Raw genomic sequence first — 114,323 nt, forward strand, 5'->3', positions numbered from 1 at the left:
AAACATCAGAAGTGCCTGAGTGTTACAATATTTTCATGTCCTGATGGTCCACCTATCCACAGACTGTGAGGCATTCTATCAATAAGGTCTATGCTAAGAGTAAGTTTACACATTATGAGTGTCTGCTGTTTAAGGCCAATTGTACTCTGCATCCATTCCTGTCCAGTATCTTAGAGACTTTTCTACATCCCTAATCTCTCTCTAATAGATCATAGTGCATGCCCAGTGACCCCACATACTGTAGCCCTCCAGGCTCCTCTGTCCATGGGATTATCCTGGAAAAAATACTGGAGTGAGTTGCCATTTCCTTCTCTAGGGGATCTTCCTGACCCAGGGATTGAACCCAGGTCTCCTGCATCTCCTGCATTGGCAGGCAGATTTTTACCACTGAGCCACCTGGGAAGCCCAATAGATCATAGTAGCATCTAAGAATGCTATAGTATCACTCACCTTTGAAAGCCCTCCCTTGATCCCCATTCTTCTCCACTCAATTTCTCAACAGCTCTTGAGAGTAAAATTTTTCTAAAGAATTGTCTATTCTCATTGATTCCTCTTCCTAATCTCCCATTCTCTGTTCAGTGCACTCTGGAATGACTCTCACTCTATCACACCACTGAGCCTGCTCTTGTCAAGTGTACTGAAGACCTCTGTGTTGCCAAATCCAATGGACATATCTCTGTTGTCTTCTTACTTGATGCCCTAAGAGCTGATGAAGCCCTTTTTGAATCCTGGGATATCACTGACTACTAATTTTCCTCTTATCCCACTTGTCCTTATCAGTCTCCTTTGCTGGATTCTTCCATATGTTGGGGTTCCTCAGGGATCTTTTCTTGACCCTCTTCTTATTTCCCACTCTGTATCTTTTCCTTAAAAGGCATTCTCATGATACTGCTGCTGCTAAGTCACTTCAGTCGTGTCCGACTCTGTGTGACCCCATAGACGGAAGCCCACCAGGCTCTCCCGTCCCTGGGATTCTCCAGGCAAGAACACTGGAGTTGGGTTGCCATTTCCTTCTCCAATGTGTGAAAGTGAAAAGTGAAAGTGAAGTCGCTCAGTCGTGTCCGACCCTTAGTGACCCCATGGACTGCAGCCTACCAGGCTCCTCCATCCATGGGATTTTCTAGGCAACAGTACTGGAGTGGCTTGCCATTGCCTTCTCCGTCTCATGATACTGGTGACTCCCAAAACCATAACTCCAGCCCAGTCCTCTCTGCTGAGCTTTAAATTCATATAGTCATATACCTGACTACCTACTGGACATCTCCACTTAATGTTGTCTGAGTACTTCAAATTCAAACATGTCTTATGGTAAAGTCATTATCTTCTTTCCAAATGTGCGCTCCTCTTCAAATGTTACCTATCTCATGGGCACTACCATCCAACCACTTGCAGAAGCTAGAAAACCAAAGTAATTCTTGATTTATTCTTCTTCTTTATCCCTAATCAGCCACAAAACTATTTCTATAGCATTACTATCTCTTGACTCTTTCCAAATATCTTTTCCCCATCCCCGGAACCAGAAGCCGTAAGAATTAAAAAATATTGCAGTACTCTCATTGCTACTATAATTCAATAGTACGAAACTCACATGTATGTTAAAATTAAAATAGCTTCTGACAAAGACTTCCTCCTTGACCAAACTTTAATTAGGCTTCCCTGAGCCCTCTTCCCAACTAAGACTCAACCTCAGCCTACCTTTATCAAAGAATCCTGTTAAGATAGTTTGCAAAGAATATCCATACCCTTGATGTCTCCTCTTAGTAATTTTCTGTCCAGTGACCCCCTCACTGTGTTCATAGGCTATAAATCCCCAGTTGTCATTGTTGTATTTGGAATTGAGATCAGTCTCTCTCTCTTACTGCAATAGTCTCTCCTCTCTTGCAATAATTTTGAATAAAGTCTTCCTTACCATTTTAACAAGTGTTAAAATAATTTTTAACATTCCTTCCAAATTTATTGATTACAGGCTTAATGATGTCATCATAACTAATTTTTTTCTTTTTCTTGGTTCCCCCACATTGCTAGTGTCCTAAATATGTGCTTAGTCTGCCTACTAGGAAATTTAACACTATTCACTCCTACACTTAAATTCAGACTATCAACACTTAATTCCAAAGCAACATATTTCCTATGACATTGATTCATTTGTATTTGCTGTTTCTTCTACCTGGAAGCTCTTGGTCTGTCCTGCATATTTGCTAGACTAGCTTCAGCTTTCCTTTAAATGTCTTCTTAGACACAATTCACTTTGGGATGACTTCTAACCCAATAATGTGCTAGAATTAACTTCCCCTGACTTTTAACAGCCTATTATGTTCAGTGACATCATTTGGTAGCTTGAAACTGGTGATAATGGAAACATTTACACCATAAAAATCAGCTGGTGCTGCTGCTGCTAAGTCGCTTCAGTCGTGTCCGACTCTGTGCGACCCCAGAGACGGCAGCCCACCAGGCTCCCCCGTCCCTGGGATTCTCCAGGCAAGAACACTGGAGTGGGTTGCCATTTCCTTCTCCAATGCATGAAAGTGAAAAGTGAAAGTGAAGTCGCTCAGTCATGTCCGACTCTTAGCGACCCCATGGACTGCAGCCTACGAGGCTCTTCCATCCATGGGATTTTCCAGGCAAGAGTACTGGAGTGGGGTGCCATCACCTTCTCCGATAAAAATCAGCATACCCTAACAAATTAGGGCTTTTTTCCCCCAGAGAAGTGATTGTTAAACATTAACCAGTACCTTTAACTGCCCTGCCTCCTCCCCACCTATCCCAAATTTGGTTTGATGGCTCTGCTATGGGCTCTGATGAGAACCCTAACACCCATCACTATGCACTGCAGGTTACTTATCTGTGTCTCCTTCCAGGATGAAATTTTCTTGATGGTAAAGATACTATACATCTAGAATCTTACCCAGTATTTGGCTCACAGAAGTTACTAATTAGTATTATTAGTCTTTGCTTTTCTGAATGAAAGACTAGAAGGCATGCTTGTTAAGCTCTTAACCAACCCTGGGAGAAACATTAGCAGAGATGATGGTTCTTGGCTGCCATCTTCAGTGATCACATATTTGCCTAAAAAGCATGGAATCAGAGCAAGGGGACTGAGTTGGATATTTTCCATGGCCTGCGCCATCAAGCTGTGATTTGATGCAGTTATTTTATTTATACTACAGGTGTGTGTTTACCCTACAGAATGGACCATGCTAGCCATGGTCCAGGGCTCCCTCTCTCCCCTGCCTCTCAAGCAGCATAAAAGACTGTAGTGTTTGCCTCTCTGATTCCCTCTCTTCTTGTCCTCCATTGCTCATCAGACAGCACTTGTTAACATCAAGGGACTGCAATAGCTTGCAGATCTAGTAATATCTGACATGGCAGATTTCCAAATCCACTCACATAATGAGATAGAAATGGTACCATAAGCAGAGTTCTGGTGTAGAGGAGAACCTCTCTAAAAGTAGCTATGATCAGAAACTTAAGAGTTCTAACTCCTTGATATGGGACAAACCAGATAGCTAGAAGCACTCCCTAGGGATTCCAAAAATAGTTATGGCAGAATAATCCATACTCTAGCTATTCAAAGTATGATCTGAGAGACTTTCCTGGTGATCCAGTGGCTAGGACTCCATACTCCCAGTGCAGGGGCCCTGGGTTCAATCCCTGGTCAGGGAACTAGATCCAATATGCCGCAACTAACACCCAGCACAGCCAAATAATTTTTTTTCAAAGCATAATCTGAGATCAAGAAGCATCAGCACCACCTGAAAGCTTGTTAGAAATGCAGAATCTTAGGCTCCAATCTGTACCTATTGGTTGGATTAGAGCCTGCATTTTAAACAGATTCCCCCAGGTGATCTGTATGCATATTTAAGCTCGAAAGGCACTGATCTATAGAACATTAAATATTTTATAACCAAGCAGTTACAGAAACCATGGAGTTTCTGTACTTCAAGCAGTTACCCTAAACCATGGAGTTTAGGGTGTTAATGCTAATGGCACTTTATAATAATAAATACAATTTATGTATAATAGAGATATTTACATTCATTCTGTCACTGAATGAAAAAAATAACTCTACTACTTAGCCAATTAAAATCAACCTGATGCTCAAGTTTGAAAGCTCACCATCTAAAAAAGAAGTGGCAGGATCAATATAGTGGAAATGAGTATACTACCCAAAGCAATCTATAGATTCAATGCAACCCCTATCAAGCTACCAACAGTATTTTTCACAGAACTAGAACAAATAATTTCACAATTTGTATGGAAATATAAAAAACCTTGAATAGCCAAAGCAATCTTGAGAAAGAAGAATGGAACTGGAGGAATCAACCTGCCTAACTTCAGACTATACTACAAAGCCACAGTCATCAAGACAGTATGTAATGGCACAAAGACAGAAATATAGATCCATGGAACAAAATAGAAATACAAGAGAGAAATCCACGCACCTATGGACACCTTATCTTTGAAAAAGGAGGCAAGAATATACAATGGAGAAAAGACAATGTCTTTAACAAGTGGTGCTGAGAAAACTGGTCAACCACCTGTAAAAGAATGAAACTAGAACACTTTCTAACACCATACACAAAAATAAACTCAAGATGGATTAAAGATCTAAATGTAAGGCCAGAAACTATAAAACTCCTAGGGGGAAACATAGGCAAAACACTCTCTGGCAGAAATCACACTAAGATCCTCTATGATCCACCTCCCAGAGTAATGGAAATAAAAGCAAAAATAAACAAATGGGACCTAATTAAACTTAAAAGCTTTTGCACAACAAAGAAAACTATAAGCAAGGTGAAAAGACAACCTTCAGAGTGGGAGAAAATAATAGCAAATGAAGCAACTGAAAAAGAATTTATCTCAAAAATATACAAACAGCTCATGCAGCTCAATATCAGAAAAGTAAATGACCTAATAAAAAAATGGCCCAAAGAACCAAACAGACACTTCTCCAAAGAAGACATACAGATGGCTAACAAACACATGAAAAAATACTCAATATCACTCATTATCAGAGAAATGCAAATCAAAACCACAATGAGGTACCATCTCATGGTCAGAATGGCTGCTACCAAAAAGTCTACAAGCAATAAATGCTGGAGAGGGTATGGAGAAAAGGGAACCCTCTTGCACTGTTGGTGGGGATGCAAAGTAGTACAGCCACTATGGAGAACAGTATGGAGATTCCTTTAAAAACTGGAAATAGAACTGCCATACGACCCAGCAATCCCACTGCTGGGCATACACACCGAAGAAACCAGAATTGAAAGAGACACGAGTACCCCAGTGTTCATCACAGCACTGTTTACAATAGCTAGGATGTGGAAGCAACCTAGATGTCCATCGGCAGATGAGTGGATAAGAAAGCTGTGGTACCTATACACAATGGAATATTATTCAGCTATTAAAAAGAACACATTTGAATCAGTTCTAATGAGGTGGATAAAACTGGAGCCTATTATACAGAGTGAAGTAAGTCAGAAAGAGAAACACCAATACAGTATATTAACGCATATATATGGAATTTAGAAAGATGGTAACGATGACCCTGTATGAAAGACAGCAAATGAGACACAGATGTAAAGAACAAACTTTTGGACTCTGTGGGAGAAGGAGAGAGTGGGATGATTTGAGAGAATAGCATTGAAACATGTATATTACCATATGTAAAATAGATCACCAGTCCAAGTTCGATGCATGAAACAGGGCACTCAAAGCCGATGCACTGGGACAACCCAGAGGGATGGGATTGGGAGGGAGGTTGGAGGAGGGTTCAGAATGGGGGACATATGTACATCCATGGCTGACTCATGTCAATGTATGGCAAAAACCACATTATTGTAAAGCAATTAGCTTCCAATCAAAATAAATTAATTAATTTAAAAACAAACAAACAAACAAAGCACCCTAATAAACACCACATACTTGGGAGTTAAAGCCTGGATGTGAGTCCTGCTTATTTCACTCAGTGGTAGAGTGATCATGAAAGAACTACTTAACTTCTTTAAATATTTATTTTTTCAACTGCAAAATGGTGATAATAATAGTACTTTATTTTCAGAGCTGTAGTGAGAATTAATGAGAAAACATATATAAAGTGTCTGACATATGGTAGTTGCTCATTAAATGTGAGTTCCTCCCTCCCCAAAACCTCCCTTCTGAAAAGAAATTAATTCATAATAAAACAAACATCCCAGTGATGCTCTGGAGAGCCTTCAGAAATTTAAGAGTAAAAAGGAAAATAAGTTCTATTTTGTACATGATATGATAAATTCAATACCAATTCTGTGTGTCACAATGAATTGGTCTGATTCAACTAGGGTTGAAAGAAAGACAGCTACATTCTTTTCAAATGCATTGGTGGGATTTCCTCTCAGTTTTTTTTATTTCCTTGATTATCATCAGAAATGTATATTATATTCATCCATGATATATGGGAAGCATATTTTAGCCTGATGTCCTTACCTATCAAACCCAGACACAAGCATAGACAGACAGAACAGAGTAAATACTGAATACTGAGTGGACAACCCAGGTCCCACATAGTCTTTCCCAATCCAGGGCCACTACCATTAAAGCTTCTTCTCTTTACATTTGTTTCATCATCTGATTATTCTCTGATACCCCTGTTCCCACCTCCTACCCTGTTCTATAAATACCAGGAACAAGTTTTTCCGGGTTTTGTTGTTTTTGCTTCTGCTGCAAGGAAACAACATGATAATGACAGCAGCAGCTTCTCCTCTCAAGTGTGGGCTGGACTCACTTCTGCACCTCCCAGGTGGTGCTAGTGGTAAAGAATCTGCCTGCCAGTGCAGGAGGCTTAAGTGACACAGGTTCAGTCTCTAGGTTGGGAAGATCCCCTGGAGGAGGGCTTGGCAACCCACTCCAGTATTCTTGCTTGGAGAATCTCATGGACAGAGGAATCTGGCAGGCTACAGTCCATAGGGTCGCAAAGAGTCGGACATGACTGAAGCAACTTAGCATGCATGCATGTACTCACTTCTAACTGAAAGAATATGGCATAAGTAAGGGTGTGTGTCTAGGTCACAAAAGGTTTCACAGCTTCCTGCTTGATCTCTTTCAGGTCATTCACTCTGGAAAAAGTCAGTAGCCATGTTATAAGGACACACAACCAACTCTGTGAAGAGAGCTACATGGTGAGGAACTGAGACATCTTGTAAGCCCCATGAACCATCTTGGAAGTAGAGCCTTCAAATGCAGTCAAACCTTCAAATAGCTGCAGTCCTGGTTGACATTTTAACTGCAACCTCATGAGAGACCCAGAGTCAATGTAGCCACTCCCAGATTCCTGACCCTCAGAAATATGTGAGATAATATATTTTTGTTGTTTTAAGCTGGTACATTTGGGAGCAAGGAGTTATGCAGCCATAGATAACTAATAAGACTTCATGATAATTTGCTCCCTTCAAAAGGCAAACATACATATTAGTGGAAATGATGTGTGAAGTTGCCACTTTTTGTCCCCTGATTTGGTTTGACAATTCTCCCCATAAGAGACATCACATATCTGCTCTTCTTCATGTATTACTCAATCAGTTTTTGTGGAAGCCATAGCATTTGCTTAGGGGTAAAACTGAATGAACAAGATGAGTACACCCGAAACTATAAGACCCAAACAAGGGGGACTTAAAACCTGCCCCCAAAGAACCAAGAGATAAGAAATCAGCGTGGCTAGAGAAGGAAAAAGTGGCTTCAAAGAGGAGGTAAAATATTTTCGGTATATTCTGCATAGAATAAAACTGTTTTTCTAACCAAAAATAAAAAAGTAAACTAATATCAATTGAGAAATACTGAATTGGGAATAAGTGGAAGACTGGACATTTTATGTGGCAAATTTTCCTATCCAGTTCACATACACTTCTGTAAATTCAAAGAGCATGCTGTAACAGTTTGTGAACTATTTGTTCTTGATCTAATCAAAAAAGAAACCTTATAGAATAGAAGGAAAGTGTCTCATCACAATCAATAAACAATAAAGCCAACTTGTCAACTGGGAATAAACATATATTGAGCACCTACTGTGTGCCAGGCAAGGGACTCTACATGGGGAAAGGTGACTTACCTTAACCACCCCTACTTGGTAGCTGCAACCCAAGTACAGATTCTTTTCCCCAAGGTTGGCACATTTCCTATTCTTGCTCTTTGACACTCTTCCTCCACAAAATAGATACAAGCAGGGGCAAGGAATCTGGAAATAGAGCTAAATGGGAAGGGGCAAATTCCTTTCACTGACACAGACTTCATAATAAACACCAATTATGTAACATGAGTATAAACTAAAGATCATATTCATTTTGTCATTTAATCTAAGAACAACTTCATTTTCTCCAGCAATCTGTTTCTTTACCAAACTAACACTGGTCCTTCTCCCTTCTTGATATTTGGTTTCTACTTCTTTGAAATGAGAGTAACAGTGTCCCCTCATGGGGTTGATCTTAAAATGAAATGGCATCATACTTGTGGGAGAGCCAAACCCTGTGAAAATTGAACTCCAGCATCTTAAAAGGGTGTGGAGAAGGCAGGAGTCTCTTGAGGGAAACAGACAATGGTGTCGTTTGCCAAGAGCACAGAGGACTTGGAAGAGAAGACTGGAAATGTAGTTTGGATCCATGGAGTGGGAAGCATTGAATGCCAGCTCAGGACTTGACAAATAATGTCAGGAAATCCAGCCTGGGTAATGTGCTTTTGGTTGGAGCAGGGGTAGGAATACTTTGGCATAAGAATGCCAAAAAGAATAATATTATTTCAAGTGATAACAGCATGCAAATGTTATCTTTTGTCTCCTTCCACTTATTTCAAGATCTTATTTGTTGTGGTTAATATGCATCATGCCTTATTTTCTAGACTTTTAAGTCTTAAATTTCATCTCAAATGAAGCTGTACACTTATATAACATTTTTACTTTACTCACAACTTTCTGACAACAGTATTATTCCAAGACCTTGGGAGATGGAGGGAGGTGACAGCTAGGTAAACAGTATGTCCTTCTGTTGATAGACCATGGTATGTCTCTGAGAGTATCTAGGTGATGAGATCACACCAACTTCAGGAATCCTCTTGGGGTTTAATATGCTCCCCAGGATCCCATGGAAGTGACACAATCCATGCTCAAGAAATATGACGTTTCTTCCATCTGAGACTCTATCCCCACTTCTTACCTTAACCCCAAACCTGTTCACTCCTAACTCAGGCCCCTGTAGGGTCCATGCTTTGTGGAAAAGAAATGGTTCCATTTTGGGGTCAACAGTCACACCTCACATGAGGTTTAGCACATGATCAATGCTCAGTAGATATTTTTTGAATCAAAGAACAGTGGATGGATAGACAGATGGGAATTGGCCACACTGTTCTCTCACTGCCTCTTGCCTCCAGCCGTATTGGCCTTCTCTCAGTCTCTTTTATTGCCAGCTCTCTCTGAACACATAGCCTTAAGCCTTCTCCTCAACCCCCAGCTTCAATCCAATTAGTCTCTATTCTTCTGTGACCTCTCAGCTCAATAAACAGATTCTCAGAACAACATTCCTGACAACTTTGACTAGTCAAATCCCCCCATTTCACAGGCCCTCATAGCATCATGGACCCCCTCTTCCCTGGACTTATCCTTACTGCAAGTGCACAGTTGTATAGATATTTGCATGCTATTTGGCTCCCCTACTAAGCTACGAGCTCCATGAAGACAGAGACTCTGTAGATGATTTTCGCTCACGTCTGTTTCCTCAGCATCCAACATGCTTGGCAATAAGTTGGCCCTCAGTAAGTATTTTGTGACTGAATGAATAGGCATTTTTAGCTGGTCTTTAAAAAATATTTTCCCCTGTCTAACAGATTAGACTGATATATACTACTAGAATCACTGTCTGAGAATGCCTTCTGTCAAAGAGGAATAGATCCAGATACCAGATAAGAGAAGTAAAGACAGATTTTATTCCTTACCTTGCAATAGGGGAAAAGAGGCTTCAGTATAGAACTGGCTCAACTCTGAATACAATAAGGACAAGTTGGGGTTTATAGCTAAAGAACAGAGAGAGAATCAGAGGATAGAAAAACTACTGAGAGGAGACATGAAAGGGAGAGTGATTCTTGCTAAACTGACAATGAAATTCTTGCTAGAAGAAGGCCAAGATGATCAAATATCAAGGATGGAGGATGACTTTGCAGGATTCTTGCTCAAACTGTGAGAGCCATTCTGAGGACATGACCACAGGATAGGGTCCCAGAACCAGGCCTAATTTTAAAGGAGACTTAGAAGAGCCTGGTTAAAGTTTGGTCAAGGAGAGAGTCTTTGTCAATTCTTCAGGCAGTTGTATTTTTATCATTATGACCTACCTTTCCTGTTAGTCTCCCCACAAAACATATCATATCTCTACTATACTTATTACTCCATAAGTATTTTAAATATTTATTTCAGGTATAATTTATATTCATAAAGTTCACCTGTTTTGTCTATAATTCAATGGTTTTTAGTAAATTTACAGAGTCATACAAAAAATCACCAGAATCTAAGCTTAGGACATTTAATGAAATGTCTCTAAAAGACCTTTCATGCCCATTTGCAGTCACTCTCTCATCCCCACCCCATAGGCACTTTGAAGACCCTCATGTTTGCCTAAGGATAAAAAATACAGCTTAACTAGCAAGCAAAAATCAAAACTACCACATGTGAAATAATTTGAGAACCACCAAGTATGAACTGTATTTCATTATTTGCTCAAAAAGATTTAGGAGACAACAAATCAATATGAACTGAGGAATGAAAGAATATTTCAGGAAAGATGTAGAATATTTTAAGGCTTTCTTGAAGAGAAAAAAATGCAAAAAAAAGAGGAAAATAATATGAGTTAAGAAATACTAAAGCAGAACATCCAAGATGTTTTCAGAGCTTTTTAAAGTTCCAATGTGGTGCTGTGACAGCTGGCCAGTCAACAGTGGGAGCTTCTAGAACAGAAGAAAGAGGGTTAATCATACGCCATAAAAGTTGAATTAACACTCAACTGAAAATAGGCATATTTTGAGCACCTACTGTGTACCAGTCCGGCTTCCCTGGTGTCTCAGTTGGTAAAGAATCCACCTGCAATGCCGGAGATTAAGAAGACCCATGTTCAATCCCCAGATAGGGAAGATCCCCTGGAGGAGGAAATGGCAACTCATTCCAGTATTTTTGCCTGGGAAATCCCATGGACCAAGGAGCCTGGGGAGGCTACAGTCCATGGGGCCACAAAAAGTCAGACATGACTGAACCACCACCACCACCACCACCATCGTGTCCCAGGCAAGGAGCTCTGCAGAGAGAAAAATAGATCACCACCTGCTCTCTGGGCTGCCCTGGAGTGGGGGAATGCTGGGCACGAGAAGCACAACTCTCCAGGGGATCAGCCCAAGATGACCCATGGAGGGGGCCCCAAGGAGGCTCCAGGGCCATTCCTTCCCTGGCCTGTAGCCTGGCTTGGCCTTGGGCCTCCTACTTCTAGTGCCCAGCTGGACCAAAGGGAGCCAGTGGGGCTTGGGAGGGCAAGTGAGGTTCCCAGGTGATGAAGTAAAAATTCATATTTTAAGTTAAGATTTTAAAATTCATATTTTAAGTTAAGTTAAAATGTTTTCTTTTTCATTTGGCCTCCTCCCTGCCCTCCAGTATATATCTGCTTTACACATTAACCAGATCTTGCCAATGGCAGAAATACCTGCCCAGTCATAAAGATCAATTTTTCTACTTCTGATGCCAGCCATGTAACTCCTTAGAATATAGTATTCCTTTCTCAATCCTGTAAAGGGTCACATTGACCCACCACTCACCTTGTATGTGTAGTCATCTTTGCTGAATGTTATGTACAGTATACATGTTAATATACCATTTCCCTTAAAGATAGTACAGAACAGACTGGTCACAGGACCTGGAGAGATACTGGGCCATATCTAGGGCAAGTTCTTAAGTTAAATACTTACTTATTAACTTATTAATCTTACTAGCTATATTACTTGCATGCTGTTTTACAAGATTACTGTTTCTTACATTACCAAATGTATGACTGAGCCTCCAATAAAAACAATGATGACTAGGCTACTTGAAAAAATTGACCAAATATAGTTCTGTAAGATTAATGGTTGTAATAGTGTAACTCTAGATATGGGAAGAAACAACAAGAGGAAATCTTTTCCTGGTGATAACCGTCTAGTAAGACAAGTGGTCCAGAGACTTTTGGCTACTGTTAATGGAGAAGGCGATGGCACCCCACTCCAGTACTCTGCCTGGAAAATCCCATGGATGGAGGAGCCTGGTGGGCTGCAGTCCATGGGGTCTCGAAGAGTCGGACACGACTGAGTGACTTCACTTTCACTTTTCACTTACATGCATTAGAGAAGGAAATGGCAACCCACTCCAGTGTTCTTGCCTGGAGAAGCCCAGGGATGGCGGAGCCTGGTGGGCTGCCGTCTCTGGGGTCGCACAGAGTCAGACACAACTGAAGCGACTTAGCAGCAGCAACGGGGCCTAATCCAGGAATAGCACATTGAGTGACCTATCAATGAAATCCTGGTCTGACCTAGGAATGAGCATTCTTAGTTCTGTGGGACAAAATGAAATGCCTCCCAAACTTTGGTCAAAATGAAGACCAAAAGGGAGGGGAATCATAAAACAATGTTGCCCACTATTCAGTTCTACAAGAATCAAGTTATTAGCCACTGCAGTCACTGACCTACAGTACACCCTGAAATAAATTCAGAACAAAGCTCAGGATGAGGCACTTTGTTCGCTGGGAAAACTGGCAAAACTGGCCCTTAGAGAGTTAGATATTTCCAAGAGGAAATTTTATGAACCCAATTTCTTGCATCTTCCTATATTTAGAAAAGCACACATGCATGCATGCGTGCATGCTCAGTCACTTCAGTAGAGTTCAACTCTGCGACCCCATGAACTGTAGCCTGCCAGGCTCCTCAGTCCATGGGATTCTCCAGGCAAGAATACTGAGGTGGGTTGCCATTCCCTTCTCCAGGGGATCTTCTCAACCCAAGCTCGACATGCGTCTCATATATTACAAGCAAATACCGCTGAGCCAGCAGGGAAGCCCTTCAGTTCAGTTCAGTCGCTCAGTTGTGTCCCACTCTCCGCGACCCCATGAATCACAGCACGCCAGGCCTCCCTGTCCATCACCAACTCCCGGAGTACACTCAAACTCATGTCCACAGAGTCGGTGATGCCATCCAGCCATCTCATTCTCCGTCGTCCCCTTCTCCTCCCGCCCCCAACCTTTCCCAGCATCAGAGTCTTTTCCAGTGAGTCAACTCGTCGCATGAGGTGGCCAAAGTATTGCAGTTTCAGCTTTAGCATCAGTCCCTCCAATGAACATCCAGGATTGATCTCCTTTAGAATGGACTGGTTGGATCTCCTTGCAGTATAAGGGACTCTCAAGAGTCTTCTCCAACACCACAGTTCAAAAGCATCGATTCTTCGGCGATCAGCCTTCTTCACAGTCCAACTCTCACATCCATACATGACCACGGGAAAAACCATTGCCTTGACTAGACGGACCTTGGTTGGCAAAGTAATGTCTCTGCTTTTAATATACTATCAAGGTTGGTCATTACTTTCCTTCCAAGGAGCAAGCGTCTTTTAATTTCATGGCTGCAATTAGAAAAGCACAAAAAACCATTAACAAAAGTATCTGTTCCTCAAAAATAGCAGTAACCTTATACCAAGACGTGTCCTTGATTTCAAATACCCTTTGTCAAGTAAAAAATATCAATAGCTATCTGGCTCTACAAGGATTGAGCCATTTTGAGTTTATTTTTGTGTATGGTGTGAGAGAGTGTTCTAACTTCTTTGATTTACATGCAACTGTCCAGCTTTGCCAACACTACTTACCGAAGAGACTATCTTTTCTCCATTGCATATTCTTGCTTCCTTTGTTGAAGGTAATAATCATGTCCTTAACTGTGCCTTTTTAAGTCTGTCATTTATTGACAGTTATTGTCTTACTCTGACGCCTTTGCAAAAATGCTTCATCTTCAAGAAGATTCATAGAAAGGACTTTTTGACAAGTATGTTTCCAACAAATTTAAGATCATACCACTGAATTGGGTAAGACATTAAATAATTCTAAAGGAAACCCATTAGAATTTAATGGAAGCGAAGAAGAACTAAAGAGCCTCTTGATGAAAGTGAAAGAGGAGAGTGAAAAAGTTGGCTTAAAACTCAACATTCAGAAAACTAAGATCATGGCATCTGGTCCCATCACTTCATGACAAATAGATGGGGAGACAATGGAAACAGTGACAGGTTTTATTTTGGGGGGCTCCAAAATCACTGTGGATGGTGACTGCAGCCATGAAATTAAAAGATGCTTGCTCCTTGGAAGGAAAGCTATGATCAACCTAGACAGCATATTAAAAAGCAGAGACATTACTTTGCCAACAAAGGTCCATCTAGTCAAGGCTATGGTTTTTCCAGTGGTCATGTATGGATGTGAGAGTTGGACTATAAAGAGGGCTGAGCACAGAAGAATTGATGCTTTTGAACTGTGGTGTTGGAGAAGACTCTTGAGAATCCCTGCAAGGAGATCCAACCAGTCCATCCTAAAGGAAATCAGTCCTGAATATTCACTGGAAGGACTGATGCTGAAGCTGAAACTCCAATAATTTGGCCACCTGATGTGAAGAGTTGACTCACTGGAAAAGACTCTGATGCTGGGAGGGATTGGGGCCAGGAGGAGAAGGGGACAACAGAGAATGAGATGTTTGGATGGCATCACTGACTCGATGGACATGAGTTTGAATAAACTCTGGGAGTTGGTGGTGGACAGGGAAGCCTGGCATGCTGCAGTCCATGGGGTTGCAAAGAATTGGACATGACTGAGCGACTGAACTGACTGAATGGAAACCCTGATGGTTTCATAAAACTGTTAACAAAAGATCAAGAGTTAGCTGCATATGACTTAATGAACTGATAAATATGGTTATAACTTTATGGGATTTTTTGGTCTGAAATATTATTGGCTTCTAATCTGCGTTCTCCAGACATAAGGAAACCCTTCTCCTTAAGCTAATTATGAAAAAAAGTGAAAGCCCTAGTCACTCAATCATGTCCAACTCTTTGCAACCCCATGGACTGTAGCCCACCAGGGTCCTCTATCCATGGAATTTCTCAGACAAGAATACTTCCAGAGGATCTTCCCAACCCAGGGATTGAACCCAGGTCTCCTGCATTGCAGGTGGATTCTTTACCGTCTGAGCCATCAGGGAAGCCCTATATTAATACCTTTGTAAGGAGAATTGATTCCCAGGTAGCACTAATGATAAAGAATCTGCCTGCCAATACAGGAGACACAAGAGACTCGGGTTTGATCCCTGGGTAGGGAAGATCCCCTGGAGAAGGAAATGGTACCCACTCCAGTATTCTTGCCTGGGAAATTCCATGGACAGAGGAGCCTGGCTGATTGCAGTCCACGGGGTCACAAAAAGTCAGACATGACTGAGCACACATGCACACAAAAGCAGAATTGAAAAATTTACCTTTTCTCTCTGAATGATCCCTCCATAAATTGGAAATTCTTAGGTTTCCAACAACCTTAACAGGTTGTTATCAGGCCTAAGAAAGGCCACCTCCTGACAGATGAAAGAATCTCAAGATATCTTGGGGACTTCAGAAAGAGAGGAAGTCATCCAAGTCTATAGATACTGCAGGTGGTATCTGATCACAAGTCCATGCCATGGCTTTCCTGGCCTTAAGAAGCCTTTTGAAATTTGAATCTAAGATTATGAAAAGTTCCAGCAAAGCCAATTTTTTAAAAAAACTCTGTATGCTCAATCACATATGTAAATAATCAAGTCAAGTTTATTGAGATCAGACTTATTTTACACACAAAATAGTCTTAATTTAGCTATAGTTAGTAGAAATAAGGGTAATTTTAGACAGAAAAAAATATGTTTCAATAATACAGCTTTGTAAACATTCTTTGACATAAATCATACCAACGTTTCCTTAGGTTAGTCTCCCAAGGCAATAGAAAAAAATAAAATAAACAAATGGTACCTAATCAAACTTACAAGCTTTTGCACAGCAAAGAAAACCATTAAAAATGGAAAGACAACCCTATGGGATGGGAGAAAATATTTGCAAATGATGCGACAGACAAGGACTTACAACTCGTACAACTCAACAACAGAAACCAAACAATACAATTGAAAAATGGACAGAAGACCTTAATAGACATTTCTCCAAAGAAGACACACAAATGGCCAGTAGGCACATGAAAAGATGCTCAACATCGCAAATTATAAGAGAAATGCAAATCAAAACTACAGTGAGGTACTACCTCACACCAGTCAGAATGGCCATCAATAAAAAGTTTACAAGTAACAGGGACTTCCCTCATGGTCCAGTGGTTAAGACTTCCCCTTCCAAAGCAGGGAGTACAGGTCTGATCCCTGGTCAGGGATCTAAGATCCCACATGCCGGCCAAAAAAAAGAAAACATAAAACAGAAACAATATTGTAATAAGTTCAATAGACTTTAAAAATGGTCCACACCAAAAAGTCTACAAATAACAAATGCTGGAGAGGATGTGGAGAAAAGGGAACTCTCCTACACTGTTAGTGGAAATGTAAGTTGGTACATCCACTACGGAAAAAACAGTATGGAGGTTACTCATAAAACTAAAAATAAAATTACCATATTATCCAGCAATCTCACTCCTAGGAATATACTTGGCCAAAACTATAACTCAAAAAGATACATGCACCCCTGTGTTCATGGCAGCATTGTTCACAATAGCCAAAACATGGAAACAATCTATATGTCTATAGACAGATGAGTGGAGATATATATATAATGGAATACTACTCAGCCATAAAAAAGAACGAAACACTGCCATTTGCAGCAACATGGATGCAACTAGAAATTATCATACTAAGTGAAGTAAGTCAGAAAAAGAAAGACAAATATTATATGATATCACATATGTGTAATCTAAAATACGACACAAATGAACTTATCCACAAAACAGAAATAGACATGGAGAACAGACTGATGGTTGCCAAGAAAGGGCTGAGGGAGAAGGATGGACTGCAAGTTTGGGGTGGGTAGATGCGAACTATTACATTTTGAATGGATAAACAACAAAGTCTTAATGTATAGCACAGGGAACTATATTGAATATTCTGTGATAAACCATAATGGAAAAGAATATTAAGAAAAGAATGTATATATGTGTATAACTGAGTCATTTTGCTGTATAGCAGAGATAGGTACAACATTGTAAATGACTACACTTCAATTTTTTTAATTTTAAAAATAATACACTTTTGTGGATAACTTCTAGTGCTGAGGTTTGGGTGTTGTTGCTGTTTTAGTCACTAAGTCATGTCTCTTTTGTGACCGTATAGACTGTAGCCTACCAGGCTCCTCTGTCCATGGGATTTCCCAGGCAAGAATACTGGAGTGGGTTGCCATTTCCTTCTCCAGGGGAATCTTCCCGACCCAGGGATCAAATCCAAGTCTTCTGCACTGGCAGACGGATTGTTTACTACTGAACCATTGGGGAGGCCCCTGAGGTTTGGCATTCACTGACTAAGACTCACTTCCTAGATGACTCCTTGTTGCAGTGTTACACTGTTATAAAGTTTAATTAAATTACTAAAAGAATATCCTATAATAAGTTTCTTTCTGAACTTATCAATAGTAATCTATCTTGGAATAAAGATCAGATGCCTCATGACCTGCAACTAGGATATTATGCATACTGGAAAAGATACCATTTAAAGGACTGCCTCCAACCTAGAAGGAAGGACCCTTATCAGGTTCTCTTAACTAGCTCATACACAGCAAAACTGAATGGAATTGACTACTGGATTCATATTTCTCACTTAGAAAGTGCTCCTGCATTGGACTCGTCTGTACAGAAGATTGCTGATCTCAAAATCACCTTAAACCAATGCTCCAACATAAGAGGAACTACACCCACATCATGATGAGAAGAAGATGACATCAGAAGCAGAAAACTATCCCAAGGTACTGGACCTAATCTGTGTATTTACAGTGCTTTCTTAATTTCTTGATTGTTGCTGTTTTGTCACTAAGTTGTGTCCAACTCTTCAGCCCCCATGGACTGTAGCATGCCAGGCCTCCCTGTCCCTCACTATCTCCCAGAGTTTGCCCAAGTTCAATTTCTTGGACTTTTGCATAAATCAGTGTTTTTTCTAGCTGTTCCTCTATCGCTCCCCAGACTTCAGTCCCCTTTCCCCACAGCTAGCCCACTGAGTGGTGGGGAGAGAGTCAGGTAGGGATGCCTCTAGAGGACAAAGAAAGAATTTGATAAGAATTCTGGAGCATATTATACAGAGTGAAGTAAGCCAGAAAGAAAAACATCAATACAGTATACTAACGCATATATATGGAATTTAGAAAGATGGTAACCTTAACCCTGTATACGAGACTGCAAAAGAGACATAGGTATATAGAACGGTCTTTGGGACTCTGTGGGAGAGGGTGAAGGTGGGATGATTGGGGAGAACGGCATTGTAGCATGTATATTATCAATATGTGAAATGAATCACCAGTCCAGGTTCGACGCATGATACAGGATGCTTGGGGCTGGTGCACGGGGATGACATGCAGGGAGGATATGGGGAAGAGGGAGGTGGGAGGGAGGTTCAAGAAAGGGAACACATGTACACCCGGGGCGGATTCATGTCAATGTATAGAAAACCAACCAATATATTAATGTAAGGTAATTTGTCTCCAATAAAATAAATTTAAAAAACAAACAAAAAAGAATTCATTCTTCCCTCTCCTTGCCTGTTTTCCATAAATCCTCGATCCCACACTTACCTACATCCAATACTTCTGGGTTATCTTGATGGATTTCTCCTCTCCAAGGCTCTAATTGGATGGTCCTTAGGAAATTTATTCTAGAAGAAAGAAGTTATAGTTCTGTTTAGGCCAGTATTGATAATTAGTAGATGGGATTCCCTCACTTGGCCAATCAATCATACTTGCTCTGAGCATGACCATCAGTGACTTTTCTTTTAAAGTTACTCAAGCTCAGTCAGAACAACTAGCTAAATTTCAATCAAAGAATATAACCTTCTTCAGTTATGGAATAGATTAATATGATTAACATCAGGCTATGATCATCTAAGTTTACAGCCCCCAATGATAGGAACAAATAAATCATACTAAGGATAACCAGCCTAATGACACTAGGTAACTGAGCTGGGTGCCTTATGGGTAATGCCAAAATAATCATTACCTTGAAGATAGAGATTGGTATGGAACAGACCTGGGGATATACTGGGCCACACTTAATCAAAGTTCTTACATAAGTATGTACTTATAACCCTATTAATGTTACTAGCTAGGAATTCCCTGGTAGTCTAGGGGTTCTGACTCCATGATTTCACTGCTGAGTTTGCAGGTTCAATCCCTGGTCAGGGAACTAAGATTCCACAAGCCATATGGTATGGCCAAAAAATAAAGAAGCAGAAAAACACAATGTTATTAGTTATATTACTTGTAGTCTGCCTATTTTACAAGACTATTGTTTTTTGCATTACCAAAGTATGACTGAACTTCCAATAAAAATAATGATGGCTAGGTAACTTGAAACATTTGACCAAATATAGTTCTATAAGATCAATGATTGTAACAGTGTAACTCTAGATATGAGACTAAACAACAAGAGGGAATCATTTCCTGGACCAGAACAGACAAGCACATTGCATGGCTTATCAATGAAATCCTCGCCTGACCTGGGAATTAACATTCCTAATAGTGTGGAATGCTAAATGGCCATAAAATGCCTCCCAAACTTTGGGCATATGATGACAACAATGGAGCACTGCCAACTAAAGAGGGGCTTCCCTGTGGCTCAGTTTGTAAAGATCCCCTGGAGAAAGAAATGGCTCCCACTCCAGTATTCTTGCCTGGAGAATTCCATGGACAGAGGAAGCTGGTGGGCCACAGTCCATGGGGTCTCAAAGAGTCAGACAGTACCGAGCGACTAACACTTTCACTTTCATGCCAACTAAAGAAGGTCATTCACCACCTGCTTCTATAAGGATTGAGTCATTAGCCACTGAAGTCACTAACCTTTGTTGTGCTGTGTTGTGCTTATACATATTGACCTCCCCCCTTACCTCTTGGGAGCAGTTCCTCAGAACTTTCTGAGAAGCCGTTTCCAGAGCTATAGTCCTCAATATCTCCAAATAAACCTGAAACTCACAGCTCTTGCTCTTTGTTTCTCTGAAATCTTCCCCTTCACCTCTTTGGAGCAGTGCTCAAAGTTCTTTAAGAGCTGGTCTCCCAGGTTATAATCCTCAGGTTGGTTCAATAAAAATGTCCATTTCTTCCTTAAATTGACTATTTAATTTTTCATCAGACTTTATTTTTTGGGGCTCCAAAATCACTGCAGATGCTGATTGCAGCCAGGAAATTAAAAGGCGCTTACTCCTTGGAAGGAAAGTTATGACCAACCTAGACAGCATATTAAAAAGCAGAGACATTACTTTGCCAACCAAGGTCGGTCTAGTCAAGGCTATGGTTTTTCCCGTGGTCATGTATGGATGTGAGAGTTGGACTGTGAAGAAAGCTGGTCACCGAAGAATCGATGCTTTTGAACTATGGTGTTGGAGAAGACTCTTGAGAGTCCCTTGGACTGCAAGGAGATTCAACCAGTCCATTCTAAAGGAGATCAATCCTGGGTGTTCAATGGAAGGACTGATGCTAAAGCTGAAACTCCAATACTTCGGCCACCTCATGGGACGAGTTGACTCACTGGAAAAGAGTCTGATGCTAGGAGGGATTGGGGGTGGGAGGAGACGGAGAAGACAGAGAATGAGATGGCTGGATGGCATCACCTATTCAATGGACATGAGTTTGAGTGAACTCCGGGAGTTGGTGATGGACAGGGAGGCCTGGCGTGCTGTGATTCATGGGGTCGCAAAGAGTCGGACACGACTGAGCGGCTGAACTGAACTGAACTGAAGTAGTTTTCGCCCCTCTCGGAGATGTGCACGGAGACTCCAGAAGTCCCTTCCTCCTGAAAGCCACCGGCTGTCAGTCATCGCTCTAACCACGCCCCCTCGTGCGAGGCCCAGGCTTATGCCGAAACGGCCATGGCCAGACCTCCTCCCTATCCCTCTTGGGAAAGGAAATACACTAGGGGGTTGGGTGGGGAGTGTCGAGGGTCTCTGGATAGCGGACGGTGAGAAGGAACAATAAATTCTTTCCAAATTCTTTGTCTTCCAGAGGGGCCCCTACCTGACCCTCTCGCCGTAACTCGGCGGGCTAAGCCGTGTGGAAAGGGGACTGCAGCCTGGGGAACTATAGAGGAGCCGCTGGATGCAGCGCTGGTCAGCGCCACCCTCCTGACTCTCGTCCCAGGGCAAGACTACCCTTACATCATCCCCTGAGGATCCGAGACATTTCCTTCTCTTTCCCTGGCCAGACGTCATTTCCTCTCCCTCCAGCATCCTGCTTCTTCCCTAAAGATGAGGTTGATTCTTACTCTCCTAGACTCAGTTTTCTCATCTCTAAAGTGGGGATGGCCTTGATGTAATGACATGCATGCTTGACAAACGAGCCCTGTGCAAAGGAGGGAGGGAGGGAGAAAAAGGACTCTTGGAAAAAGCATTTCCACAGAAGCTCCAGGCGCAAACTAACATCCTCTTCTCCCAAACGAGGTCTTGCACCACGCTAAGCTTGTGACCCCATGCACATGTGTGGGTGTGGTTTTTTTTTTTTTTTTTGCATTCACAAGACCGAATTTTGGTCAATGTGGGAGCAGGTTGTGAAATGGCCCTTGTGACAATCCCACCCTGGTATCAGGCACAGCAAATGGAATTTCATTCCATCAGCAGCTGTTTTGCAACAGTCCTCGAGGCTCAGCTTGGAGAAATCCTCATTTTTGCTGACAGAATTTTCCCTGAAGGAAAAGACCTTGATTTGTAGATAAAATTTACAGTGCATCTGTGTATCAGTTCACAGGGTGGTTGGGGTGGGGTGGGCCAGGATCAGCGTTTGGTGACATCTAGTGGCTAACTGAAGAATCTTCGCTTTTACTAAGAGAATGTTCTGGAAAATTAACTGAGCAGCCTGGAAAGCAAAAACTCCTACTTGTGAACCCTCTGAAAAAAGCCTCCTGAAAGCCTTAGGAGGGCAAAGTAAATAACTGGCTTAGTATGACGTGACTTGAAATGGTATCTTGCTGTCTTGGCAACTGTGACAGAAATTAGAAGTCATTGAAGAATTTCAAATCACTACCCACTGTATCCTCAGCATGGTTTTCAATAAAGTGTCCCTGAATAAGATGGAATCAGGTAATACCAATTTGGTAGTTGCTTCCAACTTCAAAAGCTCAAACTCTAAACAGACCAAGGATTTCCAGGCTAGGCAGGAAATCTACAAAAACATTTATCAATGTTCAGGTGCAACTGGTATTGGCCTGAGGGCATCCAGGCCTGAAGGCCATTGAGAAGTTTAATTGTTAATGGCCACTATGATATGGGTGGAAATGTAAAGTAACCTCAGATGTCACAGGTTTTCAAAGTCCTCACGAGAGATGCAAAGTATTATAAATAGCCATATACAATTTATACTTTCATACAAAGTTTTAACTACTTGATACAGGCTAGTGGGGGAGGCAATCAAGAATCAGGGAACAAGCAGCTTCTTAGAGTTGCATTTTAGGGTTTATAGGCCTGTAGCCATTAGAGACAGAGAAGGCAACGGCACCCCACTCCAGTACTCTTGCCTGGAAAATCCCATGGACGGCAGAGCCTGGTAGGCTGCAGTACATGGGGTCGTGAAGAGTCAGACACGACTGAGCAACTTCACTTTCACTTAGCAGCAGCAGCAGCCATTAGAGAACTATGATGAAGCACAAAACATGGTCTTGAGACCAGCCACATCAGCAGATTCTCGAGGACCACCCCCGAACTACTGACTTTCAGAAACTCTTAAGAGTGGGCCCCAGTAACCAACGTTTTAACAAGCCCCATAAGATGATTCTGGCACATACTAAAGTTTGAGAACCCATGATTTAAAACAAGCTTTAAATGCCCCCTTAAAAACCTTAAAGAGCTGATTCATCTCATTGTACAGCAGAAATCAACACAACTTGTAAAGCAATTATCCTCCAATTTAAAAAATTACCTTAAAGAGTGTTTAAGGACTATTAATGAATTCATGGAGGACACCGAATTATTTCTGTAACATAGGTCTACTACTTCTTTTAAACATATAAAGGTGTCTCAGATCTTCTAAACTGACAGTTAAATGAAAGGAAGAGGATTATTTATTGGCCTTTACTTCTTTGGATTTTGGAGCATGCTGCCTTGAAAAAGTACAATGTCTCCAGAGTAGCTCGATAGTCCTGTGGATGTGATGAGGATAAACAAACACAAAGATGCTCCATCTCAATATTAGTCTAAGGAAGACAAAGTAAAATAATAATGGGATACAAATTTCAGTTAACAAACTGGCCAAGATCAAGGAGAAAAATGTTCTTCATTGAGGATGCTATGGGGATCCTGAGGATTCATTCATATGAGGATGCTAGATTTTTAAAAATACACTCCTAGTGGAAACACAAATTACCATAATCTTTCTGGCAATATAAATCAAAAGTCTCAAAAATGTGTGGACCTTTGACTAAGCAATTCTACTTCTAGGAATATATCTTAGAAATAAATAATGATATGTGCAATGATGTATGTATAAAGATTTGAAGGTATATTTATAATAACTAAAAATGTATGGCAAAACAAATACAATAATGTAAAGTAATTAGCCACCAATTAAAATAAATAAAATAAAAAATTAAAACCAATTTAAATTTCACCAGCAGAGGACTGTATAAAAGAAATGGCTTGTAAGATAGAATATAATAAAAATGAAGCTGTACAAGATTTTTCCAGTTTTTAAAAGGAAGATTTATTTAACAAGTTTCACTTAGTACAATACATCTAATGGAAATCACAATACAAGGAAAGATTTAAATCAAAGCCTCAGAATTTCATACAAACAACATGACCAAACTCCTAAAGTATTGGTATTACATCTCAAAATTGTCCCAGAGCTTTTTTTAAAAAAAAGTAAAAGTGTACACTCACGTGCCTTACAGGATATTAAACCAAAAAGCTAGAATTAACAAACATGCCAAATGTTTTCACTTGAAATCGTAGACACAGCTCCTATATTTGAGTTTTACAGAAAAGCATGTTTCTCAACATGCATCCAAAGTTTTCAATGTATCATGGTATAAGAGCAACATTTAACATAAGTGAAATTGCTTTAACCTAAATACGCTTACTGCTTAAGTACACTCCTACAAAATAACTAACTTGAAGAAAGCTGAAAGTTGTTTTAACAGTTATGGTCAATACTGAACTTTGTTATTACATCCTACGTGAATGTTTCAGTGTTCAAAATTACTGAGCTTGAAGTTTTAAAACAATCCTGACTTCCACTTTACAGTAAGCATGAATTACAAGCCTGTAATGCAAAACTGTTAAACTTAATTTTTGTTTCTTAAAAAAAAAACAGAAAAAGAAACAAAGAAAGAGGGAGGGAGGGTAGGAGGGAGGGAAGGAGAAAGAAAGGAATGAAAGGAGAAGGAAAAGGAAACTAGCTGACCAAGAGTGATCAGAATCAATGATAATTCCCATGTACCAATAATACTGGATATGCCTGACACCATTCCTGTTCTAGTTAACTCCCATAAATGCACGGCTGTTATTTCTGTTGTTGTTTGGTACTCCTTTTCTGCCTAAGCGAGGTTTGATTGATAGTCACTGGAGTTTTCCTGCAGAACTTGGTCATATCCACTCATACTACTCTGACCACCATATCCACCTCCGTAACCACCACTCAGCTGCTGACTTGCAGGACCTCCATAACTAGACTGGTTGGATATGCCCATGCCTCCCATCATTTGGCTACCATAAGCTCCACCACTTGCCCCGGCTGTAGAATTCAAAAAGAGTTCTACGTAGCTGTGATCATAGGCTCCCCCACTTGTGCCTGCGGTAGAATTCAAGAAGAGCTCCACGTATCTGTGTTGCATGTTAGCTTTGTCTTTTGCCATAGCTGCCACAGCATCTTCATGAGTAGCAAATTCAACATCTGCCTCACCAGTAACTCTGCCATCAGGTCCGATTTCAATGTGTACTCTCATGGGATTAAGAGGTGAGAAGAAATTGTAAATATCATTCTCAGTGGCTCTGTAAGGTAATCCCCTCATGTGTACACAGTGCCCTGTGGTGCTCTGAAAACTGGACCCACCATCTCCATATCTATGATCAGACATTCCTGAAAAACAGTAATTGAGGTCTCGTCCAAATCTATCAGATCCAAAGCCATATCCATCATTATAGCCACCATAGTCGTCATAGCCTCCATACCCTCCACCATAGGCGCCCCTCCTCATCCTTTCAAAACCAGCCCCTCTGCCAATGCTATTATACCCTCTGCCAGCCCCTGGCCTATCATAGGGACCTGGCCGCTGCATAGCCATGAGCTTTCGAGGGGGGTCATAATGGGTTCGGACTTCAGCTCGGCTACTCTTGAAGATTTCAATGTACCGGTGCCCTATTCTTTCCTTGTGTTTCTTTAAGGCCTTTTCAGCTATCTCCTGCGAAGCAAATTGCACAAAGGCCTCCCCTGTGCTCCGCCCCTGAAAGTCCACCGGCAGTGTCATCCCATTTGGCACAATTTCCAACCCTGAAAAGAACTGAACAATCTCTTCCTTGCTACAGCCAAATGGGAGTCCTCTAAGCCGGACGAAGCCATCATTGGCAGTATCAGGACTATTCGGACCCGTGTGCTTCAACACCCAATCCATTTCAACACTGTTGGACTTGAATACTTCAACATATCTGTGTCCCATGGTTTCTCTGTCCTTCTTCAGAGCCAATTTCACTTCATCTTCAGACTCAAGTTCGACAAATGCTTCACCACTTGGTCTGCCTTCTCTGGTGTAGATGAAACGAATACCTGATGTGCCGTTTTGGATTTTACAATCGGAGAAGAACCGCATCACTTCATCAGCTGAGCAGGACCAGGGCAGGCCCCTGACCTTCACCACGAACCCCTCCCGGCCTTCTGTGCTCAGCATCATGGTGGCTGTTGAATTCTTGCTGGCAGGTTTGGTTCAGTGTAATTTTGGTATAGCTGAAAAAAAATTTAAGACTACTGTCATGGAAAAATGTTCATAATATGGTTAAGAGAGAAAAAGCAAACTATTAATAGAAAACTCAATTACACTGATAGCTTTTTCTTAAGACATTTGTATAACAGAAAGACTTCACCAAATTTCTAACTTATTCATTCATTCAACAACTATTTATTTGATACCTATTTTATGTGCTGGATACCATTAATGGTGGCTATTTCTGGTTGGTAAGATTATGGAACTATGTTTCAGGGAATGTTTTCTTTGGCCACTTCTGTATGTTCTAAGTTTTCCACATTCATCATATATAAACACAAAGTCAGGAAAGATATACAAAAGATGAAAAGATACACAAAATGGCAACTAAATCAGTGAGAGACATTGACACATAAAAGACAGCTACATCTGATTATATAAAAATGGAAAACTTCATTACATCAAAAGTAAGATTAACATAAAAAACAACAAACGAGAAGATAACTACAACAAATACATTACTATTTTTATTATATTGAAAAACTCATACAAATTTTAAAAATCAAGTAAATATTAAGGCCAACGAGATAAATGGAAAAAAAGACATTACAGAGAATTTACACCTTCATTTTACATTGTTCAGTTGCCAGATCCAGTACTAGGTTCCGGCATATAAGGATCAATAAGCCCAGAAAGGACTCATGGTCCTACAGAGGCACTGTACATCTGTACTGAAGACAAAATGGGCAAATAAACATTTCTCTACTATGACATAACTATGGACAGGGTGAAAGTGTTATAAAGCAGGGATTGACTGGTCAATTCTATCAGCGTAGAATAGTTAAGTGAAAAGGACTAATCGGCTCAGGGATCCACAAATTCTAAAAATTATGATGGAGCATAAAATATGAGGAAGCAAGGCAGGAGATAAGGCTGACAAGGGAGAGATTCATCTAGGAGGTCTTATCAGACAGACAAAGGCTAGAGGCCTTTTAAGGGTTTTACATGGGGTGGACAGAGGCCAGGAGGGAAGTAAGGGGAGAGAAGTGAGGGGAGGAAGGAGAAGAAGGAAAGTGAGGGGAGGAGAGTCAAGTAATCAGAACCTTTCAGAAAGATTACCATGGCAACAGTGTGACACTCAGAGGAGGTTAGGGTGACACTATCAAGAGCAGCTCGAGCTCTGTTAGAGATATAAGGTATTTATCTAAAGCAACAGCATTTTTAAAAGGGGGGAGGCAAGATACTTTTTAAAAGGGGGAGAGGCAATACATGATCTATGCATTCAAAGCAGTGGACTCTGTGAGACTTGGTAACAGATTAAATGTATGGGAAATACAGATATGAAGATACAAAAGAGTCTGGGAAATGTTCAAACCTCATCAATCATCAGAAATACAAGTTAAAACTACAATTAATTGCCGTTTTTCATCCATCACCACAGTGAAAGTAAAATAGGAAGGATAAGTTGATACTGATATTCAGGGTTCCCAAACTATTATACTCCCAGAGCAGTGAAAGTTGATGCAGTATCTCTGGAAAGCAATTTGGAAATATGTCATGCCTTTTGATACAGTAAATCCACTTCTGGTTATATGCCCTAAGAAGATCTGAAATTCAGACAAAGGTTTATGGAGCTAAACATTCTTTGAAAGATATTTTACTAAGAAAGATGAAATATTACCCACTTTAAAAATTGGAAATCTAATAACATAAGAAATTACTTATGCTATAATCTTAAGTGACCCAAGATCATAACTGTTTTATAACCACAACTGTGAGAAAGATATATGTTCATATATCCTTCAATCATGCTAGAATTCCTTCCAGGAACCTGGTCAGCAGAAATACTCATGAATGTTCACTGTTGCCTTGTTAGTGATGGCAGAAAATTAGAAACCTAATTACCCATTAATAGGGGAATGACTGAGTGAATTATACTTTATCCTTAACAGAAAGCCATGTAGATGTTTTTTTTTCTTAAATCTGCCCTGACCCTGGAAGATTTCCAAACTAAATTAAATGAAGGAATAATATATAGTATGAACCTACTTATTTTAAAATATAAGCAGGCACATTTATATAGATGTAAATGCAGAGAAGTTCTGGAAGCATGTAAGTTGTTTTTTGAGAAAAGGAGCACTGTAGGGTAGCAAGAATGTAGAGGAATTTCACTTTTTACCCTATATACTTCTAAATAGTTTAATTTTTATAAATCATTGTAACTGGAATTCTTTTAAAAGTTAGGAAAGTACATGCATGGGGAATTTGTCACATGTTAATAGAGGTTACTCTGAGTGGTAAGTTTATGGTTTTTCTCAACTTTTTTCAATTATTTTGTGCATTCCTAATTTTCTATAGAAAGAAACTTTTATTTCAGCAACAAAAAAACAAAACAAATTAAAATGTTTACTTTTGTGATATTTGGTATAGCAAATTTGATAAAAATTTCTATTTTGGTATGTGCATGGCTTATCTGACATGGTCTGGGAACAGTGGGCCTCTTGGAAAGAAAGTGCAAAGTGTACTAACGTCCTTAAAACTACATCAAAGATTCAAGTCAACATTCACTAACTCCCTAAGATGTGCCTGGAACAATGCATGTGCAGTGGTAAGTCTTCCTATAGATCATTTTCAGGTCTGAGTGACTGATTTACACACTGGTTTTTTGCTTGCCTTAACTCTTGGACAACCCATTCCATTTAATGTCCCTACAGCCCTTTTACACACTGGTTTTTTGCTTGCCTTAACTCTTGGACAACCCATTCCATTTAATGTCCCTACAGCCCTCTACGCCTTAACATCCCGTGTGGGGACACGGAGGTTCTGCTTCATCACTGTGTCTCCTGGAAAGGCCACGAGGACTCTGTTGCCTTAAGTAGGAACCCGGATTCCATTTGTGAGTTAAGAATTCGTGCATTTATGTGCGTGTTATATACAGACGTTTTACAGACCGAAATGCTGAGTAGTTATCTGCGAGTGATGAATTACGTGTATTTTTTTTCAATTTATAGTATACCGTTATTTTTCCAAAGTCCAAAAATTGACCATGTAGCTTGTTAAAAGCCGGAAAAATGAACGTTACTTAAATATTTAATTCAGTAAAAACATTCATTGGGCGCCGCGGTAAGGCACGCAGTATTTGCCGAGCTGTGCCTCTCCCTACAGACAATCAGGCACTGGCGACTGGGTACCTGAATGGGTGGACTAGCATTCAGACCACTGGACTCAAGATCTGTTTTTCCTAATCCGGGGATGTGGTTTTCCAATGTTTTGCAGCTTACGGTTTCTCTTAAGGGTCCTTTGAGACCCGCCCAGACAGACAGATATACAAAAACACAGACAGTCACGAGCGTCCACCATTTCCCCACCAGGCGCAGCAAAGGCGGCTTCCCGGCGCTGAGATGGGGGAGGGGGAGCGGGGGAGGGGGAAGCAGGGAACGAAAAAGGCGGAGGCGGCCCGCGGACCCCGCTCTGGTCTGCATCATCACCACCCCCGGGTCCCCGGGTCCCACCCACACACCAACCTCTAACGATACCGGATAATTTTCCTCTTTCTTCCCTCAAACGGCTTATAGCGAGACGGTAGACGACGACCAGAACTACTTCTGCTCACGTAAGCGATCGGTCACGTGAGGATCGACGTCAGGTGAGATCTCGATCACGTGAGCGCCGCTAGGCTCTAACCCGGGATCATTAAAGCGCCGCACTTCCTGCTGGTATAAAAATAGGGCGGGTCGATATTCAGAAAGAGAGAGAGTGATTGGTGGGGGTGGGTCTTCTGTGACCGGTCATTGGTTGGCCTCTGGGGATACCATCCCAGTTGCCGGAGAAACAGTCACGTCACGGCTTAATTACTCCCCCGTGATTGGCGATGGAGACCAAAGCGGGTTCCGCGGACCGTCTCCGCCTTCTTACCCCAGAAGGTTAAATTTAAAACCCCAGGTGACTCTAGGAAATCTGTGTGTGCTGTATGATGGCAGCGAGGGTGAAGCTGGTGAGCAGAGTCCTGTGGCTGGGCTGCGTGCTGGCCTTTCGCTGCCTGGTCCTGGTTCCAGGGGGGCTCCCTGGGGCTTGGGGACTGGACAACGGCTTGGCGATGACCCCTACCATGGGCTGGCTGCACTGGGAGCGCTTCATGTGCAACGTGAACTGCCAAGAAGAGCCAGATTCCTGTATCAGGTATCAGAGATATTGGGTACCTTCTTCCCTTCGCCTTTCCATATATTTGTCTGCTTATGTTTGGAAGGATGGAGGGTCTCAGCGAGAAAATTTTGAGCCGGAGGGAGAGCTCCCATATCGCTGCTTCTTTTTTATCCCTAGCAAACTGCCCTGGATGGGGACTAGCCCTGAATTTTCTCTGTGACCCCTGGATGGGGACTGCTACTGCTAAGTCGCTTCAGTCGTGTCCGACTCTGTGTGGCCCCATAGACGGCAGCCCACCAGGCTCCCCCGTCCCTGGGATTCTCAAGGCAAGAACACTGGAGTGGGTTGCCATTTCCTTCTCCAGTGCATGAAAGTGAAAAATGAAAGTGAAGTCGCTCAGTCATGTCCGACTCTTCGCGACGCCATGGACTGCAGCCTACCTACCAGGCTTCTCGGTCCATGGGATTTTCCAGGCGAGAGTACTGGAGAGGGGTGCCATCGCCTTCTCGGTGAGGATAGAGACTGTACCTTTTGTCCTGTTTTCCTGGTTCGCAATAACAACATCATTCTGGTGGGGAAAGCAGACCAGCTTTGGCAGCCCTGGTGGGAAAGGTGGATCTTGCATTTACCTGGGTCAGGGGCGGGAGGACCCTCTCTGGAAGGAATGCCAAATGGGTATACCTGGGTTCACACACCCCCGTGACAACAGGGCAGGCTGGGCTGGGGGTTCTGCCCTTGAGTTTCTGAAGTCCCAGGGCTCTTGCTGCCTGGAGTGTGGGCTGTGATTATTCAGGAACACAGTCTTCCTTCCTAGGCCCAGGGTGGCCAGAAGACCGGCTGTAAAATGCCAAAGGGGAAGGGTGAGGGGGCCTGGCTGGGGAGCTTAGTCTGGCCAGCGATTCCTGCTTCTTTACCTCTTTCTGCCTGTTCACCCACCTAAGGTCTTTCTCCATTTACCATCCAGTTTGTTCAGACCTTTACTGAGAGCTACTGCTGTCTCTGCGGAGAAGGCAACGGCACCCCACTCCAGTACTCTTGCCTGGAAAATTCCATGGATGGAGGAGCCTGGTGGGCTGCAGTCCATGAGGTCGCTAAGAGTTGGACACGACTGAGCGACTTCACTTTCACTTTCATGCATTGGAGAAGGAAATGGCAACCCACTCCAGTGTTCTTGCCTGGAGAATCCCAGGGACGGGGGAGCCTGGTGGGCTGCTGTCTCTGGGGTCGCACAGAGTCGGACACGACTGAAGCGACTTAGCAGCAGCAGCAGCAGCTGTCTCTGAGGGGTACTAGCGCTGAGAACAGCTGTGGTGAGTAGGAGAGACAGGACTAAGATGCGTGTCATTTCTTCTCCTTTTGGGTTCACGGGTTCCTTGACTCTAATTTGAGGGGATTTAGAGAGAACATAGTGTCTCCTAGATCTCCCCACCCCATAGCCCTTGGGTATAGCGTCTGGTTGGAAGGTTATGTGGAGGAACGTTGGTGCATAAGACAAGTACTGATCCTATCAGACCCACACATCTTTTGTCTGCAGATTGGGAAAGCAACTCTTACCTCATGGAACCAACTCTGGTGATCTGCAAAACAGTTCTTATCTCACATAGGTTGACTTTCAACTAGATAACCCATCTGAAGGACAAAGCACAGTGCAATACCAGACTCCCTCAATTAGGCATATGGAAGGAATGTTCTTACCCCATGCTCATGCTCAGCCCACGTGTCTGACTCTTTGCGACCCCATGGACTGCAGCCTGCCAGGCTCCTCTGCCCATGGAATTTTCTAGGCAAGAATACTGGAGTGGGGTGCCCTTTCCTCCTCCAAGGGATCTTCCTGACCCAGGGATGGAACCTGAGTATGTTGCGTCTCCTACTTGGCAGGTGGATTCTTTAGCATGGCTTCCTATGTGGCAGTAGTGATAAAGAACCTGCCTGCCTATGCAAGAGATGAAAGAGACACAGGTTCAATCCCTGGGTCAGGAAGATCCCCTGGAGGAGGAAAGGGCAACCCACTTCAGTATTCTTGCCTGGAGAATCACATGGACAGAGGAGCTTGTCGGGCTACAGTCCATAGGGTCACAAAGAGTCGGACACGAGTGAGTAAGGGCACAGGCAAGGAATGTTCTTAGCCTGGAATCTGTGGGGAAGTTAATGCAAATCTGAAAACGTGAGTATATGTGTTTTTCTGGAGAGAGGATCTTGAGCTTTGTTCAGATTCTCAAATAGATCTCTATCTAGAAAAGGTTAAGAATCACTGATAGATATTGTTTAAGAACATAATAAACACACCCTTGGTGCAGAGGTCCCTCTATAAGCAGCAGTCATGGTACATCCCAGTGGCCATAAGTTATTCCTTTGAATGTCTTTACAGATGTTGGTCAAACATGACAGAGTTAATTGGCTTTCTAAGTTTCAGACTAAATCCATCATGACCCTGGAGTAAATTATGGCCATCCCATATTTCTTTCTGTCTTTTCCTTTTTTTCCTAAGTGGTGGTTGTCTTATTTTTGTATCTGATTGTGAAATTAATGCATGATTATGGCAAAAAATGTGGATAGTAAAGAAGAGTATAAAGAAAATAGATTCCCCTCATTTCACCAACCAGAAATAATCATGGTTAAAGTGTTAATATGCGACCTTTCCTTTTTTTTCTATGTGAATAAAAACACGAATTTCTTTTTAAAGTGATTTTAATAAAAATGAGATCACATTTATGTCGCGAGCAATTAACAAGACTCTGAAGTCTGCCTGCCTGGGGTCAAATTCTAGCTTATTACTTTGCCAGGTGATCTTGGGCAAACTGATGATCCCTTTGTAAATTAAAGAGTGAGTGCCTGGCACAGAATGAGAGTTTCATAAGTGCAGATTGTATGTATATGCCATACTTTATTTAAACAATCTCCTGTTCATAACTATTCACACTCTTCAATTTTTCATTATTATGAACAAAGCTTGCTAATAACCACCCTTGTACATCATCTGATTTTTTTCCTTAGAAGTCTAAATCCTGGGTCCAAGGGTATGCTCATTTTGTTTCATGTTAAACTGTCCTCCCCCAAAAATTTTACAAATGCACCTTCCCAACAACCATGTGGGCTTCTGTGGTGGCTCAGAAAGTAAACAATCTGCCTGCAATGCAGAAGACCTGGGTTTCAATCCCTGGGTCAGGAAGATCCCCTGGAGAAGGGAATGTCTACCCACTCCATTATTCTTGCCTGGAGAATTCCATGGACAGTGGAACCTGCTGGGCTACAGTCCATGGGGTCACAAAGAGGTAGACAGGACTGAGCGACTCACACTTGTGTATGAGTTCCTGTTTTCCCCCACAGTCTGGCCAACACTGCATTTTTGTTATTCTTCTGAAATTTGCCGATCTGGTAGGTGTTTTTATTTTCATTTATTTGATTACTAATAAAGTTGAACATCTTTTTATAAGTTAAATTGACTGTTTGTTTGCATGATTTCTGCACTGCTTGTTTGTTCCAAATTTTTCAATTGGAGTGTTTGGGGTTATTTTGTTTACTTTTTGGTTTTTGTTGGGTTTGGGTCTACCATAAATTGTGAATTCAGTGTTTTTTTTTTTTTTTGGACCATTTCACACAGCTTGTGGGATCTTAGTTCCCCAATCAGAGATCCAACCTAGGCCCTTGGCAGTGAACGCTCAGAGCCCTAACGACTGAACCACTAAGGAATTCCCAAAACAGTGGTTCTTGCTATATGTTGGTTTTGATATTTATGTATCAAACACCAAGTTTTTACTTTATGATTTCTGGCTCTGGCATCATGCAAAGAAAGTTCATTCCTATCTGAATATAAAATAGAATATAAAATTTATATTTTCCACTAGCATTTTTATGGTTTTTTTAAGTATTTAAATCTTTAATCCATCTGAACTTTGTTCTCCTATAAGCAATATTATATTTAATATGTACCAAATTTCATGATATCAAATGGCTTGAAGGATCTCTTTTCTGAACTTCCTCTTTGATTCTATTTATCTTTGTATTCTAATGCTAATAGTACAGCACCAGCTTCATTTATCTTTTGTAGACTATTCATGTATATAACTTTTGAGGTGAAGTTTTTGAATCATGTTGCACACTTCCTTAAAAAAGTCCTTTGGGGATTAGTTAAAGGCTTTATTAAATGTCTAGAAGTGTACAGAGAGAGTTCGCTTTTTTTTTTAATACTGAGTTTTCCTATTCAAGAACAAAATAATGTATCTCCATTTATTCTCATATTGGAACATCATCAGTCAGTCAGTTCAGTCGCTCAGTCATGTCCGACTCTTTGTGACCCCATGGACTGCAGCATGCCAGGCCTCCCTGTCCATCACCAACTCCCGAAGTTTACTTAAACTCATGTCCATTGAGTGGGTGATGCCATCCAACCATCTCATCCTCTGTCGTCCCCTTCTCCCGCTTTCAATCTTTCCCAGCATCAGGGTCTTTTCAAATGAGTCTGTTTTTGGCATCAGGTGGCCAAAGTATTGGAGCTTCAACTTCAGCATTAGTCCTTCCAATGAATATTCAGGACTGATTTCCTTTAGGATGGACTGGTTGGATCTCCTTGCAATCCACAGGACTCTCAAGAGTCTTCTCCAACACCACAGTTTAAAAGCATCAATTCTTCGGCACTCAGCTTTCTTTATAGTCCAACTCTTACATCCATACATGACTACTGGAAAAACCATAGCTTTGACTAGACTTCGTTGGCAAAGTAATGTCTTTGCTTTTTAATATGCTGTCTAGGTTGGTCATAGCTTTTCTTCCAAGGAGAAAGCGTCTTTTAATTTCATGGCTGCAGTCACTATCTGCAGTGATTTTGGAGCCCAAGAAAATAAAGTCTGTCACTGTTTCCATTGTTTCCCCATCTATTTGCCATGAAGTGATGGGACCAGATGCCACTATCTTAGTTTTCTGAATGTTGAGTTTTAAGCCAACTTTTTCACTCTCCTCTTTCACTTTCATCCAGAGACTTTTTAGTTCCTCTTCACTTTCTGCCATAAGGGTGGTGTCATCTGCATATCTAAGGTTATTGATGTTTCTCCCAGCAATCTTGATTCCAGCTTGTGCTTCATCCAGCCCAGCATTTCACATGATGTTACTCTGCATATAAGTTAAATAAGCAGGGTGACAACATACAGCCTTGATGTACTCCGTTCCCGATTTGGGACCAGTCTGTTGTTCCATGTCCAGTTCTAACTGTTGCTTCCTGACCTGCATACAGATTTCTCCGGAGGCAGATTAGGTGGTCTGGTATTACCATTTCTTTCAGAATTTTCTACAGTTTGTGGTGATCCACATAGTCAAAGGCTTTGGCATAGTCAATAAAACAGAAGTAGATGTTTTTCTGGAACTCTCTTGCTTTTCCGATGATCCAACAAATGTTGGCAATTTGATCTCTGATTCCTCTGCCTTTTCTAAATCCAGCTTGAACAACTGGATGTTCAGGGATCACATACTGTTGAAGCCTGGCTTGGAGGATTTTAAGCCTTACTTTACTAGCGTGTGAGATAAGTGCAGCTGTGCTGTAGTTTGAACATTCTTTAGCATTGGCTTTCTTTGGGATTGGAATGAAAACTGACCTTTTCCAGTCCTGTGGCCACTTCTGAGTGTTCCAAATCTGCTGGCATATTGAGTGCAGCACTTTCACAGCATCATCTTTTAGGATTTGAAATAGCTCAACTGGAATTCCATCACCTCCACTTGCTTTGTTCGTAGTGATGCTTCCTAAGGCCCACTTGATTTCACATACCATGATGTCTCACTATTAGATGAGTTATCACACCATCGTGGTTATCTGGGTCATTAAGACCTTTTTTGTACAGTTCTTTCTATGTATTCTTGCCACCTCTTCTTAATATCTTCTCCTTCTGTTAGGTCCATACCATTTCTGTCCTTTATCGAGCCCATCTTTGCCTGCAATGTTCCCTTGGTATCTCTAATTTTCTTGACGAGAGCTCTAGTCTCTCCCATTCTATTGTTATCCTCTATTTCCTTGCATTGATCACTGAGGAAGGCTTTCTTATCTCTCCTTGCTATTCTTTGGAACTCTGCATTCAAATGGGTATATCTTTCCTTTTCTCCTTTGCCTTTTGCTTCTCTTCTTAGCTATTTGTAAACATCAGTTTATTCAAATGAGCCCTGCACTTAATTTTAAAGTTACCTCTGGGTATTTTAGATTTTATCTGTTGCTTTTTTGGTTGCTCTTGTGAATGGTGTCTTTTTCTCGAATAAGTTATTGTTGATATTTAAAGAAGCCTTCCCTCATAGCTCAGTTGGTAAAGAATCCGCCTGCAATGCAGGAGACCACGGTTCGATTCCTGGGTTGGGAAAATCCCCTGGTGAAGGGCCCCATGAACAGTAACAAAGGGCAAAATGATAGGATACTGAATGAGGAATTCCCCAGGTCGGTAGGTGCCCAGTATGCTACTGGAGCTCAGTGGAGAAATAACTCTAGAAGGAATAAAGGGATGGAGCAAAAGCAAAACCAATACCCAGTTGTGGATGTGACCAGTGATAGAAGCAAGGTCCGGTGCTGTAAAGAGCAATATTGCATAGGAACCTGGAATGTTAGGTCCATGAATCAAGGCAAATTGGAAGTGGTCAAACAGGAGATGGCAAGAGTGAACATGGACATTCTAGGAATCAGTGAATTAAAATGGACTGGAATGGGTGAATTTAACTCGGATGACCATTATATCTACTACTGTGGGCAGGAATCCCTTAGAAGAAATGGAGTAGCCATCATGGTAAACAAAAGAGTCCGAAATGCAGTACTTGGATGCAATCTTAAAAACAACAGAATGATTTCTGTTCATTTCCAAGGCAAACCATTCAATATTACAGTAATCCAGGCCTATGCCCCAACCAGTTAATGCTGAAGAAGCCGAAGTTAATCGGTTCTATGAAGACCTACAAGACCTTTTAGAACTAACACCCAAAAAAGATGTCCTTTTCATTATAGGGGACTGGAATGCAAAAGTAGGAAGTCAAGAAACACCTGGAGTAACAGGCAAATTTGGCCTTGGAGCATGGAATGAAGCAGGGCAAAGGCTAATAGAGTTTTGTCAAGAGAATGCACTGGTCATAGCAAACACCCTCTTCCAACAACACAAGAGAAGACTCTACACATGGACATCACCAGATGGTCAACACAGAAATCAGATTGATTATATTCTTTGCAGCCAAAGATGGAGAAGCTGTATACAGTTAGCGAAAACAAGACCAGGAGCTGACTGTGGCTCAGATCATGAACTCCTTATTGCCAAATTCAGACTTAAATTGAAGAAAGTAGGGAAACCACTAGACCATTCAGATATGACCTCAATCAAATCCCTTATGATTATACAGTGGAAGTGAGAAATAGATTTAAGGGACTAGATCTGATTGATAGAGTGCCTGATGAACTCTGGACGAAGGTTCGTGACATTGTACAGGAGACAGGGACCAAGACCATCCCCATGGAAAAGAAATGCAGAAGAGCGAAATGGCTGTCTGAGGAGGCCTTACAAATAGCTGTGAAAAGAAGAGAGGCGAAAAGCAAAGGAGAAAAGGAAAGATAGAAGCATCTGAATGCAGAGTTCCAAAGAATAGCAAGGAGAGATAAGAAAGACTTCCTCAGTGATCAATTCAAAGAAATAGAGGAAAACAACAGAATGGGAAAAACAAGAGACCTCTTCAAGAAAATTAGAGATTCCAAGGGAACATTTCATGCAAAGATGGGCTCGATAAAGGACAGAAATGGTATGGACTTAACAGAAGCAGAAGATATTAAGAAGAGGTGGCAGGAATACACAGAAGAACTGTACAAAAAAGATCTTCACGACCAAGATAGTCATGATAACGTGATCACTGACCTAGAGCCAGACATCTTGGAATGTGAAGTCAAGTGGGCCTTAGAAAGCATCACTACAAACAAAGGTAGTGGAGGTGATAGAATTCCAATTGAGCTATTTCAAGTCTTGAAAGATGATGCTGTGAAAGTGCTGCACTCAATATGCCAGCAGATTTGGAAAACTCAGCAGTGGCCACAGGACTGGAAGAGGTCAGTCTTCATTCCAATCCCAAAGAAAGGCAATGCCAAAGAATGCTCAAACTACCGCACAATTGCACTCATCTCACACGCTAGTAAAGTCATGCTCAAAATTCCCCAAGCCAGGCTTCAGCAATATGTAAACCGTGAACTCCCAGATGTTCAAGCAGGTTTTAGAAAAGGCAGAGGCACCACAGATCAAATTGCCAACATCCGCTGGATCATGGAGAAAGCAAGAGAGTTCCAGAAAAACATCTATTTCTGCTTCATTGACTATGCCAAAGCCTTTGACTGTGTGGATCACAATAAACTGTGGAACATTCTGAAAGAGATGGGAAAACCAGACCACCTGACCTGCCTCTTGAGAAACCTGTATGCAGGTCAGGAAGCAACAGTTAGAACTGGACATGGAACAACAGACTGGTTCCCAATAGGAAAAGGTGTACGTCAAGGTTGTATATTGTCACCTTGCTTATTTAACTTATATGCAGAGTACATCATGAGGAACGCTGGGCTGGAAGAAGCACAAGCTGGAATCAAGATTGCTGGGAGAAATATCAATAACCTCAGATATGCAGATGACACTACCCTTATGGCAGAAAGTGAAGAGGAACTCAAAAGCCTCTTGATGAAAGTGAAAGAGGAGAGTGAAAAGGTTGGCTTGAAGCTCAACATTCAGAAAACAAAGATCATGGCATCTGGTCCCATCACTTCATGGGAAATAGATGGAAAAACAGTGGAAACAGTGTCAGACTTTATTTTTTTGGGCTCCAAAATCACTGTGGATGCTGATTTCAGCCATGAAATTAAAAGACGCTTGCTCCTTGGAAGGAAAGTTATGACCAACCTTGATAGTATATTAAAAAGCAGAGACATTACTTTGCCAACCAAGGTCCGTCTAGTCAAGGCAATGGTTTTTCCCTTGGTCATGTATGGATGTGAGAGTTGGACTGTGAAGAAAGCTGATCGCCGAAGAATCGATGCTTTTGAACTGTGGTGTTGGAGAAGACTCTTGAGAGTCCCTTGGACTGCAAGGAGATCCAACCAGTCCATTCTAAAGGAGATCAATCCTGGGTGTTCATTGGAGGGACTGATGCTAAATCTGAAACTGCAATACTTTGGCCACCTCATGCGACAAGTTGACTCACTGGAAAAGACTCTGATGCTGGGAAAGGTTGGGGGCGGGAGGAGAAGGGGACGACGGAGAATGAGATGGCTGGATGGCATCACCGACTCTGTGGACATGAGTTTGAGTGAACTCCGGGAGTTGGTGATGGACAGTGAGGCCTGGCGTGCTGTGATTCATGGGGTCGCGGAGAGTCGGACACGACTGAGCGACTGAACTGACTGACTGACTGACTGACTGAAGGGCTAGGCTACCCACTCCAGTATTCTGCCCTAGAGAATTCATGGACTTTTCTGGAGAAGGAAATGGCAACCCACTCTAGTATTCTTGCCTGGAGAACCCCATGGACAGAGGAGCCTGGCTGGCTACAGTCCACGGGGTCGCAAAGAGTCGGACACAACTGAGCGACTTCACTGATTATGTTAACTTTGTAGTTTTACTTTACTGAACTGTCTTCTTAGTTCTAATAGCCTTTTCAGTTTCATGTATTTCTCATTCCTCTTTTAATTGTTTGGGGTTCTTAGGGGTAGAAGGGGAAGGAGTGAGAAGAAAAAGGGCCAGTCCATTTTACCCTCATTGGTTGTAATTACTACCAAATTGTTACTGGGTTGAAAAATAAATTGCAAAACATCGAGATGCCTAATAAATCAGAGTACCCAAGCATTTGTCTAATGAATTGTAATGATTCTTGGAATTTGTCTTTCAGCGAGAAGCTCTTCCTGCAGATAGCTGAGATCATGGCCTCAGATGGCTGGAAGGATGTAGGTTATGAGTACATCTGCATTGATGACTGTTGGATGGCTCCCAAAAGAGATTCAAAAGGCAGACTTGAGGCAGACCCTAAACGCTTTCCTAATGGGATCCGCCGCCTAGCTGATTATGTGAGTGTATGGGTAATTTTCTTTTTCATTCAGGTGACTATAAGCATTTCTGTACACAATCTTGCTCAAAACACTTGGAAAGTAAAATGGCTGTTACTATCCAAACAATGAATTGTAAGGCTTTTTGGGTGGAATTTTCATCCCATCAGCAGATCTGTGTTTCACAATAGTTCTTGAGGCCCATCTTGGAGAAGTTCTCTTTTTGGTGAAACCACTGAATTCTCTAGGAGAAAAAAGGAACTTGGTTCTTGACATGAGTGCATATATTTCTATGTAAATTTTGAGCAGTTATCACAATTGTACTATAGACTACAACTTTAGAAGATAGAAGGAATATGTTCTAGAGATTGTTAAAGAGTAATGGAGCCGGACACTAGTTAAAGGCAGTGAAGACATACTGAGTACAATTCAGTACTGTTGTAGTAGGGGAATGAGCCAAGTTCAATCCAAAATACACCAAAGATGAGTGGGGTTTTAAATATCCAGATTGTGGGGGTCAGTGGATGAACAATTACTAAGAGGAGATATCAGGAGGAGGGGAAGTAAGCCAAGGACTTAGACATCAAGGGTGGGGCATAAGGAATTTGATCAGATATTAAAAGAGGAAGGGGGAGGGTGACTTTGCAGGATTCTTACTAAAACTAGACAGGGAAAGCTAAGGTAGAGGCCTACTTGAGAGGGGATTCAGAGGTGCCTAAGGTTCAGTGAAGGAAAGAGTATTTGTCCAGATAAATCTGTCATTGCCCTGAAAATGTAACTTTTAAGATCCTGTCAAACGAAGATCAGAGCAACTGACAGCTTTCACAACAGTTCTATGCTGTTGTTACATATAGAGTTTGAACTCAGCAGAACTGGAGACTTTGCTCTTTATCTCCTGACAAACTAATCTGGATAATTTTATGGGCTGGGGGGAAGGGGAAAGCCCCCCCCCAGTATCTACCTGGTGAAGTGTACTGGTCTCTGCCTCCAGCCTGAAGTGGTTCTCTCTATTTCATGATTGCCCTTCTAGCGAGGTGACTCTTTTCTCTCATTTCAGGTTCATAGCAAAGGACTGAAGCTAGGGATTTATGCAGATGTTGGAAATAAAACCTGCGCGGGCTTCCCTGGGAGTTTTGGATACTATGACATTGATGCCAAGACCTTCGCTGACTGGGGAGTAGATCTGCTAAAATTTGATGGTTGTCACTGTGACAGTATACAACATTTGGCAGAGGGTATGTTTCATCCACAAGATTTAGCCAAGAGCAAAAGGCAGAACTTTGAGGACAAGGTAGCTAAGCATCCAAAGAACTAATCCTCACTTTGGAAATATCCAGTCACGATACTGGAAATAATGATTCTCTATGTGCCAGAGCTCCTGCCTCTTCTTTCAGTTTGTCCATGCATTTATTCATTCATGCATGTAAAGGCCACATGTGCCTAACCACAGCTAATGCCATGAACTTTTCATGTAAGAGAGCTCTGAGTTGACTCCAGATAATTGTTAACTCTGTCCATCACTGGGAAGAGAATCCCAGATGTCAAACAGTCACAGAGAGAAGAGCATCTTCCTTCCTGCCCTTCCTCAATATAGGCATCATCCCGCACTCTCTCCTCAGAACAATCCCAGCAGTCTGGGTGACACTACACACAGTGTAAGCACAGAACAGTCACCTCTCTGTGCTCCTGGTTTAAAATAGAAGTGTGGCCCTTCCAGGCAGCTTCTTTTAAAAATATACAGCCCCAGCTGGAAATCCCTTTCTTTATTTTACACATTGTTTTCTCATACAGGTTATAAGCAAATGTCCTTGGCCCTGAACAGGACTGGCAGAAGCATTGTGTACTCCTGTGAGTGGCCCCTTTATATGTGGCCCATCTTTAAGGTGAGCTAGTGAGCCCAGAATCCAATAGAGCCTTGCTGGTAGATTTTCAGAACTCAAGAGCAAAGGAGACAAAGGTCCCTGTCAAAGTCCAGCCTTACTTAACAGTCTCATCCTGCCATTTCTCCCAGGATCCACCCACTTCTCACCATCCCCACTGCTCTCATTGGAGACTAATCCACCATCAACTGGGAAGCTGGTCATCTTTGATTCTTCCTTTTTGTCTCATGGTTCACAACCTATCCGCATCCTTTTAGTACTGCCTACAAAATATATCCTGAATCAGCCCACTTCATTATCATGTTAACCTATTCAATTTCCTTCTATGAGCTTAACACTATATGGAATTATTTGTTGATTTACCTATTGTCTGTCTCCTCCATTAAGATGTAAGCTCTAGGAAGGCAGGGACCTTTTCTGACTTTATCAGTGTATCCCTACCTTATGGTAAGTGTTGAATAATTACTTATAGAATGAATCCCTGTTATCTTCTTCTAATCTCTGCAAAATTCTCTAACCTCTTTCTAAACATCTTAAACCTCAGATAGCCCACCTGCCTATCTACAAATTTTATTTCTAATTAAACATAACAAATTATATGCCTGGGATTCAAATTGCCTTATCATCTGCTGGCTGAGTCCTGTGTAATTTGGAACTTTTACTTATTAAGATCTAACTGAAGTACAGTTGATTTATAGTATCATATTAGGAAATCACTGTATTTGCTTCTGATTATAAAAGTAATACATGTGCATTTTGGAAAAGTTTGACTGTGAAGTATAGAATAAATTAAAATCCTCCATAATCCCAATACAGTAGTCCCCCCATCCCACAGTTTTGCTTTCCATGGCTTCGGTTACCAAAGGTCAACCACAGTCCAAATATTAAATGGAAAATTCCAGAAATAAATAATTCATAAGTTTTAAATTGCACACGTTCTGAGTATCATGATAAAATCTTACGCCATCTCACTGTATCTCGCCTGGGACATGAATCATCCTTTTTGTCCGGCATACGCATGCTGTGTTCGCCACCCACCCATTGGCGCCTGTATAGGAAAAAAAAGTAGTACATATTATAGAGTTTGGTACTCTGTGGCTTCAGGCATCCACTCAGAGTCGTAGAATGCATCCCCCACACATAAGGGGGGACTGCTGCACCTAGTTACTGTTTGCTAAATTTCCAGCAAAAACAGTGTTAGAACCATTTTTAAGTTATATAGCCTACTTCTGAAGCAAACGTCTTACAATGAAATTCCATTATATTAATAAGGATTTAGCTTTCCTCATAGAGACCTTTAACCTGCAAACTAAGGAGGCTACAAGTGCCTTTTTAAAACATGATGGTTTTCCTATCATAAGAATGTTAGTAGAAAGTAAACAGAAGAGTTCTCTCTGTTTTCACAGCCCAATTACACAGAAATCCGAAAGTACTGCAATCACTGGAGAAATTTTGCTGACATTTATGATTCTTGGGAAAGTATAAAGAACACCTTGGACTGGACATCTTCTAACCAGAAGATAATTGTTCCTGTTGCAGGACCAGGAGGTTGGAATGACCCAGATATGGTAAGAACTTGAGCCCTCTTGTTCAAGCTCCTGAAGTGCACATGTTTCCTTCCTACTTGACACCCAGGATAAATCAGAAGGGAGAAGTTCCTGGGAGGAGGTTTTATGTGAGAGTAATCAGAACAGGATGCCCTGGAAGGTGACTTGTCTCTATGTCTACGTAACTTTAAGAATGTTTTATCTGCCTTGAATTCTTACTTCATTCTTTGTCCCAGTTGGTGATTGGCAACTTTGGCCTCAGCCAGGATCAGCAAATAACTCAGATGGCCCTCTGGGCTATCATGGCAGCTCCGTTACTCATGTCCAATGATCTCCGACACATCAGCCCTGAAGCCAAAGCCCTTCTCCAGGATAAGGATGTAATTGCCATCAACCAGGACCGCTTAGGCAAGCAGGGTTACCGGCTTAGAAAGGTATAATAAATAATGTTCTATGGGAGAAAATAAGAATTGGCCAGGAACATCTTCTCCTGCCTTCTCATTTACAATTCATCCAAATGTTTATTTGGGGTGTGTATTTTAAGATGGTTTAATACTCAAGTACCAAGTTTGTCTTGGACTGAAATCTGTTACTTTATGGAGGATATGCACTGGTATTTTAAGAAGGCATTTTTTAATCTTGATATCATAATCAGTAATGAGGCTCCTTTGTGCTACTTTTCTCTAGAAGTGCTCGATAATTCTAAGACATAATGCCACAAATAATATGGCAGCTTACTGCTGGTTACCAAACTATCACACCTCTTTTCCTGGCTTGCTTTACAGGAGAACAGCTTTGAGGTGTGGGAACGCCCTCTCTTGAACTTAGCATGGGCTGTGGCTATAGTAAACCTGCAGGAGATTGGTGGACCTCGTTCCTACATCATCTCTGTTACTTCCTTGGGTCGAGGACTGGCCTGTAATCCTGACTGCCTGATCACAGAGCTCCTGCCTGAGAAGAGGAAGCTTGGGTTTTATGAATGGACTTCAAGTTTAAAAACTCAAATAAATCCCACAGGCACTGTTTTGCTTAGGCTAGAAAAAACAAGCTAAGTTCAGTTCAATTACTCAGTTGTGTCTGACTTTTTGTGACCCCATGGACTGCAGCATGCCAGGCTTCCCTGTCCATGACCAACTCCAGGAGCTTACTCAAACTCATGTCCATTGAGTGGGTGATGCCATCAAATCATCTCATCCTCTGTCGTCCCCTTCTCCTCCCACCTTCAATCTTTCCCAGCATCAGGGTCTTTTCAAATGAGTCTGTTCTTTGCATCAGGTGGCCAAAGTATTGGAGTTTCAGCTTCACATCAGTCCTTCCAATGAATATTCAGGACTGATTTCCTTTAGGATGGACTGGTTGGATCTCTTTGCAGTCCAAGGGACTCTCAAGAGTCTTCTCCAACACCACAGTTCAAAAGTATCAATTCTTCGGCACTCAGCTTTCTTTATAGTCCAACTCTCATATCCATACATGACTACTGGAAAAACCATAGCTTTGACTAGACTTTGTTGGCAAAGTAATGTCTCTGCTTTTTAATATGCTGTCAGGGTTGGTCATAGCTTTTCTTCCAAGGAGCAAGCGTCTTTTAATTTCATGGCTGCAGTCACCATCTGCAGTGATTTCAGAGCCCCCGAAAATAAAGTCTGTCACTGTTTCCATTGTTTCCCCATCTATTTGCCATGAGGTGATGGGACCAAATGCCATCTTAGTTTTCTGAATGTTGAGTTTTAAGCCAACTTTTTCACTCTCCTCTTTCACTTTCATCAAGAGGCTCTTTAGGTTTTCTTTGCTTTCTGCCATAAGGGTGGTGTCATCTGCATATCTGAGGTTATTGATGTTTCTCCCAGCAATCTTGATTCCAGCTTGTGCTTCATCCAGTCCAGCATTTCACATGATGTACTCTACATATAAGTTAAATAAGCAGGGTGACAACATACAGCCTTGATGTACTCCATTCCCGATTTGGGACCAGTCTGTTGTTCCATGTCCAGTTCTAACTGTTGCTTCCTGACCTGCATACAGATTTCTCCGGAGGCAGATCAGGTGGTCTGGTATTCCCATTTCTTTCAGAATTTTCCACACTTTGTGGTGATCCACACAGTCAAAGGCTTTGGCATAGTCAGTAAAGCAGAAGTAGATGTTTTTCTGGAACTCCCTTGCTTTTCTGATCATCCAACGGATGTTGGCAATTTGATCTCTGGTTCCTCTGCCTTTTCTAAATCCAGCTTGAACAACGGGATGTTCAAGGATCACATACTGTTGAAGCCTGGCTTGGAGGATTTTGCGCATTATTTTGCTGGCATGTGAGATGAGTGCAATTGTGCTGTAGTTTGAGCATTCTTTGGCATTGCCTTTCTTTGGGATTGGAATGAAAACTGATCTTTTCCAGTCCTGTGGCCACTGCTGAGTTTTCCAAATTTACTGGCATATTGAGTGCAGCACTTTCACAGCATCATCTTTTAGGATTTGAAATAGCTCAACGGGAATTCCATCACCTCCACTAGCTTTGTTCATAGTGATGCTTCCTAAGGCCCAGTTGACTTTTCATTCCAGGATGTCTGGCTCTAGGTGAGTGATCACAGCATCATGATTATCTGGGTCATGAAGATCTTTTTTGTACAGTTCTTCTGTGTATTCCTGCCACCTCTTCTTAATATCTTCTGCTTCTTTTAGGTCCATACCATTTCTGTGCTTTATTGAGCCCATCTTTGCATGAAATGTTCCCTTGGTATCTCTGATTTTCTTGAAGAGATCTCTAGTCTTTCCCATTCTATTGTTTTCCTCTATTTCTTTGCATTGATCACTGAGGAAGGCTTTCTTATCTCTCCTTGCTATTCTTTGGAACTCTGCATTCAAATGGGTATATTTTTCCTTTCTCCTTTTCCTTTAGCTTCTTTTCTTTTCTCAGATATTTGTAAGGCCTCCTCAGACAACCATTTTGCCTTTTTGCATTTCTTTTTCTTGGAGATGGTCTTGATCACTGCCTCATGTACAGTGCCACAAACCTCCATCCATAGTTCTTCTGGCACTCTATCAGGTATAATCCCTTGAACCTATTTGTCACTTCCACTGTATAATTCAACTTAAGTCTAAATTTGTCAATAAGGTGTTCATGATCTGAGCCAGTCAGCTCCTAGTCTTGTTTTTGCTGACTGTATAGAGCCTCTCCATCTTTGGCTGCAAAGAATATAATCAGTCTGATTTCTGTACTCACCATCTGGTGATGTCCATGTGTAGAGTCTTCTCTTGTGTTGTTGGAAGAGGGTGTTTGCTATGACCAGTGCGTTCTCTTGGCAAAACTCTGTTAGCCTTTGCCCTGCTTCATTCTGTACTCCAAGGCCAAATTTGCCTGTTACTCCAGGTATCTCTTGACTTCCTACTTTTGCATTCCAGTCCCCTATAATGAAAAGGACATCTTTTGGGGGTGTTAATTCTAGAAGGTCTTGTAGGTCTTCATAGAACCATTCAACTTCAGCCTCTTCAGCATTATTGTTTGGGGCATAGACTTGGATTACTATGATAATCAATGGTTTGCCTTGGAAACGAACAGAGATCATTCTGTCATTTTTGAGATTGCAAGCTAGACTGCATTAAAAGCTTCCTTTACAAGTAACTACCCTGCTTTTTTCCATCTTCAGCTGTTTTTATTTCCTTGAGGATGATTTTCCACACTTGAGCTATCTGAAAACATTTTGGGGAAAAGCCTTTGAACCAGATATGAATAGCTGAGAAAGAATTGCTTAGTAATATTAATAAGTAAAATAATAATTTACAAACATGCCTAATTTTGTTGCATTTAACAAATACTGTGGGGGTTTGGGGTTTTTGTTTTTTTCACAAATTGAAGGTTTGTGGCAACCCAGCCTCTGTCACAAGTCTATCGACCCTGTTTTTCCAACAGCATTTACTCACTTCATATCTGTCACATTTTGTTAATTCCTGCAATATTTCAATCTTTTTCATTATTATTGTATGTATCATGGTGATTGAGATTTACTACGGCAAATAATATTGACTCACTGAAAACTTAGATGATATTTAGCAATAAAGTATTTTTAATGCATCCATTGTTTTAGATATAATGCTATTGCTAATATTTAATAGATTACAGTATAAATGTTAAGTTTTATATGCACTGGAAAACCAAAAAACTGGTGACTACCTTTTTATCTGTTGCCTGTATCAGAACTACAGACCAGGGACTATTCTAGATGCACAAAGTGTACTGACCTTATAACAACCCTGATGCAAGTACTTAATCACTGTAAATTACAGCCAGGATTTTAAACCAAGGCTGGTGGCTCAACTGGTTAAGAATCTGCCCACAATGCAGGGAGACCCCAGTTCAATTCCTGGGTCAGAAGATCCTCTGGAGAAGGGATAGGCTACCCACTCCAGTATTCTTGGACTTCCCAGGTGGCTCAGCTGGGAAAGAATTGACCTGCAGTGCGGGAGACCTGGGTTCAATCCCTGGGCTGGGAAGATCCCCTGGAGAAGGGAACAGCTATCCACTCCAGTATTCTGGCCTGGAGAATTCCATGGACTGTATAGTACACAGAGTCCCAAAGAGTTGGACACAACTGAGTGACTTTCACTTTTTAACCCTTACACCGCTACCTACTTGGATGGCACTAATTCTTAGCCTAAAGGCCAGTACTTTGGCCACCTGATGCAAAGAGCCAACTCATTGGAAAATACTCTGATGCTGGGAAAGACCAAAGGCAGGAGTCGAAGGGGCTGACAGAGGATGAGATGGTAGGATGGCATCACCGACTCTATGGACATGAGTTTGAGCAAACTCTGGGAATAGTGAAGGGCAGGGAAACCTGGCATGCTGCAGTCCATGGTGTCGCAGAGTCAGACACAACTGAGTGATTGAAATAAACTGAAAGGGAATATAAAAAGAAAACTACTTTCTCAGTTGAAGGGAAAAAAAAAATCCTAGCAGGAAAACCCTTCATAAATTTAGAGGCAACCCATGCATGTGTGCTCATTTGCTTCAGTTGTGTGCTACTCTTTGCAACCCTGTGGACTGTAGCCCACCAGGCTCCTGTCCTTGGGATTCTCCAGGCAAGAATACTGGAATGGGTTGCTATGCCCTCCTCCAGGGGATCTTCCCAACCCAGGGATTGAACCAGTGTCTAGTATGTCTCCTGCAGAGGTGAGTTCTTTACCACTCACTGTGCCACCTGGGAGGCAATCCAACAGACCACATTACTGAATTTTTATGGGAAGAATCTTGTTAGGAAACACCCCTACACACACACTTAACTTTCTAAATCTAGAAAGTTGTTTTTGTAATCTAGGTCCAACAAATGCAAATGGCTTTCTTTCACCAACAACAGTTGGTACATTATGACCTAAAATACCAAATGTCTGGACAGAAGACCCCCTCCACTTTAAGATGAATTGCCTTATCTTGAGGTCCCATGGTGAGGCAGTGAACTTCAAATTGGGGTATGGAGGAATGAGTCATTGGAGGATTTCCAACTTTCCTTTTCCTTTAATTGGTTTACCTAAGGACCAACCTGCAGCTAATGCTCCAGGCCTGCCCCTTCTCCACTTCCCCTTTTACTATCACCCTTTTCCTACATAAGCAAAAAAGCTATTCAGCTCACCTATCACGAATGCAGGACAGTACAAGAGGCCCACTCAAAACACAATGTGCATGTTGTTAACAATTCCTTAGGCTGTCAGGTGATAACCAACTTTTTTTCAATAAAACTGGAGGACTATTGACTAAAATTGTCAGTTAATAAAATTGGAATAGAATTCACAAATCCAGACTTAATTCATCCACAGAAACTAACTTGGAAGGAAACACCTCCATCTCCAGTTACCAAAATGCATAACTTAGTTGCTTCACCTCTAGTTATGCTGCACAAGAATGAAGAATACAAAAGCATAGAGGATTCCAACTCTTAGGCATTTTACAATGTGAATAGGTTATTCCCCATAGATTCCACTGCTGCTACTGCTAAGTCACTTCTGTCGTGTCCGACTCTGTGTGACCCCATAGACGGCAGCCCATCAGGCTCCCCCGTCCCTGGGATTCTCCAGGCAAGAACACTGGAGTGGGTTGCCATTTCCTTCTCCAAATAGATTCCACTGGGGAGTTTAATTTTATAGAAATTCTATCCTTTGCAATTATTTCAATATGATTAAAATAACTTTTTATCTACTTGAAAATTTGAGGAAGTTTAGGTGGGATGAGAGTAAGTCTAATGATCCATAGAAGGGCTTCCGGGGTGGTGCAGTGGTAAAGAATCCACCTGCCAAGCAGGAGACTGGGATTCAATCCCTGGGTTGGAAAGATTCCCTGGGGAAGGAAACCGCAACCCACTCCAGTTTTCTTGCCTGGAGAATCCCATGGACAGAGAGAGGAGCCTGGCAGGCTACAGTCCATGGGGTCACAAATGAGTTGGATGCCACTGAACAATACTGTGCCTAGAGAACGGGGTTGAAATTCCTCAACTTTGGTTGACTTAAATTCTGGTGACTTTAGTAGTAAACATGTGAGACAAATTATGTCACTCCTGGTGAACCCCATTAAGTCCCAAGTGCTGAAAGTACCAAACCCATCACAACATCTGATATGATGTTCAACCAGTCAGATTCAACTCCTAATTCAACTCCAGAGTCAAGAATCCAAAACCATCAAGCATAAATTTCCCAAAGAGTATTTTATTGATGACATTTTTATTTCCCTTCCAAAAAAACCAACTGAAACTAAATGAAGTAAATGATCTCAAATTTTATTGTCTTCATAATAAAACAAAATATTAAGCTCAAAACTGGATCACTTGGCCCTGTAATAGAACAGGAAAAAAAAGTGAGTTTAATATAAAAACGTTAAGAATCTTTACTCCATCAAGAATAGTGTCTATTCCCAAAGGGATCACCATCCCTAATTAAAACCCAATCTTTTCATTTCCCCCTTATGTCAAAACTCCAAAATCTATGGATCTTAGTTATACTGAGAGGACTGACTGCCCCTGATCTTCATGAGGGGCAGTCTTAATGAGGGGCCACAAAAAATGAGCAGGCAGAAATCTTCACCTCTCAACATTACAACACCTCTCAACATCTTCCCTGGTAGCTCAGATGGTAAAGCATCTGCCTACAATGCGGGAGACCCAGGTTCAATCCCTGGGCCAGGAAGATCTCCTGGAGAAGGAAATGGCAACCCACTCCAGTACTCTTGCCTGGAAAATCCCATGGATGGAGGAGCCTGCTAGGCTACAGTCCATGGGGTTGCAAAGAGTCAGACACGACTGAGCAACTTCACTTTCTTTTCTTTCAACATTACAAAGCCATACGGAAAAGACTGCACCTTTCACCCCATAGTTACGTACTTTTCTCTTCTTATCGCCTCCCAGCTCAAAATGCTTGCATCTCTTAATAGCCAGCATTCTCTTTGATCTACAGTTGGGCTCAACACATTCAAGCCTCAGTACAATCTTCTTTGTAGTTTTAGCCTGGAAAAATAAGCCAAAGCCTTCATAAATCACTGCAGAAAATCCTTCTTCAAAAATATGACTATGCCAGGTCAAGTACTACATAAAGCAAAGCTCTGCAAATTTTAAGAGTTGTGACAATTTTTCTGTAGCTATAGGGAGAAAAGAGAATTGTGAAAATAACTGGCTGTTGTGGTGACCCAAGGACGAAAGAACAGATGAAACCAAGGAGGGTCTTGGAACGCAGGAACAGAAAAACCAGACCCTTATCATCCTTCCCTCCATATTGTAACTATTAATGGATTTCAGGTCCTCCTGAGCAGTATCAACTGTCTCCCTTCCTACCCCATAGGGAGAAGGTATTTGCCTTACTATTCCCCCACCCAATATACATGCCTCATCCAATCAGCAAATGACCCACAAGACCCCTATCCCACACCTTGTACCCTGAGTATAAAAGTGGACTAAGGACCCCTGTTCAACGTCGGTTCTCCCTTGAGCTAGCCCGCTGTTCTAACAGCGTCTCCCACTCTAATAAACTTTATTTCCCTCTCATTCTGTCTCCTGTCTTGAAATTCTTTTCCAACTCGCACCCGGACCACGACAGATGTAAGAGAAAATGGTGGCATTATCTACTTGAAATCAAGTCCTCCATTCATATCAAATATCATAGAGGGTTTCTTATCAAATAGGCCCTCATCACACCACCTTGGCCTTTTAGCAGTTAAGTATTCTGCACAGGCAAAAATGGGTCAACTGAGTCCATGCAACTATACTTCAAACAGCGTCTCCAACCCATTACACAAGGTTAATAAATATTACTTAAATCTACTCTTCAGAGACTATTAACAATTACATCGAGATTTTATGTGATATTATTTAACTCAGAAAGTACACTTCCCACAAATACTCAACTTTTAAAGCCTGCTCCTGTAGTCAGAATTCTATTGCTGCTAGTTTGCAGTTCTCAAAAAGGGCAAAAACATAGGTACAACATCCCTATCTCCTAAACAAGCTACCCAAATGTGGAAATGGAAATTACCTTGAGATCAAACCATTTACTGTACTTAAATGAACACTGAAATCATTCCTGAATACTTTCTGGAACCAGGCTGAATGAGGAGCCAAAAGAAATGCCGTTTGTGGGAAGGCTATGATCCAAGCATTGTATACTTTAAGGGGTAGACAAATTGGAACAGAAACTCAGAAATTCAGACTGAGGACCACAGGTTATTCAGGAAGTCAGTGGCAGACCTAAATGGCTATTTTAAAGGACTTTTAAGACTTTTTCAGGTAAGTAGCTGACTTCAGGCTTCTGACCAGAACTGAGACACAAAGTAACAGAAAGATTCTTACTGCAAGCATGAGGACTCCTTAGGATATGACAACAGATAAGAATAGGGCAAAGGGAAGGATTTACAGTTGTACTCAAACTTCAGTCCTTAGGAAAGCAGGTCTCATTCCTTGATGTTTGCCTCTTCATAAAGAGGACAAAAAATATATAACAGTGAGGCAGTGCAATACTGTACACTGCAGTCAGACCTGGACTGCACTCCCAGCTACCTCCACCGGTAATTGAGGTAACTTCACTGAAACTATAAAAACACACACCTATATTGTAGACGTGTGTGGGCTAAAAACAAATGTAAAGTCTGCCATGGTCAGTGAGAAGCATATCAAACTAGTAATTATTACGAACCTTTTTCCGGAAAATCGGCTTAGTCTGCCCACCATAGCCACTCTGTTTCCTGTCATAACGCCGCTTTCCTGGGAGAATGCAAGGTATTTGTCAGGGTTTATCAAACATAACCAATCAGAACAGACACGTTGAAAATGTCTTCTCATTGATTTTACCTTGGACTTTTCAGCAGAAATACCAATGCCCAAATGGGAAAGGGAGGGGAGACTGGGCTCGCGAATTCTATTACTACACAAATGCTGCATTAAAACCAAATCACGTACAAACCATCTTACCCTGGGCATACAGAGAATCCTTGCCCTTCTTGTACTGTGTCACTTTGTGGGGCTGGTGCTTCCCACACTTCTTACAGAAAGTCCGGCGGGTTTTTGGAACGTTCACCTAGTAAATAAACCGTTCAGAACATACAGTGTTATCAGACCATCGGCACAAAGCCCAACCCGACCCAGCTGAAGCTAAGGCATCCCACGAGGAGTCGACTCTCAAACTCCTCGCCAACATACAACGCTGACTATAAGATGGTCTAGCCCCATGTACTTCAAGTATAGTGGCCTCCACCGAGTCCCAAACTAAAACAAGAACATATCCCCTCTACTGCTGCCTAAGTCTACCCCTTAGATCTCATCACTTCAATTCCTGGCCCCGAAGCCCAGTCCCTTTGAGCTCGATCCTGGCAACACTGGGTTCCTTTGGTACAATGAGTGCACGCAGGAGCCTGGACGCATCCCGAGACGTCACCATCAACAGAGAGGGAAAGATTAAAGTGGATGTTACCAGACCTCACCCCAAGGTCCTACCATGCTTGCGAGAGCGATACCAGCCTAGAAAGAAAGAGGCCTGGCCGGAAACGGAAGTATATAGGAGGGTTCTCGTCGCACTTCCTCATGGGAGTCGGTGGGAACAACCATAGAGTCTCGGGCTCTGTGCGCACCTCCCTCTGGCGTCTGAGAGGACTCGACTCAGAGCTGCAGGCGCAAGCTTAAAGAAGGGCTCCGGCTGAGGCTGATCCACTCTCTTCAACTTCCTCTCGCCCCACTCCAGCTTTGCAACTTTGCCTCACTTCCTCACTTGTGGCGGATACTGCTGCGTAGCAGCGTTAAGTGAAGGAAGTAGTGCTTCCAGACCGTCTGGCTTCCATGTGCCTATCCCCGAGGGAAACCAGGACCAGAGTGAACTGGACGAACCCTCCACCTCCATGTCCAATTCCTGTTCCACATCGACGTCACTGGGAACAACATCACTGAACGCTTACAGGGAGCCAGTGCTCTTGTTCATCTACCACATCGCTAGTTGTTGCATTCAACAACTGTTTATTGAATGCCTATTTTGTGTTGGGCACCGTTCTAGCAGAGGGCGGGCAGGCTTAGTCGCTTCAGGTGTCCGACTCTTTGCCACCCTATGGACTGTAGCCTGCCAGGTTCCTCTGTCCATGGGATTCTCCAAGCAAGAATACTGGAATGGGTTGCCTTGCACCACTCCAGGGCGTCTTCCCGACCCAGGGATCGAACAGGCAGTCTCTTAGGTCTCCTGCATTGGCAGGCGGGTTCTTTACCACTGAGCCACGTGGGAAGCCCTCATAAATGTATAATTAGAGACTAAAGACTTTTTAAGAAAGGAACAGTGCTCAGCATTAAACAGCCCCCGTTTGTTTAGGGAGCAAGTTGGCTACCCTAGGTTCTGCAAAGTGAGGATGAAATTGTTCAGCTCCAACAACAGCAATAACCAGGCCAAAAGGTAAAACATATCCAGCAGCTCACTTCTCTGAACACGTGGCAGAAGGTATGTGCCAGGTTTCAAGAGAGTCCAGCAGAGAAAGACTGAAGGGTTCTGGGCATTTTAAGTGAATTGTCCCATAAAACTCTCACAGTAATTATAGGAGGTAGCTGATACTATTATTCCCATTTTACAGTAGAGGAAACTGAGGCCATAGGGTGTTAAACAATTTGCCCAATGATGATAGTATTTAGTCTGGAGGAGGAAATGGCAACCCACTCCAGTATTCTTGCCTGGAGAATCCCATTGACAGAGGAGCCTGGCAGGGGTCTCTAACAGTCCATGGGATCTCAAAGAGTTGGACACAACTGAAGGGACTTAGCACATACAATAGTATTTAGTAGAACCAGGGTACCAACACAGGTGACCTGACTCCAGAGCTTGGGTTCCTTTACCATAATATAATATGATTGTTGTGGCCTGGTAATTATAATCAATCAATCAATTCAGTCACTCAGTAGTGTCTAACTCTTTGTGACCCCATGAACCACAGCACGCCAGGTCTCCCTGTCCATCACCAACTCCCCGAGTCCACCCAAACCCATGTCCATTGAGTCGGTGATGCCATCCAGCCATCTCATCCTCTGTCATCCCCTTCTCCTTCTGCCCTCAATCTTTCCCAGCATCAGGGTCTTTTCCAATGAGTCAGCTCTTTGCATCAGGTGGCCAAAGTACTGGAGTTTCAGCTTCAACATCAGTCCTTCCAATGAACACCCAGGACTGATCTCATTTAGGGTGGACTGGTTGGATCTCCTTGCAGTCCAAGGGACTCTCAAGAGTCTTCTCCAGCACCACAGTTCAAAAGCATCAATCCTTCTGCGCTCAGGCTTCTTTATAGTCCAACTCTCATATCCATACATGACCACTAGAAAAACCACAGCCTTGACTAGACAGACCTTTGTTGGCAAAGTAATGTCTCTGCTTTTTAATATGCTGTCTAGGTTGGTCATAATTGTAATAGCTAACATCTATTGAACAGTTATTATATGCCAGTCATTTTGCTAACTACTTCACATACTACCTGTTTTAATCCTAACAACCCAGGTGATATATACCTTTATTCGTATTTAACAGGTGAGAAAACAGGCATGAGACATTAAAGTTGATTTAATAGTGTGACATTACCCAAAGTCACACCAGTGGTTATTATATGGAGCTGGAATTTGATCCCAGGTAGTTTCAAGATCACAGCCTTGTACCTCACCGTTGCATCACAAGGGGCAGCAGGAGCATCTACAGAGTAGAGAATGATGAAGAGTCAGAATTGGCAGGGACCCAGGAGGAGGTGTCAGTAGATTAGAGGCTAAGGAACCTTGACAGCCTGGGGTCTCGTGCCAGGAACACCTATGAGCCTAGAGCTGACTCTCTGATAAGCTCTATTTTGTTAAGCAGTGTCTGGGAACGAGATAAAAACATTCAGTTCAGTTCAGTTCAGTTGCTCAGTCGTGTCCGACTCTTTGCGACCCCATGAATCACAGCACGCCAGGCCTCCCTGTCCATCACCACTGCCTAAAACATTTCCCAAAAGTTTCTTTGCCCAACAGCCAGTCTATAGGCTCAGAGCATTTCCTTCTTCTCCTCAGGCTTTTATGCAGTGTTGCTGGCCTTCGAGGTGTTTCTAGAGATTTCTGATGTTAGCAACATGGAAATATGAAGACAATGGACATGGCCCCTCTTAGTCTAATGGACCTTAGTTCTATCTCTCACACCTCATGTGACATAGCTTTGGTTTAGATTCCTTCACCAATCCTGGTCTCTGGCTTGAATATGATCCTGCTCATTGATTTTCCTTAAGATGAGGAACTCAGAATTGAACACAGGACTCCTAGACATAGCCTGGCCTTGCAGTGTATGTAACTTGTTCACTTACCTACCTCTAGACATTGGCACTATTTGGGTGCACTCCTTCTGTCACCTAGACAAGTGTGTGAGGGGAGTGTGCATGGGCAGAGTGAGGGAAAGTGAGTGTGACCAACTCTCAGGCAGATCCCTGGAGCGGCTATTCAGAGGTGACTAGTGAAAGGATAGAAATTGTCAATAAAATAGATCGTGCAACACTGGCTGCCCCTTTATCTTGTGTGGATGTGAGAATTAACTAGTCAACTAGCCTACAAATACTTTTGAAAAATGCCTTGTTCCCTTAAAAATTCTGACAGACTTCTAGTGGGATATATGATTTGTTTCTACATATAGCACCTGTGCTGTGCTGTACTTAGTCACTCAGTCGTGTCTAATTGTTTGCAACCACATGGACTGTAGCCCACCAGGCTCCTCTGTCCATGGGGATTCTTCAGGCAAGGATACTGTAGTGGTTTGCCATGCCCTCCTCCAGGGGATCTTCCCAACCCAGGGATTGAACCCAAGTCCCCTGCATTGCAGGCAGATTCTTTACCAGCTGAGCTACCAGGGAAGCCCCACATATGGCACCGAGGGCAAGTAAATATGGCAGTGGCTGATGTGTCAAGATGGGCAAGCAGATCAATCACCTGGGGCTCTGTGGCCATCGTGGGCTATAGCCAGTACTATCTGCATGTCCTAGGAGAGCCCTCCTGGGGGCGATCGCTGCTAGAACATGAGCTAGAAGGTGGCTGAGGAAACATTCAGGCTTCAAGCAACACATCTAGTCGCCTTTTACGAGACGAAAGAGAAAGTTGTAAATGAAGAGTTAATCAAGGCCGAATCTAAAATGGAGAAAATCAACATCCACAGAAAATGGGAAGGACACATGTCAGTGTGTGGGCTTACACTCAGACATTTTTATCTGTAGAAAAAAAAATGCTTTCTTAGAAAATGACTCAGCAGGGGGAAGTCTTGTCTCTACCTCTGTCAGGATCTGTACTTTGGGGTCCCTTCATCAACAGTCTCCATCCTTCATTGTCAAGTTTAACTGTGTGGCCTCGAGTCTCTGCCTTAGAGGACATGAGAAGCTAAAGACACCCTCCTTCACCAGTCCCTTTGTTTTGTCTCCACAGATCTGCATTTCCCCTCTTTTCTGGAAGTTGCCACTCCCTGTGTTGACCATCCCAATGGTCCTTTAGTGATGTCATCCCTTTATGTTGGGGAGGTTGGCCTGAGGACATGTCTGCTCAACCCAGCCCGGTCTAGAGTCTCAGTTGCCCCAGTCAAGTAGAGAAGAGTTCTTTCAGAGCAGACTCAACTAGTACTGTCAGAGGTCCCAAGCAAATGAAGGGCGGGGACTGCTGAGGGGGGTGGAATAAGGACAGCAGCAGGGAACCAGATACCATGCTGCTGAGAAGAAGAAAAAAAAGACATTGGTTTAAGTCAGGAAACAAAAAAAGGGAACTGAGTGGCTGTGAAAGGGTGGGGTTTGCTCAGACTGTCCTTCCTCTCTGGACTGTAAGAATATGTCTCCAGGGCCAGTGTCTTCTGACATTGAGTCCCAACTTCCAAGTCCCGGCATCTCAATGCATCCGGGGAGCTGCCTGCATTAAAGTCAGAACTGAGGTGGGTCCGGGGCATGGCAAGGGCTGGACAGCAGCAGCAACTGCCTTTCCTAGGACTTTGAAGGTCAGAGAGAAAGCGTGGCTGGTGCCATGTAGTCTGAGGCCAGAGGAGGCTGATGGAGGGTGGGAGTGTCATCAGCCCAAGGCCCTGGTAGTCCCTTCTGATGATCAGAAGAGGCCGAAAGGGTCCTTTCTGGGGAGGTCATAGTTGGGTGGAGACAAGAAGAAAAAAAAGTGACATGAGGTGACCATCTGAACAGGTAGCAGATGTTGGAAAGAGGCAACTCTGCACAATTTGGCAGAAAAGTAAGCTTTCATGCCCGTAGCTAAATAAGCCAGGATAAAAATAAACTTTTGGGTAATATTGCCAGAAGACCCCAAATGGATCCTTGTGTCAATGAGACCTTTGGAAGAAGAAAATTTTTAAGAGGCAGATTGTCTAAAAAAACTTTTCAAAACGCATATGCTTTTGAGCTCTGTAAGGTAAGGAAAGGCTCAGCCAGAGTGGAAAGCCTCTGGCTGCATCGGGCCAGTATTGCTGGGATCGGAGCTGCTTTGTTGAAAGGATTATGTGTGCCAACCTCGTGGTAACAGTGGGTAAGAGGCTGGGCCAGAAGCCAGCCTCAGCCTCGCGGCCCAGACAGTGTGGCCAGCCCCTGAGGCCGCGGGGAAGCCTTTCCTATCACCACTGCCTGCCATGCGCACAGCTCTCTTTTTCTCTAGGCTCCATCATTTGCTTCTCTCCTTTCCTCTCCTCTCCCTCTGCCTCCCCATTCTCCTCCTTTTCCTCCTTCTCCTTTCTCTACCTATCCCCTCTTCTTTATCCCCTCCTTTATTTTGTTCATTGCCACCCCGGAACAGAGTCAATACTTAATAAACTCGTGGGGAATCTCAGTGAATTCTTCGTGCCCCTTTCTTCCCCTGCTGTTTTCCCCTTGCCCTTTTCCCCTACTTGCCTGGTGTCTTCCCCATAGGACTGTCGTGAGCAGTGTGTTATCCTATGTCAAGTAGTTAAAATGGGGCCCAGCAATAGTCAGAGTGCCTATCGCACTGTTTGCTATTATTTGTATTCTGCCTGAGACCTGTCAGTGTCCCCAGAGGGCCTGCCTAGAACAAATATGTGGCGTCTAGAATAAAAAGGATTGCTGGCCCTGACCAAGACATCCTTGGGTGAGTGCGGGACCTGCAAATGGAATCCCGGTCCAGTTTCCTGGTTACCCTGCTCCCCAGGCTCCATGTCTCTGTCTCATGTTGTTTGTTCCTGAAGGTAGGGCAGCAGCAAAGCCCAGAGGCAGGGCTCTGGACAGCTCAGGGGTTATCTTCTGTGCTGTTAGTTACATGCTGCTTCTGCTCCTTCCCTCATTTTGCATGCCAAGCCCCTGACCAAGGGTGCTACGGCCTCTTGGAGCCTCAATTATTTGATAAAAAAAAATGTCACCTACCAAATAAGCCTCAAGATGCAAATACCCTAAATAATCTAAAGCATTCTACTGAAATGGAATCCCTTAGCGTTAGCCCTATCTGGTCTATTATGACCCCTTCAGACTACTTAAACTGTCTACTTGCTTTCAAGTCCAAATTTCTGTGGCTTATGGCTAGCGATGTGTTTGTTTAGAATCTTTTGTAAACTCCTCATGGTGAGGACTAGCGCAACTTTCCATCCACTTCTAGGGTCTGGGTGCAATTTAAAATGATGATCAGTGTGATTTACTATTTCCATTCGAGCAAATTTCCTATAGAGAGTTTCCTTTCAGCGGACTAGACCCATACCAGGAAGTGACTTAAGTATCAGGGGAAGACATGGCTTTTGAAAACCAGTCTGAATGTTCTCCAAAGAGTCATCAGACGCCTGCTGCATTTTGCCCGTGGATGCCATGCTGATATCCGATGGCTAGGACCTGGGAATAAGAGTGATGTAGAATTTTCAGAGAGGCAGTGCTCAGTAAGAAGTCAGAGACAGACTTTGACCTAATTCACTCCAAAACTGCTGGGTTATGCAAATGAAGCCATCAGGGGGCGGGGGAGAGAGAAATGCTCTGAGGACCCTGAAACAAATGGGCCACGTGTGACTTTCGGTTTCTCTGGAGGTTCATGTGCACTGGCTGAGGGTGTTGGGAGAGCATTTGAAAAACAAAAGCCTTAATCCCAGGCTTTCCACCTCCCTCTCTGTGAGCAATTACCACATGCCCTTAGGGTTAACATCAGTTAGCTGAACTTCCAGGAGAAGCTATTCTCGCTGCCTCGCATCCCCAAAATGAAAATGAACTATAGTCTATTAACTCCTTCCTACATATTTATCTGTAATAGAAACAGAATAAAAAGAAACTGATTAGAAGTGGAGTAGAAAAGAGACAAAAGTATGGAAAAACAGGTTCTCCAAAACTGCTATTTGGAATGGAAATCAGTTACAGTGTTTCTGGAAACTATTTTGTCAATATATTTCAAAGTGCAAAAGGCACAAACTTTTGGACTCAGTATCGGAGAAGGCAATAGCAAGCCACTCCAGTACTATTGCCTAGAAAATCCCATGGATGGAGGAGCCTGGTAGGCTGCAGTCCATGGGGTCGCTAAGGGTCGGACACGACTGAGCGACTTCACTTTCACTTTTCACTTTCACACTTTGGAGAAGGAAATGGCAACCCACTCCAGTGTTCTTGCCTGGAGAATCCCAGGGACGGGGGGAGCCTGGTCTGTGGGGTCACACAGAGTCGGACACGACTGAAGTGACTTAGCAGCAGCAGCATACCATGTTTATGTAGCGATCCTAATAACATGGGAACACACTCGGAATAAGTTAAATGAGAACTTTATATATTTTGTGGACAATGTATGTTGGGTGAATGGATGGATACTTAGGTAATAAGTATCTAAGTATAAGAATAAGAAAAATAAGCAAACTATAAATATTATTTGCAATATGATCTGAAAGTTAGTCAGAAAAACACAGAGAAAAAGAATGGAAGGAAACATGCCTAAAGATTAATGTGTCTGAATAATGAACTTGTAATTGATGTTTCCTTTTTAATATCCCTGTACTTAAAACGTTTTCTATAATGAACATGTTTTATTGTGATATTAAGGGAAAAAATAATATGTTTAAACCAGGGAAAACAAAAGCTAAATTGAGAAAGAAGACCAAAGGGTCACACAAATCCAGAGTGAAAGACGGACATCCTAGCAGTCACCCTCAGGGCAAAGGAGCAAAGCTGAAAGTATTACCACCAACCTGTTGCTCAGGGTAAACTTGCAGATTGGTTTTCTGGCTCTCCTTTCATCACTTGGCCAGAATCTATTGTGTCTAGTGCAGGGCAAAAGAGTTGACAGAGACCCAGAAGTGTCCAAAACCATAGAAGAAAATTGTGAAATGTTAGCAACATGAAATGCTGAGAAGAACCAGAGTGCTGAGACCTCTTAGAAACGATTGCAGTCGGTGAGAATTCCCAGGTTAGCCGGCAGCCAGAAAACTGATTTTGCTGTAATTCTTCATCACAGATTTGGTCACCTGTAGCACTGATCCTGAAACATCATCAAATAATTAGCTTTCACTGGGACCTGAACAGACCTTCTTGAGGATTTAACAAGAGTAATTATGGCTCTTTGTTGCTATGGGTATGATATTTTAATGACAACTTCTCTTCTGGTTCCAAGATGGGGAAATTCTCAATCAAAACCTGAGAGATGCTTCTTGGACCTGAGAAGAGATTTTTAGTAGGCCTATCAGTTATACTCTACTCTACTTAGAGACCACTGATAATTCTACCAGATTTCATAGAAAATGCTCAGGAAGATTGAACTGAAAAAGGAACAAGGGATTACATGAAGTGCATAGTCCAGCACACAAGGTGGACCGGGTTTGCCACTTTGACTAAGTAACTGAAAATTCATTCTGAGAGTGGAAAACTATGACTGTGGGTACAGAAATGCTCATGGTAGCATTCTTTATAATGGAAAACAAATAACCTAAGTATCCATCAATAGGAGAATGGATAAATGTGATGTATTCCTCATATAGAATACTTGATACATATCAAAATAAATTAAAATGTATCAACTAGAGCTACCAAGGTAAAAAAAAAAGGCATAAAATGTTACATTGAGAAAAAAAGCAAGTTGCTAAAGAGTATATAACACATAAATTCAAATGTGAAACATGTAAACCAATGCCATATATCTCTTTGGGATACTTACTTAGTATCACCTATTACATAGTAATACCTACTATTACCTATTATATAGTAATAATATAAAAACATGCCTAGGAAGGCTAAAGCCTAAACTCCCGGTATTAGTAGACTATAGGGAGGGAGGGGACTAAAATTGTGGACGAGCACACAAGGGAGTTTTGACTGTATGGACAGTATTATAGTTCTTACAAAAAACAAACAGAAACAAAGTGGCACAATATTAGGATTCTGTAGAGCTGACGGTGAGCACATGAGTGTAGTGTTATTCTCTGTTCTTTCTGCCTATTTGCAGTATTTCATAATATAAAAGAAAGTACATTCAAAGTTTTATATGCACAGTAAGCAATAACAACACTAGAACAAAGAGTTGGTGTTCCACCTAAACTCTATGCTTTTATCCCTTTAACAATGAAAAATCCTGAAGGAAAAAACAGCTGGTGAATCTAAAAATCCACCAGTTAAACAAGATCTCCTTAGAGAGGATTTAAAGAAAAACGTAAGAAAGCCCTGGTGGAACTGAGAAGAGTCCTCACGTGGGGAAAAAGTACTGTTGTCAGTTAAATGGGACGGACCATCCTTTCATGTGTAGAGGAGTATTGCAGAGGAAAGTGCCCCTGGATCCTGAATTCTTTCTTACTTATCCCCACACTTACCACGATTTCCTCCTTTGTCAAATGTTCTTAGAAGATGGAGATGGTTCTGTCCCCACTGCTCTTTGATGATAGCCATGGGCAGTGACAGAGTGCTGAGGTGAATGACATCACACTTCACTAAAGGCAAAAAACAAAATTCCTTCTGGGAGGCAATGAGGTACAACAGAAACAGCAAGGGTGTGGAGTCACAAATGGATAGATCTAGGCAAGTCACATAACCTCCAAGAATCTTGCTTTCCTGTTTGTCATAGGTGTAAATGAAAGAATGTGTGTAAAATGTCTGATGATGGACTGCACTAAGAGAAGCAGGAGTTGCCTCCCATTCCCCTGGGGAGAAAAGGGAATGGCTAGAATCTTGCTGGGCAATTAAGTAATGCTTTAAAGGAGAAATAAACACAAAACGCAGCTTATTGGATATTTCTGTCTTAGTAGTTATTTGAACTATGACTGACTGTTTCTAACTAGCATCTCCTAAGACTTTTCCTAATCATAGTCAGGCTTAGCCGTTTTCTGATTTTTGCTCTGATGTTGTCCCTAATAATGAGCAAAGATAGGAATCAAAGATGGTTTACTTTACCAGTTCTGCAAGTGCTATTTATATTAATTCCTTGGCATAGGGCAGCTTGTAAAATAGCTGAACTCTTACTACTAAGCATTCTCTTTTGGAATTCTACTGCTCCATAGAGAGACTAAAGGCTGCACAGCATGGCCATGTGAAAATCCTGCATCTGTAGATTAATAAAGAGAACATCATAACACTGTAACTTCATGTTTTAAATGAAGAGCCGTGTGTGATTATTCTTTTTTCTCCTCTTTCTTTCCCTATGTGAAATGTGTGTGTATGTGTCTGTAACATTCATGTCACTTCCGTTTCCACCCCACCCCCACCACTTGAGTGAGGTGCAGGGTCAGCCCTCACTGTGCATTTTTTGTGGTCAGTTGACTCTGTGGGCTGCTGAAATTGTTACCAAAAAATTAGGACCTTCCATAATAAGTACCCAAAGAAGCTGCAACTATCCTCTAAAGCAAAGTGTCCATTACACACCAACCTTCAGGAAGATATAAAAGCAGATGCCTCTCCTTTCACCATTAATGGACCAGTGGTGATTAAGGAAGAGCTACCACATTGTCAGACCATGTGTGGCTTGAATGGATCACAAGGAATAGGGGGAAGCAATCGAAGAGGGAGCAATCAGGCCGTGGAAATCCCAGCAGTCCTCCAGCTCAGTGATCTACAGGTAGAGGCCATTTCACCCCATGCTCAGAGGGGCGATGGCTAGTGAGAAGCTTACTTCCTCATACTTAGACCAGCTCTAAACCCTACCCCAACACAGACACTTGAAAGAGAGGAAGGCTTCCTCTTGTACAAACTGGATTTGTTCTGAAAAGCAAAAAGAACATAGGCAGCTTCCAGAAGGACCTGTCTTATGGGAAAAAAGAGGCGAGGCCAAAGCTGAAGCAGATGCTGGGTCCGAGCGGGGAGTGTTTTCACCAAGAGCTTGCAACAAACCTAAAGGTAAAATGATGGGTGTGCTTTACTCAGCTAAAAGAGGTGCAACTGGACATGGTTTGTTCAGATGATCCAATTTACTGGTCATGTTACTTGATTTCTTTCGGGTATGACTTTCTTTTTTCTAAGTTGAATCTTTGGTTGTGAATAGGTACTTAATTGGGATTCACCATGGGAACAAACGTGATATTAGTACAGGATCTCGATGAGTTGGCAGTACCTGAGAGCCAACCGTTATTAGTTGGTTATCACTACTTCTGAGTAAATGAAAAATCTTAATGTTACAAGAAATCTCTTTGGGGACTGAGCTGAATCTGAATGCTACAACTCTTATCAGTTTGTCTCTCCTGTGAGAGATGATTTAAACCTGGGAGTCAGGGAAGAGAGCTGTGTGGCAAGGTGTAGGGAAAAGTGTACTTCTTGGCCCAATTTTCTCAAAAGATCATTTATAAAAAGTTGAACAAATCTATCACCAGAGAACAGTGGCATCCAGACGATGAACAAGTAGCAAAGTGATCATTCTTAACATCCCTGGTGTTCCTGTAACCTATTTTTGTCTCCTCAGTACAATAATAGAACTGTTTACACCACAAGAAAGAGCAAAATAATGGTGTGGATAGCCTCAGACTTCAATCCAAACCATTCTCTTGCTTTCCTGGTGTGAGAAGTAACTTATGCTTGTCAAGTAGGAAAAAACTACTGACTTTATTCTGCTACCAAAAGCATAAGGAATTTAGTTAAAACAAAACCTATCCCCTTCAGGAAAAGAACTTACCCCAAACAAAACTGGATGGGGAAGGGGCGATCATTTGGTGATTTTTTTTTCAGAATTTTTTAGTGCTCTGTTTTTGTATCAGTATTTATGTCTTCACTTTATCTTTCTTATGAAATTTGTGGATTAGTATTACAAGATGGTGCATTTAAGTGAATAACTGTGTGCTTTGTGTGAATTTAAAAAAAAACAAACAAACAAGGGTGCCTTTGTGTAACTTTCTTTGCCTTTGTATATTTCAGTTACCCAAACTGAATCTTTCTGAATTACCATTGAGAGACTAAACAAGTTACTTTTCATAAATGATCAAAGACGGTATCTGTAAGAGTTGATGATCCTATCTGAAAGAATGAATCTAAGCAAAAAGGAAGAAAAAGCAAAAACTAAGCAAAACAACTGCCTCTCAAATATTGTTTTTCAATTTTAGAACAAAGCTCAGCCAGAGCTACAAAGGATGGGCAAAATCGGTTGGGTGGCAGTTAGTATATGTCCACAACTGCAGGTGCAGCCTCCATATCCTTATTAGACCCCTTGGTTACAGACCCCAGTGGGACAAGGTATGAAAAATTATACTCACTGTCTAGGAAACTGGGAACTGAAAGTCCAATATCTGCCTCAGTGGAGTTCTGGCACCTGCATTATACCTTCTGGGGATATTAGGGCCAACAGCTGCACTGAGACTTTTTATTGTTCACAGATTCTGCACATTTAGTAAAAGGGTGGTTAGGGTAGAGTTGCTTCTAGACATTACCAAGGACATGGTACATGTCCTTGATATCCAGAGCACTCCATTGACTTATGCAAGAACCCAGTTTATGTGAACTCATGATGTAGAACTAATCACCCCAATTCAGTGTGCATCCATTATACCTGAAAACTGGCAGAAGTGAGGGTTATGGAAGGAGGACATCAAGGTAAGAAGATGGTTCTTTGTTAGCTTTGAACATTTCTGTTCTTTTGAAAGTAGATGGCTAGGCTGAGGGGGAACCAGGAGGGATGAGGAGGATCAATGTGCTGGGTCCTCAAGAACTTTCATTATCAATAGCACCCAGTGAGCTCCAGAAAGAAGCAATGGCTGCAGTGATATTGGAGAGCATCTTTCTGAAGCGATCCCAGCAGAAAAAGAAAACATCACCTTTAAATTTCAAGAAGCGCCTCTTTCTCTTAACCGTGCAAAAACTTTCCTACTATGAATATGACTTTGAACGCGGGGTAAGTTTCTCTGCTGTGAAACCTGAGTTTTAAGGACTTGGCCTTAAATCTGCCTTGGTGAGAAGGTAGATCCTTTTTGGTTGGAGTTGGGGGTGGAACAGGATGGAAGGGACCTAAGTACACTTCAAACTCAGCAAAGTATTTCCTAACCCAGAACTGGGAAGTCATACTGGAACAAAAATTCAAAGTTGCTAAGAAGCTATCAGGGAAATCTCACCATGGAGTTTCGAAGTTGGTGAGCACTCATTAAATGATTGTTGAGAATGAAATCCAAGAGTTGGAAATTGTTTCCTTATTTTTTTATGTTAAAATTAAAAAAGCACACAAAGTCAACCACTCTTCTATAGCATTTGCTCTCCATCTGGTAGTCAAAAAAGAACAGGCTAATAGATCTGGAAGTTGTTTGGGTTTGGTTTGTCTGTTCATTTTTTCAAAATGACAGGTCCTGATGTAGAGTGTGGGTGTCACCGCACTATGTTGAATGATGAAATAGCAAAATCTAATCATCTGGTTGCTTAATCGCTCTTAACCTTTCTCCATTTCTTCCTCATTCTCTTTCTCAGAGAAGAGGCAGTAAGAAGGGTTCAATAGATGTTGAGAAGATCACCTGCGTTGAAACAGTGGTTCCTGAGAAAAATCCTCCCCCTGAAAGACAGATTCCGGTGAGAAGAGACCATTGTTAGAACCAGGTGCAGGGGGTGGGGTGGAGTTCAGAAACTTGGAACACTTCAATTCTCTGTAAATAAACTGGTGATATTGTGCAGTGTGGGACACATAAAGGTCCCTTATACCAATATGCTCTTCACTCCGCCACATATTGGTTATGCTGAGTCTCAATGTCTTTGTCCCCAGATGCAGAACAACTCACTTAACTGGAAAACTTGTAACACCAATTTTAAGATGATATCACATCAAGTGTTCAAGCAGATCAGAGATGATTGGTTTTACTCCCTCAGTCACCAGGATCAGATTTTACAGGCTTGAGTTAGTCTGCAAGCCAGAAACCTAGGGCTCTGAGTCTTGAGATTCTTACTGCTTCTTCTCTCATTTCCCCGAGGACATAACATCTACTGATTTCCTGATTTTTTAAATATCTTTTTTTTTCTGATGACAAGAGTAAATGCATGTTTATTACAGAAACTCTGCAAAATACAAAGAAAGCACATAAAGAAGATAAAATTATGTATAATCTCATTAATCAGCTAAAACAACTATTAACATGCTCATGTACAGACTTACTGATGTTTTTCTCCATTAACAACACATACACTCACACTAATATATATGTTATATATTTAAAACACAGAATCATACTAAACATCTTGCTTTGCCACTTACATTTTCAATTTAACAATATATGAAAACTTTTCCCCAGGACAATAGGTGATCTTTAATAATATGATTTTAATGACTATATAGTGTTCCCTATTGTGGACATATTCTAATTTGTTCAACCAGTCTCCTATTCAGTTCAGTTCAGTTCAGTTCAGTTGCTCAGTCGTGTCCGACTCACTGCAACCCCATGAATCACAGCACGCCAGGCCTCCCTGTCCATCACCAACTCCCAGAGTACACTCAAACTCATGTCCACAGAGTTGGTGATGCCATCCAGCCATCTCATTCTCTGTCGTCCCCTTCTCCTCCAGCCCCCAACCTTTCCCAGCATCAGAGTCTTTTCCAGTGAGTCAACTCGTCGCATGAGGTGGCCAAAGTATTGCAGTTTCAGCTTCAGCATCAGTCCTTCCAATGAACACCCAGGATTGATCTCCTATAGAATGGACTGGTTGGATCTCCTTGCAGTACAAGGGACTCTCAAGAGTCTTCTCCAACACCACAGTTCAAAAGCATCAATTCTTCGGTGATCAGCTTTCTTCACAGTCCAACTCTCACATACATTTAAATTGTTTCCAATTATTTTATATCAAAAATCACATTGAGGGGAACATTCTTGCATACATCTTTATGTATCTTTGTTATTCTTTTCTTTATAACAACTAACTAGGAGTAATATTTTGTTCTTTTCTTTATGAAATCTGTACACTTTGGTTATTTTTATAGTTTTATTCTATTTTGTAGAAGTAGAATTTGAATATTATATATTCCCACAAGCTGAATATGAGAGTATCTATTCCTCTACGTCCTTTTCAATACCAGATAATTTAAATATTTGCTAATTAGAAGGCCAAAAATGATTTAATTTTTAAATATTTAATTGCTGACTTATTTTGTCATTTTTTTGCTACTCAATTATACATCTATAGCTCATTTATACTTTTTCCATTTGTGAATTGCCTGTTGATTTTTTGGCCCTTTTTTCTATTGAAATATTTACCTTATTCCTAGTACTTTTTAAGAGATTTAGATATATTAACTTCATGATATATGTTGAAAATATTTTTCCAGTTTTTCATTTATCTTTGCATTTTGTTTATTTTTTTAAAAACCATACTGGGTTTTAAAGTCTATGTCATCAAATTAGCTCATCTTCCTCTCAATGGTTCTAACTTTTAGCATTATATTAGAAAGGCCTTGCCTCTCACAAAATTATATAAATATTCACTTTTTTCTGTTATTCATAGTTTTATTTCTTTCATAAGCTCTTGAATCCATCCAGAATTTACTTTGGTGTATGGTCTGAAATAGCTACCTTAACTACTCTTCTACCTCTGCCAATATTAGTAGTTAAATGTTTGTCCCAGCATCATTTATTGAGTAACCTCCCTTTCCTCAATAATTTGAGATATTTTTTGAATGTGGGTGTGCTGGTTCCTATGGCTGTGTGTCCCCACTGGAATATAGGAAGCCATCACTAAGGATTAGCATTGTTCATGCAGGATAGTCTTGTGGAACCACTGCAAAAGACTCCCAGTACCTAAGGAAATCCAGAAAAGAGTAATGCATCAGCCAATAACTATGAATTTTTTCTGTCATTGCAGAGAAGGGGAGAAGAGTGCAGTGAAATTGAGCAGATCTCAATTATTGAAAGGTTCCCTTACCCCTTCCAGGTAAGGTATTTTCTCTCATCAGCTCACAAGGGGACCTGTAATGTAATCATCAGGGATGACATGGGCTGAGGGTGTTTGCTTTTCTATTTTCCAGTCAAACATAGTTTCTTTTACTCTTTACACCTCAAAGAGAATCCATAATGGCACTAGTTCTATTATGGTGTGTCTTGTCTATGATAACTGCATTGAGAAAGATGCTGTTTGTCGAGTGAGCATTTCACTTCCTTCTGATTCTGCCTATCTGTCTAATGGTGGTCATGTGGGTTGAAAAGACAGAAAAGGGGAGGGAAGGAGTAGTATTAGGAAGTTCAGTGTGGGGAAGCCTTATTAGATTCACATATAAACTTAAATTCTGTTCAAGTCTTGGATAACTGAAGAGCCACATAGACATCTGTTTGATAGATGCAATGTAAGCCATCAAAGAGAGCAAGAGCTTCTGATTCAATCAATCTCTGATTTGGTTTGCTTATGTCCTTAGAACTCTGTAGGCTACATACAGTGAATAAAGCAGTCTCTGCAACAGTGAAAGCCAGAAAAGGAAGTGGAAAGTCTCAGGGGAGGGGGCTTTCTGTCATGGATTTATGAGCACAGCAAGACTAACAAGCAAAAAGAAAAAATGTAAAAGGATCTTGTTCATGTCCCTGACTATAACAGAGTTTACAAAACCTGTAAAGGGAGAGGTGTTTTAGACACAGTTTTTACTACCATTGTTTTTCACTAAGTTAATGTTGTGACTGGCCTGGTGGATAATGGTAAATAGCAGATAATTCAAAATTAATTTACATTTGACTTTAGAATCTACTGTGATGTCTACTAACTCTGTGAGGGTTGAAACCATGTTTTATATGTTTTGTACATCTCCATAACACCTAGCACAACTTCTTGTACATGTGTAGTGTTAAAAAAACTACTGACTGATTTGATGATGATGCTTAATATATACTTCACTCTTTTTGAAGTAGGTCTGTAATTCCAAACTTAGTTTATTTTGGCTAATATTTTGGGATGCCACTAGGCATTGGGGGGAAAATTAGCCATGAGTTAAAATTTTGCTCACACTGATGAAGTTTATAATTCATATGTACTAATCAAGATTTGTTACATAAATCATTACTTCAGTCATCTTCCGTACAAAGCTTAATAAGATCATAAAATATCCTTCATTGGATAAACACAAAGCTTATGAATTTTACACACAAATTGAAACACAATTTAGGAGGACCTAGGAGAATTCTCAAAGCTAAGAGTTAGTCCTACATCCTTGGATATGAACTATTCAGGAATTCTTCGCATGACACCAGCCCCACTGCTCACTGAAGATCCTGCCTTTTTGTATTCCACTGTCATTATACAAAGTTGTAGCTTAAGATTAGTTCCTTCAAGGTCTTTATTTTTTTTTCCAACTCCTAACTGCTGAAGTCTGTGTGTCCATTGCCCCAGGTTGTATATGATGAAGGGCCTCTCTATGTCTTCTCCCCAACCGAAGAACTGAGGAAGCGTTGGATTCACCAGCTCAAAAATGGTGAGAATTACTTGGAAAATAAACTAGTTTCCAAAGGAAGGAAGGGAGGGAGGAAGGAAAGAGAAAAATTGAAAGAGAGGGAGAAAAAGATAGAGAAAGAAAGAAGGAAAGAAAATGGGGACAGGGAGAAAAGGAGAGAGGGAGAAGGAGAGAAGAAAAAAGAATGGATGCAAGAAGAGAGGTAAAAAAAGCAAGGGGGAAAAGGGAAGAAGGGAGAGAATGAGAAAGGAGAAGTGGGGGGCAAGAAATATTTCATTTTCTTCAATATTAGTGATACAATTGATAATAATATTCCATCATATTTGATGAAAGATCAGGTGCTAGTCTAAGAGTTTCAACTCAGTTCTACCACTGTCTCTTTAATGCAATTTTGTAATTATAGGCTCCTCCATTTCCCTACTTATAAAAAGGTCCCATTCTTTATACCAATTTACAATGGTGGTGTGGTGTGGCACTCAATGGTTATTTCAATATTTTGAATCATAGATATGAAATATCTGGTTCCAAAAAAATTAATATATGATTATGAGAGTGCTTAGGGTCAGAGTAAAGACCCTGGTTCCAAGTCTTCTTCTACCACTGATAAGCTGGGTGACCTCTGGTAAGCAGGCCAACAAGCTTCTTTGAGGTTCAAATTCTTTTTCTGAGAGAGGAATAATAATGATGTCCATGGTACCCACCTCTGGGAGGTAATGTATGTGAAAGCACACGGCAACTGTAAAGCACTGTACATCTTTTCATTGTGGGTAAATATTTTCCAAAGAGCTATTTTCTGTTCCTTGCTTTGTGAGGACCTCAATTAAACATAGTTCAGTTTTTCACATAGACCATATAGAGCACTCAGATAAACTCGACTGTAAATGCTTACAGCACAGGATGCATGCACACATATTTGTGTGTATATATAGCCACATGTCAAGTGACTGAGAGATTAACTGGTTGAGTTGACATCAGGAAAGGCTGCCTAGAGAAACAGGAAGGATGGCAGACTGATAACAGCATGGTTGGGTTATTGCATGACAGCCCTTTGTCTTAATAAACATGTAGATTCTGATATTCAGTGGTTGATTACACCAGCTTTGTTCAGTCCCTTGAATGCAAGTCTGATTGGCCAGTACAAAAATCGTCAGATCTTTCGAGCCAAAAGAGAAGAAAGAAACAGAAAGGTCATTTACTTAGTTCTTTTTGTGTGCCAGACACTAAGCTAGATATTTTGTAATCATTATCTCATTTAATTCTCACAGCAACCTTGGGCTAAAAACAACTAACACCTAATGAGCATTAACTCTGTGCCAGGCTCTATGCCAAGTGCTTCAAACATACTAGCACATTTAATCCTGCCGATAAGCTTATTTAGTATGTATTATACCCCTAATTACAGATGAGGGAACTGAAGCTCTAAGAGGTTAAGTAAGTTGCTCAAGGGCACATAGCTAGTGAGCAGTGGAGCCTGGGTTCTTACTACATCCCTAAGTCTGTTTGATGCCAAAGCCTAAACTCATTGCAGAGTTTTGTGCTGCCTGGTTCTCAAGCCCAGAAATTGCACCTGTAGTTGGCTGCAAGATATTTTAAGAGTAAGGCCATGTGGACATTACAAATAGGCGATATCTTGCACCATGTAGTTCAGTTCCTGGCATGTTTTGAAGAGGTCACCGTTAGCCTTGAGGGTACAAAATGAGCAAACACTTCAGTAATGCTTATTATGATCCAATATCTTAAGTCCTTTTTGTACGTTAACTCATTTCTTCTTCCTATCAGCTACATGAGGCAGTTAATTTCACCATCCCTATTTTAGAGACCAAAAAAAAAAAAAAAAAAAAACCACAGAGGTATAGGAGGTTAAGTAACTGGCCCAAAGGCACTCAGTAAGTGGCATGGTCAGGCTTTGAACTCAAGCTCCAAAGTCTGCTCTAAACCAAGATGCCACCTCCAAGGCAGAGACATACATGCAGAGGCTGAGCTGGAGTTCCAGAGGGCATATATATTTGTACTTCTTTGGTTCTTTCCACAGTACCTTATACATTGCCTTGCATACAGAAGGTGACCAACGAATAGGTGTGTTAAATGATTTTTCTACAGAACAACCACCACCAACTTGAGATCCACACTGATGGACAGCTAGGATTTAGTTTGGAAATAGGGGAAGGTGGGACATACTAGATGAGCGAGAACCAAAAGGGAAAAAATGTGGTATGTATAAGTTAGTAATTCCTTTAACACTTCAAACACCAATTTCAAAACCAGTTGTAGGTTAGCTCAAAAATATACAGAGTGCCCACTATATTCAATTTATGAGTGATGACTGAGAATAAGACTATTCAACATGTAAATTTGTTTTGTTGACTCTGATATTAACCTTACTATGTTGATTATGCCCTGCTATTAAAATTTCTTAGGTAAGTAAAATTCCAACAGTGAAAACAAAAACAAAACAAACAGAAACCACTACTTCAGTTGGTTCATTGGTTCAATTTTGCCTCTTCTTCCCTTGTGTTTTACTGAAAGCATTTTTTAATTTCATTTACTCCAGAATCTACTTGGGCTGACAAGCCCCAAAGTAGTTGCCTTGCCACAAACACCACAGTTGTTGGGAGATTTAGATGCAAATCCTAAAGATCTCAAGCACCAGATGCTGGCAATGCCAATAATGAGATACTCTGGAAGCTGTAAAATCCCACTCTAGTGATAAGTTATCCCACTCTGGGGCAAAATGCACCAATTGCAAATCGCTAACATGAGAAGGGGGCCTCATGGTGTACAGGCTACCTCTGTAGCAGTATTGGCTGTGAAGAGGCACAAGGGAGCCTTCTGAGGTGCTGGATCTGAGTGGTGGTTAAATGGTTTTACACAAATGTGGCTAGCTGGATATCTCAGATTGCATGTTTTATTATATATTAGCTATACCTCAGTTTATATATTTATATGTAAGCTATACCTCAAGGGCTTCCCTGGTGGCTCGGATGGTTTAAAAAAAAAAAAGCTGCCTACAGTGCGGGAGACCTGGGTTCTACCTCTGGGTTGGGAAGATCCCCTGGAGAAGGAAATGGCAACCCACTCCAGTATCTTACCTGGAAAATCCCATGGACAGAGGAGTCTGGCAGACCACATGGAGTTGCAAAAAGTAGGACATGACTGAGCGACTAACACATTCACATCCATACCTCAATTTAAAAAGTAGGATGTCAGGTATCTCGTATTGAACTAACACCTCTTTTCAGTGGAACTTTTCATGCAAACCTTGTATCCCTGAGGACTGAGCCCTGAGCTCTCTCCTTCCATTTCCTTGAACATGGCAGTGGGCACTTCAATGTTACGGGCAGAGGGTAGGAGCAATCAGTTCTAGCTAGGAAGAGTATCTGGAACATTGATTGGAATTGCTAGAGTTCAGTTCAGTTCAGTTGCTCAGTCGTGTCCAACTCTTTGCGACCCCCATGGACTGCAGCACGCCAGGCCTCCCTGTCCATCACCAACTCCCAGAGTTTACCCAAACTCATGCCCATTGAGTCGGTGATGCCATGCAACCATCTCATCCTCTTTCATCCCCGTCTCCTCCTGCCCTCAATCTTTTCCAGCATCAGGGTCTTTTCCACTGAGTCAGCTCTTAGCATCAAGTGGCCAAAGTATTAGAGTTTCAGCTTCAGAATCAGTCCTTCCAATGAATATTCAGGACTGATCTCCTTTAGGATGGACTGGTTGGATCTCCTTGCAGTCCAAGGGACTCTTAAGAGTCTTCTCCAACACCACAGTTCAAAAGCATCAATTATTCGGCAGTCAGCTTTCTTTACAGAGCAACTCTCACATCCATACATGACTACTGGAAAAACCATAGCCTTGACTAGACAGACCTTTGTTGGCAAAGTAATGTCTCTGCTTTTTGTGTGGTAGCTTGAGCATTCTTTGGTATTGCCTTTCTTTGGGATTGAATGAAAACTGACCTTTTCCAGTCCTGTGGCCACAGATGAGTTTTCCAAATTTGGTGGCATATTGAGTGCAGCATTTTCACAGCATCGTTTTTTAGGATTTGAAATAGCTCAACTAGAATTCCATCCCCTCCACTAGCTTTGTTCGTAGTGATGCTTCCTAAGGCCTTCTTGACTTCACATTCCAGGATGTCTGACTCTAGGTGAGTGATCACTCCAACGTGATTATCTGGGTTGTGAAGATCTTTTTTGCACAGTTCTTCTGTGTATTCTTGCCACCTCTTAATGTCTTCTGCTTCTGTTAGGTCCATACCATTTCTGTCCTTTATCGGGCCCATCTTTGCATGTAATGTTCCCTTGGTATCTCTAATTTTCTTGACGAGAGCTCTAGTCTTTCCCATTCTATTGTTTTCCTCTATTTCCTTGCACTGATCACTGAGGAAGGCTTTCTTATCTCTCCTTGCTACTCTTTGGAACTCTGCATTCTTATGGGTATATCTTTCCTTTTCTACTTTGCTTTTTGCTTCTCTTCTTTTCACAGCTATTTGTAAGGCCTCCTCAGACAGCCATTTTACTTTTTTTGCATGTCTTTTTCTTGGGGATGGTCTTGCTCCCTGCCTCCTGTACAATGTCACGAACCTCCGTCCATAGTTCATCAGGCACTCTGTCTATCAGATCTAGGCCCTTAAATCTATTTCTCACTTCCACTGTATAATCGTTAGGGATTTAAGTCATACCTGAATGGTCTAGTGGTTTTCCCTACTTTCTTTGTCTGAATTTGGCAATAAGGATAATAGAAGGCCTACAGACTTTTGGTTGGCTTTATTACTGTTTTAAAATCCTGTACAGACTATGTAGCCCCTTTTAGCTTGCACTCTTATCTGATCAGCTCCCACCACTCTGCATTTGGTGCAATGGTGAAGGGATATGCTGAAAAAGTGAGGGGTGAGTGTGTGTGGGCAAGAGACACCGGTTAGAAGTCTTCAAATCCATGTTTAGAAAAGCATCAAGATGGCACTTTTAAAAAAAGAAAGAAAAAAAAGAGAGAGACAGCACTTTTTCTTCATTTCCCTGTAAAATGCACCTGGCCACCAGTAGCTTCTAGGCCTCCTCCAAAGTCTTGAGTGAGTAGAGTGTGACTAGCAAGCTCTTAAGGACTTAAGCTGATCTCTACAAAGGAAGGTTTTATTTTGTTTTTATTTTTATCTTTTAAAAAAAGTTATGCAGGGCTTCTTTTTAGCATCAAATGCTGAAATGAGCAAGTCCTCAAATATGCATATTCTAAGGCTAGCCTAGATCTTTGCCCCAAGGCTAGCGATTGTCAGTTAATTCCTTTGTCTTTGCTTCTCTGTCATCTGGCAACAGGATCCCAGGTTGACTTGTCTAATCAACTTCCGGTTAAAATTCTTGCAATGCCACAGTATTAAAAACTGTAAAACTAATTCCTCCTATCTGCAACACACCCTGTTGTCTATTCTGAGAGATCTTTTGGGCCTTAAAACCCTGTGAGGGAAATAGAACTGCTGTGTTTGTCTCCCACAAGGAGCTCAACCCACCTCAGTGGCCCTAGGAAGACTGAACTATGTTTATTCTAGAGGCAAAATCACCTTAATTTGATCCTGAGCTCTGCTCTGTTGACTTTTATGAACACAGAAAGTGCAAGGCAGGAGTTTTCACAAAGACAAATAACTCTAAAAGAGCACTCCAGGAGCTGGGGCATTGGTATATTGAAAGCTGGAGTGAGGACTGGCTTGTCACATTTGTTTCCCTTTTCTGGGAAAGACCACCAGAGTCAACACCTGCTTTACGGGAAGATTGTAATGGCTACCGGGAAACCATAGATAATGTATTTTTGTTCTGGGGCTCTGGAGACATCAGATATTCTTATCGCTTTGGTCACTGGTTGGGAGATAGTCATCATAACAGAACCACTGAAGAGAACGACACAGGAACTCTCCACGGCGAAGCATGTGAGCCAACTGGTCCTGTGTTTGCTTCCCTTCAGGGTGGCTGAGGAAGGACCAGCTCACCACTATGCTCAAAGAGGAAAACATGCCTATGGTAGATTCTCCCACATGTCAAATGTCACCTCTCTCTCTCTTTTCTCCTCTTACAGTAATCCGGTACAACGGTGATCTGGTACAGAAATATCACCCTTGCTTCTGGATTGATGGGCAGTATCTCTGCTGCTCTCAGACAGCCAAAAATGCTATGGGCTGCCAAATTTTGGAGAACAGAAATGGAAGTAAGAGATCTGATCAATATAATCTCTCCCTCCTTTGACTCTATCCATCACTTTCTCAGGGTTCTATCAAACCCAGGTTTGTACATTTTGGCCAGAGTACAAAGAAGCCTGGGAGAGGGGATGGGTGGGAACCAAAATCCAGCTGATGCTCTGTTCTTTCTAGCTGGGCAAACTGGCACTGGGCTGTAGCCATCAAGACTTTTCATAACTTATGTAAAGGCACCAAATACAAGAGTAAAGTTCCTGACCAAACCTGTCCCTGGGCCCTTCCCAAATATGCACTCTGTAGCTATTATCACTGGTTTCTTGCTTTGCAGGCTTAAAACCTGGGAGTTCTCACCGCAAGACAAAAAAGCCTCTTCCTCCCACACCTGAGGAGGACCAGGTATACAGGGAAATTGGGTGCTGCTTCAATGGAAACTTACAGTCACACCCAGAAAACAGACCAGAGTCTTAGGATTCTCCCTGGGATATGGCAGTGTAAACTGGTATTCTCGTTGAGATAGGGGATTTGGCCTTCTAAGTAGGACTTCCTCTTTGGTGGAGAGACAGAGGCTTATTAGGAAGCTCTGGCAACCATTTAATCCAGTCACTTGTTTAGAACAAAACAAAGCCTGATTTTTTTAAATGAAAAATATTTTCAAACATAAAATTGAAAAATTTTAACAGTGAATGCCCATATACCCAATATCTTGATTTTACCACTAATATGTTACTTTAAAACTTGATTTCAGGGGTTACTTTTGGAGGTTTAGAAAGGCTTTTCTCATATACTGTAGGTAAGCAAGGCAGGAATTCTTATTATGTTCATTTTACAAACAAAGAAAAGAAGATTCAGAGCCACTTAGTGGGTCCATGTACTAGTTTAGTGCTAAGAAGTTTTCCAGATGGTGGCTGTACATGGTTTTTGCCCTAAAAGCTTTATGAACACTGATGACTGGGTCCAACCCTCAGAGATTTTGACATAATTGGTCTTTGAAACTGCTTGGGTGTTGGCATTGTTAACTGCCCTCAAGATGGTTCTGATGTGCATTCCATGCTGAGAGACCCTGCGTGGGTGCTTAAAAATGGTTGTTGAGTGAATGTTGAATAAACCTTTTATTTTGTCTGTTTTGGGTTAGAATGGTTGGGGAACAATAGGGGAGTGCCTGATATCTAGCCAATCTCCCCAACTTTTTTTCCTAACAACACAGATCTTAAAAAAGCCACTGCCCCCTGAGCCAACAGCAGCACCTGTCTCAACAAGTGAGCTGAAAAAAGTTGTAGCCCTTTATGACTACATGCCAATGAATGCAAATGATCTTCAGCTGCATAAGGGCAACGAGTATTTTATCCTGGAGGAGAGCAACTTACCCTGGTGGCGTGCCCGGGATAAAAATGGGTGAGTTCATGTCCACTCTCCCTGAGCCTTGTGTCCATCTACTTCGAGCTTAGTCGCTCAGTCGTGTCTGACTTTTTGTGACCCCCATGGACTGTAGCCCACCAGGCTCCTCTGTCCATGGGGATTCTCCAGTCAAGAATACTGAAGTGGGGCGCCCACCTCCAGGGGATCTTCCCAACCCAGGGATTGAACCCAGGTCTCCCACATTGTGGGCAGATTCTTTACCATCTGAGCCACCAGAGAAGCCTAAGAACACTGGAGTGGGTAGCCTATCCCTTCTTCAGGGGATCTTCCCGACCCAAGAATCAAACCAGGGTCTCCTGCATTGCAGGTGGATTCTTTACCAGCTGAGCTGCCAGGGAATCCCTCCCACCTACTCTACACACATGCAAAATCCTGCATCATAACTTCACTACTCAGTATCCTGATCAGAAATTGTTCTTCCCACATCAAAGGGAATATGCTCTCCCTCCAAGTACTTCCCAGAGCACAGCTCTGCACGGGCACCCCCCCTCCCTGAGCCCACGTGCTGTAGAGCATATGTAATCAATGCTGCAAGTGCAGAAGCTACACACTTCACTGGCCTAGCTGTGCATTGGCAACATGATCCTCTTTGAGGGCGGGACAGTTTATATACCACCATTTGACACTGGTTCTGGGCCCCAGGATACAAGGTAACCAAATCTGTCTCTCACCCAGATTGGGGAGTGTTAGATGATCAACCCTGTTGTCTCCTCTACAGGCAGGAAGGCTACATCCCCAGTAACTATGTAACTGAAGCAGAGGACTCCATAGAAATGTATGAGTGAGTATGCTCATGTTCCCAGCACAGAACCTTCACAATACAGTATAAACCTTTTTCATACTTTCAACAAAATTTTGATTTCAAGATACTTATTAAAATCAGCGTCAACTGGGTCAAATGATGCCACCAGTTCAAGTGACAGTGCCTACATCTTACCCTTATCCCAAACACCCTGTTGATGGAAGCTGGAGAGGTCACCATACCCCCTCCTCTCCAAATCTGAAGAACTACACTCAAAGAAAAACAGCCTGACAGGAAACATTTGAAAGGGTGAAAAATGGCAACCTGTTCTGGTTGTCCATTCTCCTGAATCACGGAAGTGATGTGAAGGCCCTGACCCTCATCTGTTCCCTGCAACCTTCTGCCACTTGCTCTCCATTTCCACAATTCTTCAGCACCAAGCAGGCTTTGGGAAAGGGATATAGTGTGCTATGCACATGATAGGCACTCAGTAACTAGTAGTTGAGAGAACTGACTGACTCAATGGCATGGGCGAGCCACAGACAGCTCTCTAATGAGCCACTCAGGTCATGGCCTAGAAGCCAGCGAAGCACTCTCCCTTTCCAGGTGGTATTCCAAACACATGACTCGGAGTCAAGCTGAGCAACTGCTGAAGCAAGAGGTAAGTGTGTGACCACAAGTAAATGGAAGTCTCTTTGCACCACAAGCAAGGATCCGAAATTGAGGGCTTGCTGCTGTCCGCCACCTCCAGGCAAGGCAGTGTCAAGGCTCTCATTTTATGGGGTCCCAATTATACTTTTCAGTGTCAAAAGCAATGAGGCTGCAGCTCAAATGTGGAACTTGGCAGTGAAATCAGGGCTTCTGTTTTGTCTTGGGTTTGGGCAGTTGGGATGCTGGTGGCAGTGCCATTTCCTCCTGATGGTCAGCTTCTTTTCCCATCTTTTCAGGGTAAAGAAGGAGGCTTCATTGTTAGAGACTCCAGCAAAGCTGGAAAATATACCGTGTCTGTGTTTGCCAAATCTACAGGGTGAGTGTTACTGTTTTAAGGCCCTGGGGAGAAAGAACAGGGGCACCCATCCAACAGCTCCTTAATGAAGTGCTTCTCCCACTTCCTCTGTCCCTTAAACTCAAAATTCACCTCACTTCACTTCTTGGGTCCTTTGGGCCCTTTTTCCTGAGTTTCTGACTCAGTGTCCACTTCTTCAGGGAACCTCAAGGGGTGATACGCCATTATGTCGTGTGTTCCACACCTCAGAGCCAGTATTACCTGGCTGAGAAGCACCTTTTCAGCACTATCCCTGAGCTCATTAACTACCATCAGCATAACTCTGCTGGTAAGTACCAGGGGAACCAGAGAAGAAGGGTGTTACAAGCACAGAGAGGAGGAATTTAGGACAAGGTGGTTAGGTGAAACGTTAAGCCTCACAGGGTAGTGAGAATTAGCTGTGAAAATGAACCCCTGTGGTGCTGGACTGAGGTCAAGTGAAGAGGTGGTCAAATGCAGACCATACACCCAGCAGGGACTGACTTCTTATTTGATGACTGATGCTCAGTGCTAAGGAAGGACATAGAAGAGACTGGTAATTAATCAATCAGCAATATTCATTGGACTCCTAGTGTCTACTCAGTAATTTTCTTGTTACTAGAGAACACACAAAAACTATTACTTTAGGTCCCTGCCCTTAAAGAACATACAGGTTCAAAAACATCAGAAGAGAGTTTCTAAGCAGTGTAGACATTCTAAAAACTGGGAGATTGGGGAGAACATGAATACATGGGAAAAGCTTCATCAAGAAGGCTTGCAGCTGTCCACCGTGTCCAGGCCAGGCAGTATCAAGGCTGTCATTTTATGGGGTTCCAATTACACTTTTCAGTATCAAAAGGAAAAAGAGGGTGTGAGTTAAGCCTGGACTGGGAGGTAGGGATATACGTAGCTGGGGAGCATACTTCAGTTAGCATTTTCTTTTTTTGTCCCTGAAAAACGTTTGTAAGAGGAGAAACTTCCAGAAAAATTCAGGTTCATTGTGAACTTTTAGGATTCAAAATGTACTAGAAAGATGAATACTGGAAGTGTGAGGCATTAAGTGTGCAAGGCATCTCACTCCCTGCTCTGCACCAGCAGCATGACCCTCTCTGTATGTTTTAGGACTCATATCTAGGCTCAAATATCCAGTGTCTCAACAAAACAAGAATGCGCCTTCCACTGCAGGCCTGGGATACGGTAAGTGCTTATTTCTCTTGGGCTGGGTGGACCAGCCAGTTGCAACCACTACTACATCTGGCAGACCCAACCAGACGTTGCCTCTCAATCATTCTTGCAGTGCACTGTTCCATCCCAGCTGCCACAAGGAATGTTAACACATTATTGACCGGAGACCTATAAATGCCGGAGGCATTAGTTTCTGCAAAAATCCCCCAGTCAATAATGTGTTAAGACAGAGCCAAATGAAAGTTATCTAATGAGTTTTCTCCCTCTAGTGGCTCCTACTTGGACTGCAAAAACATAGATTCATAAAGGTTTGTTTTTTTTCAATTGTGGGAAAAAAATCGTAAAGGGATTTTTTTTAAAGAGGTTGTCTAGTTGATTTTCTTGCTCTATGCCTAACTTGTACAGAAAATTCCCAGACTCCTCCAATCAGTAATCCCCAGTCCCTGAGATTTACCTGAGCAATGATGAATTAGTACCCCTGAGAATTTACCTTTTACTGCTTGTCTATTTCTACCCCCAGTAGGGATTCTAATCTATTGTAGAAATTATACATACATGACTCAAAGAATCACATCAAGGCATTGTTATTATAGGATCATGGGAAATCGATCCAAAGGACTTGACCTTCTTGAAGGAGCTGGGGACGGGACAATTTGGAGTAGTGAAGTACGGGAAGTGGAGGGGCCAGTATGATGTGGCCATCAAGATGATCAAAGAAGGCTCCATGTCTGAGGATGAGTTCATTGAAGAAGCAAAAGTCATGATGTGAGTTACATCCCAAACTCAACTCTCCATCCAGTCTAGGAATTACAAGGATGCTTCCCACTGTGGTTTAAGGTGATTTATAATAAGGGAGATTTGGGACCTGGGCCTGAGGTCAACCTTTGATTGGTGTGAGTCCTAACCGCTAAGGTACTCATTTCTCTTTGATACTGATGGAGAATAGTATTGCTCATGGGTGGGTATCATCTTGATAGCATTTGAGGGTAAATGTAGAGAATGAGACTTTCAAAAGGAAGACATTCTAATGTACCCTTAGTGTTGACTCAGCCCTGGACTTATTTCCTGTTCTATCGATGGCTCCAAATCCCGGTTCACCCTCACACATTAGGCACTTTTAGAGTTTAGGGTACGAAAAACGTTATTATGATCTCTGACACTCCAAGGCCAACTCCTTTCCTCCTCAGTTTCTTTCTGAATGATATTCAGAGTCAGAAAGGGAGGACTGGTTCATTGCCTCTCCTGTAGGAATCTTTCCCATGAGAAACTGGTGCAGTTGTATGGCGTCTGCACGAAACAGCGCCCCATCTTCATCATCACTGAGTACATGGCCAATGGCTGCCTCCTGAACTACCTGAGGGAGATGCGCCACCGCTTCCAGACTCAGCAGCTGCTGGAGATGTGCAAGGATGTCTGTGAAGCCATGGAATACCTAGAGTCTAAGCAGTTCCTCCACCGAGACCTGGTAGGATCTCAGAAGGACTGGTCTGGGTCCAAGGGCTGAGGGGGTGGAAGTAGCACAGGAAGACTTATCCATGGCTGAGGAAAGTGGCTGGGACCGTGATTTCAGTTTTATCTAGAAAATACTAAAAGTTTGGTGAGCCTCTGCCCCAGTGGTCAGCCGGTCAAGGAACTCCAGCCTCAACACCACAAGTTCTGCCACAGTGGGAGCTGGATTGCTCACTCCCAGCCCCTCCTACTATGACAAGGAAATCGTGGAGTCCTCTAGGGGCAGAAGGGCAGCCCTGCTTCCTGATGGGACTGCTTTTTAGCACAGAACCATCATTCTGGTTATATCAGAATAAAAAACTGGGTGTCTGTTGGTGCATTTTTTAATATTATATTAATATATTAGTTAGCAAACACTTAAAAACATTTCACATTAATGAATTGAATTTAGAGCTTCTCATGAAAATTGACATCACCAGACCCATATTCTCATAGGCCATGTTAACTGTTGGCCTATAAAATATGGGCCTGGTATTACAAGATGGTCTAGCTGATCACAGGAAAGTGGCTGGCCTCCCTTAGACCAGTCACTTTCCTGACATCTCCACCTACCCACTTTACTCTATCATTTCCCCTGCCTGGCCTCCCAGGGCATGTTTATTTCAGCCAGGCCAAGGCGGAAATAGCCCTAGTCCTGCTGGTAGAAAAGCAGAAAACAAAACACACTTGCCTTCTGTTCTCCCTTAATTCTCTCGACATTTCGATGCAGGAAGGGTTGTCATGGAATTATCAATGTGAGTGAAATCTGCAAGTCCTCAGTGCCTTACTTATGACTTTACTTGTTACGGGGTTTGCTCCATATGTGATGGAAGTATATAAAAATTCCTCAGTGGCATCAGCTGACTCCTGTTAGGCGGGAAGGTGTCTCTAGATAAAGGAGATGAGGCTTCCCCATTCTGGTGGGCAAAAGTTTTGTGCCTTTAACCTGTGCACCAATGACAGAGTCTCACTGGTATCTGTTGCACTACAGGCAGCTCGAAACTGTTTGGTTAACGATCAAGGAGTTGTTAAAGTGTCTGACTTTGGCCTGTCCAGGTGAGTGCAGTCTTTTTCACCTTTCCCTCTAAAAGTAAAACTGGCACAGTACAAACATGAGGTGACACTGTAACTTTTAATCTTCTCCCTTTCCCCTATAATTCTAGTTTTTCCCACCATCTTTCTATACCTTTTCTTTCTCTGAATGGTTTAAGTCACTTTTCATCCTTCTGTTTTATTGTTATAGCCCTCTCTTCTCCTTTCTCCTTTGCTCTTTTTTTAAAAGCCAATTTCCCCGACACTCTGTCTTGTTCTGTTAAACCTGTTGACTTTACTCTGTCTCCTTTCCTAATAAGCCTAATTGTCACTGTTGACTGCAGAATTGAAGGAAGGAAAGGATGGGGAAAGAGAAAAGAGGGAAGGGAGTACCTATTTGACCTTATTCCACTTCATCCTTGCTGTAACTGTATTGTCAATCAGGAAAGCTAAGTTGGATATGAAAACAGGAATATGTTAGTAATGGCATTTGTAAAAGACACCGGTTGGCCTGCAGTATTTGTGCAACTCTTATGGCTCTGCCAAGAAAATTTAAGCAAATATCAAACTCTCCAAATTGTAACAGCAACAAGTCCTGAATCCTTTGCAGATATGTTCTGGATGATGAATATACAAGCTCAGTAGGCTCCAAATTTCCTGTCCGGTGGTCTCCACCAGAAGTTCTTATGTACAGCAAGTTCAGCAGCAAATCCGACATTTGGGCTTTTGGTGAGTGGATACGATTACATGGATTATACAGATCAAAAGAAAAGGAATGCTGTGGGGAAATTCACACTCTGCAACCTGCACAGAGAGACTGTTATTTGTTCTTGCTTTCATTCATCTAATCCTTAGGGAATTGGGCACCACAGGGGTTTCTGGGGATTAAAAACAGTAAAGTAGACATGATTCCTGCCTTCTTAGAACTTAGAATCTATTGAGGGAAACAAATAATTCATTCAGTATTCCACAGCTTCTGAATACTAATTATGTACCAGGGACTCTGCCAGACCCTATAACCACAAAGACAAATAAGATGCTGTCTCTCTCCTAGAGAAACTAATGGTCCAGAGCAATCCTGATTACCTCCAGCGTACTCAGTATTATAGCAGAAGTTTGAAGAAAATTTTCAAAAAGCCCGGGGGTGGGGTGGGGGGTGGAACAAGCTGAATGTAATGTTTGAGGTTGATCTAGGAACACTAGGATCCCTCCTACCCAGAAACAACACATTTTTTTTTTTCATTTTCTAGGGGTGCTGATGTGGGAAATTTACTCTCTGGGGAAGATGCCATATGAGAGATTTACTAACAGTGAAACAGCTGAACACATTGCCCAAGGCCTACGTCTCTACAGGCCTCATCTTGCTTCAGAGAGGGTATATGCCATCATGTACAGCTGCTGGCATGAGGTAAGTGTTTTAGTGGGACCTCTTATTTTCTTGAACATACTTTCCCATGTAGCTGACCAAGCACCCACACCCTACTCTCCCTCGCCATATAGCAACTGAGCACAGACAGATAACTGTACACATTCTCAAACCCCAGCCTACATCCCAGTCTTTCCATGGCCAGAAGTTTTTCCAGGCCCACTCCAATTTTCACTAGAGGAGCATTAGCAGACCCCAATACCATCTCGGCTTTAGGGAGAGGGGTGTCATGGGGCCATGTCACCTAGCATAAGTAGGCAGCCAGAGGCATTCAGACAAGTATATGGACATTAAAAAAGAAAACTAATTAAAATCTGTGTTCATTCCTTTGGGAGTCATTGACCCTTTCTTCTACTTTACTAACTGCACACTTTCTCTGGTTGTGGTCCTAAATGAGATTTTTTAAAAAATGCTAACACCTGAAAGGGAACTAAAATAGGTAGTTCTCGTGGTTTTTTAAAAATACAGTGCATTATGGGATATGTGGGTAGATGTGGTATTTTGAAAATAAATAGCCTGTCCCACTATTATTAAAATGCTTTGCTGCTCTTACCTTGGGTTCTTCAGGGGTACCTACTCCATTTTCAATAGATCCTTGGCAACCTTAATTTGGCAAACTAAATCTCTAGTAGGAAATGAGTGCTCAGCTCTTAGTTCTGCCCCATTAGTAACAGGGAAAGACTGACAGTGTCCAGCAAGCATGTATGTGAATCTGGAGCGATCCTTGTGGGGTGAAAAGTAGGCATATAGATCAGAGCATGGCTCTTTTCCCTTTGACAAATGACTGAGGTCACCAAGAAAGTGTGGAGAAAGGGAGAACCCTAAAAGCCATTTCCCTTCTCTCTCCTGTGCTGGGCAGGATGGAGGGTAATTGACTCTGCTACTCCCTCCCAACTAGCTCGTCCTCACTCTGCTAGCTAAGTGTTTCAGATAGGCACTTTCTCCACTGCTTGTTAACGTAGTAGTCATGAAACTGGAATCACATCAGAATCTCTGTGGAACTCTTAAAACTACAGATGACTGGGCCTTACCTCTAGAGATTCTGATTAGGTATGTCTGGATTCTGATTACGTATGTCTAGACTCGGGTATGTCTTTGTAAACTTCCCAGGAAATTCTGATACTCAGTTAGGTTTGAGAATCACAGATTCAAAGTCATCAACAAGAAGTTGATGACTTTTGGGTTCTGATGGATTGAGACTTTTCTTGCATGAATATATCTTGAACTGCTAAATACCTCAGGGGCTTATGGACCATGGCTGTCACAAAAGGCCTTAGTCTGGAGGCCAGATGGTGGTAATAAGAGGTCCCAGGTGCTTAGGATGCCAACCCAGTGAAGCAGTTCCTGCTCTGGACATGTTCATTCCTTTGTTAACTTTGGCTTTAGGATAGTAGAAACAAGTGGTTGAAACCAAACAAAAATTATCACAGCTTATAGGATAGTTCAGTCAACCACTTGAATTTGTTTGGTAGCCACTTGAGGGTCCAAACTAAGAATGTGTTGGTGTAATGAATTTGGCTTTAGTGTCAATCAGTGTTTGTGAGAAGAATTTTCAGAATTTCCTCACCACATTAATAACCTGAGTTACTAAAGATTTAAAGTGCACAAGGACTTTATGGAATACTTCTCTTTCTCCTCTCTCTCTCTTTTTTTGGGTAATCCACAGGGTATGCTACTGGGCATATAGTGTAAACTTCATAAACATTTGCTGTTTACTCCTTGTGTTTCCCTTGAATTCTGGACTCTAGCCCACTATAACACTCTATTTTTTTCTTTGGTTTTAGAAAGCAGATGAACGTCCCACTTTCAAAATTCTTCTGAGCAACATTCTAGATGTCATGGATGAAGAGTCCTGAGCTCACCAATAAGCTTCTTGGTTATACTCCTCTCCTCCACAATCTCAATTTCACTTCCTCTGAGGAAATCCCAGGCCCTTTGTGCCCTTGCTGAATACACAAAGGCACCTCTCCACATATAGGAATGCCTTTCTATCTCTTCCCTGTGATACTATTAATACCTTCTGAGCAAAGGCCAAGGAATTTTTGTGCCTGGTATTTTCCCCCAGAGAGGAAACTTCCCAAAAGTATTAAAACAGACTAAATGTGGGATTGAATCATTTGGAGGGAGGGAGGGATGTAAATAGCCTCACAATGGGGGTCCAACAGCTCTTTGGGTAGGCAAGAGAGCTTGGGGGGAGGGGGGTAGATCTTGGCAGGAATAAAATGGTGTCATAAAAATGGAAGGGGAGGGTGTTTTGATAAAATAAAATTACTGGAAAGCATGAAAGTTTCTTGCTATTTCGATTAATCATGCAGCCTCCATGAAGCGCCCTATCTCAGTGTTCCAGGAAACTGCTGTGTGGGATTCGTTTGTTACATTCCTACTTTCAGAACTCCACGGGGTTCTCCACCTTTAACCAGTCTGTGTTAGTCGCGCAGTCGTATCTGATTCTTTGCGATAGGAGGGACTGTAGCCCCAGGCTCCTCTGCCCCTGGACTTCTCCAGGCAAGAACACTGGAGTGCGTTGCCATTCCCTTCTCCAGGGGATCTTATCCACCCAGGGATGGAACCCAGGTCTCCTGCCTTGCAGGCAGATTCTTTACCATCTGAGCCACCAGGGCAGCCCCTTTAGGCCCTCTGGCTCTTGTAGATTCTGCTTCTGAATCAGGTGGTGGTGGTGGTGGTGGTTTCGTTGCTAAGTCGTATTCAACTCTTGCGACCCCACGGACTGTCGCCCGCCAGGCTCTTCAGTCCATGAAGTTTTCCAGGCAAGAACACTGGAGTGGGTTGCCATTTCCTACTCCAGGGGATCTTCCTGACCCAGGGATCAAACCCGCGTCTCCTGCCTTGTAGATGGTCCGTTGTATTGCAGGGTCATGCTTTACTGTGAGCCCCCAGGTAAGCATCTGAATCACAGACAGTGATCACAAACAAGAGCTCACACCCTGGCATGCGGTAGGCATTAGATATCATCGGAATGAATCCGACAGGTGAAGACAAAATCTGCCAGCGCCACTTTTTGCTACGTCAGGCGGGATAAAATCCATTAAAGAACTAGAGCCAGGGGCCCAGGACAGCAAAGCTACGGACCCAGCAGTCCCTGCCGAGCACCAGCGTGGCAGCGGGGAAAGCGTGGGTCAATGTGAAACCCGACGGGGGCGGGGCTGTTGGGCAGGTCGGGAACGGGCCACATGGTCCGAAGTAACTTCCTTTTTTTAACCTTCTTTCTTTTCTTTTTGAAATAACGTCTCGACAGCGCCACGGAGCTGGGCGGACAGCCCTGAGACCTCCGGTCGCAGACGCGGCGCCGCAGGGTCGCGCACGGGGCGGAGCGAGGCGCGCGGACGGCTGGAAGCAGAGCCCAGAGCCCGGGGCGCCCGGGGGCGGGGCGGGGGCGGGGCGGGTCCCGCACGGGGCCGCGCGCCCGCGCAATGCGCTCCCGGGGCGGTCCCAGAGGCAGCGGGTTGTGGTTCCGGTTCCGCCGCGGAGACACGTGAAGGTCGGTGAGTTGGTGTGGAGTTCGTCTCCGCACGCGTGACCGCGCTGGGATGGATTCCTCTTCGTCTTCCTCTGCGGCGGGTTTGGGCTCTGTAGACCCGCAGCTGCAGCATTTCATTGAGGTGGAGACGCAGAAGCAGCGCTTCCAGCAGCTGGTGCACCAGATGACGGAACTTTGTTGGGTGAGGAGCCTGGGGCTGGGACCTGGCCACGGTACCTACTTGCCTGTCCTTGCCTCGCGCAACTCGCCCCGACGTCTAGGATTCGGGGAAGGGACAGGACCCGGCAGAACCCCTTGGTTTCCTTAGGTTCCTCACGCCAAGCCGGGAGGGGAAAAGGGTGACTCCGCTTTTCAGGCGGGGGTGTCGCTCCGACCTCGGCTTTGTTAGTGCAGAGTACTGGGTATTGTAGAAGACTTATGTTGTCTCAACCAGAACTTAAGGCATTCAAGGTTGAAGCTACCTAGTGCTGGTCACCAGGACTGATGAGCGCCCCCACTATTGGTTTTTAATGTTTGGCATCCTGAATCCCAGAGAATCAGTGAATCTCCCGTCCCTGCACTCCTCAGAGTTTGCCTTGATTACTTAGTTGCTCTAACCGTCCCTGCTGAGGAGTGGCTCTAACCCACGAACCAAAAAAGTGGATCTCTACCAACATACACACTTTTTTGCCTTCTTGTTGGATTGTTGTGTAATACCAAGCCGTTTCAGGTCTGAAGGTTGAGGAACTGAGTATGCCCTGTTAGGGGACTTTGGCAAAAGGGTAGAAGGCATTTATTTGCAGCTTGGAATCAAAGTGTTCTCTGGATGCCAAGGACAGCGTAACTACTGTGCCTTGACATACAAAATTCAAAGAATTCAGAAGCCAAGGATAAATTTCCTTGGAAGTGGAAAGTCTGAGGCATGTATACACAACAAAATAATGAACGAAATACATTTGAATTATAAACTTATGGTATCGCTGGACTCTGACCCTTAACAAATGATTGCTTAGCTCCCATCTGCCTTGAATTAGGGCGGTTTGATTCTTTTAAATATCTGGTTTGCTACATTTAGACCAGGCGGTGGTGTGGTTAAAGACTCCTTTAAGAATCTGAAAGCAGTGGGCACTTTAGGAAAATTCATACAATTTTCCATTCGTCTTGAGAGAGAGAATTCAAGAGCCTCTGGCTTAAGTAGATATAGAATCTCCAGTCAAAAATACTTTTTTTTTTCCTTTGGTAGCTTTTATGGTGTCTTGCTGCAATGATCTATCCTTTCACCCATTTATCCTGCAGTTAGTTTAAAGGCACTTAATGCAAGCAGCATTGTAGAGTTGTAACCAAATTCAGCGAAGGGTTAACTTTCCTAGTATTTTCCTTGTATTTTGTCATTTGTCTTGCTCTGTAGTATCTTAGCACCGTTATTTTCTGACTTAGTATCTCTGTGCCACAGCTTCCCTCTTTGTAAAATGAAGATTAATAATAAACAGAATCTGTTCCATAGGGTTGCTGTGAGAATTTAAGGCTGTGGAAAACCGCCACAAAGTAAACTGCTGAATGTGAACTGTGATTAACATATCAGATACTGTTTTTAGCTGAAGTTTTTCCTCTAAACAAGAAGAAGCTCTACCTCCTTTTTTTTTTTTTTTGCCAAGTTCCCTTTGTGATTCTGTATCTTGTCCTGAGCAGGAAAAGTGCATGGACAAGCCTGGGCCAAAGTTGGACAGTCGGGCTGAGGCCTGTTTTGTGAACTGCGTTGAGCGCTTCATTGACACAAGCCAGTTCATCTTGAATCGACTGGAACAGACGCAGAAATCCAAGCCAGTCTTCTCAGAAAGCCTTTCTGACTGACCTCAGCATTACCTCTCTGGAAAAGGAAGGTAGTTCAAGAGATGAAGAGCAGTTGATGGGATAGTTGAAGAAAAGGCTATAGGGGAATTGGCCCCCACCTTTGTCACTCTTGGGACATCCTGTCATCTGAGAATGAACAAAGACCAATTTTTGATGTGGGGGATTTGAGGGTCAGATGTATTTGGGGTTGTGTTTTTTAATGCTAATCTTGTGAAAACAATTGACAGATGAATGAAAAACTCTACTAGATACATATTACTGTTTGTGGGATGATGCTTTTCTTGTAGTCCCATTAACTGCTTCCTATAATTTTAATAGTGGAATTGCTCTATAATTTGATACTGGGACCAGATAGGTAATAATCTGTTATTTGTGTGGATTCATTTCAGATTTTTGGGGAGATCAGTATACATCTTTGTGTCTCAGAAATCGCAGCAGTAGGGGAAGAGTAATTTGGTACTCAACTGTAGGCCTCCTTATCTAGTGTTTAATTATCAGTGCTTGAAAAAATATATTTCAACTTTCTAGATTCTCTGTCTCCCTTAAACCATGATCCACTTAAATATCTATATGACATATGATCTTGAGCTAGTACAGGTTGCCTGAGAGTCTAGAGGCCTTTAGTTAAAGGAATCTAGCCAGTGAACGTAATTTTCATACTAAACTGTCACAAGGAAGAGGTTAACTTACCCTGTGTATCAGGGTTCAAAAAAATTTAACTATGTGCCTCAATGAAAAAAATTAGATTTGGGCCAGTCAGAAACTAACAGCAGTATCAGGTCGAGGTGCATGCCTAATGTAAATCAGTGTAGTTTCCATTTACTGCGTCTTTTAATCACTGAAATAAAAGCTACAAGGTTCAAGTCTGTGACTGAGAAGGTTTTCTATTCTGATTATTACCTGCACCCTGGAGAGATTTGGTTCCAAGTGGGCTGGTTCCAAGGCTGAAATGTAGTCAGCCTGGGTACCTGTTCTGTGCAAGTTATGGCATGGTATTATAGCAACCCCTGACCTTTCTGAGAGAAAAGAGGACTTTGAAATGAGATGGAGGGGAAGGAGTTCAGTATTGATGGTCAGTTCCCTGGGTGTAGTGGAAGAGATTCTCAAGACTGGATCCCATTCCTCTTACTTCACATCCTAGTGGAATGGAGTGTAGACCTAAATTGGAACTCTTGTTGGGAGCCTCTAGTGCCAATCCATGAAGACTGGGAAATACACATTTGTAGAAACCTCTAGTCCCTGCTTAACTTCCCACCATATAGGCAGTACAAGAAAAGTTTGAAAACTCTAGAAAGCACAATAAAATAAAACATTTAAGTACTTACTCTGCCACACACCGTTTTGGGGACCAGGATGTCAGCAGTGCTCAGAAATAGTGCCTGCCTTCATGCAGCTTCTGTTTCAGTGAGGGGAGACAGGCCACAAACACATCCATATGTCAGTATAAGGAGTGCCATGCAGAAGAAGCAGAGTAAGGATGTCAGGGAATGTGGGGCATTGATTTTAGCTAAAGATGATAGGAGAAGGCCTCCTGGGAGAGGTGACCTTTCAGCAGAGACCTGAAAGAACTAAGTAACCAAACTATGTAGGTATCTGAGAGAAGAACATGTCAGTTAAGGGTGATGCCAAGTCCAAAGGCCCTAAGGAGGGAACACCAGTGTAGTAGAAGAATCTGAAAGTCAGTGTGGCTGAAGGTAAAGTGAGTAAGGAGGATAGTAAGAAATACGTCAGAGACTGATTGAAGATGGGGCCTGGGGACGTGCACTGGTCATTTTTTTTTTTTGTTCAGTCACTAAGTTGTGATTCTATGTAACCCCATGGACTGCAGCATGCCAGGCCTCCCTATCCCTCACTATCTCCTGGATTTTGCCCAAGTTCATGTCCGTGTCCCACTGGAGGAAGGAATGGCAAACCACTCCAGTATTCTTGCCTGAAGAATTCCATGGACAGAGGAGCCTGGTGGGCTACAGTCCATGGGTCACAAAGAGTTGGACATGACTGAACAACTACCATACACACGTATTTTTTTTTTTACTGTATCATTCCTTATTTTAATGTATCATTATTTCTTATTTTTCATTACCTTTGGACACAAACCGATTTGTCTGTTCTTACAAAGTAGTATTGCTTGCTCAGCTAACATACATAGTAAGAAAGTGGGTCTGTCAGATTCAGGCAGTACCTTGAGCACCAAGTATATGTTCGCTGCTGCTAGACACAGGGGAAAGAAAAAGTAGACCATTTGCCCACATCCTCTTGGAGGTTAAGTCCCAGAGCAACAATTTGAGCTCTTGTTTGTCCGTCTCAGAAATTTATTTCAGAACCTTGATAGAAATGGTACTGTCAGCCCTAATGATATTCAAAGTCCTCACTTCAAATATTGAGGGTAGAAAATTCAAACCTCAACTGTAAAACAAGAGGACTGCATTAGCAGACTTTTCCTGAAATGAAAAGGAATCTAATATGTAAAATAGAAACACAAAGCTGCTCTGGTGGTGGGGGTATCTGGAGGCCTTCTTGTCTCTTCCCACTCCCTGTGCAGCACCTCCCCCTGGTGACTAAGGCACTGTCTCTAGGGTCTACCCAAGCATACTGTGGACCTCTAGGGTTTACCCAAGCATATTGTGAAAACTGGAACCATACTATCCCTAAGGCCCTTGCCCATGAATGAGCATCAGGGATAACTGATACACAGAAATCAAGCAAGAACTTGGCATTTATGCTAACAAATCATGAGGAGTGTGAATTAAAAAAATTCAGTGAACCCCATGTAAAATAGCCTTTACATGGAAAGCAGTCAATGGCCCTTTTTTAACCAATTTTCCCTTAGTACAAAACTTTGGCCTAGGGAGATTTTAATCCAGTCCTCCCAGTAGGGCTTCTTTTAAGATTCCTTATTCTCTCAGCCTCATTTTTTTTTGTTGGCATTTTGCTGGACTCAAAAGAGATTGATGAAAAAAAGTCTGGTAACTTTCATTTTCATTCTATGGAGGAGTAAGGGTATTGTTTAGATTTATTGATCATAGACCATAGGGGCTTCCCTGGTGGCTCAGATGGTAAATAATCTGCTTGTAATGCAGGAGACCTGGGTTTGACCCCTGTGTCAGGAAGATCCCCCTGGAGAAGGGAATGGCAACTCACTCCAGTATTCTTGCCTGGGAAATCTCATGGACAGAGGATACAGTCCATGGGGTCACAAAAGAGTTGGATACGACTGAGTGACTTTCACTTCATTCACAAAAGACAATACGTATGGACCAAAAGGAATATCTTAAAAGGTATAGAGGAAAAACGGCCAAGAGCTGTGGAAAGGAAGCCACAGGAGGTACCACTAAAGTTGTTGAGGGCCATAGGCTGCCATTTCTTGAAAAGAGGGAAAAGGAAATAAATACTACATTGGAATGACTGCATAGGTACTGAAAATACCCAAGGCCCTGTTCAGATAGTTTATCTGAATGCTTATACAAAGCACAAGACAAAGTATCCAGCCCAGGGCTGGTTTTGTGATTGGCTTCCCTAAAAGAAAGGGTGGCAAAGAGTCAGACATGACTGAGCGACTTTCACTTCAAGGCAGTGTCCAAACTTGATACCTGACACAGAAAGTGAGCCAACAGAAGAGCAGATGAGAATACACACCAGGAGGTTACTCTGGCCATCCTGAGGTTCCACTGTGAAGACAAGCAAGTAGAACTGATCACTACACACAGGGCGAAAAAAGATGAATCCTGTAATAAAAGAGTTACTATTGTTAGCATTTATATAAGAAGTGCTAAAGCAACTTGACATTCTTAACACCCTAACAAGTGAGCAGCATTTGAGCAATTAACTGTTTAATGTATGAATTAAAATGTGTGTATCTAGAGCTATGTCTTGGAAAAATCACTCAAAAAGGAAAGCCTATACAATATAATTATGCTACACAGAAATGCATAGAAGGGACAATTAGGATATGGCAAATCAGGATTCAGATGTACTGACCAGGAATTCCAGATGAACAAAAGGGCCAACAGAATTTTGAGATGCACCTGCAGTATAATGATAATAATAGCTATGCTTTATTGAAGTTATGCATACTATTTGCCACACATTGTATTAAGTATTTTATATTGGATCATCTTAAAAACAATTCTGAGTTATAAGATCTATTGTACTCATTTTACAGATGGAAAAGCGGAAGTTTGGAGAAATTAACTTATCCAAGGTTACATAGTTAGTTGGTTGTAGGGCTGGGATTTGAATCCAGGATTTGCCTCGAACTCACAGTCTGAATACTATACTAAGCTGCCTCCTAAAGTGTTAAAGATAGGAAGCAATGTTCTTCCAGATGATGGGGCCAGAATGCTGGGAACATTTCATTCTAGAAATAGCATGGAAGAGTGGAAAGAGCCTAAGTTTTAGAATTAGGCCACCTCGGCCAGTACCTGTGTCCCATTGGGGAAGTCACTTAACCTTGGATCCTCAGTTTCTTCATTAAAAAAAAAAATTAGATGGTAATGCCTGCCTTACAGGGTTGAAAAATGAGATTACATGTAAAGCGCTTGACACACTGTAGATACTTTAATGTAGCTATTTATTATTATTCAGAACTGAGCATCTTTTTACAATTTTAATTATTTTTTACTTTTTGGCTATGGCGAGTGGCATGCAGGATCTTAGCTCCCCAACCAGGGATGGAACCTGGGCTCTCTGCATTGGGAGTGCAGAGTTTTAGCCACTGTACCAGCAGGGAAGTCCCAGAACTGAGCATCTTTGATAACCCTAGCAGAGTTGTTGTCTGGGAGAAAAAGAGAAAAGCACGGCGTCACTTCATGAAGCTAACTGATGAAGTGATAGAGCTAAAGGAGACTAATGTTAAGTTTGAGTTTTATCTTGCAGCCATTGGATAGCTGTTGGAAAATTTTAAAGCAGAATAATATGATATTTGTGCTTGTTTCATGACAGAAGTACTAAATGCATCGTATTAAAAGTTTCAAACAATATAGAATTGCTTAGAATAAATGCAAATCTTCCCCTTACCCTCTTATATACATTTAGAAAGATCATTTTCGCAGCTCTATGGTAGTTGGATTAAGACTGGGAGAATAGTAAGTGTATTTATTTTGCTTGTTCAGGCAAGAGGCTGGAGGATTGAATTCAGAGTGAAAATGGGGATGGACAGGAGGGGACATTTTAGAAATATGAGAGAGCTGTGAGAGGAGAAAACTGGAGTAAAGTAGAGAGGGAATAAAGCATGATAGGGAAAGAGGTAGGGGATAGAAAAATGTGCCAATGAGATGATGCCTTGGGATTCAAAGGGGGTGCAAAAGTGACTGGGAAGAGAGGAAGATAACAGAACTTACCCTGTTGAACAGGCTACAGAAAGCAAGTTATACAAATGGTCATTCTCAGTGTCTGGGTAACCCATGGAATTTCTCTCTGCCCCCAAATTTAAGGGGCAAGTAAACTTTTCAAAGGAAAAGTTAGAAGCAAGCTAAGAGGGAAAAAAAATACCAGTTGAGTTTTAACTCTGTATTCTGATAAGGAAGAATGAATAGAAAGACAGCAAGGAAAAAGAAAGGGAAGAGGTTGAGGAGTCAGCCATACAGGCATCCCTCCAGGGGTATTCGTTCCAGAACACACACCCCCACTCCTGCAGAAAGTAAAATCTCCAGATGTTCAAGTCCCTTATAGAAAATGTAGTATTTGCATATAATTTACACACATCTTCCTATATACTTGAAATCATCTCTAGATAATGTATAATGCGCAATATAAGGTAAGTGCTATGTAAATAGTTGCCAGAGTGCAGGAAATTAAAAGTTTTGCTTTTTGGAACTTTTTGGATTTTTTCCCAAATATTTTCAATCTGCAGTTGGTTAAAATCCACAGAAGCAGAACCTGTGTACACAGAGGGCCTGCTGTTAAACTGTACTTCAGACCTGGGGCTTCCCAGGTGGTTCAGTGTTAAAGAAACCGTCTGCCAATGCAGGAGACGTGGGGTCAATCCCTAGGTTGGAAGATCCCCTGGAGCAGGAAATGGCAACCCATGCCAGTATTCTTGGCTGGAGAGCCCGATGGACAGAGTCTGGAGGACTACAGTCCATGGGGTCGCAAAGAGTCGGACACGACTTAGTGACTAAACAACAACAAACTTCAGACCTATAGTTATTTCCTTATAGCTTAAACCATTTGCTACATAACATGACTGACCTGTGCACTAAAACAGTATTGTTCAAATTAAAAATCTCAGGCGGTCATGATATTGCTGGATGTACCTTGACACCACAAAAGAAACATCAGCGTGGCCTAGTTGCTTTTCTGAACACCTATCCATCATTGTTTGGCTGCATACACTGCCAGGTCGAAAGAGTTGATCCCTTCTTTTCAAGCATTTTTTTCCCTTTCCCTCAGGCAGATCCCAGGGATGCTTTATTTTCTTCTTTTTTTTTTTCTTAAAACTGCCAACACTTTGAGGTTCTTTTCCCCATCAGATTAGTTATTATTCCTATTTCACCCCATTCTCTGTAAGACAAGCATATCTTAAGGGTTTTCTTATAGATATTAAGAGTTTTGCTTTGAATTACCATGGGAGAATAGCCATGGGACAACACACAGAATAAATATGGTTAATTGCAAAGGTTCAGAATTTTACAAGTTTCTAACAGTCAACTCTGATTCATATTCTCTTCCTTACTGATAAGGTGATTAACAAGATCTCTCTCGTTCTTTATTCTTTAGTGGGCTTCCCCAGTTCACAGAAAACTCACAAGCCAAAAAAGAAAAGATTATTAAATTTGTCTACATAAAAAAATACCTGAACAGCAAAAACTTCCATAAGCAAAGTTAAAAGGAAAACAAATGGGGAACAAATATTTGAAACTTTTCTTCAAAGCACTAATTTACTTATTATATAAAGAGATCCTTCTCTGGTGGTACAGATGGTAAAGAATCTGCCTGCAACATGGGAGACCTGGGTTCGATTCCTGGGTTGGAAAGATTCCCTGGAGGAGGGCATGACAACCCACTCCAGTGTTCTTGCTTGGAGAATGCCCATGAACATAAGAGCCTGGCAGGCTACAGTCTGTGAGGTCACAAAGAATCAGACATGACTGAGCAATTAACACTACTAAATCTATTCCAGAAGTTTGACTTCTAAGAATTCATCCTACAGATACATGTACAAAATGAGGGACCACTTTATATATTGATACGGAATGAGCTCCAATACATATTGTTAAACTAAAGCAGCAAGATTCAAGTCACAATATGCTGCAATTTGTGCAAAAGGGGGGATTAAAATAGATGTACACATTTGTTTGAATAAGCATAAATTATCTCTTGAAAGTGAAAGTGTTAGTTGCTCAGTCATCTTTGCAACCCCTTTGTAGCCCATCAGATTCCTCTGTCCATGGGATTTCCCAGGCAGGAATAATGGAGTGGGTAGTCATTCCCTTCTTCAGAGGATCTTCCTGACCCAGGGATCGAACCCAGGTCTCCTGCGTTGCAGGCAGATTCTTTACTGTCTCAGGCACCAGGGAAAAAGGATATTGTTAACATTGTTTTCGGGGAGAGCAACTGGGTGGTTAGAAGGTAGGAGTGAGATGGAGACTTTTTACTATGTATCTTTTCTCTGTGTCTTTTGAATCATGTGACTATATTCCATATTAAAAATAAAATTTCTCCCCACTTCAGAACTCTGAAATGTATACTAAGAAGCAGAGAGGTGATAGAAACAACTTCTAGGAATAAAACTCCTATATCAGCTGCAATAATTTCAGATGCCCATTAGTTACAAATGGATTATTTATATATCTAAAGACATCAAATAGGGATGGGATAAGGGTGGGGTGAGTAAGACATTTGCCTTGTGTGCAAAATTTAAAGGGATGCCAAAAAACTCAGTGATCAGGATAAATATTTTAATGTAATAGTTTAAAAATAAAAATTAGTGCAAAAATCCATGATGAACAAAAATATAAACAATTTAAATAAAGACAATGCCATACCAAGCCATACTGGAGGAAAACGGGAAAATGTGGATCCCATGTGCATGTCATGTTTTTGTGTGTTCTTGAATGAAAAAATTAAAGCAGTTGGAAAAATTGAAAAGTAGATACATTAAAACTCACAGCGTTGTTTAAATAGCTTATCTACACTAAAAGCCAAATTAAATTTTACTTTCCTGACTTTAATGGAAGTAAACTCATCAATAATATTTTCATTAAAACCAGTAATATTTCATTAAATATTTTCTTAGGCCTAATAAGAATATGTAGAATTTGGGGAGAGTGCTAATACGCTGGTGGAACTTAAATGCAAGGTACATATTGGAGAATCTCTGGAAATCACAAGGTAGACGTGGACTATTTAGTTATGCAATGCTAAGGAGTTTAGATTTTATTTTGAAGGTGATGGTGAACCTCTAAAGTATCCCTGAAGTATTTCAATCTTCTTGTAGGAAGATTACAATCACACCAGTGACAAAGTCCAAAAAAGGGTAAGACTGAAAGTAGGGACTGATAGATTAAGTTAGAAATGTAATTCCAAGGTAGATTGGGTAAATTCTGATGACTAAATAAGAGGAGCAAGGGACTTCCTTGGTGGTCCAGTGGTTAAGACTCTGCACCGCAGCGGGGAATGGTTGGATCCCAGGTCTGGGGACTAAGATCCCATATGCCTCAGAGTGTGGCCAAAAAATACTTAAAAATTTTTTAAAAAATAAGAGGGGGAAAAGGGGGAAAATGAGAAAAGAAAAAATTTTTTAAAAAGATCAAAATTTTGAAAGAGAATTCTAGAAGTTCAAGAAAAGTTTTAATATTAAAAACTCAGTGAGTAGATTAAACCATAGATTGGGCACAGCTAAAGAGAAAAAGTAGTAAACTGGAACACAGATATACAAAATATAACACAGGGAGATAAAGAGACAAAGAGGACAAATGGAAAAAAAAAGTAATATTCAAAGAAGTAATGGGTAAGAGTGTTCTAGAACTGATGAATTAAAGATGTGAATTCTGATTCAGGAAGTGTGAGTCCTGAGCAGGAAAAATACAAACTAAATTCACATTTAGACCATTTTTTTATATCTTAGAACATCAAAACAAATGATCCTAATGATAATACTCAACATTTTCTATCACTCAAAAGACAATCATTTTAATATATTGGGGTATTTTTCTTCCAGTCTTTTATCCATGCATGTTTATGTATAAAAACAAAAATTTTGAAGAAAAATATACTATACATATAATTTTTTATTCTAGTTTTTTACTCAGCATCTTTCCATAAGCATTTTCCCATGTCATTAAGCAGCAGTAGCAATAAAGTCATAAATAACAACTAACATTTTACTGTTGTGGTTATGAACATGGGTTTTTGAAGTCAAGCTTTCTGTGTTTGAATCCTAGGTCACTACATACTAGCTGTGTGGCTTTGGATAAGTGACCCATTCTCTCTCTGCTCCCATTTTCTCATCTATGAGAACCTACATCCTAAGAGTTATTGTGAGTTACTGTTTACTAAGCTATCTGCCAGGCACTGGGCTAGACACATGAATAATTTCATTCAGTACTCATGAAGTTCCTGTGAGTTGGAACTGTTATTGCCCCCGTTTTACAGATGAGAAAAGTAGGGCTTAGAAAGACTGTTATTTGCCTAAAGTCACACAGCCAGTGATGGTGCTTAAACTTGAATTCAGATTATCTCCAAAAACTATCTTGATTGTCATGCTACACTCTTCTTCAATATGTTTGAATGGCTTCATAGTATGTAGGGATCATAAAACTCATCACAATATCCCCCAAATGTTGCACATTTAGATCTTTTCCACTTATTTACTATTACAAATAACCCAGTGAAGAACATCTTTGCCCATAAAATATTGTATGCACTTCAGGTAAACTGTTTAGGATAGTTATTCTGAAGTGGACTTAGACTAAGTCCAAAAGTTTGAACATTTTAAGGCTCTTAACAAAGTTGGCAAACTGTTTTCCAGAAAGGTTGAAACTATTTATATATCTATAGGTAGTTAACAAGATAAAGTTGAATTTTTTTTTTTTTACATATTGACCACCTACTTAAATGCTTTGCCCATGTTTCTTCAGAGATGTTCATTTTTCTAATTTGTGTGCTCTATAATTATATATTATGTTATGTGTATATATTACATAGGCTTCCCAGGTGGTGCAGTGGTAAAGAATCCTCCTGCCAATGCAGGAGATAGGAGTTTGATCCCTGGGTCAGGAAGATCCCCTGGAGGAGGGCGTGGCAACCCACTCCAGTACTCTTTCCTGGAGAATCCCATGGTCAGAGGAACCTGGTGGGCTACAGTTAATGGGGTTGCAAAAGAGTCAGACATGACTGAGCAACTAAACAACAGCCAATTTATTCCCAGGATGCCTCTCTTATTTGGATAATTTTCCTAGCAAAGTTGCTTCATCCTCAAAATAGAGTAAATATTTAAAGACTGGGATAATCTCTCTTCTACTTCCTCCCTTCCCTCCTTCGTTCCTTCCTTTTAAAAAAGTTTCGTCCTTATAGTGCAGGCCTTTAGAAGTGAGATTTGACTGTAACTCTAGGACGAGGCAACAGGAGCTGAAGTTAAATTTGCTTTTGCTTAGCCACACAGAAATGGATCTGAATGTAGGGCTGAGACAGAAATATACTCTTGAGATGATTTTTTATTATGTAAAAGTTAAGTAAATGTATATCTATGCTTATGTAACTATGTCTGTGTATGTGAGTGTGCATGTAATTATGGGAGGAAATGAGGTTTAACTGAAAATATCTGGGAAAAAGAGAAACCCTGAATGCTTGTTGGCTTATTCTAAACCTGACTGTGATCCATGAAAAGAAAAAACCTTTTTTTATCTGAGCATTGAGTTATAAAAATATAATTCCAATAGGTTGTACATTGAAGAATGCTTACTGAATATTAATCCAACCCACATTCCTTCAGGTGTGTAGCCACCATGACCTAAATAAAGGCAGAAGTATTGTTAGTCTATTAATTCTAAAGCAGTATAATATAATAAGCTTATATTGCAACTCGGAGAAGGCAATGGCAAGCCACTCCAGTACTCTTGCCTAGAAAATCCCATGGACGGAGGAGCCTGGTGGGCTGCAGTCCATGGGTTCGCTACGAGTCAGACATGACTGAGCGACTTCACTTTCCCTTTTCACTTTCACACACTGGAGAAGGAAATGGCAACCCACTCCAGTGTTCTTGCCTGGAGAATCCCAGGGACGGGGGAGCCTGATGGGCTGCCATCTATGGGCTGCCATCTATGGGGTCACACAGAGTCAGACACGACTGAAGTGACTTAGTAGCAGCATATTGCAACTATTTATATTTTTCTTCAGGTGAAAAGAGAATTGAAAAATGTAACTTGTTTATAAACTTTAGTAAGGAACTTGGATTTTTTCTTATTAATATTAGTTAAATTTCTTTTATTCCATTTGTGAAACAAGATATTTACCTGATTTTTAAAAAGCTCAATTGTTTTTTCTGATTATTATTCACATGCATATTAATTGCAAAAATAAATCAGAAAATACAGAAAAGTGAAAGGAAGAAAATGTGCTAATGGAAAGAAAGAAAAAGAGAAGAAAAACTAAACAATCATTTAAAAAATGTTGAGGTTGCTGTAATAGAACTGCTGCTGGTCACTTTAATAAGGCCTATCTTCTGTAAGATAAAGTTTCCTCCAATGAAAATACTGGAGCTGAGAACCAAGACTAGGCCCATGTAGAAGTCAGAGTGGCCAGACACTGTGCCCTTCTAGCAATGACTCTGTTGAGATAAAATACTGAGATGGACAATTTGTATTGATTAAAAAATAAATCCTGTGTTTGAGTTACATCTGTGAAAAATGGCAGATTAGGAAACACCAAAAGTCCTTCCCTTCACAAAAAAGCAAACTGTCAAACACTGTCAAAATCAACTTTATAAGAACTCTGGAAACAAAAGTTTATAGCAACTGTAGTTGTTGAGTGACATCAACAAAAATGGCAGAATAGGGAACTCCAGGGTTCTGTCTACACAAAACCAAATAAGACATCAAAATCTGTCGAGTTTTGCAGAATTCTAGAATCTAATTAAAAAATACAACAAGCAGTGGAATGTTTAGTGAAGAAAAAAGTGGCTACATTGCAGTAAGAGTGCTCTGGTGCTTTCAATCACCTGCCTACCAACTTTTCACTCCCCAAGTCAGTGGCAGCAATGAAGAATGATGTCCTGCACTCTTGGCACAGGTTGATATTGCCAGAATGAGCAATACAGACCTTGTTCCCAAACATTATGGGTTTCCCTGGTGGCTCAGATGGTAAAGCATCTGCCTGCAATGTGGGAGACCGGGGTTTGATCCCTGGGTCAGGAAGATCCCCTGAAGGAAATGGCAACCCATCCCAGTACTCTTGCCTGGAAAATTCCATGGATGGAGGATCCTGGTGGGCTACAGCACATGGGGCTGCATAGAGTCGGACACGACTGAGTGACTTCACTTTCTTTCTTTCCCAAATATTATGATTGTTTGTTTCAACCTGACTAGTGGCTGTCTGGTATAAGGACCTGACTTTATTTCACCTGAATTAGAGTATTCCCATGGCTCCCTTGGTGGCTTTTGCCAAAAGCATTTAAAAGCAAAAGTATTGTCTGGAGTAGCCCAGGGAAAGGGATGACAGTAGGGATAGGAAATAGCTTGAAAAGCCTGGAAAAAAGTTTGGAAAGGAAATGTTCCAACAGTGCTCATGTATACCAGCGAATTGAGAAAGCTACATGTGTACCAACAGCTGGACTCATATTCAAAAAAGGCCGTGAGAAGACTTAAGCTTTCACCTCTGCCTGATCTTCAGGATTTGTGCAAACAGGAACCGACAGTTAAGGCAGAGTTCTAAATGTAGTGGCTAAGCATTTATACAGTCCCTAAATACATACCCAATCTACAAATGTTGGGAGAGTACTTTCTTCTTTCTCTTTTTTCCTTTCTGTATTTCTTTTCTTGATCCCAAGCAATTAAGCACATTCTGTCAGAATACTAGTTGACCACTCAGTTAATGGAATACAAACCTGACTAGCCACATTACACACTACAGTAGTTCTTCCCTTACCTATGAAGGATATGTTCCAAGACCCCTAGTGACCAAATCCTATATATACTATGTTTTTTCCTATACATACATACTTATGATAAAGTTTAATTTATAAATTAGGCACAGTGAGAGATTAACAATGATAACAAAATCAAACAATTATAACAGTATGCTGTAATAAGAGTTATGTGAATGTGGTCTCTCTCTCTCAAAATATCATATTGTACAAATTTAATGCCTTTTCCATTTTAACCAAGCCCTTATCATGCACTGTGGCCATAACTTTTCATAGTTTGAGATGCAACAGCAAAGCTATCATGAATTTCTTTTTCCTTCTTCATGATTTCACAGATAGAAGATTTGTTCTGTCGATCTTACCAACCTAAGCAGACATTTTTTTCTCTTCTTATTAAGTCAAGAACTTTCACTTTTTACTTAAAGGAAGCACTTTAAAGCTTCTTTTTGGCATATCTGAATTGCTAGCATCACTACTCTTATGCCTTGGCACCATTATTAAGTAAAATAAGGGTTCTTTGAACACAAGCACTGTAATGCCCTGACAGGTAATCTGATAACCAAGAGGGCTACTAAGTGACTTATAGGCAGGATATGTTGGACAAAGGGATGATTCATGTCTCAAGTGGGATAAGATGGGAAAATGAGATTTCACCATGCTACTCAGAATAGAATGTGGTCCACTGGAGAAGGGAATGGCAAACCACTTCAGTATTCTTGCCTTGAGAACCCCATGAACAGTATGAAAAGGCAGAAAGATAGGACACTGAAAGATGAACTCCCCAGGTCGGTAGGTGCCCAATATGTTACTGGAGATAAGTGGAAAAATAACTCCAGAAAGAATGAAGGGATGGAGCCAAAGCAAAAACAACACCCAGTTGTGGATGGGACTGGTGATAGAAGCAAGGCTCAATGCTGTAAAGAACAATATTGCATAGGAACCTGGAGTGTTAGGTCCATGAATCAAGGCAAATTGGAAGTGGTCAAACAGGAGATGGCAAGAGTAAACGACATTCTAGGAATCAGAGAACCTAAATGGACTGGAATGGGTGACTTTAACTCAGATGACCATTATGTCCACTACTGTGGGCAGGAATCCCTTAGAAGAAATGGGGTAGCCATCATGGTCAACAATAGAGTCCGAAATGCAGTATTTGGATGCAATCTCAAAAACGACAGAATAATCTCTGTTTGTTTCCAAGGCAAACCATTCAATATCACGGAAATTCAAGTCTGTACCATGACCAGTAATGCTGAAGAAGCTGAATTTGAACGGTTCTATGAAGACCTACAAGACCTTTTAGAACTAACACCCAAAAAAGTGTCCTTTTCATTATAGGGGACTGGAATGCCAAAGTAGGAAGTCAAGAAACACCTGGAGTAACAGGCAAATTTGGCCTTGGAGTACGGAATGAAGCAGGCAAAGGCTAATAGAGTTCTGCCAAGAGAATGCACTGGTCATAGCAAACACCCTCTTCCAACAATACAAGAGAAGACTCTACACATGGACATCACCTGATGGTCGACACCAAAATCAGATTGATTACATTCTTTGCAGCCAAAGATGGAGAAGCTGTATACAATCAGCAAAAACAAGACCGGGAGCTGACTGTGGCTCAGATCATGAACTCCTTATTGCCAAATTCCAACTAAAATTGAAGAAAGTGGCAAAAACCACTAGACCATTCAGGTATGACCTAAATCAAATCCCTTATGATTATACAGTGGAAGTGAGAAATAGATTTAAGGGACTAGATCTGATAGAGTGCCTGATGAACTATGGACGGAGGTTCGTGACATTGTACAGGAGACAGGAATCAAGACCATTCCCAAGAAAAAGAAATGCAAAAAAGCAAAATGGCTGTCTGAGGAGGCCTTACAAATAGCTGTGAAAAGAAGGGAAGCGAAAAACAGAAAAAAAGGAAAGATATACCCATAAGAATGCAGAGTTCCAAAGAGTAGCAAGGAGAGATAAGAAAGCCTTCCTCAGTGATCAATGCAAAGAAATAGAGGAAAACAACAGAATAGGAAAAACAAGAGATCTCTTCAAGAAAATTAGAGATACCAAGGGAACATTTCATGCAAAGATGGGCTCAATAAAGGACAGAAATGGTATGGACCTAACAGAAGCAGAAGATATTAAGAAGAGGTGGCAAGAATACATAGAAGAACTGTACAAAAAAGATCTTCACGACCCAGATAATCACGATGGTGTGATCACTCACCTAGAGCCAGACATCCTGGAATGTGAAGTCAAGTGGGCCTTAGAAGACATCACTATGAACAAAGCTAGTGGAGGTGATGGGATTCCAGTTGAGCAATTTCAAATCCTGAAAGATGATGCTGTGAAAGTGCTGCACTCAATATGCCAGCAAATTTGGAAAACTCAGCAGTGGCCACAGCACTGGAAAAAGTCAGTTTTCATTCCAATCCCAAAGAAAGGCAATGCCAAAGAATGCTCAAACTACCGCACAATTGCACTCATCTCACACACTAGTAAAGTAATGCTCAAAATTCTCCAAGCCAGGCTTCAGCATTATGTGAACTGTGAACTTCCAGATGTTTAAGCTGGTTTTAGAAAAGGCAGAAGAACCAGAGATCAAATTGCCAACATCCACTGGATCATCAAAAAAGCAAGAGAGTTCCAGAAAAACATCTGTTTCTGCTTTATTGACTATGCCAAAGCCTTTGACTGTGTGGATCATAATAAACTGTGGAAAATTCTGAGAGATGGGAATACCAGACCACCTGACCTGCCTCTTGAGAAATCTGTATGCAGGTCAGGAAGCAACAGTTAGAACTGGACATGGAACAACAGACTGGTTCCAAATAGGAAAAGGAGTATGTCAAGGCTGTATATTGTCATCCTACTTATTTAACTTATATGCAGAGAACATAATGAGAAACGCTGGGCTGGAGGAAGCACAAACTGGAATCAAGATTGCCAGGAGAAATATCAATAACCTCAGATGTGTAGATGACACCATCCTTATGGCAGAAAGTGAAGAAGAGAGAAAGTTTCTTGATGAAAGTGAAAGAGAAAAGTTGACTTAAAGCTCAACATTCAGAAAACTAAGATCATGGCATCTGGTCCTATCACTTCCTGGCAAATAGATGGGGAAACAGTGGAAACAGTCGCTGACTTTATTTTTCTGGGCTCCAAAATCACTTCAGATGGTGACTGCAGCCATGAAATTAAAAGACGCTTACTCCTTGGAAGGAAATTATGACCAACCTAGACAGCATTTTAAAAAGCAGAGACATTACTTTGCCAACAAAGGTCCGTCTAGTCAAGGCTATGGTTTTTCCAGTGGTCATGTATGGATGTGAGAGTTGGACTATAAAGAAAGCTGAGTGCAGAAGAATTGATGCTTTTGAACTGGATTGGAGAAGACTCTTGAGAGTCCCTTGGACTGCAAGGAGATCCAACCAGTCCATCCTAAAGGAGATCAGTCTTCGGTGTTCATTGGAAGGACTGATTTGAAGCTGAAACTCCAATACTTTGGCCACCTGATGCAAAGAGGTGACTCACTGGAAAAGACCCTGATGCTGGGAAAAATTGAGGGTGGGAGGAGAAGGGGACAACAGAGGGTGAGATGGTTGGATGGCATCACTGACTCAATGGACATGGGTTTGGGTGGACTTCGCGAGTTGGTGATGGACAGGGAGACCTGGTGTGCTGTGGTTAATGCGGTTGCAAAGAGTCGGACACGACTGAGTGACTGAACTGAATTGAACTGAACTCAGAACAGGGTACAAGTTAAAACCTATGAATTGTTTATTTCTGGAAGTTTCTCTTTAATATTTCCAGATCATGGCTGATTGTGGGTAACTGAAACCATGGAAAATGAAACTTAGCATATGGGGGAACTAATGTAGAGATTTTACAAAATAGTTTAGAAATGTTATTAAACAAACACAAGCCACAAGAGGGAGCAAAAATATACCCTGAGGAAGGGGAATAATCATATTTCAAAAGTTACCATGTTGTAACATTCAAAATATTCAATTTTCAACAAAAATTACAAGACAAGCAAAGAAAGAAGAAAGAATGGCGCATTCACAGGAAAAAAAAGAAATTAATAGAAACTGTCCCTAAAGGAGCTGAGACTAAGACTAGAAAAAGAGTTTAAGACTTTAAATCAACTGTGTTAAATATGCCCCAAAACTTAAGGAAACCAAGAACAAAGAATTAAAGGAAACAGTAGAACAATGTCACATAAAGCAGAGAATATCAATAAAGAGATATAAATTATAAAAAGGAATCAAAAAGAAATTCTGGAGTTGAAAAGTACAATAACTGAAATAAAAAATTTCACTAGAGAAGAGAGTTTTTAGCAAGACTTGAGGAAGAACAATCAATGAAATTGAAGATAGATTAATCCATATTATCCACTCTTAAAAGCAGAAAAAGAATGAAGAAAAATTAATAGAGCCTGAAGAAACTGATGAGACACTATCAATCATACTAACATATGAAAAATGGCATTCCTGGATGGAAGGAAGAGAAAGAAAAGGGAATAAAAATCATTTAAAAAATAATAAATGACTGATAACCTCCAAAATTTGATGAAATACGTGAATCTATATATACACCAAGAAGCTAACAACTTCCAAGCATGGTAAATTCAAGAGATCCACACTGATACACATTATAGTCAAATGGTCAAAATACAAAGCCAAAGAGAGAATTTTGAAATATCACAGAAAGAAGTGACTCATAATGTGCATGAAAGCCTCAATAAGATTAACAGCCCGTTTCTCTTCAGAAGCCATGAAGGCTGGAAGACAATGAGGTCACATATTCACAGTGCTGAAAGAAAAAAACTGTCAAGCAAGAATCCTATATGTGGTCAAACTATCATTCAAAAAAGGGTAGAAATTAAGATGTTTCCAGATAAGCAAAAACTGAGAGAGTTTATTACTATTACTAGTAATACTGTCCTACAAGAAATGCTAAAACTTATCCTTCAGGCTGAAGTGAAAAAACACTAGAGCATAACTCAAAGCCATATGAAGAAATAATGAACAACACAAAGGTACAGAGATAAATGTATAGGCCAGTATTGTTGCATTTTTCATTTGTAACTCCTATTTTTTCCCTATAATATTAAAAAATACCTAAAATAATTATAAATCTATGTTATGGACACATAATGTATAAAGGTGTAATTTGTGACATTAATAACAAAGATGGGGGACAGGGCTATATAGAAGTAGAGTTTTTGCATGCCATTTAAGTTAAATTGATATCAATTTAAATTAGATCATTATAACTTTAGGATGTTAAATGTCTTCCCCATGGTAACCACTAAGAAAATATCTATAGAATGTACACAAAAGCAAATAAGAAGGGAACCTAAATGTGTCACTACACAAAATCAACCAAACACAAAGGGAAATGAGGGACCAAAAAAGCTATGAGACATGGAAAACAGATAGCAAAATAGCAGAAATACTTTATTTTTCCTGAGGAGTAAGGGGATCTGAGCTCCACACCAGGCACTCTAACTTTGATCCTGCACAGGAGAGAAAAGACCCTCAAAGTCCTGGCTTTGAAAACAAATGGGTAATAATCCAGGAAAACTGTAAAACTACAAAGAACAGAAATCCACTCTTGAAGGGCTCATGTGTAACCATAGCCCTGTTACAACAGGAGGGTGCAAACAACCCACATAGGGGACATCCCTTGAGTGCCTGGCTCTGGTGACCAGGTGGGACTGCACTTCTCGGCCCCGCAGACATCTATGTAAGGCCATTCCTTCAAGATTGCGAGAGGTAACCAATTTACTAATACATAGAAACAAACTCAGAGAGTTGGGCAAAAGAGGGAACAGATTGTTCCAATAGAAAGAACATGACAAAACCTCAGAAAAAGCACTAAACGAAATGGAGATAAGCAGTCTACCTCATGAAGAGTTCAAACTAATGGACATAAAGATGCTTACCAAACTCAGGGAAAGAATGGACAAACACAGTAAGAACCTCAACAAAGAGAAAATATAAGAAAACACTAACAGAACTACCAAGTGACCCAGCTATTCCACTTCTCGGTATTTTCTGAATGGGACAGAAACACTAATTTGAAAAGGTACATGCACACCTGTGTTCACTGCAGCATTATTTACAGTAGCCAACCTAAGTGTCCATCAATGTATGAATAGATAAGGAAGATGTTGAATATATATACAATGAAATACTACTCAGTCACAAAAAATGTTGAAATCCTGCCATTTGTGACAACATGGATGGACCCTGAGGGTGTTATGCTACATGTATAAACATATATATTCTGAGATTTCACCATGCTACTCAGAACAGTGTATAATATATACACATATATTCTTTTTCAGATTATTTTCCATTATAGGTTATTATAAGATATTGAATATAGTTCCCTGTTCTATATAGTAGGTTTTTATTGTTTATTTTATGTATGGTAGGGTATATCTGTTAATCCCAGCTGCCTAATTTATGCTTCCCCTCCCTTTCTCTTTTGGTAACCATAGGTTTGCTTTCTTTGTCTGTAATCTACTTCTGTTTTGTAAATACTTTTCTATCATTTTTTAGAGTCCACATCTAAGTGATATCATGATATTTGTCTTTCTCTGACTTCACTAGTAGGATAATCCTAGGTCCATCTATGTTGCTGTGAATGGCACTATTTCATTCATTTTCAAGACCAAGTAATATTCCATTACATATGTATCAACGTTTATGTTGCTTGTTATTTATGTCTTGGTTACTGTAGCAGTAGTGCTGCCATGAACATTGGGGTGCATGTATCTTTTCATATTTAGAGTTTTCATCTTTTCCAAATATACTCCCAGAAGTGGGATTGCTGGATCATGTGGTAACTCTGTGTGCACGCATGTGTGCTCAGTTGCTTCAGTCATGTCCAATTCTTTCTGACCCTATGGACTGTAGCCCACCAGGCTCCTCTGTCCATTGGATTCTCCAGGAAAGAATACTGGAGTGGGTTGCCATGCCCTCCTCCAGGGGATCTTCCCAACCCAGGGATCAAACCCCCATCTCCTGCACTGCGGGCAGATTCTTTACCTCTGAGCCAGCTGGGAAACCCCGTATGATAACTCTACTTTCAGCTTTTAAAATCACTTCCATGCTGTTCTCCATAGTAGCCACACCACTTTTTATTCCCACCAACAGTGCAGGAGAGTCCTCATTTCTCCACACCCTCTCCAGCATTTATTTTTTGTTTTTTGCTTCCTTTTGTTTGTTTTTTGACAATAGCAGAAAATCTGACATTTATTGCTAGTGAAAAACCAGGATAATATTTAATAGATTTAATTCTCATTTGAAAAATTCAGAAAACTGAGGTTTCCCTAAAGGAAAACTAATCACATTCAGAATGTTTTTTAAGCACTCTGCTGAATTCCTTGAATTTCTGCTTAAAACTCTGTCCTTGGGGAGTACAAATGGAACTAGCAGATGATAACAACATTTATTATTTGTAGACTTTTTGATGATGGCCATTCTGGCCAGTATGAGGTGGTACCGTGCTCATTGTATTTGTGATTTTCAGTTCTCTAATAATTAGAGATTTTGAGCATGTTTTCATATGCCTGTTGACCATCTCGGAGATGGTCTTTGGAGAAATGTCTATTTAGGTTTTCTGCTCATTTTTTATATTGAGCTTGGAAGTTGTTTTCATATTTTGGAAAATAATCCTTTGTCAGTCACATTGTTTGCAAATATTTTCTCCTGTAGGTTGTCTTTTCGTTTTGTTTATGGTTTCCTTTGCTGTGCAAAAGTGTATGTGTTTAATTAGGTCTCATTTGTTTATTTCTATATTCATATTCTAGGAGATGGATCCAAAAAAATAAATAAAGCTGTGACTTATGTCAAAGAGTGTTCTGCTTATGTTTTCCTCTAGGAGTTTTATAGTATCCAGAGTTACATTTAGGTTTTAATCCATTTTGAGTTATTTTTGTGTAGGTATTAGAGAATGTTCTAATTTCATTATTTTACATGCAGCTGTCCAGTTTCCCCAGCAGCACTTATTGAAGAGACAATCTTTTCTCCAGTGTATATTCTTGCCTCCTTTGTTGTATATTAATTGATTTGGTCAGTTGATTTTCCACATGAGTGCCAAGACCATTCAATAGGGGAAAGGACAATCCCTTTGACAAATGGTTTTGTGAAAACTGGATAAGATGTCCACATACAAAAGGAGGAAGTTGGACCCTTACTTTACACCACATATAAAAATAGTTCAAAATGTATCAAAGACCTAAATATAAGACACAAAACTATAAAACTTGTAGAAGAAAACAGGAGAAATCTTCATGATATTGGTTTCAGCAACAATTTCTTGGATATAACACCAAAGGTACAGGGAACAAAAGAAAAAATAAATTAGATTCCATTAAAAATTTTTTAAAATTGTGTGTCAAAGGATTCTATCGTGATTATGAAACAGTAATCCACAGAATGGAGGAAAATATTTTCAAAGCATATATATGATAAGTGATTAGTTTCTAGAATATATAAAGAATGACTACAACTCACCAACAGCAAAAGATAAAAACCAACCAACTCCACAGAGTGTACATACCTCAACATAATAAATATGACAAACCTACAACTAGCATTATACACAATGGTGAAAAGCTGAAAGCATTCCCCCTAGGATCAGGAACAAGACAAGGATGTCCACTCTCACCACTTTTATTCAACATAGTTTTGGAAGTCCTAACTACAGCAATCAGAGAAGACAAAAAAGTAAAGGGAATCCAAATTGGAAAAGAAGTAGTCAAATTATCACTGTTTGCTGATGATATGATACTATACATAGAAGATCCTAAAGATGCTACCAGAAAACTACTAGAACTCATCAATGAATTTGGTATAGTTGCAGGTTACAAAATTACTACACAGAAATCTGTTGCATTTCTATACATAACAATGAAAGATCAGAGAGAAAGCCAAGAAGCAATTCCATTTACCATCACATCAAAAAGAATAAAATACCTAGGAATAAACCTACCTAAGGAGACAAAAACCTGGACTCCAAAACTGTAACATGCTGATGAAAGAAATTGAAAAAGACATAAACATATGGAAAGATATATCATGTTTGTGGATTGGAAGAATCAATATTGTCAAAATGACTATACTACCCAAGGCAGTCTACAGATTCAATGCAATCCATCTCAAATGGCATTTTTCACAGAACTAGAACAACAACAAAAATCTCAAAACTTGTATGGAGACAGAAAAGACTCCAAATAGCCAAAGCAACCTTGGAAAAGAAACACAGAACTGGAGGAATCAGCCTCCCTGACTTCAGACTGTACTACAAAGCTACAGTCATCAAGACAGTATGGTACTGGTGCAAAAATAGAAATATAGATCAATGGTACAGAATAGAAAACCCAGAAATAAGCCCACACACCTATGGTCAATTAATCTATGACAAATGAGGCAAGACTACACAATGTTGAAAAGACAATCTCTTCAACAAATGGTGCTGGGAAAACTGGATAGCCACATATAAAAAAATGAAATTAGATCATTTTTTAATTCCATACACAAAAATAAGCTCAAAATTAATTAAAGACCTAAATGTGAGACTGGGCACTATAAAACTCCTAGAGGAAAACATAGAATACTCTCTTACATAAATGACAGCAACACCTTTCTCAATCCATCTCCAAGAATAATGGAAATAAAAGCAAAAATAAAGGAGATCTACTTAAATTCAAAAGCTTTTTGCACGGCAAAGGAAACAATGAAGAAAACAAAAATACAACCCACAGATTGGGAGAAAATATTTGCAAATGATGTGACCAATAAGGGATTAGTCTCCAAAACTTACAAACAGCTTATGATGCTCAACAGCATCAAAACAAATGATCCACTAAAAAAATGGGCAGAAGACCTGAATAGACATTTCTCCAAAGACAACATACAGATGGCCAACAGGCACCTGTTAAACATGGTTAGTTATTAGAGAAATGCAAATCAAAACTGCAATGAAATATCACCTCACACTGGTCAGAATGGTTATTGTCAAGAAATCCACAAACAATAAATGCTGGAGAGGGTATGGAGAGAAGGGAATCCTTCTACACTGTTGGTGGGAATGTACATTGGTACAGCCACTATGGAGAACAGTATGGAGGTGCCACAAAAAAACTAAAAATAGAGCTACCATATGACCTTGCAATCCCACTCCTGGGCATATAGCTGGAGAAAAACACGATCCAAAAGGATACATGCACTGCAGTGTTCATTGCAGCACTGTTTACAATAGCCAAGACTTGGAAGCAACCTAAATGTTCAACCAAAGAGGAATGGATAAAGAAGATGTGGTACATATATACAATGGAATATTACTCAGCCATTAAAAAGACTGACACCACACCAGATAAAAATAATTAGGGACTGGAAGAGAATGTGATTATTTATTTAAAACAAGGGACCTAT

The 114,323-nt window shown here is 41.4% G+C and overlaps 5 protein-coding genes across 7 annotated transcripts; 3 read left to right on the forward strand and 2 right to left on the reverse strand.

Moving 5' to 3' along the window:
• Nucleotides 1-23,916: 23,916 nt before the first annotated feature.
• HNRNPH2 (heterogeneous nuclear ribonucleoprotein H2) lies at nt 23,917-29,832 on the reverse strand. 2 transcript variants are annotated; one of them, XM_055438249.2, is made up of 2 exons: nt 29,681-29,832; nt 23,917-26,179 (listed from the first exon to the last, which is right to left on the reverse strand). In XM_055438249.2, the coding sequence occupies exon 2, from the start codon at nt 26,124-26,126 to the stop codon at nt 24,777-24,779; it is 1,350 nt and encodes a 449-aa protein (XP_055294224.1). In that variant the 5' UTR covers nt 26,127-26,179; nt 29,681-29,832; the 3' UTR covers nt 23,917-24,776. The 2 variants fall into 2 exon arrangements, with proteins under 2 accessions (XP_055294224.1, XP_055294225.1); XM_055438250.2 differs by having other exon boundaries at nt 29,693-29,824.
• Nucleotides 29,833-29,987: 155 nt separating this feature from the next.
• Nucleotides 29,988-50,297, forward strand: GLA (galactosidase alpha). Its single transcript, XM_055438251.2, has 7 exons — nt 29,988-30,335; nt 40,167-40,341; nt 41,378-41,555; nt 42,112-42,203; nt 43,607-43,768; nt 43,984-44,181; nt 44,533-50,297. Exons 1-7 carry the CDS (start codon nt 30,127-30,129, stop codon nt 44,797-44,799), a joined length of 1,281 nt encoding a protein of 426 aa, XP_055294226.1. The 5' UTR covers nt 29,988-30,126; the 3' UTR covers nt 44,800-50,297.
• A 189-nt stretch (nt 50,298-50,486) lies between these two features.
• Nucleotides 50,487-53,847, reverse strand: RPL36A (ribosomal protein L36a). Its single transcript, XM_055438252.2, has 5 exons — nt 53,701-53,847; nt 53,179-53,284; nt 52,904-52,971; nt 51,103-51,225; nt 50,487-50,556 (listed from the first exon to the last, which is right to left on the reverse strand). The coding sequence occupies exons 1-5, from the start codon at nt 53,701-53,703 to the stop codon at nt 50,536-50,538; spliced, it is 321 nt and encodes a 106-aa protein (XP_055294227.1). The 5' UTR covers nt 53,704-53,847; the 3' UTR covers nt 50,487-50,535.
• Nucleotides 53,848-58,007: 4,160 nt separating this feature from the next.
• On the forward strand, nt 58,008-87,714 carry BTK (Bruton tyrosine kinase). Of its 2 annotated transcripts, none has more exons than XM_055393542.2 (19): nt 58,008-58,141; nt 66,305-66,471; nt 67,035-67,133; nt 69,408-69,476; nt 70,917-70,998; nt 77,035-77,163; nt 77,481-77,548; nt 78,357-78,544; nt 79,287-79,349; nt 79,917-79,971; nt 80,258-80,337; nt 80,517-80,644; nt 81,457-81,531; nt 82,113-82,284; nt 82,768-82,984; nt 83,999-84,063; nt 84,650-84,768; nt 85,290-85,447; nt 87,250-87,714. In XM_055393542.2, the coding sequence occupies exons 2-19, from the start codon at nt 66,331-66,333 to the stop codon at nt 87,319-87,321; spliced, it is 1,980 nt and encodes a 659-aa protein (XP_055249517.1). In that variant the 5' UTR covers nt 58,008-58,141; nt 66,305-66,330; the 3' UTR covers nt 87,322-87,714. The 2 variants fall into 2 exon arrangements, with proteins under 2 accessions (XP_055249517.1, XP_055249516.1); XM_055393541.2 differs by lacking the exon at nt 58,008-58,141 and adding an exon at nt 64,341-64,493.
• Nucleotides 87,715-88,920: 1,206 nt separating this feature from the next.
• On the forward strand, nt 88,921-92,543 carry TIMM8A (translocase of inner mitochondrial membrane 8A). The gene is made up of 2 exons (XM_055438661.2): nt 88,921-89,145; nt 90,633-92,543. Exons 1-2 carry the CDS (start codon nt 89,014-89,016, stop codon nt 90,792-90,794), a joined length of 294 nt encoding a protein of 97 aa, XP_055294636.1. The 5' UTR covers nt 88,921-89,013; the 3' UTR covers nt 90,795-92,543.
• The last annotated feature ends 21,780 nt before the right edge of the window (nt 92,544-114,323 follow it).

Source organism: Moschus berezovskii, chromosome X (assembly GCF_049115385.1).
Source record: "Moschus berezovskii isolate FMDL1 chromosome X, NW_MosBer_1.0, whole genome shotgun sequence".
Classification (NCBI taxonomy): domain Eukaryota; kingdom Metazoa; phylum Chordata; class Mammalia; order Artiodactyla; family Moschidae; genus Moschus; species Moschus berezovskii.

Coding starts and splice junctions, on each gene's coding strand:
- HNRNPH2 (XM_055438249.2), bottom strand. CDS start 26,126: ATGATGCTGAGCACAGAAGGCCGGGAGGGGTTCGTGGTGAAGGTCAGG.
- GLA (XM_055438251.2), top strand. CDS start 30,127: ATGATGGCAGCGAGGGTGAAGCTGGTGAGCAGAGTCCTGTGGCTGGGC. Junction 42,204..43,606: donor ATATGTGGCCCATCTTTAAG/GTGAGCTAGTGA, acceptor CTGTTTTCACAG/CCCAATTACACAGAAATCCG. Junction 43,769..43,983: donor GTTGGAATGACCCAGATATG/GTAAGAACTTGA, acceptor TCTTTGTCCCAG/TTGGTGATTGGCAACTTTGG.
- RPL36A (XM_055438252.2), bottom strand. Junction 51,226..52,903: donor AGCCGATTTTCCGGAAAAAG/GTTCGTAATAAT, acceptor TTATTTTTCCAG/GCTAAAACTACAAAGAAGAT. Junction 50,557..51,102: donor GAGGCGATAAGAAGAGAAAA/GTACGTAACTAT, acceptor GTTCTATTACAG/GGCCAAGTGATCCAGTTTTG.
- BTK (XM_055393542.2), top strand. CDS start 66,331: ATGGCTGCAGTGATATTGGAGAGCATCTTTCTGAAGCGATCCCAGCAG. Junction 66,472..67,034: donor AATATGACTTTGAACGCGGG/GTAAGTTTCTCT, acceptor TCTCTTTCTCAG/AGAAGAGGCAGTAAGAAGGG. Junction 80,645..81,456: donor CCATCAGCATAACTCTGCTG/GTAAGTACCAGG, acceptor TGTATGTTTTAG/GACTCATATCTAGGCTCAAA.
- TIMM8A (XM_055438661.2), top strand. CDS start 89,014: ATGGATTCCTCTTCGTCTTCCTCTGCGGCGGGTTTGGGCTCTGTAGAC. Junction 89,146..90,632: donor AGATGACGGAACTTTGTTGG/GTGAGGAGCCTG, acceptor TGTCCTGAGCAG/GAAAAGTGCATGGACAAGCC.